The 144,179-nt window shown below is 43.6% G+C and overlaps 2 protein-coding genes across 11 annotated transcripts; both read right to left on the minus strand.

Moving 5' to 3' along the window:
- Positions 1-662: 662 nt before the first annotated feature.
- Positions 663-22,258, minus strand: AMN (amnion associated transmembrane protein). Its single transcript, XM_085061314.1, has 12 exons — positions 22,114-22,258; positions 20,016-20,134; positions 19,781-19,825; positions 10,110-10,197; positions 8,399-8,634; positions 6,742-6,879; positions 6,554-6,662; positions 5,407-5,489; positions 4,313-4,496; positions 3,397-3,571; positions 1,191-1,293; positions 663-916 (listed from the first exon to the last, which is right to left on the minus strand). The coding sequence occupies exons 1-12, from the start codon at positions 22,172-22,174 to the stop codon at positions 821-823; spliced, it is 1,437 nt and encodes a 478-aa protein (XP_084917440.1). The 5' UTR covers positions 22,175-22,258; the 3' UTR covers positions 663-820.
- A 5,656-nt stretch (positions 22,259-27,914) lies between these two features.
- On the minus strand, positions 27,915-99,230 carry TRAF3 (TNF receptor associated factor 3). 10 transcript variants are annotated; one of them, XM_085061316.1, is made up of 15 exons: positions 99,095-99,230; positions 98,069-98,124; positions 84,594-84,736; positions 79,138-79,339; positions 78,164-78,307; positions 62,648-62,904; positions 59,520-59,571; positions 57,127-57,231; positions 56,083-56,250; positions 51,201-51,281; positions 48,462-48,536; positions 46,580-46,672; positions 41,982-42,122; positions 36,889-37,063; positions 27,915-35,703 (listed from the first exon to the last, which is right to left on the minus strand). In XM_085061316.1, the coding sequence occupies exons 6-15, from the start codon at positions 62,887-62,889 to the stop codon at positions 35,132-35,134; spliced, it is 1,704 nt and encodes a 567-aa protein (XP_084917442.1). In that variant the 5' UTR covers positions 62,890-62,904; positions 78,164-78,307; positions 79,138-79,339; positions 84,594-84,736; positions 98,069-98,124; positions 99,095-99,230; the 3' UTR covers positions 27,915-35,131. The 10 variants fall into 10 exon arrangements, with proteins under 10 accessions (XP_084917442.1, XP_084917444.1, XP_084917443.1 ...); XM_085061318.1 differs by lacking the exons at positions 78,164-78,307; positions 79,138-79,339; XM_085061317.1 differs by lacking the exons at positions 78,164-78,307; positions 79,138-79,339; positions 84,594-84,736.
- Positions 99,231-144,179: the final 44,949 nt, after the last annotated feature.

Here is a 144,179-nt window from a genome sequence, read left to right on the forward strand (position 1 = left end):
GTGCCACTGCCCTGACCCTCATCAGAGATGGGCTGGTGTCACTGTCCCCAGCCCTCAGTTCCTGCCTGCACCCCTCCCTGGGAACCCCAGCAGCAAACTTCTTGCCCCTAGAACCATGAGAAGACTTTCTCACTTCGAGGAATAACAGAATAAATACCCAAAGGTCTGAGAGGGTTTCTTACCCATCAGCCCAGGTGCAGAGGGAAGGAGCTCCAGAAGCTTCCCTGGGAGGAAATTGTTTGCTCACGGCTGCACCTCACCAGCACCCAGCAGATGGGAGTGAGAGGAGAAATGGGAGCTCTGATCAGAGATCCCGAGCACTGAGCACACTGCTGGAAACCAAAACAACCTTCCACATAATGGGTCCAGGCCCTGAAGGCTCTGGGTCATATTTTGAAATGTGTTTGAGCAATGAATTTCTGTCATGCATCCAGGGATGCTTCAACCTGCTGAGTGCCCTGGGCAAATCCAGCACAGTGCTGGCTAAAGCATGGGGTGCTGAGCTAGACCTCAACCTCTCTGGATACCACCTGAGGCCCAAATCCCAATGCTGAACTATCTAAAAAGAACTGATACCTGCAAAATGCAGTTTAAAACTCAGAAGTAACACCAGGGAGGCCATGCCCATGTGACTGAGTCCCAACAGTGAAGGCTTGCTGTGGTTTTCTTTTACTGCACAGACTTTTTTATTCAGGTGGGATCTTCTTCTGGCTTAAATTCCACCAGGAGTGATGCGAGGGACTGTGAGGGGCTGTGAGGGCTGGAGTGGTGGTGGTGTCCCCAGGGAAGCAGTGTCTGTCCCCAGCATGAGTCCTCATCATCAGGTCTCTGTCTCACTTGCATCATACAGAGGGTTGAGGTAGAAGACCTGGAGGTCTTTTGGTATCTCCACTCCAAGGTCAACACCTGGAGACTCCTGCAACAGCAAGGGAAGAAAAACAACTGATGGGGAAGAGAAGCAAAACCCTTGGCAAAACCCAGCCAGTGCTGAGTCCCTGCAGCAGTCGAGAGGCTGATGACCTGAAGGAGGACAGGAATGTCCCACAAACCCCTCCTGGCCTGGGTAAAGGAGAACCCCTTCCCTGTGAACCCCAACTGGTTCTCAAGAGTGTCCTGGCTGGGCCCAGCAGCTCCTGCCCACACCCCTGAGCATCCTGAGCATCCCAGTGTCCCTGGCAGTGGAGACTCACCACGTTGAACATGGGGTTGTTGAAGCCTTTGTCACTGGCTGGTGCAGGGGACTCTGGCTCCTCCATTCTCTCCCAGGGCTGGGGTGGGCGCAGGACAGGAAACCTGGGGAACAGCTGGGCATCACCATCCACACCCCTCCCCTCCCTGCAGCTCCCCCAGCTGAAACCCTGCATCTTTAAAAGGTGGATGGGAAAATACAGGGGGAAAGTGTCAGGCTGTCATTGAAATGGGTTGGTACCCTTCTCAGGGAAAAGCTGCTGTATCCAGCAGAAATCATTAAGCCTGGAGATCTGGGACCTGCATTCTGGAGGGAGGAGTTTGCAGAGGCAGACAACTCCAGCACAGGCTTCACTTTGGAGCCATCAGTCCTTCCCTGGGCCTAAAATGAATTGCCACAGAGCTGACATCTGTTCCCATTGCAATCTCAACCACTAATTACTTTTATCATTACTTTTATCATTACTTTTATCATTACTTTTATCACGTTACCATTTTTTCATCCTAATCACCATCACTACCTGTATTATTTTCTTCATTCTGCTTATCCTAAGGGCTCCAGTCACTGAGCATCCTCCCTTGCACTGGGCATCTGGTGCAGGAGAGCTCAGCAGCAGGTCCATGTAGGTCACCTCAGGAGCTCTGAGGGAAGCTCTGCCAGGCCCCTTTTGGTGGAAACAAGGAGGACCTGCAGCAGGAGTGGGTCGGCCAGGGACAGGCTCTGGGCTTGGGTTCAGCTCTGTCTCCTGTAGCTACATGAAATTCCCTCCTGCTGCTGACAGAGCTGGTTTCAAAGGCCTGTCCAGCGTCCAAAGAAGCATCAGTGAAAGATAAATCATCAAGTAGCAATTATGGGTCTGGGAGTTTTATTTAGAAATTAAATGAAGGCACGGGTTTACTGCTAGGAAATATCATGTCAGCACGTGTCGAGCAGCAGGGCAAGTGTTCCTGGCCAGGGCCACTGCTGCATGGTGACAAAATCCCAGTGGAGGAAGTGGGAGGGAACAACAACCTGACTTGTGAGCCTGTGACACAGCAGCCCCAGCACTGGGGAGCTCAGCACCCCCTGGCAGACACAGGTATCCTTTGCACATGCAAATTCAAGCAATTCCTGCCCCTGGTTATAAAATGTGTAAGGTCAATCCCATTTGCCCACAGCTGGGTAAGTGAGACAACCCACAGTGTCTCAGCAGGCAGCCAGAAAACCCTGAAAACCCCTCCATGTGAAGGTGGGTGCATGTGGGAGGAGAGGAGGTGAGTGCCCCAAACAGGGCACTGCTGGGATGCTCTATTCACTGCCATACCCCATCTCCAAGCTGTGAGGGAAAAAGATGATGGAGAAGGGGCATTTCTGACTAGCTCCTGGCTGTGGTGCAGACAGGTACACCCACCAGCCCTCCCCTGGGACCTGCACTCCAAACCCCATGCTGTATGAACAAGCAATGCACCAGAAGCTGCACTTGCTTTTGGATGCTGTCACTGCCTTTAATGGTTATGAAGTTGTGGGATTCTGTTCTGCACAAGTGTTTTGCATTATTTTGATGCATTTCTATTTAGCAGCTGGTAGTTTCAGCCCTCCTCTCCCCAGCAGGGCTGCAAACTAATGGTGCCAAGGAACAGGAGATGTCAGCAGGCACCATGGCTAGGCTGTGCAGAGCCCCAGCCCAGCTGCAGAAGCCCTGCTCCCACCAGAGCACACTGCACAACTCCTCCTGGTCATGGAGGAGAATGAAGCAACAGTACAAGAGTACAGCAGTGCCTTTCAGCCACCTCACCTCCAATAAACCATGAGGAGCAAGGACAACTGTTTTAAACTGACAGATGGCAGGTTTAGATTAAATATTGGGAAGAAATTTTTTACTGTGAGAGTGGTGAGGCACTGGAACACATTGCCCAGAGAAGCTGTGGATGTTCCATCCCTGGAAGTGTTCAAGGCCAGGCTGGATGGGGCTCTGAGACACCTGGACTAGTGGAAGGTGTCACTGGCTGTGGCAGGGGGTTGGAACAGGATGATCTTTGAGGTCCTTCCAACCCAAACCATGTTGTGGCTCTGTGAACAGTCATGTTGGGGGTAGCAGGCTGCCAGGCCATGCCCTCTCTGTGGGAGCTCTGGGCAGCTCCTTGTGCCCCTGTGTACCAGGCTGGAAGCACAGCCTCCCAAGCAGAGGCACCCTGAGTATTTGCTGCTGGCAGAAGCCCCATCCCTACCTCAGCTTTCCCCTTCTGTAGAGAAAGAGGATCCCTCCAAGCAACAGGAGACTGAAGAGTAGCCCCATGACTGTCCCCGCTGTGATCCTGCTCACTGCATGGCTCCCCACTTGCCCACTGGAAGTGCTGCCAGTAGCCACCTCCATTTTGCCACTTGAGATGCCGAGAGCTTCACCTGGGAAGAAACAGGGATGAGGATTGTACAGGGCAACACATCTCCACACCCATGGCAGAGGGAGCCTTCAGCTGGGTCTGGCCCTGCTTGCCTGGTTGATTGCCTTTCCCAGGGAATGGGGATGGGATACACAGGTGGATGGACCCAACACGGACAAGCCTGTGGGGGTCTGCTCGCCCCAAAACGACCCTGAGGTGCCCTGGCTGTGACCTGTTTACTCAATAGCACCTGCCAGCTTCCATGGGCTGCCTCCACAAGCAGCATTCTGGCTGCAGAGCAGCTCTGCAGAGAGTGACCTGGCAGGCACCAAGCTGGTCGCGGTCAGACATGGCACAGAAGCACACCAGTATCCCAGGCTGCATGAGGAGAACTGCCAGCAGGTCAAGGGAGGTGACCCTTCCACTCTGCTCTGCCCTGGCGAGCCACAGCTAAAGCACTGAGCCAGGCTCTTCTCAACACTGCCCAGTGACAGGGCGAGAGGCAACAGGCAGATACTGAACATGCTAAATTCCACTTAAATGCTTATATTTATCTAAGTATTTATACACAAAAGAATGGTTTAATGCAAAGACAGTCAGTTGTGGAGACAGACTGCCTTGTCCTGATCTTGTGGCATCTCCATCTATAGAGACATTCTAACCCCACTGGACCTGTGGGCTGGTGGCAGGGGATAAAAATTCTGGCCAGCAGTGGGTCTGGGGGCACCTGCAGGGGACCTGCTGAGGAGGACAGGGGCATTACCGTGCTGTGCTATGTCCTCCATGATGTCTGCTGCCAGCTGTTCAGCAGCAGTGCCTGTCTGCAGTCCTGCTCGGTCATCAATCAGCACGATTTGGATGAGAGCAGTGGAGCTTCTTGTGATGCCCAGGAAGGTCTGTGCTTTGTGCACCTTGGATATGGCCATCTGCACACCAGCGTACTTGGGCTTTCCAAAACACAAGGAGACACATGAAGCCCGTGAGAGGGTAGGCACAGATCAGTCACCTCTCCAGACAGCCACAATGGGTGCAGCTGCAAGGCCCAGCTGAATCTTCATGTGAGCCCCATCACAGAGCTGCCATCCCTGTCACTGCAGTGCCATTGAATTTCCCAAAGGAGAGGCTTGTACATCCCCTCCCTCCCAAGCTGTGACCAGCACCCAGCATGCAGTGAGCCCCACAGAGGGGAGCACGCTGAGAAAGCAATTTCATGTATCACACCCATTAAAAGCTGTATTAAGATGTGTGGCTGTAAGGAGGGCAGGCAGACAGCTTTCAGCTCAGGATCAATAGAGCAATACTCTGGTATCGAACCTCCCAGTGCAGCTCAGAGCACACCTCCTCCCCTGGCAGCCCCTGGTGAGGAAGACGATGTCATGTTGTGTCTGACAAGCAGCAGCACGAAGTGATGCTTTGTAGAGCATCTGAGAGCTGACCAGTGCTGGTCACCCACCCAGGGCAAAGCAGCTCAACGCTGGCCAGAGGCCCTGCTGCAGGTTTGCATGATCCCAGCTGCATGTGCTGAGCTCCCACTTTACCCAGACCTGACATCCTGTGTTTTCTGGAGCAGGGTTTCCAGCAAGCCCCCAGCATCCTTCCCCATGGCATGTAGGTGGCTGTTCTGCCCTGCTCTGAGTGGGATGGTGGGGAGAAGGAGACCCTGCCCCTACAGCAAGCTGGCACATCCAAGAAGTCACACAGGGGATGGTGGCCCTGCAGGGTGCTGGGGAGTGAGCCCCCGACATCACTGGGACCGTGTGCCCACCCCAGACAGTCCCGCAGGCATCAAGTCACTGGCAGATGTGGCCAGCAGTTTGTGGTTTCATTAGCCCCTCCCAGTCTGACAGGCTGATGTACCTGGCTCAGCAGCTCTTGGACCAGTCTGTCCTGGTACTTCTGCAGGTCAAAATCAGGAGTGAAATCCAGGTTAATGGTGGCCCCTGCAGCCGGAAAACAGACATCAAGATGTCACCAAGTGGGGGCAGAGAGCTGTCACAGCAGCACAGCTCTGACTGCCATGAAAGGCACTGGGGACCCTCTGGTACCCCTGGGCAACTGGTCTGGCTGGGCTCAGAGAGAAACCTCCCTTGCTGGTCTTTATGTCAACTGGGTCTGATGAAAGGCTTTTGGCTTTCCAACATATCCTGGAGAGAAGCCTTCCCCGGAAAGCTTTCTCCCACTTATCCCTCTGGGAAGCTCTGCATGTCCCTGGTTTTGGGGCCACGAGGCTGTGGGTCAGCAGCACTACCCTGGCTTTGGAGGGAAGGTTGTGAGCAGGGAACACCTGCACTCCCTGTACTGCTGCACTGCAGTCATGGAGACAAATATTTTCTTTGGAAAAAATGCAAGAATTTGCTGACATTTTTAATTGTCCTAAAGGCTGTAAGGGACTGTGCTTTTAGGAGCACGTTGGAGAAACATATGGTACCATTTAAATGAATTTGGTATGATAATACCAAATATCAGATACCAAGTATCCAGGTACAGTTGTGCATGAAAAATTTCCCCTAGCAACCTTTAATGCAGATTAATGGAGGAGCACCCATTGCAGAGGGAACACTGCCAATCTGCATGTTTTTATTTTAAATGAAATGAAACAAGCTGGCTGTTGGGAAGCTGACATTACAGTGGAAAAGGTTGCATTTCCTCTGAATGTTTTCAGCTGCATAAACTCAGCAGAGCCCTATTAGCTTGACGAGCTGTGACATCCTGACAGGATAAACCAGAGGCAGGGACAAAGGGCTGCAACTCAGAACAGGCTCCCAAAAGCCAGGATGATGCTTCAGAGAGAAGTGCTGGGAAGGTGGCACGAAGTCATCTGCACATGGGACCCACAGATGGGACCCACAGATGGGACCCTTGGGAGCAGCAATACAGCAAAACTTCAGCTTACAACCAACAGCAAGCACCCCCTGCACCCAACTTTTTCCCCTGGAGCCAGGGGAAGCAGGCTGGGGCAGCTGGCACGGCAGGGAGGAGGAATAGGGCTGTGTCCCCCACTCACCACAGACCCCACAGCAGTGGCCAAGGGGCTGCAAAGGGCTCTGGCACGCTGGCTCTGGGCACTGCCTCCCTGATGCCCTGAGCAGGGCTGCGCAGATGCGGGGACCATCCTAAGGGAGAGCAGGGCAGCGTCAGTCCCCCACCCTGCAAACTGCACTGGCACCCCAAAATGGGAAAGGAGACACTCACCAGGGTGTTCCCGCAGGCACAGCCAGACTTATCAGGACAGCCAGTGCCTGTCACCTGGAGAGTGCCATTGCCATGGAACTGCAGTGGGGCAGAGGGACCCTGCAGATAGCCAGCCCAGGATGCTGGAGTGTTCAGCTCCTGTGCAGGGAAGAGCAGCAAAGCAGGTGAGTGTCTCAAGGCAGGTCCCAGTGCAGTCCCCAAGCACCCAGTCATGCTGCTGGGACACCTGGTATCAATTCTGATGACCATCACTGTGCAGCCCTGCTGCAGGCAGTGATGCAGCAGGAAAACCCTGCCAATACACCCATTCCAGCTTTTGCCCTGGACCAACAGAAAAACTCTCTCTAAAACCAAAAACAATGGCAACGAGATGGCTGGGCCTTTTCTTCTTTTGCTTTCCGTCTTTCTGCTGGCCCAGAGAATTCACTGCTGGGAGGAAGGGGGCTGGATCTGAGCTGTTTTCCTTCTATCTGGGAAGCACTTGCATGTGTTCAGCATTAGCAAAGGCTGAGCTGGACTGACCAGCCTCATCCTGCCAAGCCACCAAAGATTCCCTCTCCCACTCTCTTGCACAGGAAGCATCTCCATGCCCTGGCACAACAGACTGATTTCTCAGGCCCTGGGGTGAAAATAGGCATCACAGAGCACAGAGCAGGCTGGCTACAAAGGGATAAAGAAGCTCGTGAGGTCAGTTCCTAGGAAATACACTATGATCACAGAAAGCACCTTCTCCTCCATCTCATCGCTCAGCAGCAGCCTCTGCCCTGAGGGACGGCCAGAAGTGATCCCTGGGGGGATGATGTGCTGTGGGGTAATCCCACAGCAGGACCAGCATCACTAAACACCCAAGAGCATCCACCTCTGCATCCCTGGGGCTACGTGTGCCTGAGGTGAGCTTTGCTCGGGTGCTGCCTCGCTCAGACCTGCCTTCACCCGCCTGGGCACTGACTGAGTCTATTACTCAAAAAGCAGCTACCTAACGCCTGGCCCCGAAATGGCAGATGCCAGCCAGCGCAGCGGCAGAAATAATAAATAACTTATGAAACGCCTGCCGCATCTCCCACTCCTGGAAGGAGCCTGTGTTTACTGCTGCAGCGCCTGTGATCTCCTGCTCCCCGACCAGGAGGGACTGGGCTTGTCAGGAGCCTGATTCCCAGGCTGAGGCACAGCAGGCAGCCAGCACTTCTATAATTATCCCTCCAATCAATTAAAGAGCAGTGCTGGAGCGAAGCTGGGAGATGATCACTGGGCCACAGGCCATGCTAAGGTCGGGGGCAGGAGGGAGATGTCCCCAGAGGGTGCCTTAGCAGCACAGCTGCAGACACGTGCCTGGGAAGGGAGCGGCCCCTGGGAGCTGGGGAAGCTGCCGTTTGCTGGTGGTTTGACCTGTGCACACTGGCCCTTTCTTTAAACATTAATAGTGAGACAGCCTGTGCTCCCACACTGCAGGGAGGGAGGTGATAACAAACTGGTCGATGCAGAAAGCCATTGAGGCCATCCACAGCAGCAGCAGCCCATGGAGCTGCAGCCCCACAGGTGTGCCCCATCTCACTGTGCAGTGCTGCTCCCCTGTCTCCAGCTGGTCCTTCCTCCCCTGACCTACTTTGGGGCCATGGTGAGAAGGTGTCGAGCCAGTTTCTCCTCCTCCCCAACTTACCTGGCCCATGACAGAGATGCTGCGGAGGTGGATCACTGGCTGTGCTGAGTCGATGTTTACCCGGAAGGAGGTTTCAGGCTGGAACACCACATCGTCGTAGCGGCACGGGACACGCTCCTCATCCACAGAAAAGAGGGGCCCTCTCGGCTTGAGCTCCCCACTGGGAAGGACATCCTGCCACAGTGTGGGGTCAAACCATGCGTGGTGCTCAGCATCTGCAAATCTCACTGTTCCACCTGGAAACGTGATAGGAAAGCTGAGCATGACCCAGAGCCAAAGCCAAAGCTCCAGCAGATGCATCTGGGTTGGTCAAACCTGGCACAGTCTGCTCAAAGTGAAGGATCTCACCCTCTGGGCAGGGAGCCAAGGGCTGGCCCTGGCATCACCCTCGTGGGCAGCCACTGCAGGCATTTCCCAGAGCTTGGCAAAGCTTCCCAGCACTCAGGGCTGGGGTCTCATCCCAAATTCCACCTCTGGCTGCAGGCTTCCAGGACCAGATCCCACAAGATATTTTTCCCCTCCTTTTTTTAAAGCTCACCCTTCTGGTTAAGGAGGAAAACATCTGCCTGACTGCTGAGTAACAGCTAAACCTGATAAAAATGGGTATGATAATTCATGTCCCAGTTTCCCAGCAGCCTGGCAGGTCTGCAGAAATGTGACCAGCACGGGTCCCTGCAGCAAGTAACCCCAAAGTCAGTGCCCCATTTAACTATCAATTATTTAACCCCTGACCATTTCCCTGCTGGTTAGTCTCATCAGGCAGTGCCCTGCTTCCTTCTCTCCCCTCCCAGCAGCTGAACCTTTATCAATTCAGCCAGCATGTGGGTGCTTAGTGACTGAATTATTTGCATTCATTTTGAAGTCGTGCTTTAAAGAAGTCCATTTATGAAAGTTGCCCCAGAAACACCTACTGCTTTCAGGGGAGCAGTGTCTGGTCAGCAGGGAAAGCCCAGTGCAAAGCACAGATGCCAGAGCATCTCTGCTGGGGGGCAAATAACCCCAAAACAAAAAAAAATTATAGGGATGAAGGATTTCAGAGTGGCTCCAGACAGTCTCAAGCTAAAATCCTCTTTCTGGAAAGACCGATTTGGCTTTTTCTCCCTTTTTTCTCTTTTTTTTTCCCAGTCACAGTGCAGGCACAGGCACTCTGCTTGGACTCTTCCTTCTCTGTAGAGGAACTAAAAAGTTACTTGCCACTGAAAGCATTGGGGTAGCTGTTAAGCACCCAAAATACAGCTCCCTAGAAAACAGCTTTCAGGTAACAGCAGGCACCAATGATACAAAGCTGCTGTCTCAGCCATGGGCAGGGAGGGGAGGGGAGGATGCCTGTGTGGGCCAAAGGCCAGCTTGCTGCAATGGCCATGGCTTGGCTCACCAGTGTGTAACTCCTAACTGGTTTTCTTTAGAAACACCATGGCAGAGAAAATAAGGGCTTTGATGTGGCTACATGCTTAACAGGCGGGGGAAAATACAAACAATATTTGCCTCTCTGCTACAACTTCAAAGGCTTCCCTGCTATAATTACTTTTTTAGAAGACAGGTGATCTCACAGGAAAAAAGATCTGATGTGAGGGAGGTAATCAAAGGAAAGGTAAGTATTGAAGAGGAGTGATTCACTTTGCTCTGAGGTGGGACCTTTGTAGAGGTGTTTGGGCTGAATTTGCATGATTCAACAGTGGCCCATGGGGTGCCTGGTTTGGGCACAAAATACCTGAGTCACAGGCTGGATCCCAGCTGCCATCAAAAGCTGTGAATCCTGCACCAGCTGCCAGCACGAGCTCTCCGTTCAGGGGCAGGTACTAGAGGAAGGGATGCAGAGTGTTACTGTGTGTTCCCACTGCCAGCCACCCAGGCTTGTAATCAAACAGCAATGCTAATTATTGGGCTGCCTGTTACAGTCTCTGAGGCACTTTACAGTTATCAGGAGCTACCCGTGTCATGCCCCATGTAAATGGGAAAATATCAGCTCCCGGTTTTATGGATAGGGATGCTGCAATGGGGAGAGGCAGTTTGACATTATCTTCCACACTGCAGAAAAGCGTTCAGGGAAGCAAAAAAACGAGAAGGCAAAATAAGCCCTTTTGACAGGTTCTTCCTACTTTTGCACGCACTCCCAGGAATGGATTTATACCTTGGTACACCATGAAAAACCCAACCTTATTCTGCAAGTGCCAGAGGTCCCCTCACTTAATGGGTTCCTCACTCCAGGGGCTGTGCTTTCCCTGAAAAATATAATTCAGGTGCCCAAGCTATGCCTCATGCAGTGTCAAGTAGTGAATTCACACTTGGCACAAACTAGGGAAAGCACACAACAGTATTTGGAGCATTTGCCATAACCAGACCCTCTTCTTGTTGGGTAGGACATCACCAGCAGGTAGTCAGGGTCATGATCCTGGCCTGGCTTCAGCCCAGCCATGGACAAACCTCAACAGGCACAGCTCTGCCATGGGAACCTTTTCAGCAAGAAACTGTAGCCACCTGGGTCACCAGCCAGCACTGCTGACTCTGGGACAGGCCCTGAAAAATGTTCAAGTCAGGAAACTCATTCCCAGCACACAGGTTATTCAGCTCAGCCTGTTTTATTTCACATTTAGAAATTGCAGAGGGAAAGTCATTGTTTCTCCCAATATTTTCCAGTCAGTGATGCTCAAGGCTCCCTTCTCTAATTCAGTCTATCCAGGGTTTTAGCATCACTCCCCAGACAGCAGCTGTGAGCCCTCCAGGACTGCATTATGCCAATGTAATGGGTCCTGTGCTCAGGCAGAAAATGTTAAATGGGATTTTAAGGTTTCATCTACTTAATTGGTATTTAAATATGTATGTAGGTTAGAGAAAGCAAGAGTTATGTCTGACTGCTGCAGGTGACTGGGATTGCTCTCTGTCCTAGGCCAGTCTTGCCTGAGAATGCTCAGTCCCACTCAAGGGCCACCATGGGGAAGGTGGACATGGACAAAAGCTCCTCATCCCCAAACTGTAGGCACCTGTTAAGAAGTTGAGTGCCTTGGTGGTGCAGTGCTTTGAAGGCCATGGCCCAGGTGCCCCTCTGGGTTCAGGAGCCATGAGATGTCAGGACAGAGAGCAGAGGGTGACTGCCACCAGGAAAAGCCCCACAGTGCTCCTTTGCTTCATCTGCTTCAGACCCAGCAATGCCTTACAGGGCTGGACAAGAGGAGATGACACTGGGAATAGCTGAGGTCTGGCAACATCTGCCCAAGGGTGTGGAGTCTCCCCCACAGCCAGGAAGAAGAATTGCCTATGAACATTGCTCCATCAGACCACAGCATGTGTCCTGCCATCAGGTTCTCTGAATTTCTATTACTTTTGAGTAAAGCAAATCTGTCCAATACTGAAGCACTGAAAAAAGCTGAAAGGTCTGCCAGGATACAAATGGCATCGTGTCCTTTAGCTGCAGATGTAAAAGTCATGTCTGTTTTGAGGCTCAGGACTTGGCCTGCATTGAGCTGGGTGAGGGCAATGCCACCAGTTTCTGCCACAAAGTGCTGTACTTCACTTCAAGTGGCTTGGCTTGTTTTCCTGTGAGCCCACATAGGAGTGGCTGATGGGACATTTTGGAGCAGTCAGCTGTTGCCTATACTCATACCAGTGCCAGCAGCACTGCCAGCCAAGTCCCTTCTCCCAGACTGGCTGGGCCATGGCAGCCTGGAGCCCCTGGCCACTGCCTCTTGCCCAGTTTGCAGACTGGACCCCTGCAGCCGGCTGTGCATGGCAGGGCCAGGCAGGAAGAGTGGCCAGCTGGCTGCTGGGGCCCATCTGAGCTGCTCAGTGTGGGGCTCTGGATGGGATGCAGCAGATCCTTTCACCAGCACACGATACCAGCTCTTCACAGCAGTCAGGGCTGGGCACTCAGACCCAAAGCTGCAGGGATCTTTGGGTGGAAGAAGGAAAATGAGCCAGTAGCTGCTGGTGAGAGGGATGGTTACACAGCAGGACCGTGATTGCTTTCCCAGGCTGCTGGAGTTGGTGTTTGTGAGTGTTGTGGCTGGAGCAAGAGCACTGGGTTGGGAAGTCCCTGCTCTCATCCCTGCCTGCCTGACAGCTCTCTCCCATGTAGTTACCATTTTGGCTGTGGGTCAGAGCTTCCCAAACACTCTCTGGTGACCACACAGGACATAACAAGCTTTTGTGTCCAGGGGATTGCTGATTCAGATCTTCGTGAACTAACTAGGGGGGAAGGAAAACACGTCAAGGATTCACATGGTGGAGCTGAGTTCAGTGTGGTAAGAGAGATAAGGTAGAAGAGGATAACTTGCTCAGTTAGGGATGCACATGGCTGCACAACACTGGCTCCATGACCAAGAGAGGTGGTGCATCCTGCATGTGCTTGGGAGGACGAGCAGGTCTGGATGGACCAGCAGGACACAGCACCAGCTCTGCTCAAGGGGAGAGCTGGGACAAATGCCCCATGCCCTATCTGCCCCATGGCAAATCTGCCCCATTCTTGCAGTGCCTGTGCTCTGGAGACATTGGCCTCTGAGCTCTCTGGACAAGATGCAGCTTCTCCAGCCACCACAGGTGATTCCCCTTCACTACTGAGGCCAGAAGCCCAGACTGGCTGGACTTCCCAAGCCCAGAGGAAGCTGCTCCTGTGGGTGTCAGTGTGGCAAGGAAATGAGGGTGAGCACACAGAGTGTCCCTTCACACTCTGGCATTGCCCAAACACTGCACACACCAGCCCTGGAATTAAGATGCAACACAACACAATGCAAGACAGGAAGATAGAGTCACCTCATCTCCACAAATGTGAAGTTCAGGAAGAGCCCTGTACTTCTGCTTTGTCACAGGAATTTCTGAGGCTGGTCTCTGCAGCTATGGCTCCTTTCCCACTGAGGCAGCCATGCTGCACATCCACCACCAGCCCTCCCTGAGCTTCTCACGACTGGGCAGTGTTTCAGGACTGTCTCCATCATCCAGTGGATCTTTCTAAATAATTTGACCTTTCTTTTTTCCTAACATAAATTAAGCATCTTGGCTCACTGCAGAGGACAAATGGAGACTTTGGTTGGGCAGCGGTTCTCTTCCCTTGGGAGTTTAGTATAGAAATTGCATACAGATTGGACCACTTTCCCAGTACATTTTGAACTGAGCAATGACAGGTACCAATGAACCAGAGCCAAAAAGCTGGCAGTTTCATCTGCTTTCCCTTTCTCCTGCCAACCTGTACTCCAGAGCCATTAATACAGCAAGTGCTTAGAGTCCCATTAGTCATTTCCCATCCCTTATACTGGTAAATCACTTATGTCCTTGGTTATCATTATCAAGTGCAATGACAACTGAAACAGTCATCATTTTTCTTATCAGAGTCAGGAAAAAAAAAAAAAGAAGAGGAAAGACCCCATGTCATTCTTGGCCCAGACCCAGCACTGCACCACCAGAAGGAATTCGCTGCCCCAATGCATAAGTGAAAATGAAACTAACCTCCAAAATGCAAAAGAAAAAAATAGTGAAGCCCTGGGAGATGGCTTTTCAATCAGGTGGCTTTAACCAGCCTCTGGCACATCCTGGCTCTGCTGGAGTCACAAGCATTGGGCTGAGATGACTGACAGGAGCACTGTGGCTGGCATGTCACCATCATCAGCACAGGAAAAATGCAGCACTTGTGCCTTGAACCTGGGTGAATGACACTTGTGACTGCACCTGGGTCTTCACCCAGCCTTGTTTTCATTTGCAGCATCAATGCATTTGAATTCCTTGCTCAGGTGAGATGGTGCCACCATCCCCATCATCCAACACTAAGGCTGCCTGGGCACATGGGCTCCACAGTGCTGTATCCATGGCCATACCAGCAAGTAGGTCAGTAGCCATCAGCCCTCAGGTACATCTCCTCACCTGGCACCCAGCCCAGGAGCAGCTTTGGGGCTGGTGCTGGTGGCCCTCCATTGAAAAGCATCACTGGGACAGGATGTGAACAGGCTATTTCCCCAAAACAGATTGCTGTAACCCACCACAGGCAATAATGCTCAAGGAAAATGATTTCCATATCACCTTTCCCAGTCCTACTGTGCTGGAGCAGTGGCACCCCATGGACAGCAGCAGGCAGGCAGGCCCTGCCCATAGCAGGGATTCTCCAATGCCTACTGGGACTGGGGGTCTCAGCACAGCTGGTGGTGGTGCTTGGGAAATATCCAGCTGTTGGCTGACACCCCAGAAAGGCACAGGGCCAGGTTTACCCACAAGTGAATCCCTCTGACAACCCTGGAGCATTGCCAAGGGCTTGCTCACAGCAGCATATCTTGGGTTCATTACTGGCGCTTCATTTGTTTGCCTTCTGGCCCAGGTGAAGCTTCCACCTGCACCCTCAGGACAGTATCCTTCCCCCAGCCACACATGCCACCCCATATACTCTCAGTCTGCTGCCAGAGCCAGCCTGCCCCCACCATGGCCCCCAATCCCACACTGGCTAATCCAAATTCCCTGCAAGGTGGGAGGACTTCCCACCACCCTAAGACCTTGCTGCCCAAAGACCTCCCTGCCCAGACACATAGCCCCATGAGGAATTGGGCTCTAGTTTCCCAAGGATGCCAGGCAAGACATGCAGCCTGTGTCTCCACGAAGCCCATGCTCATGCAGGCTGGTGCAGCACCCCCAGGGCACAGAAGCTAGAGTCTCCTTGGGACCCATCAGCAGTGGCAGGCGATGCCCACAGCCCTGCTCTGATCCCAGCAATAGATCTCCCCTCTGCTTCTGACCCAGAGCAGGCTGAAGCACGGGCACAGGAGTGGTGTGCCAGGGGTTATCATAATTTCAGTGTCATCCCCTGCAAGCTAACGAGGTGCTTGGCTGCTCTCCCTGCCTCCCCTCCTGCCCAGCAGCAGCAGCACAGCCACGCTTCCATGAACGCCAGAGCCAGCTGCCCTGCTGTGTCTGCTCGTCACCTTTTACACTGTGTTTCAGCCTACAGGCTCCCCACATCACCTGCCCCATCTGGCCTTGCCACCACAGCCCCTGGCACAGGGCTGGCCTGACACATCAGGTTCCCAACACATCACAGTCCTGCCCATCCCTACAGAGAAGCCACAGCTCCTGGCCATCCCACACAGGCACTGCTCCTGCCAAACCACCCCGCAGGGCCAGTGAAAGTCATGGGGGGTAAAACCAGACAACAGACCCAAAAAGCCCATTAACTTGATTGCAGATCCCCAGCACACACTTCTAGTTTCAGTGCCAAACAGGTCCCAGCAGTGCACAGAAATCAGGTGTCACAGGGACACTGGAAGCCCCTTGGGTAGCTGAAGACACTTGAGCTATGCATGCAGAAGACACAGAGAGGCTTCAAGCCATTTGCCAAATCTGTATTTCAGATTAGTCAAACTCCTTTTCCTGAACTTTCCTCTACAGACAAGGTGAGAGGAAGCTAGGAAGAGGCTCGAGGTGCAGGCAGGGGGGCCATGCCCAGCAGCAAAGGGATGGCAGACGGTCCATGGAGCAGCTTCCCAGCCAGACAGGCTCCAGCATCCGCTACAGCCCGGGATGCTGGCAAGCTGCTCTGCTCATCACAGACTTTAGTAACTCCTCCTGCTGGAAACCAGCCTGAAATGAGCAAATAGACTCAGAGAGATGAGTGCAAATGACTGTTTTACCACACTCCTTTCCCAGCGCTCATCTTCAGTGTGAATGCTGACACAGGAAAGACTGCAGGATTCCAGCTTGGAATTACATGCTGGCACACACTCCCCTGAAATTTTTTACCTTCATCTCAGGAGAAGGAAAAATAACCCCCTTTCTGGTTGTCTCATTACCCCGCTGCCTGGGAAGCAGTGGGGGAGGGAGCACCAGTGCCTGGGACTAGCGCGAACTGTGGCAATTCATTAGAGCCGGTGCCCCTGGAGAGCAATTGGCATTTCAAGATCAATCTCTGCCAGGAACCGAGCGGGAGCATCCTGCAGCAAAGCCGAGTACATTCTGCTCTCGCAATTAGGCAGCTAAAAATATAAGGCTGGGGGAGGTGTCCCTGGTCAGACCCCAGTGCCCTGCACACTGAGAACCCTTGCCCAGCCTTGCAGTCCCTCGTGGGGCAGGCAGGGAGGGGCTATGGACAGCTGTGCCCCACAGCAGAGCTGGGGATGGGGCAGAGCTGGGAAGGGAATGTCAGGGCTGCTGAGTAAGCCCAGCCAGAGTCCTGACCCAGGGGTCGAGCAAGGCTGCTCTGTCCACGTGAATAAACCTGACTCCTGCCACCTCAAAAATAGAAGCAGCAGCATCCATCCCTGGTCTGCACGTCAGCGCTGGCCAGCTCAGGCACACACTGCACGAGGACTGGTGTTACTGGGGCAAACACCAGGCTCCCTGCTGCAGCCATGCCCTGGCCTGGCTCCCTCTGGAAGCACAGCCAGAGACAGAGGGTCCAAATCTCCCCCAGGAGTCTTTCTTCCCCATCAGGGAGTCAAGCAAAGCCAAAGTCTGGCTTGCCCTGGAGAACCCATGCCAGGCACCATAACCTCCATTTCCATCTTTTCTGCACATTAGTCTCAGGCACCTCCAAAAGCTGGCTAAATACTGATCTGCATCTTTAGGCAGCTAAATACCATAGAAAATCCAGCCTAATCACAACGGTTGTGCATCAAAGCCACTTACGCTAAAGCTGGATTTGGATTTAGTGTGTGAACTGAATTAGGGATCCAGTTGAAACTTCAAATAACCACTGAGCTGGGCGATCAGTGGGTGAGCTCTGTGTCCCAAGAGCCTCCTCCTAGGAAGGCATCTCCCAGCACATGAGATTGATGGGGAGGGGAGCTGGAGAACTCATCATACAGAAGTGAGCTTTCACATAAAGAGAGGAGGGAGAGAAGCAGTGATGACACCTGATGCCTCACTGAGCTGTGGAGTTGGGACAGGAGATCTCATTCTGTCCCTCCACCACCAGCACCGAGCACCCTCCCCATGCTTGCCACAGCAGGTGCTGTCCTCATGAAAGTCAATGAGAGCCCAATCCCTCCTCAGCCGTGAATTTCCTTCTATGCTACTATAGCAAACAACATTCCGTCTTTTTTTTTTTTGGCCAAAGGCTGTATAGCATCTCCATGGTGACTCTAAAGCTTAATGTATTCTTGCTGATTTAAGTGATTAACGCTCCAGCGCGTGTGGCTGGCAGCCGAACAGGTGCAGCCCAGCCTCTCTGCAAAAATCCTCATGACCAATTCATTTTCTAACCAGCTGGTTGCCGAATTTCATGCCATTTGCATGAGTGGCAGCCCGGGTCAGCTGGTGGGTTTCATTCCTTTTTCATCCCTAACCTTGGCAGTCCCTGTATCACCTGGTGACAGCAGAGCACAGCAGTGAACAGGAGGGAAGTGCCTGAGCTGAAATTAAACAGAAATGTTAACCACCTCTAAGAGACATGCTGGGACAGTTGACAGGGAATCACTGGGGCAGTGATGCTCAGAAGGAAGGTGTGAGGTGCAGTACAGGTTACAGCCAGGGCTGGCTGCTCACCTGCAGTGTAATTCAGTGCAGGAGGGGAATGCTGCCCTCACAGCCCATGCGATGCTTTATTCCCTCATGGATCCCCCAGCAGTCCTCCCCATCTGCACAGCAGTGGGACTATAAAATCCACTGTAACCCTGGAGCCTGTGCAGCTGCCTGCCAGCAGCGGGGGCCCAGAGAATCCCCAGGGCAGCAGAGAGTCCCCAGGGGCTCCTGACAGTGCTCTGGATCCTTTTCAGAGCCAGGGGTCACTCGGGCACCCTGACCCATCCCTCAGTCACAGCAGGATTCATCCAGCATGCAGTGGGCAGAGCCAGGGATGTTGTTTTGTGTTGATCTCCCTCTCCTTGTCTGCTCAGCTCTGCTCTCCAGCTTGGCTGCAGGAGGCTCAGCCGTAATGACTGACGCTGCTCTGCAATTATGCACTTTGCAGGCCTCTGATGAAAGTACTTTAGAAATATTATACATTCATCTGTAAGTAAAATAAAATCTACTGGAGTGGTATTTTGCTCTTTTCTTCTCTGGGTAAATTTCACATCATTTATTACATTATATTTGTACGTATTTCCCCAGTACATTCTTTCCTTCAAAAATTCATATTTAAAATGCCATATAAATAAAGTATCTCCTCCAAATATTTGTAGAGGGATTAAACGTGGCACATGGCGTTATTAAAGCATCAAAACTATTAGTGGCATAGACAGCCTGAACAAATTACACCACATAAATTTCAAGGGCTTCTTCAAATTTAATGGCCAATAAAAGAGCAAAGCTGCCCTAAAATCGAGAGGGGAAACGCATCCTCAAGCTCATCAGGTCTAGAGGAGGAGGTTTTCCAAACAGGATCCAGCCCATCTCTTGCTTTCCCAGCACTGAGAGAGGGCTCACTGAGAGTGACCCACCCCTCTCTGGCATGCTGGGGCAGTGGATTTGCTTTTCCCTTGAATTCCTCCCTGTTAAATTTTACCCTTCAAGCTATGGAGACCAAGATCCCACATTTTCATGGCTGCCTGTAAGCCATCTCTGGGCAGAGCTCCTCATATGGGGCAAAACCAGGTTTCTCAGAAACCTCTCTGAGTTGAGGCCCCCCAGTCTTACCTCAATCAACACACACATTTCAGCAGGGTGTCATACCCTTCCTGCCACAGCCATGCTGATAATGCCACAGAAAAATATAAAACCCAATGGCACTTGAAAGAAAATTTCTCAAGCAACATTTTGGGATTTCCCAGAACAGTTTGTTTTCATTTGAAGATATTTTGATGTCAGCTTCATTTAGCCTCTGCCCTGGGCTAGTGCCTGCTCTGTGTCATCAATGTTGTGCACTGGTGCTCCTCAGCCAACCACTGCCAAGGTCTCTGTCACACAGAGAGGGTTTTATCCCTCCTTTGAGAAGAAAAAAAAATCAATTTCTTTCAAGTGAAATTGGGTTCTGTTGTACTCTCCCTCATGTTCCCTAAATAAAAAAAAAAGCCCAGAAATGGGCTATTTGGTTCCATGGTACAGAGAAACCCAGGCTGCTGTAGGCCTCCTGTCCCCTGCCCCAGCTGAGGCATCTTTGTTCTGGCTGGACCATGGAGGAAAGTGTCAAAGTCCATGGAATGACTTTAAAGTGACAGAGGACAGTTTAAGGTAGATGCTAGGAAGAAGAAATTCTTTACTGTGAGGGTGGTAAGACAGTGGAACAGGCTGCCCAGAGAAACTGTGGATGCCCCATCCCTGGAGGTGCTCAGAGCCAGGCTGGATGGGACTTTGAGCAACCAGGTCTAGTGGAAGGTGTCCCTGTCCATGGCAGGGAGGTTGGGACTAGATGGTATTTAAGGTCCCTTCCAACCCAAACCATTTTATGATTCTGGGGAGAGGGGAAAGGGGGAATGTGCCACCAGGCAGAGCTCCGGGGCTGGCCCTGCCCACACCCACCCTCTGCACACCACACCTTACCATGTCCATCAGCGTGTGGGGAGAGCTGACGAAGACTGAGACAACCTGTAAGAAAAGCAAAAAGAAACTGTGCTTTGCCCTGTCAGGTAAAGGGGCTTTTCCAATGCCTGACAGCATTTATTTAAAATACAAATAAATTTTTTAAAAATCTTTATTTTAAAATAAACTTTAAAAAAATATTTTATTTTAAAATAAATTTTAACAATTTATTTAAATAAATTCAAAATGTCTATACCTTGTCCTTCTCGAAGTGAACCACATCACCAGCACAGGGGACTCTGCCTCTATCCCAGTTGGAGGCAGTTTCAAAATTGGTGTTGGGAATCCACTGCTTGTACACAGCAGCACTGGCAGCTGGGAGGGAACAGAAAAAAACAGGTTAACCCTGGGAGGCACTGGGAGCCTGCTCTGGGATGTGCTTTAGGATGGCTTGGCCTTTTTAGGCCAGATTTGGGGATTTTCCACAACAGCCTCTCCTGAGTTTTCCCAGCTGAGGAGCCACAGCCCTTCTCTGCACAGGGGACTTTTTTGGCTGAGTGATGGTTTTTACCCAGCCAGATAGGAAAAGAAGAAAGGGACAAATATTCGGCAGGAAGGAAAGTGTCCTGCAGGCAAAGGGCAAGAATAACACACCTGGTAGTTAAGCAATCCTTGCAGGGAGTTTTGTTGTCACTCAGACTAATTAAACAAGTGGAGATTCCTCAACCTTTGGTTTCCAGAAGGTAGAGGATGGGCATGCAGGGCTGGGATACCACAAACAGCGTGAGAGAAGAAAGGGCATTTGCTGTGGGACATGTAGCACAAAATACGCACTGGTTTCATGTGTTTGGAGCTGGAGGGGGAGGATTCAGTGGTGTTCTTCAGCCTGAGGCATAAACAGGCTGGTAACCAGGGTTCTTCCCCTTGGGGTTTGCTGGGACAGTGGCTGTCCTGCCCTTGGGGCCCCACGGGGATGAGCCTGCTGGCCAGGGACAGGACAGGGCACAGGGGCTTTCACTCTGACCGCCCTGATTGCACAAGCAAGGCAGAGCAGCCTCCTGACCTGACACTGCCCGGCTTGGCTGGGGGATGCATGCTCAGCTGAAGATGAATGACTCTCCAGCAGCCTGAATTAAATGGCTTCAGGCAAGTGCCTGTGAGACAGAGAAGTGAAAATGACCAAAAAAACGCCACTTCTGCTCTTATTATGGATCATCTCTTCTGTGGGAGAAAGACCCACAAATTTACAAAATATGTAGGAAGCTCGTGGAGGTGGGAAAGGACTGGGAACACTGGAGGGGATGTGGAGAGGGCCAGCCTGGGGTAGGAGGGGTGTTCGGAATGACTCCAGCTGACAGAGGAAGGTGCACTGCACAGAGCCTGGGCCCGGCTGCTCCGGGTGATGGGGAGAGATGTGGCTGCAGAGGCTCTATCAGCACACAGGGACGGGCTTGGGGTGTAATTTGTGCTTCTCGCTCTGCCAGGGGCTCTGCTGAGACCAATGGCTCTAGTAGCCATCTCCAGATGAACGGGAAAATACGTGTTTTTAACCAGTATGAAAGTCCTGGAGCCCAGGTACAAGGCACAGAGGGGCTCCCCTGTTTCCTGCGGGGCTGCCTGTGCCTGAAGGAGCCCTCAAGCATAGCACACACACCGTGCCTTGTCCTCTTCGAAACCCCCCGAGAGCGGAAAAGCGGTAAGACCTGGAGCCAAGCAGCTGCTCGCAGTGCTGTGGGCACAAACACCTTGCTGGCTCAGAGCCGGAAAGAGCTTAGGAAGGGAAAAAGCCCCCAGGTAGTGATGGCAAGCTGCTCTGTCCTCTCTGCGGCTCCGTCGCGTCCCTCCCGGCCCGGGAAGCTGGGGGATGGAGAGGTCAGAGCTCGGACAGCCCCACCACACCAAGCCTCAGGTCCCGCAGGTCAAGCGAGCTCGCAGCAGGGCACACCCTGCAGAAGGCTCCGCGCCCCGGGCTGCAGCAGCGGCTCCTGCGGCCGGAGGTTAATCCCTGCGTGCATTCCTGCACCTCCCCGGCTCTGGAAATATCAGCGTGCTATTTAATCGGCCCTGTCTCCCGGGAAGCGCAGTGCTTGAACATCAAAGCGACATGCATATTCAACAGGGAGCGTGTCCTGCAGCGCGGCGCTGCTGACTTCCAATGCGAGGCACAGCAGGCTCCGCACGGCTGTCCCAGCCTGTCCCTGTGTCCGGCTGGAAATGCCTTTTCCCGTTCGCCTTACGGGCTCGCTGTAAGTGCCACAGCCTGGAGCTCTGCTGCCAGGAGCGAGCCCGAAATGCGGAGGTCGCCCAGCGGTCAGCCCTGCTCGCCAGGGCGGCCCGGCCCGGGGCGTACTCACCAAGGAGCTGCAGGATCCCGAGGAGGAAGAGCAGGCGCTTCCTTTGGCAGGAGGCTGCCATCGCTGGGCTCCGTGATCCCTGCCCGGCTGGACCTTGCCCTCCCGGGGCACGTGATGGGCTCAGCCCGGAGGGAGCAGGGAGCAAACCAGGGTGGGGGGCAGGTTTCTCCAGCAGGAACCACAGCTTTGGTCTGCCCCAGAAGCTGGTTTGTGCTCAGCTCCTTGTCCAGTCTCGCTGTTTCCTTGGCATCCATGGAGAGCCTCAGAGAGCCACTGAGGCAAGAGTAGGGGTCCCCCCGGCTTGGCTCAGCAGAACTCTTCACCCACACTCCCTGCACCCACCCAGGTCCATCCGAAGGGTGAACACAATGCCTGCACATCCCACGCTGCTCTGCCCTGCTGAACAGGGTCCACCTTGTCATTACTGATAATGGTCCCCATGTATTTTCAATTAGCTCTCTTGGAAGGCAGCAGCTCCCAGCCACGACTCGTAATTGTCCTTTGGCCACCAGCTGATTTGATCATCAGCCGGCACAGCCCCACCCTGCTGCTGTGGAGGTTGCAGTGAGCTGCTTGGTGGTGGCACCAGTGCAGGGGGATGCAGCAGGAGGGGACACCGCACCATCCCTGTCGCCTGCCACAGCGTGGAGTGGTGCTGCATGCCGGTCCAGGCCCACGTCTTTACCAAGGCTGTGTTAGGAGCAGAAAAGGATGGGGGAGAGCAATGACATCCTGGGAAGGGGACGGAATAAGGATTGTCACAGAGGCTCATGCTAAGGAGGGAGCTGTGGGGCTCGGCTGCCCTTCAGCTGACGCTGGTACCAGCAGGGCAAGGACAGAAGATTGGTGAATCCAGGGGTTTACTAGAGGCCAGGAAGAGACTGGAGAAGCTCTTGGAAGGGTCAACCCCTGCGGGAGGGGTCACAGACCACAAGAAGCTCTGACCTAAAACTAGCAAGGATTTAGGAGTGCAGGCGTGGAAAGCAAACCATCCCCATCGTGCTCCCCCTGCTTCCTAGCTTCCAACTTGGCAGACAGACTGGGGTGCCAGGAGAGAAAGCTCCTGAGCAGCAGCTCTAAGCTTGGGCATCAGCCAAAGCACAGTCAGCACTTTCTGCCCAGGGAGCTCAATGCTGAGAGATGTCCTCGAGGTGAAAGGCTCCTGCACTCTAATTACCACTCACAAATCTCTCTCAGGGGACTCTCAGGGTGAGTGCTGGCTGCAGTGAGATGACCTGTATTTTAATGGGGGGGGGGTAAAATTATAAATCATGTATACTTGGCAATAAGAGCTTGGAGAGAGTACTGCAGTGTGCAGAGGGCAGCCTGTAGTCTGTAGCCTCGGCATCCTGCAGCACAGCCAGGATGGGAGAAACCAGTCATGGGACCCTGTGCAGAGAGCAGTGCCACAGCCCCTGAAACCCATTGTGCTTGAAGGTGCTTGGTTTTACCTTTTCTACCCTACAGCTGCTCCTTCTCAGCGCTGCCTGTCCCACCAAAGCTGATACTTGACTTCAAATGAGCTGGAATTCATCTGGCAAGCAGGCAGAAGTCCAAAATCCCCAATCTGCCTATGAAACCTACTCAAGTATGGACAGTCCCTGCTCCAGTATTAGGGTAGGACAGGGCAGGGTAGGGGAATGAAATTCCAGAAAAACTTATTACTGGGGCCAGGTGCTCACTGCAGCACTGCTGAATAACCTGATCAGAATAACCCAGCCCTTGCTGTGCCTCTCTACCCATGGCTGGAGCATGCTCATCTTCATCCCAGGTTTTGTCATTGCTACTGTCCCAAGATGCTGCTGTGCCTCAGGACCAGACAGGCACAACAGAAGGCTGCACAGGAGCAAGGTTTGGGTCAGGTGGTTACAGGGAGAGTGAAACAAAGGTGAAAGGAAGGGAAAATCAGTCTCCAGAAATTAAAGTAGCTGTCCTAATGCACAGATCAGCACATTTTACTCCTTGCTGCCTGCCTATCCTTCTGCTCCCTAAGCTAGCTGCCCGCAGTGCCCCTGGGGAGGCCAAGAACATCACCACCAAAGAGGGGAAGCAGCACTCAGTGGATGTTTGACCTTCCCAGCATTGAGTTATAAACTGGTATCAAAGCCAAAATCATTGTTCCCTTTAGCCAGCCAGCAGAGCTACCTCCTAAAGCCCTTCAGGGACATCCAGCACCTCTCAGAACTTCCCTGTTGCACAACTGCATCTCTCCTCACAGCTTAAAACTGCTGTGTCCTGCAGCACAAGGGACCTCCCCAACACGAGTGCTCAGCCCCAGCATTTTGCAACTGGAAAGGCAGCCCAGGGCTGAGCACGACACAGCGATGGTGAGAGCACCAATCCCCAAGGTGGATGATTGCCCCCACACACACATGCTTCCCACAGCCCTCCAAACAGCCAAGCAGCAATGGCATGGTCCCCAGAAAGTCATTAAGTGTGTGGGAAAATTACGCTGTGGTAACTCTATTACACACTATGGCTTCAAACAGAGAGGGGGAGAAGGCAGAGGTGTGCCAAAAACTGGCTCCAAGCCCCCAGTGCTGAAGCTACCTCCTGTGGGGGCTGGGATGCACCCAGGTACACAATGTTTGCCAGCCTCCTTGGCACAGAGCAGCATTGCTTAAGGTTTGAAAGTGAAGCTAAGCTTAAAAAAATAAGAAATGCCCTGGCAGGTAACAGTTCCTCTAGTTGTTACATCTCATGGCTGCCCTTAAAGCACGCAGCCCCTAACATTGGCCAGAAAAAATCCCCACGTGGGATTCCCTTTAATTTAGAAAAAAGGTAGTCTTGGGTGCAACAGCACCATCTATACTGCCAGAACCAATCTCTGGTGGCAGAGGAGCTGTGTGTGCTGCCAGGAGAAGCACAGCCTCATTTCAGGGCTGGTCAGGAGCTGAAGCTGAATATCCAGTCAATCTGTGGAGTTAAACCCTCTCTGGAATTCCACACCAATTCAGCAAGAGGAACTCACCCAGCACTTACAGGCCTCCAGCAGCCACACAGTCACCTTACCCTCGGGGCAGCAAGGCAGGAGAAATCACCGGAGGGGATCACATTTGATCTCAGAGCTACCTGGAAGCCATACTCCGTCTCACTTCTTATCTTGTAGTGTGAAGCAGGGGAACAAGAGGCTCCTGTCAGGGGTGACTGCAAGGAGCAGCTACAGAGTGAGATCTGTGTGGATGTAGGGATGTGAGCAACCAGGATGGCTTGTCAGCCCTGAGCCCACACCAGGCTGCACTCTGGAACCAGCCCACTCCATCCAGCCCTGTGCACGGGTGGGATTTCTTCTTATCCTCAGAAAACTGAGTGTCTCTTACCAACCATCACTGCCTACCCCAGGGACACCTGCTAAAGGGGCCACAGCTGGGGACAGGTTCACGCCTTGCCTGAGCTCCCACAGGCTGATGGCACTGGGTGTGCTGAGGCAGATGCCATTTTTACCAACCAGGTAGAAATACGTGGTAGAAATCCAAATAATCTCCTCTGCAAAGCTTCTGCATTGGCACAAAGCAGCCATGGAGCGTCCAAGCAGTCTCTGCAGACAGTGCCTGCCTCCACTCAACAGCCCAAATACCTGCAATCAAACCAGCTGTGCCCAAACATTGCTTAACTCAAGGTGCAGCCTTGGGTGGAAGTCAGTCCTGAGGTCTCTTCTGTGTTTGCCAGCCCAGCCAGAGGGAGTTCAGCTCCTGGTTTATGCCATTCCCCATTCCTGTGAGCCTACAGAACACACCAGAGCACACACTGAGGTCCAACGTTCACTGCCAGAGACCAGCCTGAAGGAGAAAGAGATCTGAGTGAGCTCAGCCTCCCCAGGTGCCACGTTTGTCAAGGGCAGTAGGGAAGACACTCGGGTTTTCACCTGTTTTGGCCAAACAAGCCAGACATGTTACTCGACAGGAACAGCCTCCAGGGCTCAATCCAGGCGTGCAGGAAGGAACCACACAGCTGACGCATGAAAAAAGTGGCTTTGGGGAAGGTTGGTGGAAATCACCTCTTTCACTATTGTTTTGATTACTGGTTATTTCCCCATTTCTCAGACAATTCCAGGACTTGGTCCCATGGAAGCAAACAGAGAGCAGGATATGCAAAACCTAGCATTTTCAAAATCTCCAGATTTTGAAAAATCCAGACAGCAAGCTAACCCAAGGCTTGAAACTCTGGAAAACTTCCCAAAAACTAAAAAAAACAAACCTGCAGATCTTCCAAGAATTGGCCCTAACAGCAGGTTCAGCCTCTGGCAGCACCCTCTGTAGCCCAGGAGCTCCTCACCCTGCTCTCCCCAGCTGCTTGGTGCTCCCAGAGCTGGCACTCTGTTCCTGTCACTGTAAGTACCAGACGGCCCATGGGGTGAAAAGCACCCCACAAAGCTGACAGTCACCTTCTGGGACCTGGCATGAAGAAGAAACCTTTTATAAATATTCATTCAGCTCAGGAAGGGCATTAGGTGTAATTTCAATTATGATTCTTTGCCGAGGAAGGAGGAGCAGGGAGGCGAGGAGAGAATTAGTGTTTGTCTTCATGTTTAAAGCAATTTGTTTCCTCTCTGCCTATCCTGCTGGTCTATAATGACAAAAGTGTCACATCTGAGCAGCACCAAGCTCCCCAATTTGGGAGGAGGAGTCTGCAAGAGGACTCTGCTGGAAGGTAACCCACTTCATTAAGACAAGGAAGCTCACCACCCCTTCACGCTCCACAGCACAGATGTGGAGAGCTTCAGGCAGCACAGCCTCAAGTGTCGATGGTGGGAGTGAGAGTGGGAAGGCTGACGAGAAGGACAGCGGATGCTGGAGAATCACATACAGTGACTGCTTTCAGCAGCAAAGGGAACATCCACCTCAGCACATCCTGCACGAGATGAGGATGGCACTTTTTAGCCACCCTTGCCTCTCACCATGCCCAGCTGCCTGCATTTTGCCATTTCTCTGGCATCCCCATTTCATCAAGAGAAGGCACTTGGCTGCCCAGCACTTTCACACTGCCTGTTCCAAACACTGGTATGGGCTGGCCAGGTCCTTCTCACATTCCAGTGCCAGCATCGTGGCTGCAGCTTTTGCCAAGACACTGCAGTTCTGTGTCTGGGCACAGGCAGGGCATTCCTGCATTGCTAAACACAGTACTACCCCTGCAGTGACGGCAAACAAGGCAAATGCAATTTCAGTAAGAAAGGGGTAGGAGTGATGATAGGGAAGAAACAAGAGAGTGGTGCTCAGTAGAAGTGGCATGCTTCATACAACACCCCAGGGGATAAGGGTTTTCATCACTAGGCTGAATCTGAAACATGATGGAAATATTATTGCTCCACTCATCCCAGAACTGTCTGGTTTTACAGACTGCATCATGTTCCATGACTTCAAGCACACACCTGACAAGCAGTTCTGAGTTCAGAAGAGTCACTAATGACACCAGAGAAGAATAAATAAGAAATCTACATCTTCAGACATTTAAACCATGCTTCAACTCTCCTTTCCCACATCTCTTTGGGGAAGCAGTGTACCACAAATGCATGAAATGCCATTTCATTCATTCCACTCTGTTTGCATGAGGGCTCTCAACTCTGTCGTTAGGATAAATACCATTTTCTGGTTTATCCCAGCAGAGTTAGCACACGGAAAATAGGACTGACAAAATTTATGGCAAGTTACCTGTGCAGAAGATGGAAATGCCACACTAAAACTCTCTTGGGTGTGTGAGCACAAAGCACTGAACAGCCAACATGCAGTGGGCTCACAGAGGAGAAAGGAGGCACTCTGGCCATCTGTAAGTCAAGAGCAGTCATTCAAATTCAACACACCAGGTTTTTTTTAAAAAATATGATTTCCTACTTATTTATTTTTCCTTTAATAACACAGTTTAGCATTTCAGAGTTCAGCATTCTACACTCTTACACACTGTCCTTGTTTATTAGCATTTAAACACAAAAAGACATAGCAAGACCTCCAAACACAAATAAATACAAAAACACAATATACAGTAAACTGAAATACAACATATAATAATGCTATTGAGAAATTAAGACATGTTGCTAATACCTTTTTTTTTATTATTTTAACAACATGGTTATTGCTGAGCAATAAATTATACATTTTAAAATTGTTTTTCCCCCTAAAAGAAAAGGACGAGAACCACTGGTTACCAGATCACTTGCACTGTATCCTTACAGCTATTGATAATTAAGACAGGCAGAATATACACAATCAAATGAGGCTGGCCTTCTTTGGTCTTTGTTTTTGATCATAAAACTGAACACAAGTGTACCGTTCACTGAAGAGTATGAGATTAAAGAAATGGATACACAAGTTTCAAACACATTAATTTATACATTATTCTCAATCACTGATGTCTTTTCCATAGATAGTTCTCACAGAATTTCTTGGAAACAAATGTCAGCTTTAGTTTTCCCGATTATTATGATGTTCCATGCATCTTAAAGGTTATCCTACTTGTCTAAGAGAAATGGACCTACATTTAGCCCATCATCTCCTAATGGGGTATTTTTCACAGCTCTCTAGTCACCACTAATTCATTGGAGTTTTATACCTTGTAGAAAAAATCCTGAACTTCCCCATTTTTTTTCTATAAAACTGAAAAAAAAATACTAACCAAACAACAGCTATAAGAAAAACAAAACAGGTGGACTACACGATGCATCAGCAACGATGGAAGCTTTTACCTTCCCATTCCACAAGTACAGATTACACAACTCTCTGCCAGTGATGCAGGTCATAGTTGGAAGATGTGTCCTTTCAGGTGCGAGCTATATTCAAATACAAAGCTCGGAACACTATGCAAGAAAATGACCTTTACGAATGATAATGCTGGTTTATCTCAGTAACCCTTAGACAGAGTCAAATTTTATCACTACGCATCGCACTGCCAGCAATGGAGCGTGTGAACACCGGCATTGCTAAGAAGTTAAAAAGTCCTTGCAGAACTGGCAACCAAATTAAAAGCTTAGTTCCAAAGGACCAATAACACAAACACCACATAGAGACAACAAACCCTTCCCTAAATGGGTAGGTTAATAAGCCACAGAGTTGGGATCCAGATTTGAATTCCACATCAAGTCTGGGATGTTTGAATCCAGGGTTTTGGTTCAGGTGCTTCTCTGTGAAATTCAGAACTTATTTGAACCCTAAGGAACTAATCCTAACTTGGAGGGAAAATAATGAAAAAACACAGCCTAGTATCTACACTGACATCATGAAATGGAAGACAGAAGCTGCAGTCTTGACCATAAATTAGAAGAGAAACAGGAATAGTCAGATCCCTTATGTGTTGTATAACTCTACTCTTCTAAATCTTAAGAGGATGTCCCTGAATCAGCAGTCCAAAGTTTTCCACAACCTTCCTATCTGGTGCTTCTCTGCAAAGGCCTGGATTTCAAGAGGCGAGAAAGAACAATTAAGCCCTCCAGATTTTGGTTTACAGAAAAAGGGAGAAAGCCCCACAAGAAAGAAATGGTCAGTCACACTGACTGGTAGAACAAAGATGAACCCACTTCACTGTACAATGGTATTCTCCCTCCTCAGTTAGGAGGAGCATCAAACGAGACTGGTTTTGTTGGATGACTGTGAACAAACAGAGCAGGACACACGTTTGCTGCTGTGACACTGACGTGCTGTGCTGGCCTCCATTCTGCACATCTGGGCCACCGCACGTGTACAACCCCAAATCACGACAGCTTGTATGTTTAATTCTAGCCCTTACTGTCCTGATGGGGGTCTTCACAGAGTATGTCAACTTATTTTCCAGTTCTTTTAAGAGACAAGTGTATTAAAATAATAAAACCTAGTGATTTGGAGATAACACTAGGGAACTGGAACCTCTCATTCAGTCCTGGCTCCAGGAGATTCCTTTTGTGACTCTGGGCAAATCACATCTCATCCTTGATTTCCCTTTTCCAAAAAAAGACAAAGAGCACTTGCTATACACTATACACAGTATTAAAACTATTCTCAGAATAAACTGTCAAACCAACCGTTTCTATTGCAGTAGCTTTGACTTCCACGTCAACCAGAATATCACAATATTGACTGAACAGGACAGGAATTCCAGGGAAGAGGTCCAGTTGCTTTATATCATCTTTTGTTCCCAAATTAGAGGAAATAATTTGCAATTAAAAAGTTGCCCATCACTACAGTTGTTTAAAATACAGGAATCTCCAAATTACTGGAGCATGAGGAAGAACATGTGTCCTAGATAACAATTCAAAGTCTTCAGAATAGCTAAGCGAAGTGTTTGCTACATACAGGTCTTCAAACCTGAAAGATATGAAACCAAAGTCTGCCCTTAGCTAAGATCCTCCCTTAGCAGCAGCAAGTTATATTTGCACCAACTGATCAAGTATAACTTGGAGGAAAGGGTTTTGTTTCATCACTTCTACATAAAGAAAAGACTTTGCATATTTATGTGCATGCATGTCTGTTTGTATATGTATGTACCTACACACATACAAGTAATTTACAGAGCAAAATCTAAGAGATTAGTTATGCAATCCAAGAGTTTCCCCCCTCACCTATTTGTATATTTGCATAGTTAAATCATATCAAGGCATCAATACTGCAGTCATGTTTTTCACTCTTCTGCAGTGCAGGCAACTTTTCTTATCACTCCCTACATGCTTCTCTGTCTTGGACCAAACAGCACCAGTGTTTTAAAAACTAAACAAAATATCAACAGGTACCCTGCACTGTTGGTGAAATGCCTATCCCAGGTGATGGAATACAGATACAAATAGGTGGTAGCGTTTAAACTCCATCTCAGCAAGCCATAATTGTGACAAGCTGAGGAAACAGAAGCGATACAATCACAACCTAACATTCATGGGTTCAACACTTAAATTCCAGCTAACACAAATCTCTATTACCTTTGCATTTGAGAAAGTCACCAGGCACAGAAACAGGCACATATCTTCATCTTTCCTTTTCCAAGTGGAAAACACCACAGGAAAAGGAAATAAACTGCATTTCAAATATATTTTCCATATTTTTAAAAAAACTAGCATGTTTTTTCCATCAAAATTATGCCACCCACCATTCCCTTTTCCTATTGCACATTCTCTTTGTGAAGAACAACATTTACAGTACAAGGCTGAAATCAACATTGCATATTGTAAGTCAGCAGTTGAAGGTGTACCGTGTAGACAGTAACTGAAACAAGACCCCAATTAATTAGCTCAGAGAAGCAATGCAGACATGGTCATGCATCATAATTGCAGGTCGGTCTTTAAACACCCAAACAGTTTCATCCTGTTTAGGATTCAAGACTTTCTAGGTAACAGGTGCACTCACTCTGTGCTGGAGAGTGTACACAAAGGGCAACATCCAGATGGTCACACTGGAATCTCCCTAGAGGAAGCTGGAAACGGAAGAGGTTTGTACATAACTTGGAGCATCACTGTGAAGAAAGAACACCAGCAAGAGACTTCAGCTGTGCGCTGCTAAGAATTACCAAGCAGAGGACAAAATGGTTCTGTTGAAGAAACTCTGTCCAAAGTAATGCAAATACTCTGGGACCCCCTTGCAATAATGGCACCCCCCAGGGGGTTAGCCAGGATTCAAGAGTATTTGTGGGATGTTGTCCCACGCATCACTTTAAACAGACAGTCCCTAGAAAACTTTGGATATCTCAGTCAGGAACAAAGAGAAAAAGGATAAAGGGCATTTCAGCGATGAGAGAAACAGTTAAATAACTTAAAAGTGTTGAGTAAAGCACCAGGTATCTTTTCCTTTCAACTTAGAGAATATACAGTGGCCTTGTTTTCACAAAATGCTACATACTCCTTGCTGGAAAGCAGAGGAAACCGATTTCTATGTACACAGTAAGAACTCTACAGAGATGGCCCGCGAGTTCTGCGGAGAAAGGGGTGTTACAGTCAAGGCTTCAGGTATTCCACAGCAGGCGGTGTCTACATTTGTGTAGCAAGATCCTGGATTTCACAGTACGCAGGGTTGGCAAACTGGAAATTCTCTGGCAGCTTCATGTAGTTTTAAAAAATAAGTGCAGTAGGCCTCCGTTTTATTAACTGTGATAAAAAGCATATATGCAAAAATATTTTTATATCGATAGCACATTACTGCATTATAAAAGCTGCCCAAGTGAAGCTGAAGATTCTGGCAGCTGGTGCTTTTGGCACTTGGGAGATGTGGAAAGCAGCATAGAGATCTGTGAAATACAACAGTGACTGATGTTTCTGCTACAGTGATCGGCATTAAGATAGTTAGCAGTGTTCATATTTAAACTTCTCTGTGAAGTTTCTGAGTCAATATCCCACCAAGACGAGATATTCAGATCTCTTAAAGCTACTAGTTTAGGCTGTGTGCAGACTCAGGAAGACTTCCCTATTGGTTTACACATTCACATGTTTCAAAGTCCTCTTTCAATCACCAAGGCTGGAAATGCTTTTTTTTCCTCCTCTTTTAAAGAGCTTGGATTTAGAAGCGCAATTCTGTCACAGAAGTTGGAAACTGTAGTCACAAACCTGCAGAATATGCTGGGCCCTGCTTATACTAGAAATCTCCTCCAAGTCCCAGATTGAAACAGGATATAAATTGTTTTGAGATGGCCAAACGGTTTCATTTAATTTTACAAGACATGCATTAGCAATGGGAGGAGAGTCCTTTGGACATTTCCACTAGGGAATCCTGTTTTCAGTAAAATTCTGTGATGCACAAACACAAAAGCTCAGCTGCCTACATTCACAATTATTAAAATGACACAAGTTGAGCGAACCTTCGCCCTAAAGCGTTAAGTGATGGGTTTACTTACGCAGCCTGCATAAAACTGCAAGTGCCATACAATTATATCTAGAGATATAGATGCAGGTATATCTGTAGATATTTATCTCTTGTGCAGAACATCCTCCTCCCGTGCTAGAAATTAAATGCTAGCACGTGCCTCCATATTTGAGCTTGCACCTGTTGACAGCCACGTACCATAGAGGGAGTACAGTACCCGGACAATGGAAGGCAAGAAAAGGAAGACAAGTTGCTGCTGACAGTCAGGACAGTCAGCAGCAGGCAGTATTCTAGCAGGTGCCTGGAAAACCCATGAAGACCACTTAGCATGCATTGTATATCCATAAATACTTCTTGCAGGCACTGTGTGTGAAGGCACAGCCAAAAAAGACAACAGCAAAGACAAGCTGAAATACAAAGGCATGAATTCAACTGCACCTTAGACAAAAATTGTGACTATGCCTCAAAAAAGCAGAAAACTGATACAGCCTGACACTAAAGGCTGAGATGCAATAGTTTTTTGTTTTTTTTCAAGCCCATGAAGGCTGAAAACACAGTGATGCAAGTCCACTCTACTTAAGCAGGATTTTAAAGAGCACCACCGTCAGGCTCTGTCTCTGGACTTGCTTGTCACAGGCTATTAAATAGAAGCAGATGAACACAGCAGGTTGCAATCAGCATGTTTCAGGGCTAGCAAATGCTTTCCACTACAGTTCAGGCTGTTACAAGAAAGAAGCCCATGCATTCCCCATTAGGATGCTGGTCTGCTATGAGAAGCTGCCATGAGCATCCATATTCACAGCCCCAGAGTTCTCAGATGGATTCGTTTCAAGTGATGCCACCTTACAGCCACAGGCATCAGAGGAAAAATGTCGCCTGCCTTCACAGTGGCCATGGAGACTGTCTAGTCCAAGCTCCATAGGAGCACTGAGCATAACGTTTTGGCACCTCAGTAGGATGGATTCCACCATGGCCAAGTCATAGAAGCTGCAGAAGCCAGAGGAATGGGCTCTGGCTTCTGTTTGTACATTGCAAGGTACCTAAGGGCTCTGAAGACAAGGCTAAACATTATGCCTGAAGTCCAATTAAACTACCATTTCAGATATCAGAATTAATCTGAATAAAAAGCTATGGTTTATAAGCAGCACAGCACATCTAAGGCACATGTATGCATGCAAGCCACCATCACTGTATTAAGACATTGCTGGTTTGTCTTGAAGCAATGGCTGCTAGTACAGAACAAACATAGAGGCTTTTTTCAGCACTAATCCTCCTCCCCAATACTGAAAATACTATATACTGCTGACAGCATAATGTGCAACATATATAGCTTGATTGGAAAGCATGGGGCAGAACTTTAAAAAATGTACAGGATTCCGTTTAGAACTCCAAAGTTCAACAAATGCCCTATTTTAGGGTGAAAACAATTATAAATCTGATAATGATGCACAGCATCCATGAGTGATTTTTCCTTAATTTTGAAATAGTGTCATTAACTACGACATATATTGTAGGTTTACATTTCTAAAGAGAAATAACAGAATTGAATAGTTTTTTTTTTCCTATCACAAGTGATAACCAGTGTTTGATATCTTCTATTTTTTCTTCCAAGAAATATCAGTCTATCAACAGTTTTAAAATAAAATGTTTTCTGTAACAATAGAACCTTAAATAAAAATATGATTTTGATTCAGATACTTTTGAGAAGACATGGATACTTTTCCAAGATCTTCTGACAAAGTAATTATTAAAACAGAGACCAGATGAGGCCTTAAAAAGACAATATACTATATTTCAGACAAGATTGCACCTCAGTTTTTCAAAGAATATAATTGCAACATTACTTCATCTTCTTTTAACATGCTGACAATTTCCAGCTAGCCCACGTGTGAAGTTTTTTTTTTTGTATTCTAGCTTAAAAGAAATAAAAGTCAGTAATTAATTCAGCACATACTGTATATGTCTTTTCACCTCCAATTGACTAGATCATTAATAAGTTAAAAAAAATCCTCTCTGACCATAATCACTATCCTTATGAGGGACAAGTGACTCTTCAGAGCTCAAGTGTTGCTAGTTCTATTAAAAAATATACCATGGTATGATTTCTTAATGTGTTGCTACTTTCGCAATTGGACCCTATGCAGTTATGCCTTCAAACTCTTCCGTCTGTTCCACAAGGTGGTTCTGTGAGCTTTAGGACCTCTGATTGAAGACAAACTGATATAAAACCCCCAAACGGAGTTGCCTTCTTTTTAATCCGCCTCCCCCAGTGTATGTCAGGGGTCTGGTAGATCCGATGTATCCACTATGACTTTAATAAAAATAGTATCATCTTTAATATACGTTCCATTCTCTAGAACAGTTTGAGCCACAAAGACTGGGCAGCCAGACGCAATGTTCATTTCTCCAGTTGGCTTCTTGAAACTGCTGCTGTTTGGATCTGGCTTGAAAGCATCTCCCAAGTGGCGTCGAGATGGTCCCTGATCCATGAGCATGAGAGTCACTTTCTGTTTGAAGGGCCAAGGAAGCAAAGCATCGTATTCTCCACGCATTATGACAAAAAACAGAGACAAGTGCGTCCCCTTTCCCATGCCATCTCCATTCAGGTAAACTCTGGCACACATCTTGTAGCCAAAGTATCCAGTATAAAAGGGTTGGCTGTATAAGGAGAGAGTCTTCCCCATGACTGCTTCTTGCTTCCGACGTTTATAATCTCGGATTTTCCAAATTAGCACTCCGTTGTAACTCGCGGTCTCCAGAACCTGGAAGCGCAGGTCCATGTCAGCCAGCCGAATGTCGTGAACGCTCAGCATCTGATCGTGCCTGCTCAGCTGGGTCTCCAGCAGGCCTGGCAGGAAACAGAAAGGATGGGGGTGAGAAACGTGCTGTTTTCTAAAGACTCTAAAAATCAATCGCCAGTGCTGCTATTGTGTATGAAAACACTTTCCTCCTCGAGAGCCAAAGTGCATTTGGCCACTGATGAAGCAATTTCTACAGGCTCTAATTTGCTGGTTGGTATCTAGCTGGGATTTTTACAAATGTGGGTGTTAATCATACATGCAATAAAAGTCAAATATTCAAATCATCTAACAAATTTTTTCCTGGTCACTAAACAATATAACTACAGAGGCTTCAATTTTTCAAAAGAAAATTGCTATTTAGAAGTAAAGAACTTGGAAGCAGTTACACATCCTATGTAAGCCCTCTGAAATTCAGAAGCACCACCGATTACTCAAAGCATTCTTTTTAGACACTTCTTGTCTCAGAAGCATAGTGCTGTTACCACGTCTAAAGTTCATTGTAAAAGAACCAAAAATAGAAGCATAGATTTGTATTATATGGTCCTTTATTTAGCTGGGAGGGAGGGCTGTGTTTTCTGTGTCCTCTTTCCCTTACATATTACTCTTTGGTTTTTCACACTGGCAAAACTGGCCAGCATACAATACTGAGAAGCAGATTAATTCGTAAGGTAGGCTTATTTTATATAACTTAACTTAAATATTAAATTCTTTGTGACAATCATTTAAACACTTGCATATGATCTATGCTATCTTGATGGACTCCAGTCTTTATTCAGAAGCACAATAACCCTATTTTTAAGCAGATCTTAGTTTTCTTAGACCAAAGACCTGTGTAACAGAATCAGGATGGGTGGATTCAGGTGGGTAACCATACTGTTCATCCATTCACAGGGGAGAAGAGCAGTGAAAGATGCCAATACAGTAAGACTGTATTTAAAGAAGCTGCTGAAAGCTATTAGCTATCAGAGATCAATTGAGAAACTGTTTATAATGAACTAACAATGCAGTCAAGACAAGAGTCAATAAAACAAAATAGAAGACAAGAATCAAGCCTAAAGAAACAGCATGGAAACAATGCCACACCATCAACAAAGGAAATACACGATTGCCTACTCAAAAATCAGAAGAATCAGTATTACTGATACTTCCATATAAAAGTCACAATGGGAGTGTCACCCTAGGAACACCATTTTCCTGTCAACAGCACCTCAGCCCATTGTGCTTACACTCACTTGTATTCCGAGCTCCTTGCCCTGCAGTTTTATCAACACTTTCCAGCTCAGTCACTCTGTTCTGGAGGGATTCCACACTGCTCTTCATGCTGTCAGCCTCCTCCCAGTTCTGTCGGAAGGGACGGATTTCTTTGTCCAGTTCTTTGAGTTTCTCTGCTTGACTGTCTATCACTCGCTTTATAAAATAACAGCACATGAGTTAAAATAACACAGAGACATGAATTGATGCAAATTAAACAAAGATTATACACTGGTAGTAAGACTGAATTCCCAAATAAACAAGTTTTGCTTATGTCAAGTACTTTAATAACACAAACCTCAAAAATTTAAAGGAGTAGCCCAAGTCTTGATGAAACACTTAGAAAATAATTAGTGCTGCACAGGTAGAGCACTATCAGAATTAATACTACACATTTAAAAAAGGGACTTGTTAGTGTGCTCTTGTCTAAGGTAGTTTGATTTTGGGTTTTTTTTTAAACTTTTCAATGTAAGAACAATTTTCTGAATGTCTCTATTTGATGTTACAGGCTGATACTTGTTTGGTTTAATGTGAGAATACTTAAGTAACAAAGTGTGGGCACAGCTTACTGTGATGTGGATCAAGTGGCTGCTCATCATGTGCACACATTTACATTGGTTTACAGAAAAACAACTTATCCCTCTAGGAAAACATCATTACTCTTGCACACATGGAACACGAGTACACACATGTGCAAGCTTCCAGCTCACATAAATCAGTCGTCAAAGCCTAAGTTATTATGTGCCCATAACTATACCAGAAGCCCTCAAGAATGTAAGCAAAACTACCACTTTTGTCCCCTTAAGGACGTTTAAAACTCCCTTTCTTACTTCCTAAACTGAATAACCCATGCATTCTGAAGGTGCTTTCTGTTCAATCTTTTCAGGAAAACAAAGGTAAAAAAAAGCCCAGTTGATTTTGGAAAGGCAGGAAATATAACACTCAAGAAAGAAATACAAAGAAAGGCCAGTATCCTCTGAAAGAGGGACATTGCAAGCACCTTAGTATATTACAAATATAAAGAACATATTTCCCAGTCTACCTCAGACTGGGAAGAATTTCTGATACAAGAAATACACAGCACTTCACATTATCACAGCTAATTTGGACTAGCAGGAATTTTAGCCAGAACCCCATAATCATTGTGAAGTTCACATGATAGCAAAAATATCTGAGACAAGAAACTACTTTTGCTACCACCTACAGTTAAATTCCAAATCTAACTTTATCGTTTATCATCATATAGAGCCAACATACGTTAAAACGATTTTTCATTTCTTCACAAAAATAAAGTGGCAGTTGAGTACAAAACAAGAAAATAAATGTATTTTGCATTTGCTTTCTGGTTAGCCATGTGGATTCAGTGTTCCCCATTGATGGGGAAAACCCTTCTGCCTCATGCAACCTCCACTTCCCTTTCTAGCCATTTGCTTTTAATCACATGGTTTCAGTTATAATGAAAGTCTGTAACCATTAATTGAAGGTTGTCAATATGATAAGCCAGCTAGCAAAATCAGGTCCTAGGAGTCTTGTTTTGTTGTGTCTCAAAACCACTGAGCAATCTAACATATTTCAGGATTAACTATTTATTTCTATGCTCATGTTTTAAAACAAGTTATGTCTCTCTCATTTCCAGAATCAGGACTTTGTGAAGGAAAGTTGTGCACTGAATCATAAATGCCAGGGGTATGGGCCCAGTAAATGTATGAAGCAGCTTGCCTGGACTTACTAAACACCACCTACCCAAAGTAACACCCTCCCACTTGGGCTGATGGTAATCAGACAATAAAGCAGGGAAGGCTGTTAGCCATGTATGTAAGGAAACACACCACAGAATGGCCTGAATGCATGTTGTAAGAGCAGAACCTAAGATCTGGCCACCAGTTCATAGTTAACGTTAAAAAGTAAACTCAAAATATTTTCTTTTACAAGGTATTTTTGCTTTACTCATACCAAACATGAACTCTTCAAGACAAGAACAGTAATGTGGCTGGGGGTTAGCACAGTGCCTCACACAGCTTCCACCTCTTCGGACTAACACAACATCAAACAAAATAAATCATCATATTTTTTACATTAACCGGGGAAGTGCTAAACATGCAGAAGAATTGTAAACTGTTCTTTTAGGAGAAGTTTACCAGAAGTTGTTGCTAGGGACCAACTTCTCTCCACCAATCTGTGCAACATTCTACCTTTGCAAATGCATAACCAATTCTGGTTTAGCAGCTTCTACTTCACATTAGCAAATGTGTAATATTTTTATCTCCTTGACAAGAGAATTCAAGACATACAAAATAATCAGAAAGATGACTTCTATTTAATTTTTAAAAAGCAGTGGGATCTCTATCTTTTTGCCCTACAGGGAGCCAACCTCCCTCCTGCTGTGAGATACTGATGTACTAAATCTGAATTTAATGCAGCAGTGGAGATTTTCACTCTAATTATTCCATTAGAAAGCACACAGATGTCTCACACTGTACTCATAAATTTTCAAGTAGGTATCAATTTTCTGCATGCACTTTTCATTCTAGCAACTGACCTCTCCAGATCATTAATCCCCAGTTATGTGCTTAGCAAACCATTGTCAGCTCCTTTTGATATTGATTTTCATATAGGTTTTGTTTGGTATTTCTAAAAACTTCCAGAATTTTAGCACTACACTTACTCAAAAAATTTCAGAAAACATCATGAGGGGTTGAAAAGTTTTAATGGACCTTTCCATTGCAACTGATAGGGCAAAACTCAAAAGCTAAGAAACAGACTAGAAAAGGTCCTACTTGACTTGGAAAACAAATCACGTGTCCTTCTGCTCTGAAGGAACATATTACTCATCAAATCATTTCATGTTCTTAAGGCTACTGTTTCTTTTGTCCTTCAGTACCTCATGTCCCCACTCTGGGCTTACTCATATGCTTCCATTTCCATATGAAAGACTGGATACTGCATGTGAAAGTTCCTTTCCACGTGACAGCAGCCCAAAAAAAAAAAAATTCACATCCCCTTGGTAAAACCACTTTCCCTAGAGACCAGTATATAGAAAACTAATCTGAAAACAAAACATCTCTAGGCTGAGGTTCCTGCCAGTGCCCAGACTCCTTTGATGACACTGGTTGTGCCAGATGCTTCATGGTGCAGATGATGCTCAGTGATGCTGCTGCTGCTCCCCAGCCAAAAAAGACCACCTGATAGCCACTACTGGAACTGTTCTAGACATCACTAGAATCTGCAGGTCGTGGGGGACTCAGCCAATATCCCTTGCCCTGACCTGAACTGGTTGGTGCAGTATCTGTGGCTCCCATGTAACCATGGCTGCACAACACAACCCAGGAAAAGAATGGCTCACAAAAGGCAACTAATTCCTTCCACTCCTGATGGGCAACAGAAGGAGGCTAACCCTGTTGTCCAGGAAAAAACAAATTGAGGTGTGTTTCCAGGATACCCTTATCAATCTGACTGAACCAGGAAACTCCACTAAGTGGAAAGAATCAGGTTGAAGTAGCTTTGAAAAAGAGTTTGGCTTAAAATAACTTAATTGAAATAGCTGGTGAGAGGAAGTAAAGAGCAGGAAGGAAAAAAAAGAAAAAGAAAAAAAAAGAAAAAGAGCAAAACATCTTCTCCAGTACTTATTACCACCACAAAGCCACCTGTTGGAATCTGCTGCTTTGTAGTGGTTTGGGTTTGTTTTTTTTTTCTAAACCAACCATTTGAAAATTGATTTTGCTAACACTTACAGCTCGAGGAAATCAAAGATATTGCAATCTGTCATTTAAGACAATAATGAAAAACTCTGCTCTATGTTTTTTCCATTTCCACTCTCATTGCTGGCCATTGAGACAGCATGTGTAGAAACTCCAGGCTTACAAATTAACTTACCTCCTGGTAGATTCAATCAGCAATATCAGTACATACAAGGATTAGCTCCCCAGTGTCAGAATGTACTACTGCAAGCAGGCAGCCATATCCCAGACTATCATCAGACAAGTAACAATGATTTAGGCAGGCTAAGCTGGTTACTACGTGGGCAGGTCTTGGAAAGAAATTACTGCTGTAAGGAAAAAGGTTGCAGTTGCCAAACTTGAAGTTTTCCTTACAAACCATCATCGAGGGTCTCCAGGCTCTGAGCTCCTGAATGCACCACCCTTTGAATGTTGGCTGGTTTGGATGCTTTTATTTCTCTTGAGTATCAACATTTGCAGTTAATACGTGAAGTGAATAGTGAGTGAAAAAGATAATTTTATTTACATTCCTTTAAGGTGGATGCTACAACAGGTATCTGATATTCTAGCAGCAGACATACTACATTAATGTGTAAATGATACCTCCACAATTGCTTGCTAAATATCTCCTGAGGTTTCCCTAATTGTGGTTAGTATCATGCAAGCTAATACAAATTCCCAGCACCCACATTCCAAGGCAGCTCTGAATACAGAGCAAGGAATTTCAGCCTGGGCTAACCACCATGCCAGAGCAGATTTCTAGTTTGATGCTGGCTTGTGGCCAGGTCACTCGAACACCAAATATAAAACTCAGACCTACGAGCAAAGGAATAACTAGATACATTTTCCTCAGAAGGACAACAGAAACATGGATTTTTAAAAACTGTATTCAAATGCATTATGCTATGTTTGAATTAAATCTACACCACACTGATCTCACTCATGATTCCTATTTTTTTTAAATACCAGCAAGTAGAAAAGAAATATACATTATACTTCACAATTTTAAGTGCTAATATTGCCCTCCAGTGTGACAGTACTTCCTTAAGCAGGTTTTTTTAAGTAAAAAAATCATTATGATTATTCTTCAGGTAAGATTTCTATTTTGTTTTCAATCTTTTCCCTTTTTGAACTGTTGTTTTGTTTTAACATAGGCTAGGCAATTGCAGTGTTTTAGTGAAGTATCTTACCCCATTAAACACAACAAACCGGAAGAAAAAGAAAATCAGAATGGCTCTCTAATAAAGTAAAATCTCTCCCCCCCTTTTTAATTAGACCACCTCACTTCACAAGTGTAAAGGCACAGAACAGAAGCTACTACCATTTCTGCTTTAATGGGGAGATACTGAATTTCTTACCTGTAAATGGAGTATTTTAGATTCATTATTCCGCAGCATTTCCTTCTGTCTTTCAATTTCTATTTCAAAGCTACAAATCTGATTATGTAAAGTTTGTATACTCTTGTTCTTTTCCAAACTTTCATTCTGGAGCAAGGCCACCTGGAAAAAATTCTACAATTACTCCTGCCAAAGTTTATTAAAATACCTACAACTTTGTTAGTTTAAAACTATGTTAAACACATGAAAGGGATGAGATCCTAATAAAATCTCTCTCCATGTCTTGCAAAGAAATAAATAAATATATAAAACCCAACCTTCTGATAGCTACTTTTGCACTTCCAGTGTATGGAATTGGTACAACTTTGGCTTATGAAAGTGCAGATGGGACACAAAACCAGCAAAGAACTTGTGTCTAAATGTAACATTTTCTTTATTCACTTGTTTAACAGCTTGGTTTCCTGGTTTCCACCAACTGACTTGGGAGTTGCTTGGAGTTTGGAAGAAACAACCTAATTCGCTCTAGATCAGTGTAAAGAACTCGAGCCCTGCACAGAAGGGACACCAGAGACAAGCTGAGCTGGTTGGATCAGGGAACACCAATCTTCTTCACCTACTCTAATCTACCCTGATCTATGGCAAATTTAAGGAAAAACATAATCTACATGGGACTAACTTGGCTTAAAAGAATGTGATGGTGATGAAAACTCTTGAAATGAGTGAATACAGAAGGGATCCATGCATTTGAAGGAAAATCCAATGGTGCCTACTAGTAGAAAAGACCAAAGAGCTACAAGGCTGTGAATTATATTCTCTCTCTGTATTGACATTTTATGAATTTATTCATTAGTGACTCATTCAGTTTTTAAAACATGAGCCTTGTTAAAAGAATATTGTATTATATACCTCCTTGGGGATGAAAGTGATACAGTAAATATTTTCTGTCACACTACTGAGTGCTTTTTCCTTAATGTGGTTTGGAGAAGGGGGCTGCTTGGTGGTGGTGCATTGCTTTTTTGAGGAATCTAGTTTTTCCCCAGGCAAGATTATTCAGCAGCAAAAATATAGAAAACAAACATCTGGCACAAGACGATGTTTGGACATGCCCTGACTATTCCACATATAGATCTTTATATGGATATGCAGCAGCACCATTTTGGACCCAGAAAAATCTTGATAAATGTTTCACATCAAGACCAGTTACTTGGATGTTTCATGTTCTCAAAAAAATCTACTCCCTGGCTCCTATTACAGGTTCTAGCTTGAGGTTAAGCCATCTTCACCTCTGATGTGGGTGCCACTGCAGAATTCCATCCCCCTAACTGCCCTCTAATCAGACATCATCAGCAAATCCCTTGTGTGTCACTGCATTCCTAGCAGAACTAGCCTGTTTGAAAAGGTAATTAATCTCAAATCTCCAAACCAGCCTAAACTAGACAAAGGACCATCAAAGTCCACAGGCATTTAGGAAGTTTGTTAGACAGGAACTCAGAAAAACAGAGATACCATAATACATATGTGTGGGTATCTACTTTTCAATATAGTGTAGTATAGTATGTGTGCATACACACACAGAGCTTGGTTCTGCACTTTATACACGGAAAAACTGCCAAAAGAAACTCAACAGAAATGAGACTAAGCTAAGTCTGTCAGTGCAGAGAGAGAAGCAATGTTGAGGCTGAAGGAATGCATGCCTAGGTACTAGAAAAATTTTCAAAAACAAGTTAAAATTTAAACCAGTACCTCTGCCTCCCAGATATTTAAGATCTGCTGGGTAGACACTTCATTTTTTTGCATCCTTCATTTCCTTAATGAATCAGAGTTCTTCAGTTAATTGTAATCCTTACATTTCCCTTTTCTCAGTGTTTCCTCCCCAGGCCTCCCAATCACAAGGCAGTTACGCGCTGGGTCACTAAGCATTACATTTCCATTTTTGTACAAGTTATAAAACGTGGGCCCATCTTGTACTGAGCTTTTCCACACAGTTTTACAGAATACAAGAAAAGTAGAATTATGTCCTGCAGTCCTTAATCATACAGAACTGTCACTGCTAAGTCAGAAATTGTAGTTTGGTTGTGATTTGTGAATAAAAAAAAAAAAAACAAAAAACCAAACCACTGAATAGTTTCCTAACTATAGTTTCTGCATAAATCTTTGGAACTTCAGTTTAGAAAAGGGTAAAGGAAACACAGCATCTATTTACAAACTGCATCAGCTTCCTTTACATCCTTGTCCTATTTGATATAGTCCCAGTAAAAAGCATGCTCTTATTCAGCAATTTTGCAAATTAGGCCATTGCTTACTAAAGAAGAATGGAAAAAACCTTATGCCACAAGAAACTATTAAAACAGGTCCCATATTTAAGTCTTGCATTAAAAAGAAAAAACAATTTATACCAGTTTTCATTAAGAATGTGATGAAGTCACAAAATTACATTCAACTGATTATTTCCAACATTACAAAATTGTGGGAGTTCAGTCTGCAATTCTACTCCCTCACAGAGTGAAAAAAGCACTGAATTTTAATTTGCCCCACAAAGTTTTGACTCAAGATTTTACATCTGACCTTCTCTTACTACTCTTTGCCAACAGCACCATTGAATACCAAACTCCTAACTTAGCACAAGCTTTGCACCCCTGAACACTTTCAGTTTGCCTACTCCACATGCACTGTTAAAGAATGTGGTGACTGGGAGAAGGCAACTTCTCCTTTCCCCTCCAGATGTATCACAGAGAGAACCCCAAATGAAATATTGACCCTACACAAACTAGGGAGACTTCCACTGACTTCGGCAGGCTAAGATTTCTGAGATACCCATCAGCCAAGCTGACTTTGCACTGCTGTTCTTCAGTGCATAGATTAATTTTTTTCCTGAAAGAAGAGCACAGCAATGAAGTTACAAATCATTTTGTTACCCTTCCCTGGAATAAAGTCACTGACATATGACATGTGGTTAGCTATTCTGGTAACTTGGCACTGGCTTGGGATTTCCAGTGATTCAACTCTTTATTATGAATAGGAAGAAGTCTACAAAGCAGGAAGTAAGAAGAAAAAAAATGGACATACAATGATAAGCAGTTATGTCCTAAATGAAAGCTGAAACAAAAGTCGAACATAAAACAGTAGTAAAGAGTATATTCTCTAAGGTCTGTAAGAGACAAACACAAAACCGCTGGGCATTTTTTAAATGACAAAGCACCTCTCCGGACACTGACAAAAGGCAGAACATGATCTATTCTGGAAGTCACAGGGAACGTGGGTTTTTTCCTATGATGTAAAATAAATTGTGTAGTTTTAATCAGACTAATGAAAAACGAACTAAGGATATGAATCTGTATCTCTCAAAACTGAAAAATGTAAAGTTTCTACATTAAAAAAGTTTCACATGCAAAAGCAAACTTAAGTAATGTTATGGATCGTCAAACTGAAATCTAACTACAAATGTAGAAAAATTCTGTCTAAAAATACCTGTATTAGACCTCACCCAGGTTCAATGGTTTCCTTAAGAGGCTTCAAGTTTAAAACCAAGCAGTTCAGGAACAAATATGCTGGGGGGCAAAAAACTGTTATGCTGTTCCAGTTAATGTCTGCTTTAAAACTACACTTCCTGCAGCTACAGGACCTTGCTGGAGACCCAAGCACAAGAGATCTCTGTAGGCCAAGAAGGGAATATGCTTTCTAGACAGAAAACTCTAAAATCTAGCTTATGGTCTGCTCTGAGATGACAGAAGTCATATCCTAAGCGCCACTGAGCTTACACTGGAATTGCTACTTATTAACTCATTTGAGTAAAGTCTGAAGGGTATCCTGACTCTTCTGCCTGCATTCGTAGAATAGTTTGGTAATTCTGGGATCTTCTTCCCCCTAAAAATACAGAAAAATTATTTTGATGTCTATGTAAGACTTTTTCAAAAGATTTAAGAAAGCAGTAATTTGTTCTGAAGTTTTGTATTTTTAAATCAAAGCCTTGAATTTTATTTGCAGAACAGGTGCTTAAGTCATTCAAATTTATTCACAAGATCATAGCTGATACAACTCCCAGCATCTCCCAAGTCCCAAATAATTTAAAACCTGGAGTCCCAAGGAAGCACTGCAACATGAACTTCACTCTGGTCTAGCACTAAAGCAGACATCATCATGTCCATGAGTTACAGTACGTTCAATTTAATTAATTTGTGCAGGTCTTTAAGTTTGGAGAGCAAGAACAAAAATAAATGAAATAAATAACCAGTTTATTACACACCTCTAAAGTTATGTCAGGAAAAATAATGAGGTAGCAAAAATACAGCTCATAGTGCTGCCATGGCTTTCTGAACTCTGTAACAAGGCAGCTCAGAGAGGAAATATAATACTGGACTGTTTATTTATGTGAAGAAAGTGTTTCAATTAAGTTATCAATGAGAATAATTGCCCATGGAGTTGCGAAGCCAAGTTTCTCACAGCATTTTATTATATAACAAAGGTACAAAGATATGCTAAATGGCTTGATAGCTTTTGAAGCCTACTAGTGCTTTAGCTGTAATGTTGAACAGCTGTGAAACAGGAAAAAGGCGCTTCTTCCAGTACTTTTATATGATTTAAAGAAGTCAATGAAAATTAGAAGTGAGTAGAAGATATACCTTATTTTCTAAAGCATTGCTCCACTCTTTCAATAAGTTAACATGCTGCACTGCTGAGCTGGCTTCATGTGCTTTAATTTGTTGGTTTGTTCCCTGTGACAACAAAGAATTTATACATTTTAGCCAATTCCACTTCTTTTAAACCTACAAAGAAAGAGTATATAAAGACATCGAACCAACACTACATATTTTGGTTCAAGGGTGCATGTTGCAGAACTGCAGAGAGAAGGGAAATCTACTTGGGAATTTACAAAAATCAGGAATACATTTAATATAGCAAATGTTCTATACAACTGCCACATATCTCCATCCAGTGTGCTCGATAACTCAGAAACAATAGAGATGAACAAGATTTACAAAATTAATTGTATTTTAGAGTATTTTGTGTAGCTTTGAACTAAACAAAGCACAATAAAACCCCTGAGTCATATAAAATCTAAAACTTCCAATTCCACTAACTGCAATTTAAAGTTTCTGTTCTATTTCATGAACAGCTTTGTAAGTACTACATTTTCCTTCAGCTGAATATTAAAGACAAATATTTAAGATAAATTTATCATCACTGGAAACTGCCAGCTTTATAAACTACACTGAGTTATCACAATGCCTAGTTTGTCATCTTTCAGATGTTACCATGATTGTTCTGTGCTATTCAGATATGCTGCCTCTGCACAACCTAGAATTGCTGTTACAAATAACCACTATATAAAGAGTTTACAGAACACACATAGATTATATACAGAGTACATAAGATGCAGACCACATCACTTACTTCATTTGTATCATGTTGCATTGCACCTACATCAGTAAGTGCTTTGCAATGCAGGAATATTAGCTTTGATGCTAGATATGCTGTAAAACCTGAGAGGGTTTCAATGATCCTCAAGGTATGTACTCTATATAAAATACTAAAAATATATATGTGGATATATGTACATATATGCACACATATACATACATAAAATGAATGGCAATACGTACGACATAACAGTGGGCAAGGTTACAGCATTGATCAGTTCTACCACTAAGAGCATTGCTGTTAACACTTAAAAAGATGAATGCTCATTATTTAAGAACCTGGAAATACCTGCAGGACATCATCTATTGAGAAGTGTTGCTCCTTACAGTCCTTGTCTCTTTAAATAGCCATGGGCTAACAAATTAATCATTCTATCAGATAAACTCCATTTTTCCTGTCAGCAGTTTCTCAAATGTCCTGACTAACATTTTCATTACATAAGCATCCAAATTCCCCAGAATATATGCTAAGGGAAGCAGAATATTGGAAGAGGCTGGAATAATGCTACTGAAACTAAACTCCGAGGTTTGACTTTTTAAATTTTTTTAAATTTGCAGGGATTGCCAGGATTAAAATCTAAAACTTTTTTAAAAAATAAATTTCATGCTTTGATTATACACCTGTGTGCACACAGACATCTTAATGCACATAAAAATACGTGTTTTAAGTGTGCTAACCTATGTGTAACCTCAATTAAAAATATTAAGACACACAAATGAGAGAAAATATAAACATACTTAGTTCAAGAAAATGCTTTCATAGAAACAACTGAAGTTACTAGTCTGTCTTCTGAAGAACTAGAGACTTTCCTCTTATCCTGAGTTAACCAGTTCTTCAAATGTGTCATATTCCTATTTCATCAAGATATACCTAATAAATGAACTCCCAAACCACTACAGGATGTGTGGGCTTTCCAAGTTGTTTATTTTTAAAATGCAAAATCAAACATCTCCTGTATAATCACTTGGTGCAACTGGATGATTTTCTTAACCGAAACTAGAGAAGTCCAGAACTTTCATGTCAAAGAATTAAGTTCTATTTGCAGATTTCATCAATTGGGAAGTATAATTGTTATATACTGACCTGAAAAGTGCAGCCATAACGCTTAAAACTACAGGTACTTGGGGCATTAATACATTCTGACAAATGTGCATTCAACTGCAATAGGAAAAAAATGTGAGTTTTGGCAAAAAGACTTTTCCATGATAATGCTCAAAACATAAAGGGCAGAGGTTATCAGGTTTGTATTGTGTGCCATTTGCAGAACATACAACACACATGTGTATATTTTCTCCAGTCTGATCTCAAGTGCAAATTCTGTATATACACATATGTAAACCACACGCACATGCCAATACAGTATACAGTGTGATACATTTAATATACAGTGAAACTTCTACTAAAGACTATTTCAATAGGCAACCCAATTTAAAAAACCAAAACAGAAAGAACATACTCTACAGTTATTTGATTTCATTTGACTTTAGCGAATGACTAACCTTTTCTCAAGAAGTGATTTTTTTTTTTACTGGTGCTCTGAGCAAGTCTTAAGATCAGTTTCACTGTAGTAAAGTATGTTTTTGTTCTAATCCTAATTTCATGAGGAACCAATTTTTCAAAACATAACATGCAATTCTCTGTGCCTAAATTTAACAGTTAAATTACACAAAAAAGACTAAACAAGTACTGCATGAAACAGACAAAGAGTTTTAGAATAGGTACAGTTAAGTAACTTAAAAAAAAATTAAAACCGATTAGTAAAATGCCTGCATTTTTCACAGATTGAGAATTAGTCCAATATCTTGGATTATTATGAGCACAGACCACTTTCATTTAAAAATAAACCAATTCACAGAAGCATATACAGATATATGGACAGCAGCAGCACAGATGGCAGCAGCTGGATGCAAACTGCCTAAGGCTTGGAGCAGAGAGACATTTTTGGAAAGGACAGCGCAACAAACACTCTCTTTTCAAAAACAGGGTCTGCAGTTTGTATTTCCCACAAAGCAGACAGGAGCTAGAGCCTGGCTCCTCAGCTGGCATCACTCTTTTGGGTTTCAGAATCTCATTTGAAATTCCCACACCTTAAGCCCCACATGACTCAGCTCATCCACCTCCCTGGAAAGAAGTGGTGAATCAACACTGCTTTGAATGTGTAGCTCTGGAACAGACAAGACAGTCTTTAAAATCTCATACCAAGATGCCATCAGTCACTCATCTCTGATTCATAACTATTGTGTTCTAAACACTACCTGTAGGAATTCACAGTATAGTTTCAAGAGACATGTAGTTGAGAAAAAAATAAGAACAAGTACGAAAGGGACATGTGATCTAACAGGTTTTACGAGAATGCCACGTTTTTCAACTTCTCAAAACCAGTAGTCTGCCAAAGAGTTATGAATTAAACATGAAAATTGCCTTTTATTCTACAGTAAGAGACCCACTTGTACACTACGGAATTTTCTCAAACTGTTGGCAGGCATTTTCCCATTTCTGCATTAGATTTTCTGTCCCTAACCATGCAACCAAGTAATACATACATTTTCACAGTATTAGAAAAAAAATTAAGCAACATACGGCAACAGATGATGCAGGGCAAAAGGCTGTTTAAAGTTCTTTTTCTACCCATGGTTTCAGAACACAATTCTGACTGTGTGTTTAACAACCCAGGCTTTAATGGTTCAGTTCTTACAAGCACTCAGACACAGCTCTTCTAAAAGTAACTGCTGAAGTTGGGGTTTAAGAATAAGCCAAAGTGCTCCAGAACCAGGATCTGATCTTAGAAGTAAGGACTGGTAGGGTTGGCCAGTATATGGATTTTCTCTTTTCTTAACAGCTCAGTTTCTCTTAATAAATAAAGTATCTATCATTTATTTTGTATTTCATTATCTTGGAGGAAAAGACTGCATTAAACTTTGGCAGGAGCCTTATGTGCCTTGTGCACTCTGCCATGATTAATAATTTACAAGTGCAACTGAAAAATGGTATGAATCCAACTCGGGAAGTAAGCAGCAGAGGAAAGAGAAAAGCTCATCCTTAGATCAGAAACTTCACTTTCCTTAAAAGAGGCTTACTGAGTGATGAAGACTTCAGTAAGTTCTTCTCTATCCTTGGTAAGTAAGTTCTACTTTTAGGGGAAAAATTAAGTACCTCGATTTTGACAGATGCTACTTTTATCTTTTCACGTACAAGAACATGGATCTCTTCAAAGCTAGGCTTTAATTTTTTTCATCTACATATTACTGGAAGCTTCTATACATTACGAGAAATTTTTATGCATTTTTGCATCTGCTGTTGGAGTGTTGTACTCAACCTTTATCATACACTATTTCTCTAAGTATCAGTTATTACTTTTTCCCCCAAATTTAACAGATGTAATCGTAATTTAAACTTTTCCATGAAATTACATATCTATGTAATTTTTGTAGTCTTTACTAATTCTTTTCAATGTGCATCGTATTTTAATTGTGTATTTTTATTTTAAGATAAGCTAACTACCTCAAGATGCTGCTCTATATAGCTGAAATGAGGAAAGGGCAGGGGGAGAGCTAGTAAAAATGGAAGCAGGAAAGACATGCGCTAATCTTGGACAAGCCAAGTGTAATAATGACTCAAAATTCAGAAATTGTTTCTTTTTAAATAGTTTTTTAAGAAATCATTAAAAATATTTGAGTGTTATCACACTTAACTGTGTGGTAGAAAAAGCTTTTCTTTAGATCTCACATTTTAACAAGGAAATGGCTTCTGGCAAAATTCTTGCGAGATCTTACTAAAGACATTATTTGATTTTTCAGCACAAGACTGGGTATGACTTCTTACCTCGCTCCTCATGAGTGTTTTAACACTACATTTATGAGGACATGAAACCATGACACATGGGCAGTCTGTATCTTCATGTTTCTACAGAGGAAAAAAGCAAACAAACCACAAATCAGCTCTTACTTTTTAATTAAGAGAGGACTTACCTGCAAAGAAAAGCATCCTACAATAATTAAAAAACCCACAACATTTTTTCAATGTTATTCCCAACTGTGCAGTTATGAAGTGCAATTGCTCAAACATCGGTTTATACTTTTGATGGAGGTGTTGATATTCTGAATCAAAACCAAGAGTTTCCTTGTGTTTTCCCGAGCAAAGCAAATCTATTTGCTTACCATTTCATTGGTTTTACTTCAAACAGTGAGACAGTAGTAAAAGTCAAGTTTTCTTCCCTAATAATTACTCACAAAATTGCTCATCTTTAAGAGTAAGCAGAACCAGTGTAAACATCCTTTTTAGTAAGGGTATATAGTGCATGGAAAAGTTCTTCAGAAATGTACACTGTCAGAGAATGTCTTTCCTATGTATGGATATTCCCTCCCAAATCTTTTCTAATTTTGATTCCCAAACATCTGATACTAAGTAAGTCTCACTGTTACACATCATGATGCTGGGCAGGCATTTTAATCTGAACCCAGACGACAGGTATTTCAGCATAGTTGTCAAACCCTATCACCCCAGTGAGGGAAGAAAGTCAGGCCCAAGAAAACTGAATTTACATTTCCTTTCAGTTTTCTCAACAAAATGAAAAATCCGTTTCTCGTCAAGTGACATGTCCCATTCAACTTGAAACACACTGCTTCATTTCTGGTACTTGAGAAAAGCAAAGGAAACAAAGCTCTAGATTTATAAGTTAGAAAGGGAGGTATAGCATGCCCTTTTTGCCCAGTAACCAGGTCTGTTTTTTGAAATAAAATCAAGACATGAAGGAGATCTGATCTCCAAGATGTGAAAGACCTTGGTCAGAATTCTGGCATTAATCTGCCACAAGCAGAGTCCCAAGTACCACTCCTGCTCAGAGTCAAGAGCTGGACCTGGGACCTCATCCCAAACACATCTGGGATCATGTTGGAGGTATCACACACAACCACATGGCTTTAGGGGCCTAATGCCCTACATGCTTTTTCAGTTATTTATCAACAACAAACCCAGAAAAATATTCCCTCCTAATGTTCCTTTCCTTAATTCCCTCCGTTCTTTAAACTGCCCAAACTATCTGACATAGGTTGTGACACTGAGTCTTGGTTCATGATAGAAAGGCAACATGCAACTTGTCAGCATTCTCTCCAGCTTTCCTCCTCACTCCACATCCCAGTGCCCACTCACTGAAGCCAAGGCGAGCCTTTTCAACGAGTTCAGGATATACCAGAGTAATCCCAGTCCAGTGGCAGAACTCCATACCTAAATTCACACAGTTGAGCCCATAAAACCAAACTCCAAATGCAGTACAAACCACATATGGAGCTCCCAGCACAGATGAGGGCAAGGCAGAATATTAACACGGCTCCCAGAACATCCAGTGCCACATTAGGAACATGTCTGGCTCCAGGGCAGTGACAGGGTGAAAGGGACAATGTCTGGGATCTTCCCCAGTGGCTGTTCCAGTCAGCACAGCTGTATTTCAGCCACTGGGCAGAGTCCAGACTGCCCTGGCAGGGTCTGGTTTGTGGCCAGGCTTTCAGGGAGCAGCCCGGGCACAGAGCAGTGCTATCCTTCCAGATCCGTGCCACACTACTGCTGCCTAAGGATCAATTTTACAGGACAAGCACTCCCAAGTAGCTTTGTGGATTATACACAGGAAAATACAGTAATCCAGAAGCATTTCAGGCTACTGATTTCCATTTCAACAATGCACCATCAGGAGGAATAGGATGGAAAAGGTAGGCTTGTGACAAAAAGAAACCCTAACTTTTTAGATGGTTTGAACAAAAAACATTAAGAGGCTAAGTCACCAAGTGAGGGTGCAGGCAAGGCAAATGCAATCTAAAAAATCCTTCTACTGACGTTGTTAACTTGTTAGAGTCTGCCTCCAACAACGGGGATTTCCTACCCCACGGGTCACGGGATTCTATGAAGACATGAACCACATGTTCTCCAGTAAAATTTTTTGTTTCCATTTGCATACCTTTATTCTCAGTCTGCTCCTTCTATCTCTGTTTTCAGTTCAAGTCACTGAGGCCAGCTTCAGTCATTATTACATTAGAGAAAATTCTAGGCTACAGAACCCAGAGATGAACTCAAGTTCATCTCTAAAAACCCAGTTTTGTCAAGGGGGTGACAAAACTCAAATTAGAAGTCAAAAAAACTTACAGTACCTAAAGGAACCTATGGAAAGCCAGAGAGGGATTTTTTACAGGGGCATGTAGAGATAGGACAAGGGGGAAGGGCTTTAAGCTGGAAAAGGGCAGGTTTATATTAGATATGAGGAAGCTCTAGACTGCAAGGGTGGTGAGGCACTGGAACAGATTTTCCAGATAAATTGTGAATGCTCAGTCCCTGGAAGCATCCAAGGCTATGCTGGATGTGGCTTTGAGCAACCTGGTCAAGTGGAAGGTGACTGTGCCCACAGCAGGAGGGTTGGAACAAGAGGATCTTTAAGGTCCCTTCCAGGCCAAACCATTCTGTGATTCTAAGATTCAGACGTACGTGGCTAGCACAGACCTTTCCCGTGAGAATTCTTTCTCTCTTCTTCTTGTGTTTTTATAAACAAAGATAAAGTTTGGATGTTGTTGAAACAGTTTCTCGGGATGTGGACAGTTCAGGCCTGGCCAATCAGGCCTAGGGGGAGGCTTCGAACTGACCAATCTGGGTGACCTTTGAAAAGTCTATATAAGTTGGAATTAAATAATAAAACCTTCTTCTTGATGCCACACTTTGAACCTGGACCTTTTTTCTCTGCTAGCGGCTCAACAGCTACAAACGTACAGTTTCATTAAGCTTCTGATTCTTATTACTAAAGTACAGTGAGGTAACATTTCATCAGGCCACAACAAATAAGCCACCTGCATTTCTATAACCACTGAACTTTGAAAAATCTAGGCAGAAAAACCCAAAAGTATCAGCCAATTGCTAATCATTGAACTGTGATCCCTTCTGCACTTTTAAAATTGTCCTTTTTCTACGTTCGGCAACACAGTAGCCATTGAGATCATGTAACACTGCTTAGAAATGTTCTGATTTACAAAGACAGATTTGTTTAAAACTTTTAAGGGCAGGAGAAAAATGGTATCAACTTAATACAGTAAATACATTTCAACATAAAACTACACTGTTAACAAAACACTCTGGCTTTCTGGATAAGCCAGTCCTATAACCTCTTAAAGGAATCTAGAATTCCACCACTAAAGATTTTGGAGAACAACTATATTATTTACAAACACTATTCCCTGCTCTTCAGAGTAATATGCCATTCTTGTTTCCAGTATGAATTACCACTTGCCTCAGCTTTTCAGTATCGTGAAAGCTACCACTAGTTCAAAGATTTTATAAATGTTATGTCCATCAACATCTGATAAACGAGAAAGCTCTTAAACCAAAATGAAGTTCCTCAAAGTGTAAGGATGATTTCAGACTCTCAGAAACTTAATGACATTGCTTCTATCAAAAGAAACTGCCTACAAGGAACCTATGAGCATATTGCTTAGCTATGGAAATCCAGTTTGCAGAACATATTTAATACTCACTGATTTTGTCTGTTAAGATACTACACATTTTTTAATATCACTTTTTGCCTCATGTCAATCCCCAGCCTAATGATAATTTTTGGAGAACAGCTTCCATAATCTACCTAAATACTCTCTCACCTCTCTATCAGAATGTAGAAGAATAAACACTGGGCACACTTAATTTTTTCTGTGTATTTTCATGATTCAGCCACCTTATTCTAGGTAAGGCACATTAAACTGCCACCCCCTGTAAGTGGGCACTCAAATAACTGAAAGCCAAATCTAAATCAGAATTTGGCAAAATTCTACTATACCTTTTTGTAACAACATCTGCAAGCAAAGAACACTTCTCATTTTGAGACTTCATGTAATAAGCACCATACAAGAACACAAATAAGAATGAAATTTTCATCACTCTCACTATACTATGAAGGTGTGAGATCTAAGACCATCAAACTATGGAGACTATGGTGACAGAATTAAAAAAAATGCTAACATTACCGCAAGATAGATTCAGCATAACACCTTTCACTGTGAAGTAACACAAACACAGTCAAGTTACAATTCTATGTGTAAAGTTAGCATGATTTTCTCAGCTTCTGCTCTGTAATTCTAAATCTCAATATGCTGCTTACCAGACAAGGTACTCTGATGCCAAGAACAGCAGTAACTCATCCTAGGCCTCTCCTGTACCATTGCTGGTTATGGAAGATACAATTTGCTTTTACATTCTTCCTTTCCTCTTATAAGAAACAATTTGTTTTACATTCTTCCCTTCCTCCCATAACTGATCACACAGTATCCAAGAAGAATTACATAGAAGATGCTATTTTTCCAGTCAATTGCAAAGCTTATGCTTTTCCTGCACATTTTTATTCCTGCACATTACTATTATGGTAATTGCCTTTACTATCTAAACTGTAAAAAGTCTAAGAAGCATAGCAAAATTAACTTCAGGACCAATACTAGGCAGTGGATCTGAACTGTTTTAAATGCAACATCTGAACATCAGAATAAAGAAAATATTTCCTATTCACTGCAGTCCTTTTTCACAGGCAAAAAGATGTGTTTTAAAAGTCAACCTATTTCTTTTTTGAATTATTAATTCTGGCTGAGAGGACAAAACTCTTTTAGCAGCTACAAAGAAGGACAAGAAGAGTTATTATTCCACATTAATGTAAGGAATCTTAATGTATATACACAAGAAAATACTGCACCTGCAACATAATCATTGGGACTTGGCTTTTACAGTATTTACAGGTTGTCTCCCGGTATTTACAGGTCTTCTCTACATGGTCTGGCAAATCTTTTCTCAGTATTTTTTCTTTGCAATCAGCACGAGGACATGGGAGTTCTTCAAACTGACAATCAGTTCTCAAATGCATCTGAAAGATTTAAAAAAAAAAAGTCAATCCAACTAAGTTCTGTGTTTGTCATCCATCCTTTGAAGACGTCCAACATTAAATAACTTCAGAACCAAAGTAAGCGAAGTTATTTTGTGAACTGAATCACACAAGAGCAAACCCTAACAAATCTACTCAGGAATACATTTCTGACTGTACAGTCCCTTTACCTGGACAGCTGATTTCACTGTATTACAGAGGAGCTACTTCTACACTAAAAGCATCCTAACACAGCACAAAATTCCACACAGGCTATTTAAACAGAAGGTAAGCATTCTTTTTCAAGGCATATTATTCCACAAAAACATAGATGCTGCTTTAAGTTGTTTAGGTAACTGAGCTTGCTCACTCTTAAAGCAAGAATCTACTCATCTCACTGCAAACTGCTGTGCAGCCACGCCACACAACTGTTAAATTACAGAATTACTGCTATCTCATGCCTTCACCAAAACAGCTACCGGTTATTTTGCACAACTCTGGAGAAGCCAAAGGTTTAATTTCACGCATTAACACCACTTACATGAGAGGATTAAGATAAATAAAAATAAAAACACACCAAAATAGCAATCAAATTTCTCATGTTTGTCAAGTACACGTTAAGATTCTTCACTATTTTATTTCTCCTTCCCGTTCTCATTTGGTTAACCCATTTACATTTCCAAGCTTCCCATGATTTTTTGACAATTCCTTATAGTACATCAAAAAGCCAAGTTTCAAAACAATTTGAATCTAACATAATATTTATAAATCAACCACCAATGTGAGCAAGTTAAGAAACTGACTAGGGTTTTAATTTGTAAGAATTTTTTCCTCGTTCTTTAACTCAAAATGAAGTTTATGATTGTTAGATTAACTTACCAGTAATTGACCCAAAGATAGCTGTTCCTTACAGCCCTTGTTTTCATTTCTGCAGTATATTTGAAGGGCAAGTAGTTCTCTCCTGCAACAATTATCTTTAAATACCTGAAAAATCAAAAATCACTTTATTTTAGAAACTGAAAACCAGTCAAGGATATACAAGTTCAAATAAAGAAGAAGCCATGCAATTCAGCTACAGCAGTGTCATTTAATTCTAGCTTTATACGCCAGAAATAAAATCCTGCTATTCAGTTTTTCTAGAATGTACACAACACTGAGGTTCCTCCACAGTGAAGCAGCTCAACGAAAGAGAATATTTGGACAGATATTCTACTGCTGTTTCAGTTTTACTATAAATACAACAAAGGGAAAGGTACAAGAAAGGACTGAATTTGTTGATATTTGCTTGCCAATATTAGGCCTGCACAAGCTAGAACTCTCTATGTTGTTTGGGGAGCTGCTGTATTCAACACAATACCTTAACACAAAAGAGATTCCAAGCACAGTGGTTCAGAGGGGAAGGGCTTCATGGATGCTGGTCCCAAAATTACTAGACTGGTTGGCTGCAATACCTACTTGCACTTCAGTGGTAACACATAATTACAGGTATTTTCTAAGGTTTGGACTGGAGGAGGTTTTTTATTTCACAGATAAGCAGGCTTCAACTATCTCTCCATTTTGATGGTTATAAGCACTTCCAGCATTTCTTGTCTACACTAGAACTGCAAGAAGGTACAAATAGAGAGCTTGGGTTTGGGTTTTACACCTTTATAGGAGCTACCTCACAAAAGAGACAAGACAACTGAAGTCTCAAGAAGCCAAATTGTGAAGAGCAGGAACTAGAGAGAGATAAGAAACGAAGACCATTACTACTGTTTTAAAGTCCAAAACCAAAGAGAGAGAACCTTCTAATTATTTTTCAACTGCTTTAATGTCCATTAAAGGAACACCTTAAAAACCAAGCCCAACCTGTGACTGCTTCTCTGATAAACAGACTCCTGTGCTACTGTGTACCCTGCAGCACTCTTGTAATTATAGAATGGTTCTGCATGCTAACACCTAACCAAGAATGATGATCACACCTGCCCACAGTGACTATGAATCTATCCCCAGTATCAGTGAAGAAGGCAACACTGCAATCATTCTCATCTGATCTCATGAGACACAGGTCACTGATTTCTATTTACTTTTCAGCAGCGTATGGGAAGTTTAATGAATCAACGAATCTCATTTAAATAATCAATTGCCTATGCTGCAGTATTTTCCAAAGTCATTTACAGGGTTAGTATGCAGAGTTTTGCTGACTGAAGTTAAGGTAAGAAGACAACTTCGCAGGTTTTACAAAGACTATCTAAAATAATTTCTGTGATTTTGGACTTCAGAATTCTGTGGGAAGAGAGATTTCCAGTTTCAAGAGAAACAATGATTTGCACAGTTAGTGTAACAGGTATTTAGTATACAGTGCCTTTCTTGTCCTCCAGTTTTAAAGATATTTGAGGTTTCATAACAAATGTACATATTTATATATACTGAGAGCCAGAAAAGTCAGAGTTAAATGAACAAAGAAATTAGGCATCGTGATTATTCATCTGAGCTCTTGGAGAGTCCATCCATTTCAAAACTGAATTACACTAAGCACTGTTCAGAGAACTGTTTTGGGTTAAAACAAGAAGAGATTAATGTACCCATTAACCTTTTCTTGAAAATGGTTGTGAACACAAGTATTCATTTAGGCAAGAAAGACTACTAGCACAAATAATTTACTAAACACTTTAGTAATAATGTAAAACCACATAAATCATGTACTAAGCCAAGAAGAACTTTTTCTACCCTCAACCTTTCAAAGGCAGCAAAAAGTTTTGATGTGAAAAACAGTGAAGAGGGTATCACTGAAATAAGTCATTCACATAAAAAGAATCTGATTCTATTACCATCGCTGTAATTCCCCACTGTCCTAATTCCATTGTGGTTCACTGAACACCACACTGTAAAAGAGATGAGTGAAACAGCAGACACTGGTCTGGAGCCAAATCAGAAGTAGTGTTCATCTAGACCTGACACATCCCTGCATCTACAGGAGTTGGAATAGTTCTTATCATCCTCTTGGTTGGTGGGAGGACAACTGTGATGTGTTGCTGCAACTCCCAGCTATGAATACGAGATGTCACACCTGCCTGGACTTTTTGGGATGAAGCTGACATGTTTTCTGCCATGAAGTTAACAGGAAAAAGGAGCCACCTTCCTCTGTAAAATACATGGTTTAGGTTTTATAGCAAAGCTGTCTTCTTCAGGTGGCTCATTAAGTTTATGAAATAATTACCACATAACAGTAACACAACTTATTTATGCCACACAATTCAATACTCTAGAAAAAGAAACAATTTTAACAATACCTTATCTTTTACTATGCTTTCTTGACACGCTGTACATTTTGGACTAGAAGAACTGAAGAGAAAACAGAAAAACTATTTTAGCTCATCTGAATTTTTGTAATACAAAAATTTCCATTTATGACGCACTTAATTTTGATTATTCAATATATTTTAAAACCATTAGAAGCGGACATAGTTCATTATAGGGAGAAAATACAATGTTATTTCAATAAATTTGAATGTTTGAGTTTTCAGTGGACAGTATCTGCCGTTCCCAAAGAAGTAAGACCACCACAATGTCTCCAGACAACTGCACAGTGTTTTCAAGTTAGCAAAATTAATTCCCTATTTTTCAGTCTGCACCTGATCCACAATTGTTGTCACTTCTCAATCTGTGCAAACAGGGAAAACATTATCTCTTCAATTATCCAGTCCTTTTTCAAACAACACCTAATGAAAATTTACTTTCTCTGACAGTCAATTGTACATCCTTTTAGAGTAAAAAAGTATTTACATCCATCTCCTTCAAGCCTGTTCTGGTTTCAGCAACCGTTATAGATGCTCCCTGCCTCCTTTACCTGAACTACTGCCTTGAAGCTGTCTTGGTAAACTAATTACCAAACTTGTGACCTCTTGGACAACAGGCAGGACCAGGAGCAGGGCAGACTGTGGACAGAAACTGCAGTGTAGAAAACCTGAGCTCCTACAGCTGTTTCTGGCTCTACCTGCCAAGTGATGCAGTGTAAACCCCTTAGAATCACAGAATGGCTTGGGTTGGAAGAGACCAAAGATCATCTAGTTCTGTTGCTCTGCCATGGAGAGGAACACCTTCCACAAGACCACGCAGCTTTGTTCCTTTTTAGCTCCTTTTCCCCACCCATGTAAAATGGGAACAGTCAGAATGATCTCCCTTGTAAAGCACTGAGATGAAAAGTACCAGGTAAAAGCTGTGTGAATTCTTTCATTAAGCAACTCACTGACAGGCTACCTAAGCTGTGGCTGCTAGCAGCAGGGCAAATCAATGTAAAAGGCTGAAAAAATTCAATTATGTCATATAATCTGTATGGTTATTTCAAATCATCTCACTGGTTTCTGCTCCTTGAACTAACCATTCTCAGTCTCATCATATTTCTGAGCATCTTAACTACCTTGAAGCTTCAATATCTGTAATACTTTTCTTAAATCAGAAAAAAATAGAAGTAACCTAAACTACATGAGGGCATATAGTGTTTAATACAATGTCATGCTTTCCTTGCTTTTACTGAATTCACTCAAGCATCCCACTTGCTTTTTCAAACTACTCTAGCATACTGAGCAGGCATCTTTATTACTTTATCTCCACTAACTCCCAATTCCTTGTCCTCAAACAACCCTGGAACAGAAGCTGTTTGAATATAATCGGTGTGTTTGCGTATGCAGCAGTGTATCAACACTGAATGAAAAAATTTGGTGCCAAATACAAGATCAACATAAACCTGTTTTGCTTTCAATTTTATGGCACATTTTTTACAAAAAAAAAAGAAAAAGGGAGATGTAAATTTAATTTTAATAAAGGATTTGTTTGCAACAAGCACTTAAATATAGTGAAATAACTCAACGGCCTCAAGCAAATGTCCTTCAGTAACAGACTGGTTGGAAAGTCAGGAAGATAAAATTACACATATTCTAGCTGCACTGTAATAAGCACATGTGCATGTCTCACAGCAGGGAAGGAAAACTGCCCAGACTCTAGCAATGCCAGAATTGTTACTGCTTAGATTATCAAGGATCTGCTCTGTCCACCTGTGCACATCCAAGCAAGGCAGGTGTCTGTTTTTTTAGTTTCTGTTATTAACCATGTATGAGTCTTCCAAAGAAATATTGAGAAAGAAATAACTGTGTTTCTTAAACAAAAACCACACCTCACTTGACACTGTGTATCAAAAGAAAAGATGGTGGGTTTTTTGGTTGTTGTTTTAAATTTTAAACGCTGTAGGCACAAAACCTCCATGAGTGCATTAGTGATCTGTGGACCCTTGTCTTTGCCCAGTACAGAGACTATTTTTTATCATGAGACAGAGAATTGTAATAACTTTCATGCTCCTTTGCCACACTGCATGTAGTCTTGACTTATATTTCTAAGTATTCGATACCAGATTACAATACTTCCAAGTGACATATAAACCAGTATCTACAGTCAGAGTGGCCACAAAAAGTAAACAGGAGATCACCAAGACTTCCAAAGTCAAGTGCTCTCTCTGATAGTAGTCCAGTATGCAACATTCATTGAGCCAAATATCTTCTGTATTTCTGCTTTTCCAGTAGTAAATAAAAGTATTCATTGCTTATGCACCCCAGGAAATTAAAGTTTGCTGAATGGTCTCCAAACATTATACCAAGCTTTGAAATCACATTACTGAACACAACCACCAGCAATGGACCAAAGCTGAGAGGCAAAGAAATGTACTTCTACAGATGCACAGGTACTTAAAATCTAGATACTTCTTGAATGATTGCACTTTTATTCTTATCTAGACTGGGAAAGCTTGCACCTCTCAGTATTCATTTTTACATCTATATCACTCACTCACCCTTTTTGCACTCTGGGCCAAACATTTCAGTACTAGAGAAGCCAGCCTTTCTGACCCTCCTGCAATCCACAGAACATAGAAGTCCCATAAGGAACAGTCAGAAGGGCTCCAGGGAAACTGCTCCACAAGCAGGTGCATTTATCCAAGGGTCCCCCTACCCATCTGTAAGGCTGGCTCCACAGCCAGGTGAGGTATCAGCACTCTAAGGAATATGTGCAAGCTCACTTCCTCACACAATTTACTGCATGTATTCAACACCAGACTACCCAAGAAAGAAGTCTTGTGAAACACCTACTCCGTTTGGCCTCCAGAGGGAATGAAATTCTTCCCTAGCACATTGCTACACAGGATTACACCACCTTAACAACTGTTCCAACAATACTGATGGAAAGCTCAGTTGTCTTACCATGACCTAGAGTAGAGCACAAATGTTTGCATGGGCACATGGATAAGAAATACTCAAGCAAGCAAAAGTGGAAGGCTCAATATGTTCCTAAAGCCACAGTGGTGTTCACACTAATGTCAACAGTTCACAAGATTTAAAGGTATCAGTATACTCTACCACAACAATCAACATACCTCAGCAAGGCATTCATGCAGGTTTCACAGAATCTGTGTCCACATTCAGTCTGTTTGGGATTGCATAAGATGAGGTGACATTTTTCACATTTGTACTTATCTTCCACGGCATTTACAAATTTCTCTTTGTAGCCACCTTGCTCTGGAACATAGATCGATGCTGATGGACTGCGGTCAGGATTGGCCCTTTGTTGTACCATTTCTACAGATAAAGGGGGTTCTGACTTCTTACTGGTGTCCATGCTCTAAGATAGTTGCTGTGAATCAAAAGTGAGAAAAACTGAGAAATGAGGACCTCTTTTGCCATTTAAATAAAGCAAATTCAGCATCTGAGAGTCTACATAAAATGAGAAAGCATCAAGAACAGATATGTGTCCACACACCATGTGAACATAACACATACATTACCGCCTAATTATTTCAATCATAGCAAATCTGTTAAATATTCTACATATTCAAAAGCTCTAGAAGGCAAAAAATTAAAACCTTCCCCTGAAAGCAAAGTGTTAATTATGGCCATCACTCTAGGAATAGATAAGGAATACAACACCTATTTACCTATGAGAAACGTCTGGCTACCTACAAGAGAAGAGCAAAGTTGAGTTTTCTCTCCATGCTAACCAACATTTTAGATACAAACCTATTCATGCTCTGCAGTTGCCTCAACTGCTATAGCTGTAATTCAACATTTAAGAAGCAGAATGAAGAAATGAGACCCGGTTCATTTCTCAGTTATAAAAGTATGTCCACCAATGCCACAAAGGGAGTCAAATGCCTCACATTCCAAATACACAAACTCTCTTGTACATATTTTGTGATACCTTATCTTCCCTTGCTAAGCCCAAAACCATGCACTTGCAATGAAATGTATTTTCTTGTAGATAATTTCTGCATCTATAATTTTGGTTCAAAATTCTCCATGCACACGAAACAAGTGAGGCATTTTCTCTGATTTCTGATGCTGTCATTTACAGAAAAAGACAAAATCATTGTGACTCAATGCTGAGACCATTTTCTATTTTTACAACACCAGTTGAGCAAGGGTAGAGGTGTTGAGTGAAGAATCCTCACTTCATTGCCCCCTTGCCCTGGGAAAAGCCTCTCTGTATCTCCATCAAACACAGAGCCCAAGGAAACTATCCAGTAACTTGGCATACAGATCCAATAACTGTGTCTTATTCAAAACCAACAAAACTACACACACCTCCCAAAAGAGAAAAAATCCCAACAATTTCTATTAACTAAAAAGCTACTATAAATTCTGATCCATAATTTGAATTAATGTTAGTCTATTCCTTGTCTGCTTTTCAAAGACTGCAGAGACTTATGTCTTGACAGAACAATACGTGAAAGAACCAGAAAGTCAGAGCTGAACTGAAAGCAACTCATACTTCTCATTAATGAGGAAATTCAGATTATTTCAGACCTGAGCCAGACTTTCCCCAGCAAGCATAAAAACCTTACAGGTAATAATGACACTCAAGATTGTAACCAGCACGTAAGAAATGAGATTGGGGCTGAGAACACGACTCAGACAAGGAGGTTCAGAGAAGTGCCATGAATGAGAAAGGAAAGCAGCTTACAAAAGTAGTCCAGATTTAGAGACTGCCCAAGGTGTGACTACTGCTGCTGAACATCAGTGCCTGGACATGGGGAAATGCATGGGCTTAGGACCTGACACTTTGCTGTGGTTGTAAGAGAAAAGGAAATTAGGAAGAGATAGAAAACGTGTAACTCCTTAAGTACCCAGACTGGTGAAACTTAGCTACCTATTGACTTGCTTCTTGTGTGTGACTGTGGAAAAGCTTCTTTCAGCACTTGTAGTTTAGGAATCTGCAAAGGTTTCAGTTCCTCGATTTATAGATACTAATACCTCTTTTCTGTCTACAGCTGTGTATTCTTTTTTTAAATCATATTCAAGACCTCCACTATTCTGTCAATTCTTGAAGTCAGAAGCCAACTTCAAGCACATTGACTTTTGGGAACAACACAGGGAACATAATTTTCCTCAAAATGACAGAATAAAACAAGGCATGACCTGCTTCTGATGCACAAAAGAAATACAGAAAAAGAGCACTAAAAGAGATGCTGACAGGAGAACAGGCAAGTCAAGAGAGGACAAAGTTCCCAAACTTGCAAGTCACAGTCCACAACTACTGAATCTCTGCTTCCCCATTAAGTTTCTTCTGAACAAAATGGAATTAAAAATGATTAGAGATCTGAAGTCTTCCAAAAGCATGATTCCTTCAAGGAAACTGTACAATTAGTCACAAGGAAGCAGGCAGAGGTGACAGGAAAATATTCAAGACTTAACAGAGACAGCACCGAATGCCAAATGAGCAGCAGGTGAGGGTTTCACAGAGATATGAAATTGCTCAGGGCTGGACTGTCAGCTGTCAAGAGAGATTTCACACCAAAATAAACTGCACAGGGCTCCACAGGACTCCACTTTTGGAATTGACATCTTGGATATCTTGTCACAGAAAAGAAGCAGAAAGCACACTGACAAATAAAACATACTATGCGATATGCCTAACAGTCAGATTTGTCTGCCTTGGGTTTTGTATTTATTTTATGAAGAAGTATGTCAGACCAAAAAAGCTAAACAAGCTCAGCACCAGAGCAGCCAGATCTGAGAGAAATTCTCTTCCACAGTATTCTGAATGCCAGCATTTTCTTGTGTAGCAAAACTAGAAAGCCATTTATGAAGTATTGTCACAAAATACAACAGAAAATTGAGTTTACAAGACCACCCCAACTTTATTACCAATGAACGAGCTGCATTTAACAAGGGATGAAGAGAAGTGATGTCTATTAATCTGTATGTACAGAGCTTTGCCCTCATGCGTATTAATTACATGCTCTTACACCTGAACGTGGGATCAGTGATGAACACAAGAGCAGATAATACAAACATTTCAGCTGCCACCCCTTTGAGAACAGCTTTCTGTTATGGTTTCCATACCACTACAGGGTGTCATCTGCAACAGCTTCTTTTCCTTTTCAGGAACCTTGAACAGCAGGACTCAGATTATTCCCCCATAATCATGTTTCAAACTGCCAACAAGAAGCAATCTTGAAGTCACACCTCAGTAAGATACTCTGCACTTACGGCAGTGAAGATAACATACTTGCAGAGAGCAGGGAGAGGAGCCTGGCTAGGACATTCAAGATGGGCTAGTTCTGGTAGGGGCCTCTGATTCCTAAAGGCATGGCAAGGTGCCATCCAACCACAGACTCCAGTTCTTGCTCAGCAAGCTACATCTCAATGCCTAATTAATCACTAGCTAGTTCTTATGCTCCAGTTGCCTATGTGTGGAAAAAGATTATCACAATAAAAGAATGTGATTTTTAGATGTCTTTTAAAACCGTTAAACATTGGACAACCATTTTTTGGGACAGATAAGCACATAAAAAAAGAGGCACAGTCACCAAGGTTGGTTTTGTCCACTGTTGTTTGCATTCTCTCTGCCACTTCTCCGGCAGGCAGCACATGCTGATACTCACATTTCAGGGGACATGGTTCCAGCCATCAGCTGGGTGACACTGTGACACTGTGACACTGTGACACTGTTTGCTCCAGTCTGATCACTGCTCTTGCTCAATACAAGTGCTATTCAAGCAACAGAGGCTGGACCTCAGCTGATACTTCAGGCTGTATATACTGCAGTAAAGGTCAGAACAGTTTGTTGGTGCTAAACTCATACTAACGTTAGTACAGAGGGTTAGAAACTGGAAGCAAAAGTGGGTTGACCCACAAAGAACACAAAGACATTCCGAGAATTAGGAAGCACGGGAGTTCCCAGATAAAAAAACATTTTGCTCTTTCCTTATTTAAGCAAGGATGTTGTCCTCACTGCAGAAACAGTAAACATCCTAAAAATCCACACTTGTGCTCTGTATTGCCACATACAATTATTATTTGCTCTTTGGGAATAAAGCCAATGTAAATACAATAAAGCTTCTATAAAAATTCAAAATAAATTTGATTCTTAAAGAAAATAGAAAAAAAATTAACTCTTATAGAAATCTAAAGCACTCCTAAAAAGTTTGATTGCACCAGGTACTATGGGATTTGGAACCTAGGAAGGTCTGCATGAAGACAGTTTCAGTATATTGCCAATACACAGCAAATAAGCTTTTGCCAAAGTTTTAAAATTCAAAAGGGGTAAAAAGCTATTAGAAATAAATGTTTTCATTACAGTACCTTAGAAGAGAATAATGGATGACACAGTTTAATTTGGTTATTGCTACAGGACAGCAATGTTTTTTGATCAAATTACAATTTGCACTGAGAACAGAAGTTCCTCAAACAGAACAGCACCGCATGCACAATATCTAAATTAAGCTCTGAAAGAGAAACCTAAAGTGGGACAGGGAGCTTAAGATCAGAGCAGAAAAGTGACCTTTCCTCTTCAAAAAATTTTGTATCTAAAACATGTAAAACCACACAAACTTCAGCATCTCATCCTAACTAGGTCATTTTTTGGGTAGCCTGGGGTATATTTTTCCAGTCTAGCTTTTAATGAGATAAGGGCTTGTGATTGCGCTGTCTCTCTTCTCAGCCTCCCAAAAGGACACTGGAACCAACTGGACAGAGTTTTCATGAAAATGAACAGCTATGAGGGGAACAGAAACAGAAACCTTTAATGTAGTTTCTCAGTGAGCAAGAGGCTACAGAAGTGCCTCACCTCTGCATGGTCTATCAGGTACAGACAGATCCAAACCAGCCAAGAACATCTGCTCCCTCTTGTCCCAGCAAACTTCATGAACTTAGTCTCCTCCTATATTACAAAGGTTTAGGGAGTTTTGTTGTTCAGTTGCTTTTTTCTGGTTTGGTTTGGGGTTTGGTTTTTTTTTTTTTTGAGGAGAGGGGAGTAGGGGTAAAAAAAAGCATGTTGAACACAGATTAGTAGGAAAACAGATTTCATCAGTTCCACTGCTCTTCACAGAATTTTCTTCTGTACTCCACAGGATATCCTCAGAGAGCAGGTAACCAGGTACCCTGAGTGGTATTTCCAGCTCTTCAGTCTTTCCAGCTCCCTTGCTTTCTATCATCAAGAATTATTGCTTCAAGTTAGCACACAGAAATCTTTATTTTAAAATTAAATTATTGAAACAATCTGAACTTTCCCTCATATATTTCAGTATTTTATAGCTTCTAATAAATTCCTAGCACGTACTGAAAAGATCGTCCATCTTTTTTTCACCATTTTTAGACAAGTTCTGAGTTGATTCTGCTTCTGAGTGTTATTATAATATGCAACATATATTGCCACATCCTGATGTCTTGTTAAAACAGTAATGCAAGCTGAAAGCAATATATTGGTGACAACATATTATCAGTTTACTCAGGGCACACATGTCAAAAAATATTAAAATAAGGCTGAGCAGGGAGGCTGCCATGGGAATCTTGACTCTGGAGCTCTCAAGTGTGAAGGTGTCCTATTGCAGAGCATCATCCTCACAACATCCCCCATACCTCAGCCTGGCCTTCTGGCAAAACCCTACTGCTGAGCCGGGGCAGGGGCACTGAAGAACAGATAAATAAAAATGCAAATGGCTTGAATCACTCCAGAAAAAAACACAGGCCATGACTGAAGCAGCACTGGAGTGGCAGCTTTGAAAGCAGACAACCATCCATCAAATTTGTTTTGTGTGTGGTCAGAGGTCTTGACACTTTCACTCCTCTTGTTTGTACGGGAGAACTACTGATTTATTTATTTTTACCTCCACACATTTTTCATGCTTGAAGTGCTATTTATTATTTCTACAGAACATATATAGGACCAACTAACCAGAGGTTTTTAGAGTTTTATTTCCTGTACATGCTCCAAGAAAATATTCTGAGGAGAGTAGGGAAGGGTTGCTAGTCACCAACGCTGACATAACTTTACACAGTGAGAAATATCAGCCCACTCCTCACCTTCTTTTACATATACACTCAAATATTAAGCCTAATTCCTGTAAAGAAATGAAAGCAGCATTGATATTTAAAACTCCTTTCTCTTTGTGCTAAAATAAATAGGCTATTTAAACTACATTAAACTTTGCCCTGCGATTTCATAAGCAAGGACCTTCCTAGCATAAAATAATGCAAACCAGCTGTGAGGAAGACCTGGCGATCACATTATACATACATATTACATATTATGGAACATTACACATACATATTACATATTACAGAACAGATGAAGATCAACAGGAAAAATCAGTGCTTGGATTTAAGGAAGTAGGAAAAATATTTAACAACACACAGAAGACACACACAGGGTATTCTTCACACAAGAAGCTTCTGCCATTTGCCAGCTCTCCACAGACCCTTATCAGTGCAGTATGCCAGCTGCTGAGCTTGGAGGGCACCTCTGGAGGTCATCCAGCCCAGCCTCCTGCTCAGAGGAGACCATCTTCAAAGTCAGGGCAGGTTGCTCACTGCTGGGTTCTCAAAACTACCTGGGTGAAGGAACTGCAACCTCCCCAAGCAACCTCTCCCAGCACTTAACACCCCTCTGTGAGGAGTTCTCATCGCAGCAATTATGATGTGATATTCTTATGCAGCAAAAAGGCCTGTTCTGATACTTGAACTGCTATGATCTCAAGCAATTAAACCATATTTCACCACAGTGTCCACAGGCTCTAGCCTGTAAAAATTATTGAACAAACAGCAAAACCATTTCTTGTAATGTGGTAGTTTTGTTTAGCCCAGAACATCAGCAAGGTACCTTTAGCATCTAAGAGAAATTTAAACCCTTCAAAAGCTGTTGTGGTAGGCCTGGGGAGGTGTCTGAGGGGTGGGGAGTGGCACAAAGATGATTCCTGTGTGTCCTGAGTGAAAGTTCTGGAAGTTTTTACATCAAGTCCAGCAGAGGCAATCTCTGATGGCTCTGAACATGATGGACATGCTGCTGGCCAAGTCTGGGCCAACTGGAGGTGCTGGTTACGCCTCAGTGAAAACATTTAAGAAGAAATCACAGCAAACTAGTCACGCACTTCTTTTTAGCTAGAGGGAGAGGTGGAGGTGAGAATATGTGAGGGAAAACAACATGGAGACACCACGGTCAGTAAAGAACGTGGAAGAGGAGGTGCTCCAGGCGCCAGAGCTGAAAACTCTCTGCTAGCCATGGTGAAGGCCATGGGGGAGTAGGAGGTCCCCGGCAGCCCATGGAGTCCACAGGGGTGCAGAAATTCACCCACAGCTCACTCCAGAGGAGCAGGTGGATGCCTGGAGAAAGCTGTGATCCACTGGGAGTCCCATATAGGGAGATAAAGAGGCAAAGGTCTTGCAAAGGAGAAAAAGGCCTTGCTCCTGGGATGGAAGCAGCCTGGCCTTGGCTCGGGAGAATCTGCACAGCACCATATGGACAAAAGGACTCATGTTGCAGCAGAATTCGGGTGGGATGTTGCTCATGAGATTGGACCCACACCAAAGAAGTTCTCAGAGGACTGATCCTCGTGGGAGGGACCCCTCTCCCTGATGGACTGACCAGAGAAAAAATCCCTTACTCTGCCCGTGTTGTTGGTTGGAAAGATGGAGGGGGGTGAGCAGAGAAACGGTGTCTGCAGCAGAAGAACTGTGATGATGAATAGACTAAGAAAAAATCCCATACCCTGCCCCTTACCCAAGCTGTTGGTTGGAAGGAGGGAGCGGGGTGAGCAGAGAAATGGTGCCTGAAGAGGGAGGCGGGTGAGTGAAGGAAGTGTCTGAAGAGCTTATTTTTACTTCTCATTTATCCTCCAACTCCATTAGGTTCATAAATCACTTTGCAACTTTAAGTTTTCAGCCTGTTCTGCTCTTCGGTGCATCTCTCCCACTGCTGCCTTATCTCAACTCATTATCCCGGTGTGTGTTTAACAGGGGTTTGTTTTTTTTCCCTCCTGCACAACTGCAGCAGGGGAGTGCAGAGAGAGCAAACGTTGTAGGTGCCTGGCATTTAGCCACAGTCAAACTATGACAGGTTTGGAAGGTACAGGCTATTCCTTATTTTCCTATCTGACCTAGAAAATCAGAAGTATAATCAAGATGCTATCATGAGTTTCTTGCTATAGAACAACCATGCGTGTCACTTGAATCACATTGTGTATTTCTCATGTTCTGGTCTGCAAAAATGACTGAATAGCTGAACATGAAAGGTAAGTCATGATTGACCTTGTTTTATTCTTTTAAAATGTATCACTTTCCTTGGCTCTATTTCTTTCAAAAACAAGTGTACACATCCATGTGCAGGATTAAACAAAATGGCATCCCAGTACAAGGGATCTCAATTTAGCAAATCTGCTGGAATATGCTGTCATGAAGAGAGTTCTAACATATACTCCCTCCTGCTCAGTGTAACAAATTTCTAGATTCTAAATAAAGGACAGATTTGGAAAGTAATTACATCAGCATTAAGAGGTTAGAATAGTAATATTTATCAATAATAACATAGTATTAACACAGTTCAGAGTGCCCAAGAAGCCAGGGAGTGACACTTTTAGTAACTATCCAATAATATGCTGAATACAATTAGCATTTAGTCTAACACATTCTGCACCGGATGAGAGAAAAAAAACCCACAACTTTTTTTTTATAAATAAAATTTAATCCCTTTAAAAGACAGCAGAAAAAGTAAGTCAGTGCAATTAAGGAAAGCTGATTTTTATGTGACACTGTTCAACTCTCACTATTTTGAAAGTTTATTGCATTCATTTGAATCATAACATATGGGCTGGCAAAACAGCTTTAAGATTCAGCCTGAGGCAGCAGTAAAAACAAAATGTTTGTATTTTGACTTACACTTGCTATCTACAGCTCTCAGTAATTACTTCCTAATCCCAGTGGGCTACCAATATACAGTATAAAGTCATGCACTTGTGAAGCTCAAGAAATCAAAAGCATCTTTTAGAAATCAAAAGTCTTCTTAAGCTTTGAAAGCCTGGGTCACAAGACAACAGATAAGAAAAATGCTGTCCAAGCTCACCATGAGTATTCTTTTGCATTTCAAATTCCAATTCAGGTTCCTGTATATTTCCTCCTCTTTTCTTTCATGCACCCCTAGACAAAGCTCTTGCATTTCACCTATGAAGTTAACTCCCAGCTGTGATCTGTGTTTCTATACAAGGCTTTTAGTAGAAGCAGATAAAGAATAAGAAAGATGAAAAGATGATCAGATGATCATAGAACAAAGTATACTTTAATCTCTTCTTCTGCTGTTTAGGGGAAGTCCATGATTGAGATACATATGACAGCCCTAAGTGGAGGAAGTGGATGAACACTATGAATTTCTGATTTTTTTTTAACTTCTGGCTCTGTTTACAAAGGAAAAGTTACAGAAGAACTTTCTGCCACAGAAGAAACATACTCAGATAAAATATTCCCAGAAACACCATGAAAATCATTAGATTTGAAATTAAAGGTAGTTTCCTCTTTCAAAATGGTTTTGTACGTGCTTTGAAGAGAGAACTAGGGGGGGAAAAAAAAAGCTTATATTTGCATTCTGAATACTCTGTTTTTATGGAAAGCCATTTCCATCAATCCAGATTTCCTCCAATTCCTGTTTTACAGCAAGCCCAATGGTTCTTTTAGTCTTTTTGCACTGCACACGAGTCTTTGGTTCACATGTTACCAGTGGCAATGTCAAAGCAGACACTCAAAAGCCAAATTGCTCACTATTTTTCCCACTTCTGCCTGCTCTGACTGGGAAACAGTGCCTTTGAACCAGCCATGACAAATCCTAACAAGGATCAACAAGGGTTAAGGCAGACGGCATGTCCCAGTCATTCTGAGCAAGCATACAGTCCTAGAAAATGATGTTTCATCCTCTAGTGACCTACTCTAGCCCCTTTTCCTCCCAAGGTGTGCCTTCAAGAAAAATCTGCTGCATGATTTATCAGGAACAACTTGCTTATAAATTATAGCAACTTAAGAAAACAAAGTCTCTTCGTCTCTGAAATCAACAAGTAGGAATCAAAAAATTATTGTAGTATTTTAAAGTAATTGTCAACCTTTTCTTTGTTTCTTAAACCAAGACCTATCTATCAATGCTATTATTTTCCTTTTCTGTTATTCAAAACAGATCCTCAGCCTGAAATCTAAGAAAATTTCAAGTCCATCAGAATAGCAGAAGAGATTCTTCAAATCAGAGTCTACCTATCTACACTGCTGTCTGCCAAGTGCATGAAAAATATTTCTGCACTGCCAATTCCTGACAGAGTGCATCTGTGCTGTCTCTTAATGACTCTAGCCTTGAAATCTCAGCAGAGGTAAAAAATTAAGACAGGTAGTACCTCATCTTCTACAATTAGAAGTATGTGAAAGCAAGGTGTCAGAGATCAACAAATAAAAAGAAATAAAACCCAAAGCACTTCATGAAGCTTATTATGAATAATTACTGCAAAACTGCCTTCTCAAGAATACCCACAAAATACTACTTAATTAATTTTAAAATGCAGCTCATCTCTAACAAAAATAATCCTCCCAGGAAATTCTGAATGCAGCAGAGTTTAGAGTAATCTGATAAATTAAACAGAATGCAACTTCAAGTATGGCTCCATACTTCTTGAACTCAACACTGAAATGAAGTACTGTGGAAGTAGAAATGACCATATCATAAAACTGAAAGCACAGTATCTCACTTCCACATGAAATTCTTCTCACTCTTACTAAAGTGAGTTTTCTAAGCCTACATCCAAAACTCAGAAAAATCTATCTATCCTGTCTTTTGTGGAAATTAACCCACTCTCATAAGACATTTCCTGCTCTTCCATTTTATCCCCGTGAACATGGCATACTATGAGCACAGCTAAGAAAGATATACTTTTTTACACTGCCCTGAATACTAATCAAACTCTAGAAATTAACAACAGGAAGTTACATCATCAGAATATTTTATTTAACACTAAACTGCCTGGAAGACATTTCTTTATGCACAGAATTCAATCTCTCACAATCTAAGTGAGATTTTCCACCATTCTAGATTATGTCTTCAGCTTTGTCTGAATCCATTGCTTCTTAATCACTAAGGAAAAGGAAAAAAGACAGTAACAGTAACTCTCTTTTCCTTTGCCTGTATTTTATTATTAATTTGAATGTGAGGGAATGACAAAAACATTGTCCACATTTAGTGAAGAGACAGCAGGTTTAACTTCAATTATTTCAGTGTCTACACTGTACACTTCACTGTTTATATTGTATTATCTATGACCAACATCTTGGAGTTTTGGAAAAATGTGGGTGTTTTGTTAAGATTTTTCTATTAGATGGAAAAATAACCCCAAACCACATTTGTAAATAGAATCCAGAAGAAAGAAAAAAAGCCCACAGAAAAAAAAATTAAAAACCCTCTAAACCACTTGTGCAAGAATTTCTAGTTATACTAAAGTACATTCAGGTTTCTACACCTCTAGTAAAAATGTTTTACTGAAGCTGAGTTTTCAGGAGGAAAAACAAGGTTGAGAAAGTCACAGACCCTTTATCCAGACTTGTCACAGTATTGATAGTCAGAACTTCACTTTCACTGCTGTCTAAAGCATTTCTTAGTTTTATTAAGGTGTTCATGGAAGAAGCTGCGTTTTTCCTAACTGAAGATTTAGATTCACAAAACATCTTTCCCAGCAATGTAAGAAAGGAAGGAGGATGTTAATTCCTCTTGCAGTAAACACAGACTTGGGAATGTGCTACTGAAAGTCAAGTCCATGTAAGACACAAATGCCTGCTGGTGTATGCCAGTACTATTCCAGCTGTAAAGTCTCATTAAAAGACTTCTACCTGGAACCTGCATGCGATTTCCTAGTTTCTCTCCCAGTTTCTCCAAGTTTTGCTCTCTTCTTTGTGATTACTTTCCCAGGTAAACTATTTTAGTATTTTGTCTTACCAACCTTATATGTTTTGTTTGCTGCCTGCAGGTTTACATCAGCTGCAATTCTGGAGGTTTCAGATCAATGGAAATCATTGACATCTTGAGAACAAGCCACCTCTACAGCCCTGGGTCAGACAGGATACTACTAAGGACCAAACCAACCCAAGTCCCTTTGAAGGTTTCTCTTGTACTGGATTAAGAGAATTAACAAAAATCAATGAGGATATTATCCTTCTACAACATACTTAATGTGGAGGTTGTAAAAGTAATTTAGAAATTTTTCTGACTGAATTTCACATCACTACCCAGAACCAAGTGTTTATCACTTTTACACAGCCAAAAAAGTTTAACACAAGCGATAGTGACCTTTCAAAGAAACTTCTGGTGGAGTTGTACAGTGCTGCTGCTGTTTCAGAAACACATTAAAACTGGTGCATTCCACACCATCCACAAGGCCTTAAAGAGATGTGTCTTCAGATTTGGAATATGAAGTTGACAGTTTTAGTTGAAAATTCTTTTTGCATGCTTATCGCCTGAGGGCTTCTCTAGTTAATATTAATGAAATCATGTTCACCTCTACCAAATAAATACTTAATAAAGCAGTTCTGTTTAAAGCATTAATGGCAATCTAACATTTAAACATGCGTTTTTATTTTTGAAAATTCAAACCTGAAAGCCTCCAGGTGTTACACTAGAAATTAAATGAGAATACTCAGGGATTCCTTGGAGAATTTATGCTCATAAAGATTTATCTGCTTGCATTATAAAGATTCACACAGGCACAGTCTAGATATGCAGAATGCAAAGAATAATTTACAGCTGGAACAAATGCCAGATTTAAAAGTCAGCAGAGGACAGTCACTGATAGAGTGAGGGGCTTAAGTCCTAAGATTAGAGCTTACAGGATGTTGCACTGCTAATGATACTTCAGAGGAAAGAGTGCTGATTCCCTGATTTTTGCAAATCACTTGTCTCTAGGCAATGAAGCTTCCAATATTACAGCAGCGCTTTGGATTGTTCCCCACCAATTCTACAGAATAGCTACATGATTTTAAGACTTTACCATTTTGTTCCTCCCTAAACTGTAAAATAAGCAAAATATTGCTTACCTTTTATAGCATCCCTGCCCTGAAGTGTTCTACATCAGTACAAAGTATTATTTTTAGACTCTTCTAGTGAGATTTGTCACCACTCTAAACCCTGCTACAAGTCTGGATAAGAAGAAATCATTTGCCCACACATCTTAGTGTCATAAGAAATTTTCTTTCCATGATACTTTCCAACTAAACTGTACACCAATGCTTTATTATTATCTTAGGAAGCAAATTCAGGATCTGAAAACTCTAGGTATAATATTAAATCCAAACCTACATCTCTCTGTTTAAGGAGAGCTACCATCTTAACATTATAAATGCTTCTGTGAGGAATCCTTTCTTCTACTGCTTCACACAGTTTTGGAAGTTCTTTTATGGCTGCCTTTAGAAGATCCCAAAGGAGTATCAAATTTAATCCAATTCAGAATATATATAAATGCACTTCCCACAATATAGCATAAAGTCACAAAATACATAAAAAATGTTGTAATGTGGATCCATCAAGCCAGGCACAAAACAGTTCCTGGGATTCTTTTCCATCATTATACAGCATCTAAAACATACTAGCAGATAGGCAAGAGAGAAAAAAAAAAGGGGATGAAAAAGGTAGCTCTGAAGCATCTGTTAAGCATGATTCCTGTTTCCTCTATACATTTTCTAAATTTACAAGCAATTATTTTGAGGCCAAGAGCAGAAAATTCTTAGTGTTCTCAGAACAGTGAGTTCTGCAGGCTAGAAAAGTGTCATAGTGTCAAAAACTCTGTTTTCTTTGTTTTGGGGCTTTTTAAAATATTTTTCCATTTTTCAAGACAGTTATTCAAGGGGAAAAAATATCATTAAGCTAGGTATATGTAAACTCACACTGCATTTTTATCTTTATACAGTTTACTACTTTGCTAATTTATTCTCCTGGGTATTGACTGCACCAGAGTTATGCTTATTCACTGACAGCTGTGATTAGTAACAGTGAAGGCTATTCCATTTTGGAACAAGGATATGTTTTGTTATCAATCCAAACAGCCTCTCTGTCCCAGTGAAATAAGGGACTTCATCAGTGCACTTACATGAGACAGAGGGCTGAAAATAGCTGTAATTAAGGCAAATCCACAGTACCTTCAGTTCAGCTGAGAGAAGACAATCCTAAATTTCTCTCACTTCCCACAACAAAATTTTACTTCTTTAATGATGTATCATCACCCAGTTTTTTAAAAGCATCTCCAGATAATTTTTAAGTGGCCCAAGCTGAATGTAATAGGCACATAAGAGCTTGTCTCTATTAGTACAAGCCTTTTATACTCATCTACTATCCTTTATACAGCCCCCTTTTTTCTCTCATCTGCTCAGTTCTGACCAGTAATTTCAATCAAGCCCTCCACTACCACATTCAAGTTTTACCTTGATGCACAACACAAAAATCAACAACACAGATACCTGGAGTATATATTGTAAAAATCTATCTTTCATAATACCAGCAGTGCAATGCTGAATGGCGCAAAAAATTGCACATGAAAATCCAGACTGAGGTCATAAAAAAAAAAAAAGTTCATTGTCACAAAAGATTGTATTACATTTTTGACGTAAGGAGGAAATATTATTTACATGACTAAATGCTGAATTAAAACCAAACGAAAACAGATTTCCAAGCACCTACTTCAAAGCAGTAAGAAGACTGCTCAGGTAAAATGTTCCCTTCTACCCAAATATTAATGCTTAAAGAGAAAAAAAGAAACAAGGAAAAAAAAATCACTATCTCCTTAATAAATGTAGCAGCAATTTGTCTCCCAACCAGCAGCTAGCAAGCTCATGAAGTTTGGATTGAGTACAGCCCAGTGCAGCCATGCATTCAAAACACAAGGCAAAAGAAACTTCTGAAAGTATATCAAACTGTAGTTCCAAGTAAATCTTCTTCAGAGTTTATCCAATGCTATCAGAATTTTCATGCTTGACAAATGTGTGAATTTTCCCAACAGCCAAAAAAACCTTACATTTAAAACAAAAGGAAGAATTTTCCCCTATCAGAGCCACAGAAAGCAGTGGCAGTGCCACCAAAGAACGTGCCATATATGTGAATTCAGTTTCAGGCAATGTACAAGCCAAGTTACAAGCATGAGAGGTTTAAAGGTGAGTGTCCAAACTTGCAGTGGCACAATTCCATGAAATGTATGTATTTTCTTAGGATCTAACCTTTTTGGTTCACGTGAAGAACAGGTTACAGGACCCTTTTCCATTCAAATACCTCTTAGATGACACAGTTGCTGCCGGAATGGCAATAAAGGTTGTAATCCTTTAGAGTTCTTGTCCAACCTCTGTTCTTACTCACTGCTTTTTCTAACCTCTTCACTAATTATCTGCTAACAGGTAAACTCTTGTCTCAGTCTGGAAATTACATACTCGTTCTCACGTAACAATTCTCCCTCACAGACAGCTGAAGAGACTATACTATTAAAAAGGGAATTGTTAGCTTAAAAAAAGCTCTTGATTTCCAAAGTCCATGCAACAGCTTTCTTGATCATATCTGTATACTTCTCTTCTTCCCACACTAACACCCCACCCTCCCCCCAAATTTGGAAGACTCTCTGATTGCTTACATTTCCTTCGTTTTATCTGAATCTCATTTGATCCGCAGCTTGAGAAGAAAGAAGAATAGGCTTTCTCAATGCTCTGATAGAGTTCTCTTTACTCTTGCCAATAAAGGGAGCTTTGCTACAGTCTGCCTGGTTTCTTTCTTTGCCCTGAAGAAAGAAAAAGTTTGAGTTACATTACCTTTGCTCAAAAACCCTGTAACAAGCTTCTCAGAATCTATCAAGTTACTTCATTAGCTTCAATAGACTATCAAACTAATTCTTAGTAAAAAATTTTTAAAATAACCTAAATGTAAGATAAATAACAAAGAACACTACACGAAATACATCAACATGATTTTTAAAGCATTGTTTTCTCCTCCACTACTGCTCACAAAGGACTCTCGACAACATGCACAGTTAAAATAGACAGCTAATGCTCCTTGCTTTCATGCAGACACAAAAACTTCTCCGCCCAGATACACTGTGTGTCATTACAGACTGTATGAAATCTTCAAAGCAGTGCCATTTTCTTGGAAAGTCTGATAAATTCCATTTGAAAACATCAGCCCAATTCTGGGAAAGTAATTAAGTGTTCTGCAGAGTGTTTCTTAAAAAACCACCCTGTGACAATTTTCCAAGAGGTCATTAGAGGCAAGCGACTTAGCTTGGGGAAGTTTGTTTGATCCCGGAATTTTTACAAAGAGGAAAAGGGTCCAAAAGCATAATTAATACAAATCTTCATAAATATCTATCTATGAGCATTCCTAAACATGACAGTAAAGTTCAAATGCAACAAATGCTACATCAATGCCCAGGCCACCAGCACACGAAGTCTGAAGTCCCCCCAGCCTCTCTCCCCTTTACATTTCAAGGCCAACTTCTTGTGAGCACACAGCAGCAACCTCACCTGGCCACACACAATATGTGTAATATCTTTCCAAAGCACATTTTACAGGAACTTCAGCTGCTCAGCTCGTGCCAGTGCCCTTTGCACCCACCTAGCCCAGAGTCCAGCAGTGCCCGTGAGCTGTGACCCAGCCCAGCGGCTATTCCGGGGTGCCAGGGCAGCGACATTCCCGGGTGGCACAGGGCAGACGGGCAGCGAGCGCCCGGCTGGGCAGCATGTTCCCAGCTGGCATCCTGCACTCAGGGATGGATGGATGGACAGATGGAGCAGCCTCAGCAGTCCCACACAGCTGCCTACAGAAGGGCAGACAGTCACAGCAATGCTTACCTGACTCCAACCGCGCTGGGCTTTCACTCCCATCGCCACAGCTCAAGCGTGGGACTTTGTAACACGGGACCAAGATAACATTTAGCCAGTCAGGAGAAATGCCACAAACTTCCACGGCTGTAAATGAGTCTTTTTTTTTGTGGCTTTCTGATTTTTTTTTTATCTTGGTCACATGCTACAGTTCACCTTTGCTCCTCAGGAAGTGGAAAGGAAAGGCTACTGCTACTAACAAAGTAGCAGCAATGCTGCTTTGGAACATAATCATAATAAGTAACACGCTAATGAGTGGTTACAGATTCTGGCAAAATACACACAGGCCAAAGAAAACCCAATCCGGCTCATTCTAGAAACACAGTACCTGGAAAAATTGCCCAGCACTGAGATTTATAGAAAACTCCAGGAATAAATGCTTACTCATACAAAAAGGAGATCTGCAGCTGTACACTTTCCCCACCAAAACAGTATATAAATTACAAATCAGCCCGTAATACCTACAGATGTCACGGAAGTAGTACAGATTTCTGTACTAAGCATTTACATATTAACTCAGCAAAAAACTCAAGTTCTAAAACTCTTAGCTCCCATCCTGAGTTCAGACACCGATTGTATCAATGATGCTGGCCACTATTCCTTCGTATTCTTCTTAGGTACAAATCCAAATTCAGTGGAGGGAGCTTTGCACTTTCAGCCTCTCCTCTCCCTCCCAAGACAGCAACCCCTTCCAAACCATAGGGAATTGAGGCACCTCCAAAGTTTCATTCTTACTGAACAAGTGCACTCCACAGCTGAACAGCAGCATTATGACAGTGCTATACTCTTAAAAATCTGGCATGAAAAATAATCCAAAGATAATGGTAAGACATAGAAAGGATTGGGGATTTAGCTCTTAAGGTTAACATAGGAAGAGGAACATTCTCAGAACACTGTTCTTGAAAATAATTCCATATTATATTGGAAAACCAAAGTGAAAATTGACTACAAAAAAAAAATCTTTTAATACTAATGAAATACACATAACTGTTTCTCAGCTAGAATATACTAGATAATTCAGGGAAATTATTACAAAGAATTTAAATGAATTACAAGCAATAAAAAAGGCAATCAAAACTTACTTTCCAACAAACACAGTTATTGTTGCATGCTACAACATACAGAAATTACTTCCATTATCCTTTATATGTTAGGCAACAAAAAAGTACCTTACCTTATTCTCCACTCTCTGAGCACAGAGGATTAAAAACAAAGTTTTAGGCAAAAACTGAAGGTGTTCTGTATCAAGGAAAAAACCCAAACCACTGCGTCAATAAGCTTAGTGGCTGTCCAGCATGCCATGCTCACTCTAGGGACATTTAATGAAAACTTATCCACATCCCTTTTTTTTGCAAGCTTCCAGACTTTGGAATTGGAAACCCAAAGCCAGCCATTCATTACCTCCTCCAAAAGGCAGATCTCAGCAACACCACACTGCAAGAGGAGCCACCAGAGCTTGATTTTCCCTCCTAGTAATTCCCTCCTTGCCAACTACTGCACTGCAGTCTTTCTGAGGGCTGTGCAAAATGCAATTGGGGAGGGCTGAAAGAGGCCAGCAAAGAAACACAGCTGCAGGAAAGTTCCTTCAAATAATTTCCTATCTTCCTAGTCATGAAGGCATGAAAAGCATAAACTGCAGAGTTTGGTGGGATCTCTTAGGATTCTCTCTGCTGCTCCTCCTCTCATGTTCTTGCCTACCTTTTACTTCATTTTTCACAGAATAATTTGGGGAGAGTACTTTGTGGCAAAACTAGAGGGAAAGGAGGGAAAATAATAAAGAATTTTGTTATAATAAAGAAACCTTATTTTCATAACCTTAATATTTTAAGGGATTAAAACCAAAAAGTCTTTTAAGGTTTAGGGTATTCTGGTGTTTTCTAGGTTTAGGGAAGGGGGAGATACTAGTGGGTTTTTTTGCTTTTGCTGCTTGAATCGTGGAGTTTAGTCAATTAACTGCTTAGCACTTGGATGCTTTCCCTATACAATTAAAACTGCCGTGATTACACAACAGTAGCATTTGTGAGACAAGCGCCCAGCAGGGGCATTTGTAATTATTCCCCAAGTGTTCCACAACAGCAGCAAAAGAATACATCCAAATATTAAAGAAGCTTTCACAGAAGGGGGGTGGCTGGAAGGGACATCTGGAGCCCATACAGCCCAGCCCCCTCTGCCCAGGCAGGGTCAGGAGAGCTGCCCAGCACAGCCACCCATCAGGCTTTGAGTATTTGCAGAGAGTGACTCTACCACCACTCTGGGCAGCCTGTTATAGGTTTGAGCATACCCCCAAAGCTTTTCGTGTATTCAGATGGAATTTTATCCTTTTTTTTTCCCCTTAGTTTATACCCATTGCCCCTGTGGTCACCAGAAGTCTTCATTTATAATCTGAGTTACCTCCATCCCCCTCCACTCTCCACAGCTGTATTTAAGAGCAGAGGGAGCAACAATGAGCCCTCAATGTCAATCAGCCAGTTGTTGGCTCATTTGAAACAATAGGCTCATCACTGCTTCCCACCTCTCCTTCCTTCTGCATCCTGCAGAGCCAGGCTCAAGGCCAGATCTTTTAGCTCATGCAGCTGCCTACCATCAGCAATCTATTTATTCCTGGAGATCCAGGTCCTTCTTGGGGGAGCATCCTGCCAGTCTCTTCCTGTTCAGCCTCACTGGAACATCAGGCAGGGCTGAACACACACTGGCAATGACATGGAAAGCTCAGAAACCTCAGCCCTTCAGCACCTCCCCACCCTCTGCAGCCCCCAGGAGGAGGGCAGTAGCCAGCATCAGAGCGTGTTATAGAGGATGAGCAGAAAGGAAATGGGAGAGTTTAGAGGTAGATGGATCCTTTGGGGGTTTGGCTCAAAGCAGTGCCAAGCCTGGCTGGTTTCAGTGGTCTTCCTTTCCTTTAAAAGGCCAATATAATGGGCAACATAGATGCACACTGAGATACAATGAACACAACTACTACCCACTCCCCACCAACAGATGGGGGGAAGATTAATTTCTCAAAGATGTGCAACAGTCCTTTGTTTACTCTTTGCAAGTGGCTCCTGAATTCCCATGCACTAAAACAATTTTTCTTCTAACATGGATTAATTAACATTGAAATTCCTGCAGTGGACAATATATACCCAGTTTAGGCTCCCAAACACCACTTTAGTTCGTTTTATTTTAAACTCTTATCTATTGAAAATAATTTACCACCAAAGGTCATCTTCAGCTTCAAATACCTGCCTTGGTTTGCAGACCACATGACATACTACATTTTAAAAACATGGTCACAAATTTGAAAAGGGGAAAGAGAGGCCTGTTGGCTTTGAAACAGAAAAAAAAAAAAATCAGAACAGCTATCAGAGACTTTCTGTGTGACTTAGAGCACTTTTGAGTATTTTTGCTCTCCTTTGCTGAGGAACAGATCCCCTTTCTCTGATCTTACCTGGACACCTACCAAGTTCCCATCTCTTCACATGTATTACCTTGTATAATAGGACTCCAGTCTTAAGCTGGGAACTGTCAAAAGTGAAAAAATAACTACAAATAAGGAACACAAAAACAATTATATCTTGGTAAAGTTGGGGAGAAGAAGGAACAAAAATATCCCTTTCCCCTAAAAAGCGAACATAAATGGTAAAATAAGATCTTTAAATTTCTTTTTTGGTTTTTTTCCTGCAGTTAGTCTAAAACTAGCACCTTAACACTTCTTAACCTGTTTTGCTTCAGTACAATGAAAATTACTTCAAGAGAGCCACGTGCAGCCTAGCTGCTTTCTGACTGGCATTCACACACCAGCACAGAGGCACACAGTGTTTCTTATGAAAACACCACCAAACACCTAGCACCAACTTAGAAGTGGTCAAGGGGAAAAAAAACTATTACAGGAAGATAGCAAGTGTGCTTCATAAACTGTTCACAGTCCTGTGTGGGAGGGTAAAAGAGAAAGAAAGAAGGCCAAAGGAGTGTCCAATCATTCCAGCAGACTACTTCCTTTTCCTGCACCCTTCAGATGCTACTTCCAGATCACAACCTAAAAAGGACTTGTTATACTGCTACGTGAACCTACAAAAAGAACTTATTGTGACAAGTACATGAACTTCTGTACATAAACAGCAATCATTCATTCACATTATTTATTACTGACAAGAAGTTCTTAGTCACAGTGCTTAACACGTGGTCTAGTAACAGTGTACCAAAAAGCTTTATTTTTATCCCTTTCCAGAGAATTTTGAAAGAGCCTCTCTACCTTCTAGCTTTATAAAGCTGTACCTGTTTCGAGGAAAAAGCCACAGAGCAGTCCCAGAGCATCACCTGCTGCTCCTCTCCAAACACACAACCCCCATCACTCACCTGGAGGACTGATGAATTTCCTATGTTCATGTCAAGAAGCTGAAAGGAGCACGTTTCACTTCTTTTATCCATTCCTAATTTAAAGCCTAAACTGAAGGCAAACAGGACTAACTCTTTTTTTAGAAGCATAATTCCTTTTCAAACTCCAGAAAAAGCAGAGTGAAACAAGGAAGGAAAGCACAACCCCAAACATGTTTAAGGTACCGTTCGAAAAGATTCAGGACATTTTCTCCTCTTGCAACTAAGGCATAATGTAGCTTTCCACATTAGACTGTGGCTGACTGAGGAAGCTGGTTATCACCTCTGAGTTCTGATCATATTTTTAATCCATTTGAAATCAAACATCTGAGGGAAAGATTTTTTTGTGAAATAGAGATAATTTGCTTACCTTCCTTGCAAATACAACTGATGAAACAAAAAAAAAAACCAAGCCTCCATATACTATCATGCAACTTAAGTCTATCAGGCAGAATGCAGAAGAACTTGTCAAACAGTCCATTCTGATTGTGTGCAAGACACACAAGACAGAACAAGGCTATAAAGAAGGTTTATTTACAGAAATGAGAATGAAACTTGTTCTGACTTTTGAGGTATCACCCTCATTCATAACTAAACCAAGCCCAAGCACTGAAGAATATTTGTAAAATTAATATCATCAACTTCGAGATGATGAAAACACAAAAGAGAACAAGGTACTTTACAGTGTCATGCAATGATACTAATACTAAAAAACCCAAAAAAACCAAAACCAAAAAACCCCACCAACAAAAAACCCCAATTCACACAACTGTCATGAGGTTTCTTGATGTACATATTAAAAACATACACAGCAGAAGAATTGTTCCTACCTACCTGTTTACATGAAAAAAATTCACAACACAAACCCCAGTGACACACAAGACTGCAGTCTGTGCTTCCGACAGATTAATATATTGTTTCCCACTGCTGAGAGCTGGTCTTGATTCAGTTAAAGCCTAAGCACTTAGGCTTTCCTGCTGGGAAACAAACAAGTCAAGTCGGTTTCAAGCATCTCCTGTTAATATACAGAAACAATTCTCACAAGCCTGAAGGCAGAAAAGAGGAATAGTAGGCAAAGGCTGCACCAAACTGTAACAAACTATAGCAAATCAAAAAGCTGCACTAAGACTTACTAGTTCACTAGAAAATGCATTGCAAAATTCTATTTACTTCATGGAGGAAGTCACCAATACCATCACTTAGTCAGTCAAGCATATCTACAAGAATGTTTTACATAGTGGGAAAATTTTTACTGGCCAGAGGTTCACAGCGTTCTTAAATTTCCAGAAACTGCAGATGTAAAGATACTTCTGTTAACCCAAACCAAAACCAAGAAAAGAAACTATCTGAGATGCACGCTCCATTTCACAACACAGCTCTAATTTTACTGGCTACTGTTCTTCAACCTACTCAGCATAGGAAAGACTTACACTCTGATATTAAAGGATGGAAATGTGAACACTGGAAACAGAGGTAGCTTTTAGACCACCACCAAATGGTATTAAAACATATTAGCTAGCACAAAATTTTGCCCAGCACATTGCTGCCATTTCTGAGCTGTGACACTAAGAACTGGAGTAGTTTAAGGAACTAGTTTTATTCTTGTAGAAGATCAGTGAGCCAGTCAGAATGTATTTACAAGAAAGCATGACACCATCTTAGTTCTTTCATTTTCACCTTACTTTTAAAAGCTAACAAGAGAGCCAAGAATCATTAGGCTGTCAGTAATGAACTGAAAGGTGTTCCTTCCTTCTTTGAAGAAGGAAAATATGCTGCAACACAACTACAGTATAAAATCCAGTTTACTCAAATAAAGTAAAATAGCGTGAATGAAGGAATCTTTCCTCAGTTTTCAGAGGGCTGATAACAGTTTAAGGATTATATTTAAAAACCAAACAGTAAATTCAAAACATTTCACAGGTTATATTATTCCTCTTAATCTGCTAAAAATTACCAGTTTAATAATGCAGATTATATTTTAGTTGCTGCTTTAAAATATTTTTAATGAAACCTAAGAGTAAGCCTTTTCATCACACAACTTTTTGAAAGATGGAAATTGAATAAATATTTTGAATTAATGTCATGGACCACAAATGCACAAGTATCAGAATTTAAAACAAACTTTAAATTATGAAGCTGATCACAAACTAAAGCCTACTATGTGAAGTTTCAAAGCACAGAGACCACATTTGCTTTAGTACCGACGTAGTATAATTCTATTACCATGACAGTGCAATACAACTTTCCTAGCAAGCCACAAAGCACTGAGGGGTACACACATGATTAGAAGCTCAAATTCAGAGAGTTAAGTTCATATTCTGCCAAACCTTACTGCTGGGGCTCCAATAACACAGTGTGAGAACAACTGTTCCTGTGGTCCTGATTTTTTTACCTGCTTTTGGTGATGCAAATCCTTTCTAAAGCATTTGTCCTACTGAAACATTCTCATACCCCAACAGTACATCACGACATCCCATTTCACTTTTCTTCTCATAGATAATTTACCTACATATTTGCCAGCAAAAGCCATGTTGATAGTAACAGAAGAATGAATGGGAAAGGTCAGTGGGTCTGACTCAAGTTACTATATGCTTCTTTTTAAATTGAAACCTAGTGATGGGGGCTGCCTCCACTGCACAACAGAGCCAACCTGTAATTATGGAAAAGGAGAAAAAATGCACATGCAGAACAGAAAACAAAAAAGCATGTTTCTTTCTGTTCTCTGCTGATGCACTCATTCATCTCAAGGCCTGAATTCTATGCCTGGAACATACAGACCAAGACCAGCAATGCAGCTGCACTGCTCAAGTAAAAAGCAACATCTCTGTCATAATTACCAAAGCAATCTCTTGGGTCCTCTTTGCTCAGCCATGACAGTGCTGTACTTACAAGGACTTCACCATCTTTATCCACACATGGATGTAAGTCCTCCCCTACATGAAATGGCAGGCTGCACTCCCCATCTGCATTACTAAAAAACTACAGCCTGAAAAACACTGGCTTTGTGGTCTGCCTCAGGTTTTCCACTCAAATCTCAAGAGCAAGCACAGCTCTTCCTACAATGTTAAACATCTGGAAATCATGCAGGAGCAGCAAGCTTAATCTGCCACTTTGCAAGATGGCCCTACAGAGCTCAGAACCCTTGGAGCTACTCTTGTAAGCTAAGGTGACACCATAAAACCCATTGCCTCAATGCAGATAGGAACATAATGGCAGAGAAGCTTCAGTAATTCTTGTCTAATGCTGTATCTCCACATGGTACAGGGAAGAATCTCAGTATAGTAACCCACAGTGCAAATTAGGAAAAAAAACAAACCTCCAAACAAAACACAACGACCACACAAGAAATAAAATACTAATAAAAAACCTAGACAAGAGATAAAGGATGAATTAGAAAAATCCTTGCTGTAGCAAGAAACAGCTGTGTTCCAGCCTGTAGTACAGGTATGTACTGGAGACAACCCTGAAGCCTTCTGTGTTTAGACAGCCACCAGAAACAATTAAATTTACAAAACAAATTGTAGGCAGTGGTTACTGATATAAAATGTGTAACACTCCAACATCTATTTCCCCCATACGTTTCTCCCTCATTCAGTATTGGCAGTAATTATTTTATCAGTTAACATAATGCTGAAAATTCATCCACCTGATTTAAATTCTCATACTGCCTGCTTTTCCAAAGTTAGTCAGTTTGGATTGTCTAACTAGCTCTTCCACAGTCACAGCAAAGCTGTGATACTGTCAAAGAGGAAAGAATGACCACAACCACCATTTATTGCAGTTAGTGAGATCAGATTAACATCCTACACCAGCGTAGAACAATGGAAGCTGAACTCTTCTCTGCTAATTTACAGCCATTATACCCCAGCCTCTTCACTCTTGCAGTAAACATCTGGATATGTAAGGTAGTGGTAGGGAAACAACCTCAGAAATTACTTGTATGCAAACACAAAGACTTTCTTAAAAACACTTCTATTTACAGGAAAATGAGTAGAGACCAGAAGAACAGAGCGACAACATCACTTTAAGGAGTGTATCATATGGGCTCAGGGAGCTCTAAGAGGGAATAAGGCCATACAGAAACATTATTAAAACACTCACTAAATGCTCATTTCCATTTAACCTAATGTGTGTAATACTTGGCAATAAGCTCTGATCCTTGAGCCCTGGTAACTGACTGCAACATTAAGATATTGCTACATCTTTATTTGGCCTTCCCACCTCTTCCCTGGAACTTAGTATGCTTGCAGTAGTAAAGGAAAAACAAAACCCAAACCTAAAATCGTGACAAAATCATGACTTGGTTTTTACAGTTCACAACATCATACAACATAAAACTCATGTGCAGTGGTGACTTAAACACCAGGTCTGAAGGTACGAAGTGAGTTCCCCTGAGCTCTGCAGCTCTGGGCTTATTCTGAGTGATGGAGACAGACTATTTCATTTTGGTGTCAGTAACAGCATCAAGTCTGACACATTGCATCTCGTCTTAACATCAGGCTCAAGCATTTCATTTAATAACTCCAGACAGGCATCCATATTTATTATCAAGAGCTTTCCTGCACAGCAGTAAATTCTTGCACAGGTGTGTGGGACATGTAGTCATTTATCAAAAGATACCTGTGCAAATAAAATCCTCCATTTATGCATAATCTCATGTTTGATCATTTATTTACTACTTAAAAAAAAAACCAGAATTATATTTCACTGTCCCACTCATTTTGATGGGTGTATCACAGTCCTGCTCTTATCACTCCCTAGGCCTCCCCTCATTACTTCTTCACCTAAAAGTAAACAAGACACATCCTCAAAACAATACAATACGTTATCAGTTCTTCCCTGACTATGCTGACTGCATCCTCTCTGATCAACATGCCTGTGGGACTTGCTGTTGGATGCCATTTTGGCTGCAGGAGCAAGTTATTCCTCAACCTGGAATATAAGCACTGCAAGCTGCAGCAACTAATCCCATTAACTGCCAAATCTTAGCCTGTAAACAGAGAGTTAGTCTCCTAACCACTTGAAAGTCAAGGTAGGAGGGAAGAAGCAAGGCTAGGTTTTGTTAATATTTAAGTATCTACTCAGAGAGTGCAGAATACTATTAGCTTTCTCTCTATACACTATCCTGGACAATGTTAAAATCAAGGCTTTCTAGTCAAGGTGACCAAGCACGACTTTCTTCCTTCCTGATTCATCTCCACCTTCAGCTTTGGCCTCACTCACCAAGCCAATCATGTAACTGAGGAGTGACAAGTTCACATTTGATAGGAAGTTGTATGGCTGGATGACATCATAGCTGCTATCTTTTAATTGCCCCTTTAAGGGTTATTATTAGCATGCTCAAAGTTATTATTAGCAAACTGATAAAACACTAGTGGCCAAGTTGTCTCACACAACAGCTTGTCCATTTTTCCAGTTATCACATAACTAGTAAGTTTTCCTATTTGAGTTATGCCAAAATAGATTATTAAGACCAAGAAGAATCATTCCCCTCCCTTTTACTTGAACCTGCTACATTCTGACAAACTACCAGTATCTGACAATCACACATTTTAACCCTGGCCAAGGTTAGGAAACCAACAAAGATTTCTGCAAACTTCTCAGTTTCTCTTTATGAAAACAGAAAATTGCATGTGACATCCTCTGGCTCTCCCACACCACTTCAGCAGCTGTTAAACTCAGGTCAAGTCTGTTAAGCTAAGCTTCCAGCTTCTAGATCCGAAATTATTTAAACTTCCAACTCTAAGAAGTGAATTTTTGCTAAGCAACGTTTTCTTCAGAAAAAGAAAAAAAGATTAGTCTCAGTTTCTTATGAAAAAATGCACCTCTTGCATTTCTTGCTCAGTGCTATTTAATGCTACTAAACCTTTTCTCTAGCTGGTTCTAGTTACCTTGATTCTGTAAATCACATTCAAAATACTTCTAACCTGTAATGAGAAGAGAACCCAGTGTGACTAACTCTATTTCTCTTGGCCAACACCATTTCTAAAAATGAGGGCTTGGCTACTTAGAGCCCTGTGGTGTGGGAGAATTCAAAAAACTCAGCAACCTCATTCTGCTATCTTTGAAGCAATCCTACCAGCAAGGAGTAGTTAACAAATTCACTTTTAATTTAGTTCATATCTCAGCTCTAACTACTGCAGAGAGAGTCAAGGGTCTAATCACAGGTGTTTAGCACAATTCCAGATGCCAAGTCATGTGCAGAACTGGCAGATAAAGAGTTTAGCCATATGGAAGATCACACACTTTTTGAGCATCAGCTTCAGGCCACAGGGGATGACCTAGAGCATTTAAGATGGTACTCAGTGCCTCTGTGTGTAGGCACTACCTTTGTTCCCTTGGGTTTTCTGGTCACTAGTCAGTCAGAGCTTAGGCAAAGAAATACCATCATTATGTGTTTAGGTTAAAACACAGCTCTTTAAAAAGAAATGCTAATAGACAGGATAAAAGAGATCATAGGAACTCAAAAGATTCTCAAGTGTGTTTTTGCTGTCATGGTCAGTCTAATTAATTTCTGGATTTTTAAATCAAGTATTTCTTGAGATTGGATTTCTTTAATGCTACAGTATCCCCATCTACACTGCAGCAGGGTATGAATGTAACAGAGAGTCAACACTTGAACAGATGAGAGCTACAACAGAGGCAGCTGCTAAAATCTAAATCACCCACACAAAAAGCATATGATTGATTCCTTCCATACCTCCTTCCCATGGTGACAGACTGTCTTTTTAGTATTTTATCTAACCACTTCAAACTGAAAAAAACCCCATACCTTAGCAAGTATTGCTGCTTTTGCAATTTTTTTTTAATAAAGAGAAGTCCTTAAAAAGAAAAATACAGGCATGGAAATAGTTCCAGGCAGAAGCCTGCTTCCATTAGATATATAAATATTTCAATCCCAGCAGCACCACCTAATGGAGAGCTCACCAATTTTTCCCCTTCTTTAACATGACAAACATTTTAGTTTGGAGGTGTTAACAACTGGTACTTCAGCACATGGACTGATTAATACTCTGTAAAATCTGATTAGCTACAAGAGAAGCCAAACCATATCTCCATAGACAACCATGGTTCTTTTTTTCCGCACACACACACATTACATTCATATAGAAATTTATTAAGTACAACAAGACAACTGTTTAACCAGGAGATAAGATTTTAGGAAGATTTTAGTTACAAATTTATTAAAAAGCCCCAAACAACAAGAACTGTGCAGCACTGCCACCTTAGAAATACAGCTACCTTAGGCATGTTTCAACTTGCCCTCAGAAAGCAAAAGAGAGATGTCACCACCTCTAAAGTGTACAGAACATTGAAAAGCCCCAACCTGAGATGAGGTTATGCATTCCCAGACATCTTCAGGTTAAAATTCTGCTACAAAACATGCTATGGGAGAAAGGCAGCAATTCATTGTAACCATCAATACACTGTGTAGCATGATCAGCCTGTTGTCAATTTCCATCACTTATCTCTTGCCAACAGACATGACAGAACTTATGTATAACTGGATCCATAAGAAGTCACTTTTTTTTCTCCTCACTGCCTTTTGTCCTTTTTGTTCATTACATAAATCACAACACTGTAAGTAAGGGTTCAACTACTCTGAACTTTTCCAATTAACTCAGCATATGGACACTCCTGCTCTGGAATAACTGCCTTTTTATGTATGGCTCTGAGGACTTTTAAAGTCTGTCTTCCCTAGTTCATCTCAGAACAGTCAACTAATATACTGAGAGTTCGTATTTAAAAACAAACAAACAAACAAACAAACAAAAACCCACCCAAAAAACACCATCAAAATCTTAGTTATTAATTCTGCAAAATTACAGCATCATACTTTGGCTGTACGCACTAAAAGCTTTCTCTACACAAACAGGATAATTCCAAGCTTCTTCCTCATCTATTTTGGGAGTGTCTTCTCTGCAAAAATACACAGAATGCAGTGGGTAGATATTTATTTGCTTGTCCTAAATCCGTCTTTAAAAAGCAAAGAAAATCACATACAAAACCAACCAACCAAAAAAAAAAACCCCAACACAAAAAACAACAAAAAAACCCCCCAAACACCAACCAAACCATACAAACTAGCAAAAGAGTAAATCCCCCAAAATTCCCTCAAAATCTTACTGGCTAAAATACTGAAAGTTGCATGTCTAAATAATCCTTTTCAAAATGAAAGTGCAGTTCTTAGGAATTTGCAAAAAGGAAAGAGGAATAGGGGAAAGTTACAGTGCCAGCCAGTGAAGAATAGCTGATGAAATTCAATACGCAAATAACAATAAACCAGTTTTACCTTCCTACGGATTGCAAGAGAATCCATGCTCAAAACCACACAGCTACAAAAACCACCTGTCAAATAGTCTGAGCAACACAACAGCAATATCTACTAGCTGAACTACAGCACAGGATTCATTGGCATTTCCATCACATATTGACACCATGGGTGAGTAGTGAGACGTATTTGCTAAGCTGAACTATAGCATGCTCAGGTTCTGTAGATAGAAACATGATTCAAGTCCTGACAGAGAACAGGATACTACTGACTTCAAGTGATACTGCATGTCATTAATTTCAAATGAAGTTAGCACAAATCCTTTATTCCCACCCCCCCCCAAAAAACTCTCTGAATTTTAGAAGGCAGTGAAAATACTACTGCATCAAAGGTTCCAAAACTGCTAGAGGTGCACACATGCAACTCAGCAGTCTCCATTCATTTAGGTATCCAAATCCCCTCTACTCAAATTGCCAGCCAAATGGCAGCATTTTGAGAACATGGCATTTCACAACCATAAGCACTTTACCTTCACCTGTTGAATAAACAACTGGTATCCTAATCAAGTTCAACCACAACAGTCACAATGATGAAAACATGCCCAAGCACAACATCCTGGATGTTGTGCTGAACAGAGAAGAGGACATTGCAAAGGATGGAATAGCACAAGTGTGGAATCACAGACATAGATATTTCAGACAACAGTAGGGTACACTGCAGTGCATCTTTAGTGACCTGGCAGACAAGAGCATGTTAATTCACCTGGAATGGGAGGTAGGGCAGAGAGGGAATCACAGAAGCAGGCAGCTACAGAGAGGTAAAAGAAAAGTGGATTTTGCAGATAAAAATGACTTCCCAGAAGTGTGAAAATAAGTACAATCCTGGAAACAGGTATTTTGAGGGGAAAAAAAGAACTATATAAATGGAAGTAAAGGGGAGAATGCAGTTACTTTGCTCAAGTGCAAGGACGAAACTACCATGGAGTAAAAGTCATCCCTCAGCAACTCTAAAATTACAAGGCATTTGACTGAGAGAAGGTAAAAATAAGTCACTTATAAGACTCAAAAGAACAAGCTGGAGAAATTAAGAGCATTTATAATTGTTTGGACAAACAAGATGGAAGAGAAGCACAGCACGGACAAGAGCATTCCATTAGTAACTGAAGAGCATAAAATACAGAAAGAGAAGTCACTTGGGATGGTTTAAAGGAGATTAAAACCAGAATGACTTAAATGAAAATTATAAAGTTATACTTCCTATGCAAAAATCAAGACTTGTATTGGCAAGTCATTAATTTACAAGCCTCAACACTCAAAGCTACCTACTCTCACAAGGATCCTCTCTGTAAAGACACAGAGAGGGCACAGTCGATCTGGTACAGAACACAAGATCTTCATTATAAAAACCTCTAATAATTGTTCTAATTATCTCCCTCTCACAAGTACAGAGATGAGCTTACAAAACAAAATCCATTCACGTTATTAAAATTTGGGTTATGAGCTGGGCTTTGCTGTTATGAAGTTATTTTAGGCACAACTGTCCTGTAAACTGGCTCCAGGAAATAAGTAAAAAAGTGTTACTTTTCTAGAACCAAAGGAGAACGCCAGCAACAACTACAAGCACCAGAACAGCTAGCACTGAAAAAATTCTGTCCTGTACGTTCAGCTTCATACAGCACTGCATGTTTGCTGTGGGCATCAATGGAAGAGTGAAGAGATGCTGTTTCCTGTCCCACGATGCTGATGGTGCAGGATGGCACAGCTCTGCAGAGGAGGCAGGACTGGATGCCTCCACACAGCACTTGTAATTCACTCACTTTATCAACAGATGACGCTTGTACTGCCCTGCTGGGTCCCAGCACCTCATCATTTTTATGTCCTCAGATCATAGGAAAGTACCACTATTCCCATGTTATTACCAACCAGGAAAATGGTCTGTATATGGAGCAAGAAGCCAGATACAAAATAAGCCACTAGCTGCATCAAAGTTATTTTCAGAACTCCCAGTCAGCTACCACCTAACCTGAGCAACACCCAAGCACCTCTTTTCTTTCCCAGCATATATTCCACACTTAAGAAAACATCCTGACAAGGCTGATAACCTCAGGAAGCATCTCAACATCAAGTTGAAATGCACCAGAAAGCAATAAACAAAACAGCGGATGAAGCATCAGCAGACTCTAAGTCTTTACTCATCCTGGTGATCCTAAAAAAAAGTCCTAACCACTTGACTGAGACATCATGCTTCCTCTTGCTCTATTTCTTAGGCACACTGAGTTTTGATTTTTCCTGGCATGGCAAAAATTGTCAAGAGAAGGAAGTGATACAGCTCTTAACTGGCCTGTGGCTTGATGATGAGAATACTCCCCAGGGAAGTAGGAAACTTGGATTGGAATCCCCCTTCTGCCCCTGGGACTCGGACATGATGTCACATCACTCGGCACTGCAACATCAAAGCCCCTTGTCGGTTTGGCCCTGACTGAAAGGCTTACAGTGCCCATATCTGCAGGAATGAGAGAAAACCAAAAGCAGCCTCTAGGTCTCCTAGATTTTACACTGGTATCTGCAATGAACCATCTTCTCTTTCTTGATGGATGTCAAAGCTTGCAGGAACAAAGTGACAGCCAGGAGGGCACTAGCATCTGCAACACACTTTTTCAAGGCAGACCCAACTCAAATTGCTTCTTTTCCTAGACACCTAAGAAAGCTATGAAGACTCATGGCATTTTCAACTTGCCTTCAGCGTGCGTATCTTACTTTATTTACAAAAACATGCTTTTCATATTAATGTAGAAACCAAAAGCATTAGACAGAAGCTCAGTGTTACTCCAAATGTGAATTTTTTCTAATTATGAGCTACCATACAGCCATCACTAAAACATGTAAAATGGAAGATTCACTACTTCTTTCACAAATATTTTTGACTGAAGCATTTGCTATGTATTTTGTGCGAAAATATTCACTTCCAAGCATTTAAATTATACTATAGAATTAGCAGCAACTTTTATCATTGCAAATAATCTACACAATGTTTCCTCTGTACATCAGAGACAACTATTTCATAAATCAACATTTTATGAAACTATATAAAATACCAGGACTATGAAATATTCTAATTTACAACATTCCTGCTATGCCCACTGAGGTGCTAATGCCCGAAATTGACAAAAATTCAACTCTTGAGGTCAAGGTACACAATGCCCCAAGTTTCAGTACAAGGAGTGAGCCAGGGATAGAATCCATCACACACATCCAATACTGAACCTCTGCAAACACAAACATGTTGAGACTTTGCTTCCCATGCTGCCTTGACTAGGTGAACGGCAACACTTGAAATTCTACTAAAGTCACATTTTATACACGCAGAGTAAAGCAGCAGGGAAGAACAACAGCAGGGAAATCAAAGGCTTAACATTTTTTGGGGGGTGGAGAGGATTAGTGACCTACAGTTGTTGTATATAATTTTAGAGACACTCGCCCTGTTAACCTAGTTACAAAGCCAACAGTCAGTAGCAATTGAAGTCACAGTGGCAATGATATTTTGCTGTCAGGGCTCCAGAAGAGAAGATCTATGTGAAGAAAACAAATACTCCCTCAAAGACTATGTAAGTATCTCTCCCTCTCTCACACACACATTTTCAATACCAAATCACCTTTTGCTTCATTTTCTCTTCAAGTTCTAAGACGTTTCCACAGGACACTTTCCTTACTTCCCTTAGATATCCTAAGAGCTTTTCTGCATTTATTTCCATTTCTCTTCTTTCCCATAACAAAAAGATAGCGAGAACACATCTTCCTACATTGTGGGCACCTAAAGATAGTTCATTGTCAGTTGACTCCCTTTTCCTCCCAATTCTCTAGTCCTTTCTCCTGCTGTAACAAGAAAGAGAGAAAAAGAATGAAATGTTTGTGATTTGTCAAAACTAAGTATACTGACTTCAAACTATCCATTTATGAGGGCATGGGCTTGAAGCAGGCAGAGCTGGGAGACCAGTTATATTCTCTCTACCAGCCCTTCACTACTGCAGTTTCTACAGCACCACTTCATCACTACAGATTAAAAAGTTTGAGATAAAACCCAGTGCAATTACAGCACTCCCTCTTGTGCTACAATCACACCTTTATTCTGCTGCACAAACTACACATCTCTCCCTCCTTTGGCTTCTTTTCCCCATATCTCATTTTGAAATCTCCAATTTGTCCCACCACTTCTGGTGTTCCTGAGCCAGACACTAAAAACGGGAGGAGGTTTTAAATACAAGCATCCTATTCAGAAAGTAGCCTCAGCTTAAAAAAACAAACAAACCAAAAAAAATTAAGCCTTGGCAATTCTTTAAAGGAATTGTGTACAAGAATACAGGTAGCTGAAACCAATATGCAATGAACAGTCTTGACACGTCATAAGATGCAGCACCTTCAACTAAGAAACACTAGCATAATAAAAAAAACTTAATGAAATCCAGTTACTACACCATCTAACATATGATAGATTGGAATGTTTTATTCTTACAGTATCTATTCATGAAAGGCCAGTTTAGGATACCAGAGTAGATTTAAGCCATTCCTATTTTTAAACTGCCTTTTCATCTGCAGAAGAACTATGATCACCTGTTTATCAATATATTTATATTCCACTAGTTTAACAAGTTAAAAATTAAGATTTTTGGGTTTTCATATTTTCAGCATTGCCACATCTACTATAGTACAGCTGGACTTCAGTACCAAATAAACTATTCTTCTTCTCTCCTAAAGTGTTCATTATGGACAAGAACAATGGAAAGATCTAAAATACAACATGATCCTGAGATCATCTAGAAGGCAAACTGTACTAACATGGACTAATAAGACTTCCTGAATAACCTTTGGTCACTGATGCTAACTACTGCCATCTTACTGAGTTTTCCAAGGTATCAATAGTAAATATGCTTACACAATACTTAAATTCTCTGAATCCATGCAAGAATGGCTTCTCAAAATTGGTATCATCAAACTTAATTGCAGAAGGACTTGAGGAAAGCCTAAGACTGAGTCATTTAGCACCCCCTTTTGACTAGAACTAATTTGCTCTGATACTGAATGCATTTTACGATTCTACATTGTAGGTCCAGCTATTATTAGAAGCACCTCACCAAGTCTTATTTCAGTACAACACCTACCATTCTTGTGCTGGAACAACGCAACTTTTATAACCCCCTAGTGCCGCCTGCTTGCAATGCCCAAGCTCATGATACATCAATGTTTCCATTACCAAGCTCTATGACAAGGGGTTTCCCAGTTCAGCCATAAAAAAATTATTCCATCCAAATGTTCAAGTATTTCTCATCTGAAATGAATAGCCCTCTCCCTAATCACCATAAATAGCATTCAGATCTTAATCCATATGTGGTATGAGCCAATGGCTCATTTCAAAGCACAACATGTAGTATATGCTGTGATTGCCCCAGTTCTGAACAACCATCAGTGTAGCCTTTTAATCCAGGCTTCTGGGCAAGTCAACAGCCATTTTAAATACAGATTTTAACTAACTACTTCAAATTATACTATTTCATTTGTCTAAGCTAGACACTGCTAACATACCTTTACATCATGCACTAAACTCCTTTTCAGTCTATGAATGCAAGTTCAGATTAGTGCTCAATAATGCTATGTGCATCCTATGGGACAAATCTGCAAGGAAAAACACACCATTCTACTCAAGAAATAGAAAACGCGTAAATTACAATACAGAACATACAAGGCTCAGATCTCAACAAGCTAGAGAAGTCACAGACCCAAAGAAACAGCATATTTCAAATTGTATCATTGGAACTTCCCACGTTTTACTACTAGAGAAAGAGAAGAAGATGAAAGATGCTCTAATGCGTGGTAAAGATCCACGCAGAGGAGCACATACAGTCTGTCACGTCACACACAAGCTCTGATCAGCAGAACATGAGATTATGCCTCTTAACGTTAATACGGTTTCTCTTGTTTTCCCGCAGGTAATTCAGATCTTAGGCACTCAAAGATACAAATAAATCAAGATGTAAATGCCTTACCTTCCTATCTTACAAGCCACTGCAGTTCTCAGATTATGAGTCAGTCATAGGTTAATCTGCAGAGGAATGACTCAGTATAAACTTTTAAACATTCATTATTTTTTCTAACCTACAACACGGCGATTCATTCAACGCGCTAAAACGCGGCGTCGCGAATCGGCGCACGAAATGAATGGCGTGAAAACAAAACACTTTTCTTTCCGCTCACGGCAGGCAGACGGGGATAGCGCAGCGCCGGCGCAGGCAGGCGGACTTTGTGAAAACACAAGTGGTTCTGCGCCGATGCGGGGCAGCTCCGGCGGGTCCGGGCGCAGCCCCATGGCCGGGGAGCGGCGGGGGCTCCGCCGCAGCGGCAGCCGGGGGGACGCGCAGCCGGGACCGCGCTCCGCGCCAGGCGCGGCGCTGCCGGCAGTGCCCCTTTAAAGGCCGTCGGCCCGCCCCCAGCACTGCATATGGAGGGAGCCAGGAGCGAGCGAGCCTTCTGCATTCAAACGACACATCAAACGCCGCAAGCGCCGCCGCGGCTCCCGGCTCCGCTCCGGCCTCGCCTCCCTCCCCTCCCCGCACGGGCACACACGCCGCGGGGAGCGGGGAAGAGAGCGAGAGGAGCAGGGGAGGGAAGGGGGAGGCAGGAATAAGTAAGTGAAAAGGGGCACCTGCAAAGCCCTGGAGTGCGAGTGCGTCCGGGCAGGAGAGTCCGCGCCGCCCCGCCGCAGGCTGAGCTATCCCCGGGCACCGGCCGCCGCCGAGGTCCCGGCACGGGCTGCGGGTGCAGCGCGCTCGGCCCCTGCCTGGCAGCAGATGCCTCGGTCAGCGCCGTGCCCCCGCCGGAGCGTCCCCGGCTCCCGCCGCCCGCCCGGCCCCGTCCCCCTGCGCGGAGCGCCCGAGCGCGGGCAGGCGAGCGCGGCCGGTGCCGGAGCCCCGCGCGGGAGCCTTCGCCACGGCGGCAGCCAAGCTCCCGCCCTCCCTCCCGCTCCTCCGCCGCCCAGCCGAGCCGATTCGAGCCGAGCCCCGCGGCCGCCCTACCTGCGACCGTGTGCGGGGAGCGGGGCGGCGGGCGGCAGCTGGAGCCGGGCGAAGGCGACCGCCAGCCCGGCGGAAAGTCCCGACCGCTGTGCGCCGTCTCCCCCCGCCCCGCACTTCCTCTCCCGCCCGCTCGGGCTGGAAATCCCCGGCGAAGCCCGCTGCTCTCCCGGCTCCTCCCAATCACCGAGGGCGGGCCCGGCACAGCCGCTCAGCGCGCAGGCGGCAGCCGGGGGCCGGGCTTGCCCTGGCCGCTGGCCCCGGCTGCACCTGATGCCGCCGTCACCCCCCTCCCGCGGGCACGACTCGGGCGAAGGGGCCCCGCGCCCGGCGGAGGAGGCGCGGGCTGGGCTGCCGGGGCACGGCGCGTCCCGCTCCGGGCGCGGGGTGGTGCCGGCGGAGCCGTGGGGGCTCGGCCGGCGGGCGGGCGCTGCTGCCGGGCACTGGGGGAAGGAAGGGCGCGGGGGATAGCGCCGGGACGCGGGGGGCCGGGAGAGCGGGATCGGCGCGGCTGAGAGCCGCTCGCTTCCTTTGCCTGTTCCCGAGGGAGCTGCGGCAGCCCCGCTCGAAGAAGCGCCTCGAACACAATAGCGTTTATTAAACAAAGAAAATGCCACTGGGAAGAACGGGAGGGAGGGAAAACAGCGGTTGGGAGGGGGAGAAGAGTCTGGAAGAGATGAGGAAAGAGCAGCGAGCCAGAGCCGCTCGCCCCGCGGAGAGGCCGATCGGGGTACCGCGGCATCCGCCGGCCCTAGGTGTGAGCCCCGTGTCCTGGCGGCACCGGGAGGGATGCCCTGCTCGGCGTCCCGGGGATGCGAGAGGCACCCGCGTCCCCTCCGCAGGCGACAGGGAAAGGGGGCGGCGCTGGCAGCCCGTAGAACCTGTCGCTCCCGACGGCCGGGGAAATAAATGCCTGTGCCGGGCTCCGCTCGCATCGCGACGCGTCCCGACCGCGGCATTTGCCCGGCTTGTAGCGGTGGTCACGCTTTTACACGGAGCATCGTTGGGTGTCGTGGCTTGTCGTGTCCCCGCCGCCTCACCGGGCTGCGGGGAGAGAGGGAGGGAGCGGGAGAGGCGGCTCTGGCGCAGGAGCGGCGCGGGGGCTCAGCCAGAGCCGGGAATGCCCAGCCGGAGCTGGGGATGGGTTAGCCGGAGCCTGGGGCTGGGGTGGGCTGGAGGAATTGCCCCACAGGGGCTGTCGCAGCCCCGGGTGCAGCGGTGGGGCTGGCAGCCGGGCGAGCCGCAGCTCTAAGGAATGCGCGGAGCTGAACACGGAGAAATGTGTGGTGTTTGGCTAATTTCAGTGGGATGAGGTCACCGTCCTTTTTGGACGTTGTTTATCGAGGGATCACTAGGGAGGAACAGTTGGATGCGTGATCCTGAACGGACAAGCTTTGCGTCATAGTTGCCGCTTGCAGCATCTCCACGCGTCCCGAAATCCATCCTGACCCTTCTCGGTCTTCATCCCGCGGCTCTCTATAACGCCCACGCCAAGCTGCCCTGCAAACCTGAACGTCTCTAGCCCCGGCAGTATGCTCACCATCCCCTAAATCACGAAGCTTGGCCGTACTGCTAATTCCCTTCTGTGCTGTTTTTCTCCTCATCCCACTTCTCTGCTTTCTCTCTTCCCCGCTCTCTCCCGCCTTTGCTGCTGTCCCCAGTCAAAGGCTGGCTTAGCTGTCAAGACAACTGCGGCTTTTGAAAGGATGCCGTGAACCTGCCATCAGAAACACAGTCTCAGACGGATGTCTTACATGTTCTCATCACTTGCTCAAGATTGCTTAGCTCTGGACCAGCAGAAAGCACTGTGCACCAAGCCTGGATTTCTCCAGCAGCAGGGCTGCAAATAAGTTTCTGTCAGAGACAAACCTGCAGTTTCCTCCTTTGCCACTCTTTCTGCTGTTGTATATATGTCCTCTTGTTTTGCCCTAAAAAAAAAAGAAAAATTTGAGAAAATGTAGTAGGATTATAGTGCCTGTAGCTCTAGAAGCTGTACTAATGCATTCTTCCCCAAAAAGAGAAAACAAATTCTAATACCATTTAAAGATGTCAGAAGCATTTCCACATTAAAAAATGTCCATATTCAAAGGGATAAAGTGATGATTTAATGAAATACCCACCATTTCAATTCCTTTGATGGTTTTGTTTTCTTTTTCCATGTTGTGTCTGCAAAATTTTACAGATTTCTAATACAATTATTACAGCAACATATATCACCAATGTTTAGTCTTTAACTGGTTTGGAATTTTGTGTTATAAGCAATGTTTTCTTCGGGGCTGAAACTGGTGTCTCAAGGCTGCTGTACGCTGAACGCTTCTGCTTGGCAGTAGTATTTAGAATATAGTTGTTGGAGGGGTAGCTATGTAGAACAGCAGAAATTATAGTAAAGGCCATAGAGTACCTCTATATTTTAGCAAAATGGTTTGAAGAAATAAAATAATAGTGCATTACATTGGAAAATCACATGGGAGGAAAGAATTTTTTAAAAATCCACTAAGAGAAGAGTGGTAATCCCTTACAAACTTGGACAGAGATACTTATCTCCAAAAACTATTTGGAAGACATGGAAGAGTAAATGGCATGTGATTATGGGAAACTAATTTCTCAGCTACAGACTGGAAGGTACCACTGGGAACTGGTAGGGCTTAAATGTTCTCTAGTGCTGTAGAAACTCGATTTCTCAAGCAAACAGTCCATGAGAGAGGATGCTATTTTAGGCCTGGTATTAATAAGCAGCAAGGACCTTGTAGAAGGCCATAGTGTTGAAACCAATCATGAACTGAGTGATCACGAACTAATCCAGCTGAAGTTAAACTTCAAAAGGAACAAATGCAGATATTTGACTAAGATTTGGGATTACAGAACAGCAAACTCAGAGAAATGTGGAAAATTCCTGAGGCTGACAGGACGGATGAACCCAAAGATGATTTTTACTTAGAGATATCAGAAGAAGCAGCAAATAAGAATTGCCAAAGCAAGGATTCGTTCAAGGTTAAAAAGGTTAGAAGCAGTACCCTGTGCCTAAAACACTATAGTTAAAGAAGAAAGGTGGTGATGCTGGTAGCCTTAGGTTTACTGTTCTACTACCCTTTACTATGGGGGTGAATTCCTCCAAGAGAAAATGATTGTGAGCTGCCAGCAGAATGGCTGTGGAAAAGGCTTGCTTGAATCCATGATGCACAAAGCATGGTATTTTTAGCAGAGAGAGGGAAGTATTAATACGGATTTACACAGTAGAGCTGAGGAACCTTGTTTGGAAAATTGTGTCCAGTTCTGGTGACTTACAGTCAGAAAAGCTTGACTCAGGTTGCTGCAGGTGCAGAACAGGAATACTGGGGTGGTGAGGGAGCAGAGCATCTGTATTCTTGAAGGGGATCTGCAAGCAAGCAAGCTTGGCTTCCTTAAGTAGCCAAATTGAGCCAAAACAGTGTGATTCACGCAGTAAATATCAAGGAAGGAGTACTATTTAAATTAAAGAATTATGCTAGCACAGTGATGCATGGTCATAAATTGATCATGACTATACTTAGTTTGAAAAGCTTTCTAACCATTCCAAGAGCAAACAAACAGTACTCTAGGCACAAACATCAGGGCATGATACATTGTTGTGTCCAAAGGGGATTTAAAGAAGACTGAGCTGCTGACCTTTGACATTGTATTGTAATCATTCCCAAGTTTCAGACCTACTTCTGGTCCTCTTCCCCATCTGCATTTGGCTTGTGAGGTTTTTTTCAACTGCCTCTGAGGCACTGGAAATTAGTCAGAGACAGGATGTCGAAAGGGCTGGTGACATTAAGTCATCAGGTGGTTTGTGGTGCATCTTGCTCACAGGCATACGGTTGAACTGATTGCCAGATTGGTGTCACCACAAAGCCTTTTCCCTCAGGTGAGCCTGGCAAAGGACTGTTTTGTGTTCCCTCTGCCACCTTCTCAGAATCTTCTGGGAGATTTAGTTGGTAAATATCTTGTTGCATGGGTACTGGTTATGGTTTTCTCTGATATTGTACTTGAGAGGTTTAGCCTTTTACTGCAGCTCTTAAGTTTATTACCTCTTACCAGAAAGGGTTTGCTGACCCTTGATGAGTGGGGATGCGGAAAGGTTATTGCTCTGAGATCTCCTAAACAAAATGGCCATTGTGTGTTTGTAGAGGGCCATTGTGTGTTTATTTTCCCTGTCCTGTCTTCTCAGAAGTGGAATCAACAGGTTATTTTTAATGCTGGAAATAAACCTGAGATAGGGAGAGAGAAAGAGGGCAGCAAACCATTGTTTCTTGTGTGAATTTGCTTATTGCAATTAACAGTCATTCAGATGAACATTTATAATTTGGAATGGCACAGTACATCCTTATTAACCCTGCTGTTTCAGGTGCAATTTGGCACAGTTTCTGTATGGAATGCTCACTCTAAGTGCCATGGTTCGTGTGTTTCACATGGTTTCTCCATACTTTCTGCAGAAGGTGGTTATGGTTTTTTTCTAATCAATACCTATTGTGCATCTGAGCAACACTTAACAGGAGCCAGTTTCTACATTTCTGGCACTGAGGCACTTTCTTGACTTGCAACTTCCTCGTCCTATGCTCTGGATTGAAGGCGCTTATTAACAGAATAATAAAATTGTTACATTTATATTCTTTTTTATTGCTGAAGCACTGCCCAAGAGGACCTGTATCGTGAGAATACACATGCATTCACTGCATCCTATACATGAGATAGAGGTTCCTCAGGGTTTATTTCCACTGCTACTAGGCAATAATGTCTAATGTGATAGCCCATTTGTTTACAGAAAAAAATTCCCCTGCCCAAGCTATGATTTTCTACTTTAATTTCCTAAAAAGTGACGGTTTTCCAAATGACAAGCATCTGAGGTGAAACATTCCCCAAGTCTTTCAGAAGGAAGTTATATATGCCTTTATGCATTTGCTATGTAACATTTTTCCTTTCTTTCAAGTTAATTTTAATTCCCAAGTCAACTTACAGAGCTGTTTCACAATTGACAAGAAATATTAGTATGGCATTACACAACTGTGTCTCAGTAATCTTAGAGCCTTCGTACACTCTTGTCGAGACTATTAAAAATATGTTGAGGCCCCCAGGCTCCCCTATTATCAAGAATGCCATTGTGCCCATGCCAAATTGACTTTGGAGTCAGATGAAATTTTTGAGTGCATGTCAGTGGATTCCCAAAGAGGCCTGTAGAGTTGCTCACGTGAACTGTAAGCTGTGCCTGGAAAAAGAGACAAGATACAGCTCCACAGCAGGGAATTACTAGAGCACAGCTATATGTCTGCCTCTCAGTATGGCTGCAAAATCAGAGCTGTGATGGGAAGAGTGCAAACTCAGCAAGATCAGCTCTCCACCATATGGAGATTTCCCTGTGACAGCTGAATCTGAATATAACCGGTGAAAGCATCTTAAGGGCTGATTTGTTCCTTTCCAGCAGCACAAAGAAGCTTTATCAGGAGCAAGGATTTGGTCCAAAAGATTTCTCCAGACATAAAGTGTCAGTTATTATGCTGGTTTGTAACTAGCAACTGCAAGGATTCTGTTGAAGACCTGGCAAAGTAAAAGGCTGACATGAATAGAACAGCTGTATTGATTTATTCAGATGCCCTCATTTTCTGGATGAAACATTCTTAGGATATTCTGATTTTCTTAGGATCTCTTCTCCATCAAGAATCTCAGAATCTAATCACACAAGAGAAAAAGCCTTACCTAATATTGTCAGAAAGACCAGGTGGGTATACTTTCAATACTGAGTCTTTCATTATGGTAGAAATTGTTACAGGCTCTTCTTCAGTAATCATAACAGCTCTTTCTTCAGAGTGATGTAACTACTTTTACTTTCACCTTTTCTGCATGTAGTCATGGGAATGCAAAACAACCTGTGGAATCAGGCTTAGGAATAATGTGAGCATTTGAGATGACTGGGAGGTGGTCAGTGAGTCTCTCAATTTTCCTGGCTTCCAGCTTAGCTGTGTGCCTTACTCCCAGTGCTGTCAGAGCATCAGAACAGGTCTGAGAGTCTTTTTCACCCTCTTTTTTATTGACAATGCTTTAGGTAGTTCTAAAGGGATATTTCAGAGTATTCTGGAAGGTTGTTTGAGCCTCTGGAGGTTTTTTTGTTGTAAATAAACTGCCCATAAAAGGTGCATTTCCAAACCCTGAAGTATTCTGTCCTGAGTTCGCATGCAACATGACCCAGGCAGACCAAGCAGACTTCAGTACTGAAGAGATTATCATGGGATGGAACCTCTGTGTTTGCTGCCCTGGCAGATTCCTGAAAAGAATCCAGTCAGGAGCAACCACCATATAATGAGCAGTTGTTCTAGAAGCCTAAAGAAAAACACTTCTCTTGTCACAATGGTTTGCTTTGTCTTTATCCAGCCCTCTAGTATTTCCACTCTTGTGGGATTCAAGAGATGTGCACACCTGTATGACAGCATTAAGTCCTTCTCTCTGCTTTTGCCACAAAGCTTGTAGTCCCTTGTTGATCTGCCTCTCATGACTCCACAGTTTTTCCCACTGTTCTTAGCAATTTTCTCATCTTGTATAGTAAAATGGTAATTCAGGTTTACAGTTTCCCAGGTGCCATTTATTCTGTCTCATGACATTATGCATAAAATGAGGTAGCTCTAGAGAAGCAATAATTATCCAGCTGTTTGTCTGAAGGTACCTCTGAGCTGGATTCTGTTTATCCACCTAGGTCTTCAGAGTTCGGAGACATCAGCATATTCACTGGCTGATATTTAGAATAATTCCACTTTCACCTATAATTTTTTTATCACAGGGTTTGGGAAGGTTTCTGACCTGTGCATATGAACTAAAAGTGCTCTAGGTGGTATTGGGAAGAGAGTGGCTGTCTTGGGATGAAAACAACTGGCTATCTCTGCAACCCCCACATACTGCATAGTTAAAACCCAGGAGCAGGTATCTACTTTAAATGTATCTTCAGGGAAGCCTGATTATATTCTAATATTTTCCTTGCTGAGTTTCAGCATTCTCTGTATCAGATACGCTCAGTTTTCAAGTGAAAAAAGTAAAATCTAAGTGCTCTCAGGACAATATCAGCCTAGCCCCTAAGAATCGTGTTCCTCTTCTTCTCCCTTCTTACTGGTTATGATGAATGCTCAGCAAGCCACATTACACCCTAATCAGCATTTGCATAATCTTTACTATCTCTGTGATTGCAGTATGAGGGGGTTATATATAAGCTAGACAGTAATTAACAAGAGCTAGAAAGACCCCAGTTCCAATGATTAGCATGAGGCAGGATTGATTCAAGAGCTGTGAGTCTTTCATGTACAGCATTTGGAAGAGAACTACCCTGCTAGGGGAATTACTTTGAGTTTTTCAATCAGAGGGACTATTCAGATTTTTGGTGCAGAACCCCATGAAAGCCCAAACAGCAAAAGGAAGCCAGACAGACTTGTTGGATGTTGTGTCTTCAACTACTGGATGTAATCTTCAACAATTCCACCACAAAGGGTACTGTTTTGATATTGGGGGAATAACAGACAAGCTCTGGTGGCATCTACCCACACAGGAGACATGTCCACTGGAGAAGAAGCCCCCCTGCTCTTCCAGATGCTGAAAGACCTGTTGTGGAAATGGTGAAGTATTAGCTAAGGTTCTGCAAAGGTCTGAGCTACAAGTATTTCAAAAAATTCCTTTGGAGCTTTCAGATGATTGGAAAGGTGTGTTCCTGACAAAACTGGCTGGTAGATTTTCCACAGTAAATGTATGAGCTGCTTCTCTCAGCAGTGGTCATCTGCTGTAGCCATGGGATGGTGTCTCAGTCACAGCCTGAGGAAGGACAGAGGGTGGTAACACTGCTGTAGCTGCCCTTGAAACTCAGAAAAGTTGCTTGGGCTGGAACTCTGTAAAGAACCCTTGGAGCAGCGGAAGATTTAAGGAGAGGTCATTTTACAGGACACACTTAGTAATCTGCTGCCAGTGTAGAAAACAAGGATTCTTTGCAAATCAAAAGGAATTTTGCTTTTATTTGTTCAGAAGAACAGATAATAATAGAACAGAACTTGTTGTCAAACTGCAGGCAAGCCCAGACACTCTTGTAATTTTAGCAGATGGAGCCAAAGGAGCCCCAGAATATTCTAAGGACAACCCTCTCACTTTAATAATAGCAGGCAAATGTCGTCAGTGGGTTTGAGGACAAGGAGCTGCTGTGTTCAGCCTCAGATGGAATAGCTGAACTCTCAAGATTCCTAGGGAGCTGAGACAATGAGACTGCACCATACACTAGGTCACACCGCAGCAGTTCCCAGGTCCTTCACTTTTTCATCCTTCCTAGTTTATATCCCAGAGAGATAACAGCCTTTTTCTGATCTTGTACCACTTTCCCAAGTTCAGTCCTCAGTGTCTGCTCCAGCTGCTAAGAAAAGTGCTTTCACATCCTGAATTAAATGTTCCTCTGTTGCAGACAGATGCACAAAATCTTCTGTCATCTTTGCACTGAATCAAAAGCCACGCAAAGCAAATTCTTCTTTGACTTCAGTCTTACCTGGGGAATGCTAATTTATCTTTGTGCAATTGCTGCAGAATGAGACCAACATAATCCAGAGCAGAAAGAGGCCCCACACTTCTCCTGGGCTGTTCGAGATAATACAGTCATAAAACCAAAACCTAGTGTCCCTCCCTCCTCCAGTTTCCCCAAGGTATCAGGAAACATTCTGGTCTTAGATCCAAAGTGGAAAGCTGTGGTATTTGCACTCACCTTCTTGGAGCTCCTCCCAATCCATACCATGGTAGCAGACTGTCGACTCAGCTGGGAACAGAACTTTTTTCATTAGCTGGTCCTCCCATTTCAGTGGCTGTGGGGAGAAGGTGGCAATCAGCATCTTTCCCTGCAGAGGGAGAAGTTATTTCTAATGGTATTGCTGCTAAAATATAGTTTTGCATCCTTTATAGACCTCATGAAGTTCTTTATTTATAAGAAGGGCATTTCTAAACCTCAAACACATTTGAGGAGCTACAAATTGCCAATTCTCACAATCTTTATCATAAGTTTTGTGATATTTGAGGCTTTTTCCTCAAAGTACCAGCTCTTGAAATGATGTGATTATGTAAAAAACTCTCATTTTTTCTTTCATTTAAACAAAAAGGTGGTAATGTTCCTGCTCTCATGGTTGTAGATTGAAGCTTAAAAATATAAACTGAGCACACTGCAAAGGCTGAGGAATCAGAAAGCAAAGCAAAATGAATTGAACATATATTCACTCCAAAACATTATATCTAGAAGTCCCTTTCATAATACTTTTTTTTAAAGATCTGACTCATTATTTTTAAATCATTCAGTTTGGCAATACCATATAGATTCATTATGCTCTTGGATAAAATTCTTTGTCACGCTAAATGCTAAATTGAGCCAAGAGTGAGTTCGCTATAAACAATTACATGTATTGTCTATTCTTGGCTTTTTAAAAACATCATCTACTCTTTACAAAAACTCTGTAACACAATAAAGACTAAAGCTTTCATCTATGCAAGCTCCAGTATATGACAAATATAAAAAATTGAAAGGCACAATGGAAATAGAAGCTAATACAACTTGAAATAGGTGAGATTTATTTCTTTAAACTCTAATTTTTCTCATACCCACTGGACCACAGTCTGTTCTGGGTTTCACTAGGGTAAACCCAGAGAAAATCCAGTGAAATAATCTGACTTTATTGGTCACAACTAATATATTTTGCAGTGAATTGATATCAGTTCTGTTGAGAGTATTTGTCATTCCATTTCTACTTCCACCACTTATATCAAAATCTAGTAACAACAATGTGACTGGGGGATTGAGTAAATACTAATATTAAGCCTGTGTGTGCAACTTCAGTTTTCTGATATGCCTTCTGCTCTGCTTCTGAATGTGTGTTCTGAAGACACTAATGATGCAATCACATTTTTTCCACAGGATCTGCTACCTCTCTGACTAGGAGATCTTTCTGTTAAGTTTAGATGTGAAGCAGCAGCAAGAGGGACTCCTGCCTTCCAGATCTCTATTTCACTTTATCCTTAAAGAGGAACTTGGTGCTACAGAGACCAAGCCTTATAGAAAGTAGGCAAAAAATGGGTATTTGCACGTTCAGCTAGTAAGGAATCCAGGATTGGGAAGAGTTTAACATGCTGTGCTTCAGACACCTTCAATGAGAAGGGAAAAGCATGCAGCCTGCAAAGAAACACTATCCAGGAGTCATACTTGCAGTCCTCTAATTCATAATCAGAAGGTGTTATCCATTACACTACCAGCAGGCTGTTGGCAAGGTCTTTGCTTGGACAGATGCACCCTATAATCAAAGTTGAAGGATGGATAATAAAATTTATTTCTAAAACCCCACCTAGCTTCACCCAAAAATAACAGAGCAAAATTAAGCCCTTGCCAAGCTGATATGAAGATCAATTGAGTGTTTGTGAAGCTCTCAAGAGCAGCAGTGATGAGTACTAGAGAGAAAATTTTAGGACTTGAGCTAGCACGTCACTGACAAACAGTAAGAGGAATAGAGGTCTTACATGGTTACTCTCAAATTCTCCAAAGCCAAGAGTACTTATCCCTCAAACTCTATTTTAAAATCCTGTTTACTGCCTAAGAGAATCATCCAGATGGGATTCAAAGGGCAGAAAAAAAGGATGTACCAGAGAAAAACAAATATATAGCACCCTTACTTAGGAGGAAACAGATGGCTTTTAAAACAAGCCTAGATAACACAAAATAAATATGTAGGGCACCACACATTAAATACTGCAGATAAAACAAAATGACTAAGGGGTCCTCTGTCCATCTTGTGTATCAGAGAAATTCAAGTCCTTTGGAAAGAATAGTATCCCACTACTGACTGCATCATACACAGTCTCTATTTTGACATTTTTCTGAGTCATCTGAATTTCTGAATCACCTGAACTTCAACCTCATTGTCACTTGTACATGTGGATTTCTATTTTGGGTATTTTGGGTTAAAGGCAAGGAGAGTGATGACTGTTTTTTTATTTTTTAATGTGTCATCCAGAATCATTCATATTCTCATGCTCAGACAGAGGAGACTCTTTACATCTACTCCACAACTTCTACTCTTGACCCCTCAGAGCAGCTTCTGACAGAGCTGCACTGCTGGGTGCTCTGGAGGCAAAGCTCCTCTCCTGCCACTGCAGCACCACTGCTGTTTAACCACAGCAGAGCAGTGAGGCTCAGCAGCCTGGATGCCTTTCCATGCCCTCGTGGGGGGGGTGTTGCACATCTTGGTGGGCATTCCCCTGAAAGGGACCCTGCTTCCTCTCATGCTGCTCATTTTTCCTGTTGTTTTAGTTTCACCATCCATTTCTCAGGGATCCCATCCTCATCCCAGTCTCTCTCTCATTATAACCTCCAACTCTTGGTTTTCCATCCAAGTACTGTTCTTTTTCTACACTGTCAATGCCTTTCCACCAAAGACCAGCCATCTTTTAATCATGTTCATTCCTGGTTTTTCTCCCTTGTGCTTGTACAATTTCCCTTTCCCTTTATTTCCCTCACCTCTAAGCCTGTGCACCACACCAGCTATGATTATGACACCTTTGCCAAAATAAACACCCAGAGGCAGGTCATTGGAGACAGCCATGCTGCAGTCTGAGCCCTTGTTGGTGCATGAGCACTACAATTAACACAAAGTATTGATCATGATAGAAAAACATGCAGGAGTAAGGGACAGTATGTTTGTTGATTCAGGGTCACAGTTTCATTGTCCATCATGGAGTGCACTTTACCTGCACATTTTAAAATAGTTATAGGAGGGCCCAGAAAGCCTGAAATCTGTCTAGAACTGCAGGGTTCAAATATCAAGAATTTTAACATGGTGTGATCTGCTTAAGAGACCAAAGGAAAGGGGCTAATTGGGGTTGACATACCTTTTCCTGCAGTTCTAGGCCTGGCTTTACAATCCAAATGGAATGGGAATATTCTGGTGCGGATACTTATTGAACAGGAGATAAATCCAGATTCAGTCCATTCTATACCCTTAAAAATTAGGCAAAAATCACAAAATCCCTCAACTTCTGATGGCATAGTCAAAGGCCTTTTCTCATTGAAGAAGGTCAAGGAAAACTGGTTTGAAAATCTAAAATTCACTTAATTTCTAAAGAAAGAAAGAAATAAAGAAACACCAGATGATTTTACCATGAAGCATTAAAAGACACAGGTTCAAGTAAAAGGGTCAGAGTAATACAGCATAACCTGAAGTCTTCAAAGGGATAGCAATAATACACTTAATAACCAGTGTCAAATTTTTGTGCCCTTGGAGTATTCCAGTAATAACTGGAATAAGACTGGTTTTTGTCTCTAAGCTTATACATCTCTTTTCCCACAGTTCAGAGAAACCCTGCTGTCTGGAATAAAGTTTCGAGGGGACAAAGACAGAACAAGACTAGGCATGACTAGCTAAATTAATAGGGTGGCCTGGGATGCTGAGACTCACATAGGTGCTGTAATATCTGGAACAATTATCCTCCCTCTTTGTCCTTCCTCAGGAATATCTAATTATTTCATGCATCAGAGAAAAGCTTCAAAAGGTCTTCAGGATCTTCTCTTGTAGCATAGCTCCAGCTCTGCCTCAATGCTCTGCTGATCGACAGGAGGTGAATGATCTCTTTGTCAAATGCTCCAACCCCTGCCTCTTGTGTCATCTCCAGCAGCTGACAGAGAACAGCACAAACAACAACAACCCAACACAATAAAGCAAAGTTTCAGGCATCAAGCTCCAGTCTGAACTCTGAAAGGAGACAGGCACTGCCTGGTGGTGTGCAGTCAGATGTCTCTCTCATGGGAAGGGATGGATTGAAAGCTTTGGTCAGATGGCCTCTTGCAAATGTGACTGTGGCAGTGTGAGGAATGTCCTTGTCCTTCAGCTACAGCTCCTGGCCTGAAAGCCAGTGAGTGTGACATAACTCACCTGCCTCAGTGGTGAACTGGTCCAGCATCACCCTGGGGGAGGTGAGGAGTGCTCAGGTGAGCTGCTGGTGTGACAATGGCAACCTTGGGCAGAGATGTGACCAACTCACACAGCTGAAGGGATGATCATGTCTTAAATTGCTGTAGTTTTTTCTAAAGTGGTAATGTATATCCCAGGATGTCTCCTCCTTTCAGTGCCTCCTATTTTCAGTAACTGGCAGTTCAGTATAGTGGGTTTTGGGATCTTCTTGTGATGTTACCTTGCCATCTCCATGCACTGGGGAGGCAAGTGGTTGTCACAGATCTGCAGATCCTCCTGTGGCTGGAGTGCAGTTGGGTTCTGATTAGACCATCAGCAATCCATCTTTTACAGCAAGTAAAAGCACTAACAACTCAAAGGTACGAGTAAAAGACAGCAAGGAGACCACAAGGAATTTTTTCCTGTATCAATCTCACCACAAAGTTAGTCAAGCTTAGCCAAGAGTCACTTGTATCAAAACAGAATATTCTTTAGCTAAAATTAATTGTAACCCTTACATGATGCATGATAATAACTTGAAAGGAATAAAACCAATAGCAGCAGAAAGGCTTGGAAATGCCAGATGGTGCCTGCCCAGTCTTCAGGGTCCCAAGGCATGCACAAAGCCAGCAGGCTGCCTTTTAAACCTTGAATGTTTTCACTATCAACTAACTGGTTTTGCCTTGTCTTCTGCCTCCCTCCCTCATCATCACTATGGTGACTACTGTTTCGCAGCCTTTGAAACTCTGTCTCTCTCTCGCTCTCCTATTCATCGTTTTTCCTTTAGCATCCCTTTTCCTTTTGACCCAATCCTGCCCTTTAAATGATAGGATCAGCTCTGGACTGAGGCTGAAGTCATCCCAGCTGTCCAGCCTGTCTCTGCTGCGTGCTTGTCTCATTGCTCATCAATCATCTCCTGAACTACTACGGTTTGCCAAGCAACATTTTAAGGCAAACTGAAATAAGCAACAGTTCACCTTGAAACACACACTCCAAATGGTGACAGCCAAAGAACTGACTGACAAGCAGCTGCACAACAAAGGGGAGGGGAACAAATGTCCTAAGGTAAACTTCCCCTTCTCTTAAAACAGTCTCCTCGATAATAAAGGTAACAAACGCTCATCCATCTTCCTGTTATTGATTAAATCCTATGTCAAACCTACCTGGTCACATATTCTGGAGGAGCTGCTGTTTCCCTCCACATGTCACCCACCACCACAGGGCCGAGAGGAGCAGGGTTTGAGGATGATAACGAGCTGTGTTGTTTCTGATGCAAGGCACAGCCCCAGAGGCCCAGAAGCACTAACTCAACTTCAGTTGGCAAATGAAGTGCGAGGCTTCAGACAGAGCATCTCAGCCCTGTGTGTCCCCCTTAATATATTGGAAGAGAGAGAAAATATTAAAAACATCAGCTATGTGAAGAATCAAGTACAACTGTTATTTTAACATTACTTGCTCCCTTTCACATTTTATACCGATTTCCTATAGAAATAAAGCTTATGAGATCAGCTGGGCAATGCACAGCTCTCACCCTTCAATCTTCTTTCCCCCATTAGCCCTTTCAACAGCACTTAATAGAAAGTAAAGTCCTTCAGGCTTAATTAAATTCTTACAGGATTTTTAAAAAACAGTGGCCAGGAAGCACAGACCGTGGTTTGGACTTTCCCAAGTTGACCTCTGATGATTTTGCTCCTGTCACCCAATATCTAGAACATCACTTTGCTATAAAATCCTTGAGGGGGAGGGAGTGGGGTGGCAAGGGTGAATTATGTGTGGAATGTTTAAGGAAAAAGCAAAGGGAAATATAGTGCCATGGTAATAACATGCAGTGCATCAACTGACGCCATCCACAAGAGCCTCTGCAGTGCTGCTGTGGTGAAGGCCAAAGACAGGATCCTCACAGCCACCCTTGGGCAGCACCCCATGGACAGGCACTGGGGGGAATAGGGCAAGGTAGTGCAATGCCAAAATCAGTGTGGGAAAACCAGGAAGCCTCGTGTAGCTGTGTAACTGTGGTCACACTGGTGGGACTGACAAGCTTATCCCAAGCAGCACTCATGGTCCAGGCAAGGACTAACCAAATCCTGGCCTAAAGGTCTGAAGCCTGACCTAATATGAGCCATAAAAGGATACTGTACATGAGGGATATGTCATCCAGGAAATGTCTAAATATAGCTTTACATGAAATGAACATGGGGTGATGACAGTGACTGCCATGAATGTGCGACCTTAGGATAAGGATGAAAAATTAATCAATTAAAAATGTATAATAAGAGATAGCAGCCACCGAGGAAGTGCACTGCACAGTGCAAAGGGCTGATTGAGTACCAGGGAGCAGCTGTGGCTCAGTTCTTCCACCTTGAGCTGCTGTGTCATGTAAACCCTGGTACTGGTGTTAGGCTGTTGTCCCACCCCCATATCAACTGCTGGGGTGAGCCCTATGCTGTCTAGAGCTGTGTGAAAGAGCTGTGCAATGGCAGGCACCAGGAAAAGGACATTCCCTAGATGGATATTCCCTAGCTGGATTGTGGTCAGTGGGTAAGTTGTCAACAGTGGAGATGGGCTGTTGATGGATCTCATCTCTGGAGCACAGCAAGTTCTGGAGAATCTCCTGTGATTAATGTGGTGTGAGAGACCTTGAGAGATCGCTGGTTGTATAGGGGTGGGGTGAGGTGTTGAGCTGCTTCCCTGGGGCTCCCCACAAAGTGGGAGTTGTTACTACTTGACCAGAGCCCTGCTGTTATTTTTGCTGACAGCAGCAGCAGCAGCAGCTCACACTGCCCCACAAAGAGAATGATCGAGTCAGGGGAAGGGATGTGTTAAAAAGGAGGGGGAAATGACAATACAATCTCAAGAGAAACCTGGAGCAGCAGAAAAACACAGAGGCTGCAACGTGCAGAGAAGATGGAAAGGAGGAGGAAAGGCTGAAGGCAGTGGAGCAGCCGTGGGGAGGTCAGGGAGGCAGAGTGGCTGAAGAACATGCAAGTTCCAGGGCATGACATGCTTTATGCTTTATGCAGAGATAACAGTAGATTTGAGTACAATTAACTTAAAAGTCAATACTGCCCTTTACATGATAGGAACATAGATCTGCAGAGAAACAGGCTTCATTATTTTTCCTGCTTACAGGATGACCTACTCTCAGGGAAAGTCACTCTCTGGCTGGCTCTTGTAAGGCAGCAGAGGTGACAACAACTGTCCATTTTGGCAAAAAGGGAAAAGGTTATTTTAAATGGGCCACAGGAGATGTTGTTCTCTTTTGTTCCTCCAGAGCTAAAAGAAAAGACAAAAGCACACAAATGAAGAGCAAGAAGGAAGAGCCGCAGAGACAGAAAGACAGTGGTTGTTGTGGTGCTGACTCTTCCTCTCCATCTCATTGTGAAACAAAGGGCACAGCTCACTCTCTTGCCATTTCCTCTGAGGTGATTTGTACCAGCATTGGGTTGGTCAGGGCACTGCTCAGCCTTCCTGAGCACCCTTGCAGTACTCTAACAAAAATGCAACATCTTGGCTGCCTAATCCAAACTCTGAAATAGGGACACAAGTAGATGAAGGAGAGAAGAGGAGACAGGGAGAGGGAAGAAACAAAATAAGAAATTGAAGCCCAACAATTAAGACATCAGCTAGATCCTTTCTTTCAATTTCCCTAACTACATAACTTTTCTGAGACTAAGTAGATTACACCCATCTTAGTTATTTCTGGGATTTGAGAAATGACTGGACAGGGCAGACCTGAGAATTAACAGCTCCCCCAGAATTCTACTTCACCTAGTGCCCACTGCAGATCCAATATGGGCAGAAGCCCCAGTCACTCATTATTTAGCCTTTATTAATGACCTTTTAGTTTGCCATGTGAATCTGAGTCCATGACAACAGGTCTTTTGCTCTAATCAACCCGGTGGTTTGTAATAACTACTTTACTTTTATTTACAAAAAAAAAGCTTGTCAGAATGACTGAGTTCAGCCCTGCATAACCCCAAATACCTTACATGTGTCGATTTTCACCCCTCTCTATTCAACCACGGTTAGTTCTGCTATAATTTAGTGTAGTGGACTCTTAAAATTGCTGCAGTTAGAAGCACCCAAGAAAGCCCCCACTTGTCTGTGTTTGGGGCATTTTGTTCATGGTGTTTTTGCATGATAGGCTGAGGGTCACAGATGCTAACTCCTCTCTCCCTTCATTGGTGTCAGTCCCAGCTCAGCCATCCCAGCAAAAACACTTACTGTAAGTGTACAAATGCAAGGAAAAATAAGTTGTTAAAATATTGACCCTGCAGTGTGGGGCAAAGCAAAGAGTCTCCTGAGAAATCCTCCTCTGCTGTATTTTATTAAACAAAAATAACTTGCAGATGCCAGAGAGTGGAATATTTGCCCGGGTCCCAGTGAAGAGATTTGATTTTTATTCTTCTCTTACCTCTTTCCTGTGAAGGAAGGAGGATTAAAACAGCTCCCCAGGTGGACAGCAGGGCCTGATCAGGGCCCAGGGTCCAGGTGAGGGAGCTGACAATGGAGGATGGTGCTGGGGCTGCTGAGGGAGAAGGGTCAGGAGCAAAGAAAAGCAGACAGGCTTTCTACGTCACTCAGTGACACACCTGCATGAAATCACCTGAAGGACTGACATCCTCCAGGACATTTTATACTTCTAACTTTATGCCAACAGAACTGAAACAGAGCTAAACAGACATTTGCCCCCAGCCCCTGTAAAGTTTCATGAGTCAGTTTGGTCTCTGCTTTTGTTTTGGGCCATCATTTTACCTAATAAACTGGTTGTTGCTCCAAGAGGTGTCTCAGAGCTGAAGATCTGTTAGAGCTGAGGAACAGAGGTAGGCAGAGAGCACACCAGCCCAAAAATGAAACCTGTAGTACTTGACAAAAATTAAATCGTTACTTAATACTTTTTAAATGCTTTTTTTTTTCAAATGTAGAGTCTAATAATTAAATCAGAGGAATCTAGAGACTAAAACTTATTTGTCTCTCTAGATTCTCCCCAAGCCCCCAGAGGTGACCCATGTGATACTGGGAGTCCAATGGCAAACCCAGAAACACACCAGCCCATTTTAGTCCATTTCTTGCTCTTCCATGGAAATACCCACTTTAAGTCTCTCTGCATCCGTAGCTTAACTTTGGAAGGTTACTTTGGGGAAATGACTTAACATTATGCTGTATTTGGGATATTCAGGATTTTGCAGTGAGGGTTGGCCCATTCCTTTATTAAATAAGGGGTCATCAGTATGTTTTCTAACTAAGTATCAACACAACCTGAAGTCATCATTCCTCACAGAGCAGGGGCCAAACACAGTCCAGAGCTGCAGTTGTGAAGGTGGAAAGCATGGCAGCTACCTACTTCTTGGTCATCAGCTAAAATAACAGATTACAAGGCAAGGCCCAGGCACAATTTTTACCACTACCATTCAAAATGAACGACTGCTTTTGGGTCACTAAAAGCCTTTCTTTTTCTCTATCTAAATTACTTGTTTCCTAGGTTATTAACAAATCTTTTTATCCCTCACACGCCAGAATTGCAAGAGGGATTTTTAGTTAGGTGATAGATAGATAGATGGAATATCCCTGGGAGAGCTGGGCAGCCCAGAATCCTACAAACATGTAAATGAAATGGGTTTCCACAGGCCAGCACTGCCTGAGACTTTGCCAGCAGTGTCTGGGGAAGCTGAGACGCTGCAAAGGAGCCACTTTCCTCCTGGACGTGTTCTGTTTCCAAGAAAAGGATGTTCTGTTCTCTGCCACCTCTAAAAACAACACGGATCCTGTCATCTCCAGGTTTGTTTTGCTACATCTGATATTTTTAAATTGTTTATTAAGCACAGTGCTGGTTTAATTGGGTGTTTGGAACAGTTGTGTGCTGCTGGCCCGAGCCAGGAGCCAGAAGGCTTCCCCCATGCCACTGACATTGCCATGGCTCACAGAGAACTCCTTTCCAGTCACCCAGCACTAAACCTCCTTAACCTGATTCCATGATCACCATCAGCTGGGCTGAAACCACTGTGAGATGTTGTCTCAGAGTCTGAAATCATCCGCAAAATCACCTCTCTTTAATTTCACTCTAATTATCAAAAATTGTCTTCCAAATCCTATTGTAACCACAATGTAGAAAGAGTTAATGTAAAAGTCTTCTCTCCTCACTGCATTTACCAGAATAATGATGCTGCAGTACTGTTGTACTGGAAACTATTATAAGGAAAGGTCATTAAATTTCATTGCAAAAGTGACCAAATATGAACTGTATAGAGCAAAATAGTTTCAAGGAAAGATCCTACAAGATCTCATTTCAGGAAAAAAGAAAATGCAGCTGTTGCCATCTGGAAATTGAAGGGAAGACTGTGCTTATGTAGTTACAATGCTAAAGCAAATGCTAGAAACATATGGAAGTAGTCTTTGTAGTAGTCAAGCAAAGTCATTGTTAATTAAATGACTGCTTCACAAAATACACTAAACAAAAACAATGTTAAAAATGCAATATGAAGACATAAATACACAAAAAGGAAACTCTAAATTAAGTCAACTCTTTGGTTAACGCAATTCTTATAAAAACTATGCTTTTTCAGATAGAAACCTAATTCCCAGCATTTCATTTTTCTGTGCAACAGGCTATAGAGTAAGAATGAATGAATGATTGTTTACACAGTTTAATTAATGCTCCATATCTCACATCCACAGATAAATGTGTGGGACTCATGGCATACAGCAATGTGAACAAGCTGCCAGGGCTCCATTTCACTGTGGCTATCTTTCTTCCTGCCATCCTGCTCAGTCCAAAGTCACTTCTGCAGGGGAGTTGGTGATGTTTATGTCTCCCTACCCCATTCTTTGCCCAAAACCAAAACCAAATAACATGCCATGGAGTCTGTGTCACCTTTGTCTCTGCTGCTGCCTTCCACAGAGAGAAGATGGGCAGTTGCCTCTCCCCAGGGTTTGTGTCTGAGCCCATCAGCAAAGGGACAGAAGTGACAGGGAATGCACATGCCAGGTGCTACAGGAAACAAAACAGGAGGCCAATGGGAGAATAGTGTGATAGAGAAAATTATGGAGGAGGCAAAAATTGAGGAAAGAAAAGGGAAACTAAGTAAAGCACTTATTCCTCTTGAGGAGGAGGCACTGGCCCCTGGAAAACTCCTTGTTAGACAAAGCCTTTCTTCTGTTTCCAAATTCCTCGTGCAGAAATGTGGACAAGGGAAAATTTCCTCCTACTCTTGACAAAACAAATTGGGATGTGCCCTATAAGAAAAGCTGCTGAAGCAAAGTCAGCATTGGCACAAGAACAAAAGGGTCTGAGCTGACCACAAATGCGTTTAAGGTGGCAGTGAGAAGTGTGGCTCTGGGATGGGAAAGGACAGGAGCTCAATTAAGTATGGAAAGGAGCTTGGTGCATTCATTAAAGGGATTATAGAGTGTGATCACCTCCGAAAACAGGCAACTTGTTTCAGTGGTACCCAAGACCCCTCCTCTGTTCCCAAATCCCACTGTACTTTCTTTGCCTCGCTTTTGCCTACCTCTCATACTTTCATGGACCCACACTTCCAGCACCACGGTCCAAGAAAAAAAGACCAAAGCACAAAAAAATTTGTATGCTATTCATGCAGTGCCACACAATTTTATAGTCTTACATGGTTAAGACCAACTCTTCCACTTAGAAATACGGGGCCTACCAAGGGCTGCAAGAGTACATACAGATCCATCCCAAAATAATGCTTTCTGTATATTTCAGGAATGAGCCTTAACTATACTTAGGATAAGGAATTTGTCTTCATGTGATGAGCCTGACCTCATCTTCTACAAAGGGACAGGTTGTGAGCAAGCAGACACTCCTCTCATCTGCAAGGTCCAAATCACCAGTATATTTCATATATTTAAAGTACTGATCTGGGACCCATTGCCGTAGTGTCTGGGTGCCTCATAGTCTGCCTAAAAATAAACAAATATCAGTTACCCAAGTGAGTGACTCATAATCATACAGCCCCTTCCAGTGTGAGCAGATTGGCTGGTTAATTAACTTGAAATCTGACTAACAGACGATCCTAATAAAATCCTCAAACTACCATCAAACCACTTTAATTAGTATGTATAAAAGGGTCAAAGTGCACAAAGCTGGTAAACTCATCACCTCTTCCCTCATACATCCTGTGCTAGGAAACGTTCTCCATTCCCATACCAGAATTCATCCATATTGACAAGAAATGCTCACAGAGCTCTTTCTGTCCCACATTCAAAGCATGGGCAGAAGGGCAGGTTTCCATCACAGTATCAGTGCAAACCTTTCACCAAGGCTTGAACCCAGCATAAAAATCATTCTGCTCTTGAAATACTCGCCACAATGCTCAGACAGTGTGTTGTTGATGCTTCTCATAACTTCCATCTCACCTTCCATCCCCTCCACACTCCTAAAAAATACACAGTCTATTGAGAGAATCCTTCTGAATCTGGATCTCATGGGAATTTTTTTTTTTAATAACGTAAGTATTTCAAAATTAAAATATTTTTGGATGAGCAGAGCCCATTGGGATTTGAAAAGTGTTTCATATCCTTGAGTTAAGCTTTTTGGTTTTAAAAACTCCTGTCTACCTATAGGAATACACACACACACACACACACACAAGAATATGTACATATATAAATATAGATATATACAGGTATACATATAGATATATAAGACCAGGTGGAATTCTCTTTGCCAAACCAGACTCATCCCAGGGGGAGCTTTGCTGGCAAGCACAGGAACCATTGCTGTCCTTTGACTCAGCAGCAGCCCTCTCAGTGCCAGCAACATTCGTTTAGTAAACATTCAAAAATGCAGAAAAAAAAAATCTGGGCTTAATTTCCTTTAAAAGCCACCAAACTCAATTGTTCCAAGAAAAATAAAGTTCATCTTTGCAGGAAAAATAAACAGAAAAACCCCCAAACATATCTACATATCTTGTGGCATCGCTATGAAGTGTTACAACTGGCCACCTTCAAAAGAAACTTGAAGTTTAAACCCATGTCCTATTCCATGTGCTCCTTGATTTCCATTCTAAACAACTCCTCTGGGCTGGAGTGGGAAGCAAGGGGGATCCTGACAGACACTCCTTATCTATAATCATCTGCTATAATTGCACTTTCCTGTTGCTGGCTCCAGCATTTTCCAGGCTAAACCTCACCATTCACATGCAGGGAAGAATCTTTGGAAGTCAATACAGAACTGCTGCTCTAAAGCCATCCTGAATTGACTTTTTCAGCCTCCCTGCAGGTGCCAGCCATGGCTGCTTTTTGACATCCCTGCATTACATTGGCTTTGTGTGTACAAATGAGTGAAGTTGTTCCCCAGTGACTGATTTGAAGACACTTATTACTACCAACAGCTGCAAGAACTCTCTGTTTCCTCGAGACATAAAAATGTGTGGTTTGGAAACAAAGAACCAGACAGGCAGAGTAAAACACACTGAAGCTGGTGAGAAAACTCCTAGCAGATTCAGTGGGACCAGAAACACTCTTTTTCCTGGGGGCTGACAGGTGTGTGCAGCTGTGCCTTGGATTTGGGGCTTCTTTCCAGCTCACACCCCCCGGGTCCAGCTTGCACACAGCAGGATCAGGTGTAAAACCAGAGCTCACATCACAAAGAGGTCTCATATCTCCAGCAATCCCAACATTTTCCTGCTCAGGATTACATGCTGGCCAGCAGTGTTTAATGAATGAGAAAAACATCTGGTCTTGTAACTGCTCCTGTGGGCTCCATGGAGCTGAACTGAGGCGACTCTTTACAGCTCAATGCTCACGTACAATTCCCCTCTTGGTGTTGCTGCTTGAGTTTTCTATCAGCATTCCAAAATGTGTGAAAACAAAGATAATTCAGGTTTTCACCTTACTTTATTGACTGTTTCGAAGTGATGTTCACCAGTGCCTACATAATTATCTAAGTGAGATAATACAACAAACACCTTTCAAGCTGCAGGACTGCACTGGTGGATGAGCTGTGCATATCATTTGTGCTGTGAAAAATAGTGTTGAAGGAAGCATGGGTTTGTGCTAAGTTATCCATCAAAAGTTTTTGGGTTGCTGTTGTTTTTGTTGTTGGAGTTATGAAAGTATGAGAAAACAAATGGAAAAATGTGCTGTAGAAGCAAACACAATGCTCACCACAAAAGCCATCCCAAAATAAAACATAATTCCCAACATTGTGCTGTGTGGTTTTTGTTTCAGGGATAATAATTAGCATGAATATGCAGTTCTCTGACCTGAAAGGAGTCTGAACAAAGGCAAGAAAATCTTCATGTTGTGGGGTGTTTTTCCCTTTTATTTTAAGATGCTTAATGTGAATTCCATGGGATATTTTCAGCCTGGTGTTGGGAAAGTGGTAGGAAATGCAGTTTCATGTGCTGCACCTGACCTTTTACTCTCCACTGCATGCTTTTCTGGATATATAATTGCAGTTTCCTTTTGCGCTTCTTTCTTACTCTAGAAAAGATCTACACAGAGCTACAAGGAAAAAAATAGCTAATTTTACATGAGAATAGCAGCAAAACCAATTATACAGTGGATGTGGTCAAATCTATCCAGTGAACACACAAGAAAAATAGACACATTTTAATTATTTTAAGTAAAAGCAGTGTGATGCTGGAACTGGTAGCATCCTTTCATCATTAGCAAAGGCTGCCAGTCTTTTCTGGGAGTCAGAGTGTTTTCTCTGTGTAATAGGGATGTCTCATTTAATAAAGGTGCATACACCCCTGTCATTGAGCTGGGGCTTTTTTCTACTTTGTGTAAGTAAAGGAGGAGATGAAATAAGAAAGGAGATGGCACAAAAACACTGATGACTTTAAAAGGCATTCAAACTACAAGTTTATTTCTGTCTAAAAGATGTCATTTGTGCCAATGCACTGTGTGCTGTGACCATTACACTGCAATACAGGGGATACTGACATGAATGTTACTAAAGGAAAATAGCTTCTATTGTAACTCCCACTTTGGTAATTGTGTCTGGATTTGGTGTTTGAATGGAGGGTGGTTTATCCTAGCTTTTAAGTTTCTATGTAAAAAGTGCCTTTATTTTCTTTTTTCATTTGTCTATTTTTTCTTGATTTCAGTGCCTGAAAAGAAATGCATCCCTTTTGCTTGGTGGAACCCTGTGGTGGAGCAATGTCCCATACTTAGGGCTCTGCCCATGCCAGTATCCTCAGGACAGGCCTTTCCCTTTGGTTCCATGGAGGAAAGGTCCCCACTTCTCCCTCCCCTTCTCTCTATTCCCAGGAGCTCAGAGATGGTTCTCCCATTTGAGTACCTCATCCACTGCTCATCTGCAAGCACTTCCTACAGGATCCAGAGGATCTTCACAGTCCCTTCCAACCCAAACCACTCTATGATTCTGTGATAGGTCTTAACAGCATGGGTTTGGCCCCTCTCTCCTGTCTGTGTCCTGAAGCAACAGGAGCAGTGACTTCCTCCAGAGTGTGCACTGGTGCCCTTTGGCACACAGGGTTACACTCCACCCATGCTCACTCATGCTCTGGACAATCCCCACCCATGGACATCAGACTTTGCTCCAGATGGAAGCAATTCCCAGGTGATACACGTTGACAGCTGAACCAGATCAAAAATAGGATCTAAAGCCCACAGAGACTTCATAACTGAGAGAGTTTGGGGCCTGGTTTTTGTCATGATATCAGTGACAGAGGGACATGGAACACCTTGTGATCATCTGGTCATGAAGAAAGGGCTCTCCTATGGCACTGCTGCTGTTTGGGGTCACTGATGGCAGGCAGATGGATTTCAAAAATCAGCTCCCAGCCCTGGTCCCTGTGATTCAATAACCAGCTGATCCTGCAACACCCGTGCCAGCCCTGTAAGCCCCAGAGGCATGTCCCCTCCATGCCAGGAGTGTGTCTGTGTGACACTCAGGCCATGCTGCCCTGCCTCACTCTCATATCATGGCCCTGAAATACCTGCTGAGCACCACCAGCATCAGCAAAACCATGTCAGTCCCCACACTGGTTTACACCAGCAGCACAATCTCAGGCTTTGAGCACAATCCTGAGGTATTCTGGTGCCTTGCCATGAGCAGTCTCTAAAGCTCCCTCACCATCACTCACTTGTCCTTCTGAAATTCAAGAGAGAAATTACAGCCTGTCATCCCCCCATTTCTACCAATCCATCATCATCCAAATTTGACTTTGTTAGCATCATTCCCCAGGCACATTCAGATTGTTGTTACCTTTCTTCTCAACAGACTTACACACCAAACAAACCAGCAGGTCCATGTCAGGTTCAGGTAGGGGTCTCTCTAACTTCACTGCACTGGGTTTTGGCACAGGCAGTCAAACCACCCTGATGAATTCCAGGGCTGTCTTGGTCTGTATCACCTGATTGTTCATGTTCCAGGCCATCAGTGCTGGTCAGCATCTCCAGGCTGTGCTACAAGGTTTGTCCATGGGGGACATCAGGAGAGCAGCTGCTCCCCTGTTCATCCCTCTCCTCCCAGAGCACCATGCCATGACAAGGTCCAGCACAGATGGAAAGGCTGTCCTGCCCCTGGGCTTTAAATAAACCTTGAGTCTCAGTGTCATGGAGCCCTGCTTGGGATCTTCATATAGTAAAACAGACAAGTGCAATCAATCAAAGAAACAAGTAATACTGTGTACAGCAAAAGGTTTTGTTTTCTACAAACATCTTAAAGGTGAGGCTTGATTCTTACCAGACAGCCAGAGAAAGATGAGTTGCTGCTCCTTTCCTGTGCTAGGAGTGGTAATGGGTCTTCATATTTATGGAACTGAAGGAGCTTGGTATTTCTGAGGTCCCTGAAATTTTGCCTCATTTGGTCCAATCAGTTAAAAATCTGAAGGGGACAGACTGATAATGAGCACATAGTATTGCTTGCATAGTAGCCATTTAGCCCAAGTCACGAACACCTTTCCTGCAACTTCTGGTCCTCTGTGGGAACTGAGGGCAGCAGAACATTTGCCACCTGGACCTTCTCACCATGGGAAGCTTTTCCATGTTCTGAACAAAGGCACAGCACAGCAAAGTGTGTGTCACAGGCCTCAAATGGGACATCTCCATGGGGGCATGAATTCATCTCTATTTTTTCCCCTGCTGGCCCACTAACACCAGGGGGACAATTCACAGCCAGGGACGCCTATTCATTGCTACACAAGCAGTAACATCCTGAAAAGCCTGGAGTGGTCCATTCAGGCTTCAAACCACCACCACAGGACCTCCTGGAGCTCCTCAGACAAAGCCCTTGGTCTCTGTGGCTTAGTGGTTCTCATGAATATAAAACTACTCCTTTTTCTGCTCTCAGTTTTCTGGCTCTCACAGTAAGAGCAGAGGTTCAAAAAGCATGCAGAGGAGCACCCCAAAAACCTGATGTTTGTTTCCTCATTTTTTGTTTTAGTAGCAGAAATGCATATGAGTCTGCAAGGGGTTGGTTGATTCATGTTTTCATGAGGATATCTTTTCCTTCCTGAGCATCCCCACCTTCCCCAGATACAGGTCACACCTCTCGTCAAACACCCTTAAGGAAATGCAGCCTATTGCAACCTCCTTCATCTGGAATATCACACACTGGCTCTTAAGAGATAGCAAACAATGCCAGCAAAGTCCTTTTCAAGTGATACAACTGCATCAGCACTGGGACATTTGCCAGCACAGATATTCTTTGGCAACAGAACAGTGAAAAGCCACTGCTCCAACCAACATAACTACACTGGCAAAACAGGAGCACAGACCATTGCATCCCTGATAGCATCTGTCTCCTCTGTCCCACTTCCCTGGCCCCACTTTTTCCCACCATCACTTACAAACACTGTTTTGGGTGTGCCCGGGAAGGGGAAGGATGTACTGGCATCTTCTCATGTAGAGAAAATGTCTCATGTAAACAAGTCCAAAGGATCTGTGGGAGACATGTGCCGTATGCTGCAAGTCAGTTCATTCACTCATCACCTCGTTGAGCCCCTAACCTGACAGCATCTCCTCACATCTCATCTAACTACAAAGGCTTTGTTTCAGAGGGGAAAGCTTTGAATGATCTTTGTGCAAGGAAAGATATCATGTTGGCACTGAGGGCTGCAGCGCTGCTGCTGCTTGGTCTGTGGGGCACTGCTGAAAGCATGGAGAGGCAGCCTGGCTGCAGCCCCATCACTTTAATGAGCAGGGAACTTCCTGGGTGAGTTGGAGCTATTTCATCAGTAACGTTTGTGCCCCTACCTCCTGCCTGTGAAAAAGGAGAGAAGTTCAATTCCGGACTCTGCGCTAATGCAACTGTAAAATTACAGTTTAAAAAAAGCTCAGAAAGGGGAAGCTGAGGGGCTGTTTCAGCAGCAGCCGTAGTGCAGCCTTGCTGCAGTGACCCAGGTGGGTTCCCCTGGGCGAGGACACACTGACAGCACTACAGCTTCCATCATGATGCCCTGGCAGAGCAAAGAGCTTGGGGAGACTTGGCACAGCCTGGATGCAACTTCCAGAGCCTCTGCAGGCTCACACCTTGGCTCTCATTTTAGCAGTCAGTGCGTGGTGCAGTCTAACAGTGCCTGGATGGAGCCTGTGCCATACATGCATGCAAGCAAACTGAGGAACAGGTAGGAAAAACAAAGTGTATGAAGTCACATCTCTGCTGGCGTGCAGGTGAATCCTGATGACACATTCTAATCCTTCTTGTTAACATACCTAAATTTCTTACTACCATTTAGCAAGTTGATGCTATTTGGACAAAATGCCACAATCAACATATAAGTTGGCAGGCACAGCAAATTGAAAAGGCTTTGAATAATGTTGTTCCAATTCCTAGCTTGAAAGCTTATAGCTTACAAACAACATAACATGTAACAACACAGTGTATTGATTTCATTAAATAATAGCATCGGGTGGGGGGGAAACTCTCTGAATAGCAGCTTTTAGGAAAATCACTTTATAGTCCATAACATCTGATAAAATACAGTACTAGCAATCGAGACCTAGGGGAGAAAGAGCTGATTCAGAGGCCCTCGGGATGCAGTGCCAGTCTCTGCTGCAAGGGTGTGGGAATCCTGCAGCAAATTTTACTAATTCTCCTCCAGCCCTGCAGTAGCAGCATGTGACTGCAATCCCCCAGCCCTGCTCTGCCCTGCGTCCCCAAGAAGCACTGCTGAAATCCTTCATGGCCAGACACAGCATCAATCCTTCTGAGCAGCACTTGTGCTCAGGCTGGGCAGATTGTGCCACAATTAATTGTGCCAGAATAAAATGCTTTAAACTAGAAGAGGGGAGACTTAGATCAGATGTTAGGAGGAAATTCTTTACTGTGAGGGTGGTGAGGCACTGGCAAGGTTACCCAGAGAAGCTGTGGCTGCCCCATCCCTGGAGGTGTTGAAGCCCAGGTTGGATGGGGCTCAGAGCAGCCTGATCTAGTGGAAGGTGTCCCTGCCCATGGCAGAGGGGTTGGGACTAGATGGTCTTTAAGGTCCCTTTCAACCCAAACCATTCCATGATTCTATGATTTGGGTAGGGGTTAGAGCAGCACTGGTGGGGTTTTACCAGGACAACTAGACCAGACCATCCCCAGACAAAGTGGCCTGGCTGCAGGTGCTGGTCATCTGCAAAAGTGAATTTCTGCCAGATAAATGTACCCAACCTCTCCTCTGCATCCCTTACCCCAGACAAGCCCCAATAGCAAAAACGCTGCACAGAGCATATCCAAAAGGCTTTTCCTATTACTTCTATCTCAATTACCTGCTGAATCTCGTAACACTTCCAGCTGATGTGGCTCTGTAGGGGTGAGACCAGAGCCTGGCCTCCAGAAAGACATGTGGGAAAAGCCTCAAAAATTGGCAAATTAGCTCCTGCTCAGAGGAGCATGAACTGTGTTGGATCTGTGAGGCAGCCATTTAACCATTAAGTTTCCATCAGGTGACACCACTGCCCCTGCCTGGGTGGATCTCAGTTAACTGGGCTTGTCACCTCCCCATCCCTGGCTCCTCTCATTCAGAACACGCTGTAAAGGCACAGACCTTGCCAGCCAGAAGCACACTATTAGTAGTACTAGCAGTGGCACTGTTATTATTAGCTAGTCTTGTATTTATTTTTTAGGAAGTTCTACTGCTGGACTGCAGACCTGCCTGCAATGCCTTTCCAAGGGGGGGCTGGGGAGGGCAGACTCCCCGGCACCAAACCCTTCATTAATCTATTTTGAAAACAAGATTGTGTTTTCCAAATAGCAATGCATGACTCGCTCCTATTCCGCCAACACATTTTTATGGTGGTTTGGGATTTTTAGGGGGTTTCTTGGTGAAGGGGGAGGAGGTTAATGACTGATAAGTGTACTAGACTGCTTTGCAGCCAGCCAGGAATAGAGCCTGTGCCCTCAGCCTGGGCTGCTGAGTGAGTAAAGCCCTTGTGAGTGGGGTGGGGAGAGGGTCCCTGGGAAGCCCTTCCCAGGCATGGCTATAATCCTTTCCAGCTGCAGGATGTGTTCACTTCAATATGCAGCAGGATCTGGAGGCCACAGCATCACACGCCATGCACAAGTGCAGAAGTCCCACCTCTGTCCCACTGGGATTAGAGGTGAGGCTCAGTGACAGCCTGCATGTCAGAGCTGCTCTGAAGGGTTTACAGTGCCTGAGCACAGAGCAGTGCTCCAAATCCGAGTGGATTTGCTCTGCATCTCGCTACACACCAGCTCAGGATGGAAAGCTGGTTCAGTCTCCAACTGCTGCTGTTGAAGGAGCTGTGTGTTGTCCAGATGGGAAGAATTGAGCTGCCTGCTGGCAGGATCCGGAGGGACAGGCACAAGCCATCAGCCTGGCAGTGAAGAGAGTATAGAAAGTGAAACCCCAGAATTTTAGCTCATAGCTTTGGACCCCCTTTGGGGAATTCCCAGCGTTCAAGATGCTGTTTGCTTCCTCCTGGGGTCCCCTTGTGGCCTTGGGGCAATTGCAAATGCACATGGTGAAGTCCAAACCTGGCTTCACCCTGGGACAGAGGAGGCAGCCTGGTTCTGCAGCAAGAGCTTCCTGTGGCCTGGAGGAGCTGTGCTCAGCATGGGCTTCTGCACTGCCCTGCCTCCAGCCCAGCACTAATGTGGGTTACAGGCACCTCAGCAAGGAGTCACAGAGAGCAAAGCACAGACCTACAGCTCAGGAAACAGATGCTCTACTTGTAGCACCACCTTCACCTCCTGATGATCCTGTACAAGACACCTGGATCTGTGCCTCAGTTTCCCCTCTCTGTAAAACAGGCTAGCAGCACCTTTCTGGGGAGTTCTCTGACAGGCAGGCAGGGGATCACTGCAAGAGCCATCACACAGCTCTGCCCTGAGGAGAGGCAGGGAGGGGGAAGGGGACAGGTAGGTGCACCAGCTGTATAGCAGGAACAAAAGAAAAGACCTTACAAGCTGGTTTTCCACAACATTCAATTTAAAAAAACCAGGAAACCTGGGTGAAGGAGAAGAAAGTAAGAATGTCAGGTGAGAAATCAGGCAGCTGGTGAAGTCACACAGCTGGGGAAACTGAGGCAGAGACAAGCTTCACTTGGGAATCAATTCACTGACAGTGAAAAGCCTTTTCAGCAGAGTTTCTCATCCACTCCTGAGACTGAGACATTCCTGGCAGTGAGAATTCCATATGCTACTTCCAAATATTGCAGAAAGTCCCAGCTGCTGCAGGGAAAGGAGTCTTCCCCCTAGGACAGAGCCAGGCCAGCTCAGGAGAACGTGAGTGTGCTGCAAAACAAATCTCTGAGAGAGGCTACTGGGTGCTTTGCTCATTTAGAACGGCGTTGTGCTTATTCATCTTTGTGCAATGTCCCCTGTGAGTGCACATGGCTGCATGCAATACTGGAGAAGTTAGGAGAAATTCAATTATATTGATTTACGGAAGAAAGAGACAATAACAAATGTAATGGGTAGTTGCTATTCCATATTTTATCGTGAGCCATTAAGACTTCGGGTTCTAATATCCTCTACCTTTAGAATGAAATTAAAACAATCATTTTCAGGATGAGGTGCTTCTCCACACAGAGCCTGGAGCTGCCAGCTAACCAAGCGTCGACACACATAAATCAAAGCCTCCTCAGATCTGGGTGCCCTCAGATACTTGCTGGGAATCAGTTGAAGAAGGCTCCTCTCAGTAAAGGTGCTTCTTGGTACAAAAGATGCCAACCAGGTTCCCCACTCATTTTGCAAAGCTGGTTATGGTCTGGGTAAATACACAGTAGGAGTCTGAATCTGAGGAGGCTTCTGTTTAACATCCATTCTTTGAGATCTACCTTCTAATTACTGTTTAGGTGATGAGAGTCTACAGCAGGGAAATAGAAAACTCAAAGTTAAGCTAAAGCAAGCAGAGAATTGTACTGGTCTAGCATGTTCCAGATCCCAATTACCAAAACCTGATTGATTTTTAGAGGGAATAAAAAAAAATAAAAAAAAAAAAAAGACATATTTTTGAGAGCAGTAAATTCAGGTTCTGCTGGGGACACACAACCAGACAGCTGCTCTGTCTAACATAGGCTGAAAACACATGTTCTTTCTTATGGGCAAGGGTTAAAAGGCTGCTGAGACACATTTCAGTATTGTAATATTGCTCTGAATAGAAAACAATAGGATAAAACTCTGGCTTCATGAAGTAGAGCACATTTATGTTAATTGTGGTTTAGGAACTCTGCTGAGGACTTGAATGAGTGACCATTTGTTTGCATCATCTTAAGCTACCACTGCATGCAGTTTATGGCAGTTTAACAGAGTATTTATAGCCAAGGTTAATAATTTCCCTGCAGTTTTTCTTAGCTCCTTGCCATCATCTGACACCTTGAACGGCTCCTGCCCACCCACTGCCTGGACTGAGCAGCTACGTGCTGCCAAAACAGCTCACCTCTCTCTCAGCTGAGAGATGGGAGCAACTTCTGCTACCTAAAGCATGGCCCCTGATGGTGTCAGTGCTGAGGGCTTCCCAAAAGCCCCCCTCTATAAACACCACAGCAGCCTGCACTCCCCATCACAGGGTCTGGTGGGACCCTGGTGCAGCTCCCCCAGGATATGAGGAAGACTGAGAAGGCACCCAGCCTTCCTCCAGGGAGCAGGGTGCTGCCTCAGCTCACAGCTGTCTGGCACTCCTCCAGGTGATGCTTGCTTGCTTTTCAAAAGCAAGCCACCCACAGCCAAGTCCCACCACAGGTGGTTTCCCCAGCACTGGCTTTCTGCATGAAGCCCAGAGGCATCTCGTGGCCCAAAAGCAGTGATGGGTGGGAAGTGACCACCTGAGCCCAGCACATGGCCACTGCCCAGAGCTCCTGTAGTCAGCCTCCAAAGGGCTTGTGGTTTCCACCAGCATAGTCCTTTCTCTGGATGGGGAAAGCCCAGAGGGCAGCTAGATCCATCAGGCTCTTCCCTCTGCCACAGAGCTCCTGCTTCACACCCATTTGGATGGATGGATGGATGGATGGATGGATGGATGGATGGATGGATGGATGTTTCAGTGCCTCCACCTCCTCAAGGATGCCCAGCCCCTGCAGGAAAGCCCACTGAGGGCTGTCTCTGTCCCATCCTGAGCCTGAAGGTCACCCCTCCAACACCTTCAGAGCATCTTTGGGGAGAGATGACCTGGTGTTTGGGTGGAGGCCAGGCAAGTGGGAGGGGGCTCTGGGGCATCCCTGGGGTGCAGGCAGGGGTGTGAGGGGAAGCAGCAGCTGCACACTTCCCCTAGGGAGCAGAGAGCTGAGATTCAAGTTTCAGTGCCAGTTTCAAAGGCAATGCTTCTCACAATTAACTCTCTGACCTCCCTGCATGCCCTGGCAGGGTCCCAGTAGGTTGCTCAACTGGGCTTCGTATGTTTCTGAGGGCAGAGATGCTCCATTCTCTCTGAGTTCCCATGTTTGCCATTGGTAACATCCATAACATCCAGAGAGCTGGGATTTAATCTCAGTCAATATCTGAAAATGTCACCAGAGCTGGAGCAGAGCTGGTCACTCTCACCCTTGCCTCAAGTAAAACTGTCACTATTTCTGTGTAAAACTGTCACCCTCTGCCTGGCCTCAGTCCAGCCCTGCTCCCTGGGAGCCCTCACCATCTCAGAGGTACACCAGGACAGAAGACTCTCTCAGCTAGACCTACTCCCCTCTCTGAGCTCACCATCCATGTGATAATTCACAGATTCAAATATTCTACCTCTTGCCATTTAAGCTTTGTCGGCAAAGTTAATTTGCAGAGGCAGATTGTGAGCTCTGTGGGACAGAAACCACATTTTTCTACTGTGTTGTACATAGTAACAGTTTCTATGTAATATTCCATAGAAATAATAGTCTTTATAAGACAGACTAAATATAACAGCTCTAATGAAGTTACCTCTGGTCTTAAACATAACATGCTGCCTTTCCAGCCTGCAGGGCTTCAGCACACACATTGTTCCCCTTTAGCAAAAATAGGGGAGTAGGATGGTTGTTTTTCTGTCCTCAGGCAGCTTTACCTGCTTCCTTTTTGTCCTGCAAGCTGCTTAAATACATCCTTTACTCTCTAAATATCACATGGTGACCTTTAGGACATGTCACATTCCTCTTTTTCTACCTCCTGATGCCCAGGCTGCTTCCCAGCTCTATCCCACCACTCCATGGCCTCCTCAGCCTCACCCCTGCCACTGCCTTTCTTAGCATTCCATCCCTCATGACCTCCCAGCACTACCCAAATCTCAGCAGAAAGCAGGTCTGCCACCTTTCACTGTGCTCTTTTTTTTTTTTTTTTTTTTAATTTCCTGTTATTATACCTAAAAATGAGGAGATAAATCTTCTGTGAAAGAAAACAAATTATCCCCCAACCTCAGGATGAACAAAATGAAGCCTTTTCTGGTTAGCTAGAGCACAGTTGAAACTTCCCTCTAAAGGCTGTCAGCATACCAGCTTAGAATCTAAGGAAACTAATGGATTCAGATAATGAATTAGGCAGCTCAGGTTGATTCCTACTTGTGAGTTACATGGCATCACACACAGTGCAGCAACACAGCCATCCAGGCTAAAAACATCCACAGTCATCTCCACGGCTACAGACAGTAATGGAAGACAAGGGATCCCTGTCTGGGCTGCATGGAGAGTGCCTTGGATCGCTGCACCCTAAAGATGTGAAGTTATTAAATGTGTTTGTTGGGACCATCTGCTCCGAGAGCTGCAGCAGGCAGGCAGGGGAAGCTGCCTGCCATGGCTTGTTGTCTGTAGCTGCTTATCTGGAACCCAAGTCACAGTTGGCTGCTGGTCCAGAACTGAGAAGCAAAAGACACCCAAATGAAATGTAGTCAGCTCGGGCTTTAGTGTTTCACTTGTGAGCCACCTCACCTCAAATCACTTACAACTTCTGCTACACAGACAGAGGGAAAGAGCTCTCCACAAGGTACAGATACTCTACAGATGCACAAAACCAAACAGTGGCTTAGCTAAAATTGAGTATAGATGGGGGGGGTGTGACACAGTAGTCCTATTAGGGCATTTCAGGCTCACAGATAATAAGAATCTCCTTTTCATTTCCTACCTGCCATCTGCATTCTCTCCCACTGCAGGCAGTGTTTGGAGAACCCAGATGAGCAAACAGTACCTGATGATGTGCCACTGCAGATGCAGTGGTGGCACTTGCTGTTTGCACACAGTTGCCTTTACTGTGTAAAACTGACTTCATGCTCTTGTAAAACCAGCCAGAAATGCTGCCCAGAGCTCCTTCATGAGAGCAGGTACACCTGCTGTAGTATAGAACTCTGTCTATTCTATGGGTAGAGAAGGTACACTCCTTATCTGTACCTAAAGATGTGATGGGTGACACAGGGGAGAAGTTCCTTTAAATACCCATTTTTCATTCCCTGTGAAGGCCAAACCCAGGCAATAGCACTCTGTACCATGTGCACTGCAATAGGCTGTAAATCACTGAGTGACACAAGTTTCCTGCAGACTGCCAAGCTGTCCAGGAGTTGGAGACAGGAAACCTCAGTGCCTCCAGCTGGCCTGATGTGCTCAGGACTTGTACCACTGTGCACCACTCTCCCTGCTGCTCAGTCCAGGTCAGGAAGTCACTCTCTTTGGCAAGAGTGACCAACACAAGTCACAGCCAAAAGCCTCGTGGCTGGGGTTGTTTAGTGCAGCCTCTGTGGCTCCCTTTGCAAAGGGCAACCAAGCAGGGTTTGGGCTAATGCAGCTGGTCAGCTGGCTGGCTCCTGGAGAGCGTTCCAAAGGGCAGTGGGGGGTTACCTGCCTAAGGGGATCTCAGCGTGGGATGTTCAAGTTACAAGTAGCAGCCCAATTTCATGGGTTAGTCCTGGAGTTCTGTGCTTGCAGGAGCTTGAGATGCTCTTCTGAGCACGACACTGTCACCAGGAACCAGCCACCTGCCAGCCCCAAGGTCTCCAGGCTGGGGCTGCAATTTGACTCCAAAAAAACCACAAACCCATGTGATGTTCTCATTTTCTGTTTTACCACTCAATAAATGCTGTGTTTTCTCATGTGGACAACAGCCACATCCACCCTGGCACGCCAAGCTGGAGAATGTGGCCACAGCCAGGGCCAAGAGCTGCACCAGAAGGGCTGTGGAGAGGCATGATCTTCCTTCTGCCTTTCTCTCTATTCAGTGGTTGCTCCTTTTATCACTTTCATTCCTCCCTTACCTTTTCCTGCTGTTTTCTCCCTCCTCTCTTCTTGATCATGAGCCCACTCATGGTTCATACCAAAGTCAGTGGCTTCAGCCTCTAACATTTGAAGCCCCCAACACTCAGCCAAGCTGTGCTCTCTCTCAGGCAAGGATCATCAGCATACCCACCAAGTTTGGTCCCCAATCTCTGCACTTTGTTTCCCCCCACAGCTTTTTCCTCACCAGCCCCCAGAGTCATCCAGCTGTCTGGGTGAGGTTAGATTTGGAACCTGCAAGCAGATGTCCATGGTGGCAGAGGACAGCCTTTGGCTGGATCACTAGAGAAAACTGCTGTGGATACCTGAGTTTTGAGGCCAAATCCACAAGTCCCTGGTGGGTGCACACAGTGCATCTCTCTGTTCAGCTGTGTTTGGACCCACAGCTCTGCCCTCCCAACTCAGCATCACTACTCAGTTGTGTGCTCTGCTTCCTTGTGCTCACTGTGCTCTGCTTCCAGCTCTTGCTCAGAGTCAAAACATGCTCAAAGTCAGATGACATTCACAGTGTTTGGGTACCTGTGTCCTTCATTCCACTGTTTCACTATGGCACAGTGAGCAAATACTCTTCAGATTCAGCTTAGCACAAGAAATTCTTTCATTAAATGCTCACCAAAACCCCTCACCTCATCCATGCTGCTTGCACAGCGCAGGACTTGGCATTAATCCAACATGCAGCCACAAACAACTCAAATTTGTTGCTAACAAACATGCAGAAATGCCTGGCTGCTGATGCATCCATGACCTTGTCTCTGGCATCACAAGGAATTATTGTTTTCCCTTTACCTGATGCTTTCTCTTCCATTTCCCAGGATGTTAAACTATCAATCATGGGGTGGGGAGGGAAGAGGGGAAGTACTCCCTGCTCCCAGAGAGGGGAAGTAAGGAGCTGCAGGACATTTCTAGCCCAAGTAAAAAGCATCAGGATAACTGTCTGGCACCAAGTCATTCTACAGAAAAATTAGCAATGATCTCCACTCAAACAGGAACAGGAGCTGGCTGGATATTTGTCAGGGTTTTGGCATGTGTGGGTTGGGGTTGGTTGGGGTTTTTTGCTTTTACATAAATTAATTTAGAAATGGAATGCAGAGGTGCCTCTTTTATGTGGCTCAGCTCAGAAAAACGTTGATTTGCAGTTTTTGTGAGGGTTTAGGTGATAATGTTCCTCTTGCTTTTACTATAGCAGCTCATTTCTACTCCATGGACACATTGGTTTGCTTCCTCTTTGCTCATTTTTGGGGAATATATGTCAGCTATATATATGTTGTTTGTTTTCCATGTTTGTATTTCAGACCTCCTTTTTTCCCTCTTCAGGCAATCCTTATTGACAGACTAATAAATATTACAGCCTCTCTTTCCTGTGGATTAGAAAGGCTGCAACTACCAGTTCAGATGCTCAGAATAAGCCATTTTTTCCTGCACATAATAGGGGAGGGGAAGAAAAAGCATCACAACCCACGATGGGCAATCAGGCAGAGGAGCTGCATGTACACAAAACACTCCATGGCAGCTCTGGACTAACACTGTACCTGTTCCTGAAAGCTTCATTTGTCATTTCAGGATTTTGTATAGCAGAGCATCCAGCTGCAGGCTTGAATGACTGTATTCCCATCTGGAAAGCTCTCAGAAATCATCCAGGAGGGAAGACACGCAGGGTTTATCATTTGCAGCAGGTTAGGTATGAATGGGTGTTTCAAAACAGCAGCGTGGCTGTAATTCTGGAAATGCAGAGCTGGATCTGAGGCTCCTGAGTCAAGAGCAATTTTCTGGTCTTCTCAAGTACCCAAATATCTCAGGATGCCACAGCCTCACCTGCTTTCCCAGAGATGGTGCTGCATTAGTTAATCCCATGCTGCAGTTTGGGACCAAAGAGGGGAAAGCCACACCAGATGTGCAGGCAGGATTTGCATCACTGATGTATTATGGCTGAAAATTTCGATGCTCTAGGCAAGGCCAAGGCATTGGGACTTGCTAAAATCACTGCTTTTCTTAGAAAAAAGTTGTTCCTTGCCTTTACTGCAGGGAAATTACCCACAGACTCATGGAGCTTTGAGAGCACAGGGCATCAAGTGGATAAAACTGACAGGAGTAAAGGAGAAATGAGATATGAAATTAAATAATGGATTATATCACTTGTCTCTTGCCTCTAAGAATTTGGAAAATAGGAGACAGGAAGGTGCCTAGCACCAGAAATACCATCAATAAAAGCTCATGCAAGATTTTATTTTTATGAAGACATGCTCAAAAGGAAGACAAGCAAAGCATGGCTCTAAAACAAATATAATTTTTCACAGTCAAAAAGATTAGTCTTGCTCAATAGTCTACAGCTAAGTGGGAAGAGCTGGTAATTAGGTGACACTAGGAAAGAAAGAGAACACTGCAGTCTCACAAAAAATATTGGAGGGATATTACTTTCATATAAAGACAGAAACTTCTGAGGTCTAAGCTGGAAGATTTACATCTAACTTGGTATACTGAAATGCCTGGTTTAACACTAGGTTATAAGGGCTGTCAGACACACCAAACTAGAGAAGATCCTGCTAAATAAACCCAGCAAGGATTCATTACTGCTGAGGATCACAGCTGCAAATCCTGGCCAGAAAACCATGGGGGACTGAGAAAGTACATCCCAGCCCCAGGGACTGGGGGTGCAGAGCCAGAATTGCCAGACCCAAGACAAGATTTGGAAAGCCCAGTGCCCAGAGTGAAAGCACACATGGACTTAAAAACACGGTGAGGACCCACAGAAATACACCTTAGAAGCAGCCCCAAAGGACCAGCCCTGCCTGGAGCAGGTGAGGTGAGGAGGGGAACCACTAGCAGGGATCTCTCTAGAAGCCAAGGCTCTCAGTGAGTGAAACACCAGTGTGAGAGTCTCCTGAACACCTCTGTGAGTGGGTAGAGAGAGTTTCAATACAAGGGCTGGAAAGAAAATGTAATTGAGCTCATTGCTGAACTCAGCCAGCACAGTGGGAAAGCATTTCTGTCATAGACAGAGGCAAGCTAGAAGTCTGAGGAAAACAAAATATTGAGCAGTTTATTTCAAGGAGCAAGTTTCTATCCCAGAGCTGAAAACATCTTAAGCTTCAGCATCTGGACTCCTCTCCCCCAGCTTGGATGGAAACTGTGTCTGCACTGTCTGAGCAGGGTCTCTTATGGGTTCAGGGAGAGCAAGCAGCTCTGGAATGCAGTTCAGCTCACCTAGTTTAGAGATCTAACTTAGGAGGAGTTGTATCCTAGGAGAGGGTATTTTACTCTATCAGATATAAAGGGAGGATTTACAGCACAGGTATCTGCACATGAGTTGGTCACCATCATCTGAAACCAGGATGGGATTCATCTCACATAACTGAAGAAAATTTTGTATCACAGTACAGGAGCTTGCAGAGAAAAAATAAAGAGAGGCAGAACTAAAGAAGGGAACAAAAACAAAATAAAAACCCAATTCCCAGTAGAAGGTGAAGGCAATGCAGAAAGAGATACCTCTAAAGTAAAATGAAAAAGAGACAGAATAAAAAAACTCCTAAGCTAGCATTTCTGAACATACTGGAGGAAGCCAGATTCACTGGCCAAGGCTGGCAAAGGCCTGCTTATGCTGGGAAAATATATCTATTGATTTTGGATCATTGTCCTTAGAATCCCAAAATAGTGTGATTAAAGATTACAAACCAGTAACCATGTGTCTAAAGCCTATCTGCCAGTCACAGCACAACAACTATGGAAACAACAGATAAACAAACCACAGCTCGCCTGTTACAAGTTAAAGTGTTCCGGGGGGGAAAAATTATTGTGAATAAAATCCTCTGAGCCCGAAGCGATTTGGCTCAGTCTGGGATCTCCAGCTTATCTACCTCATGGGAAGCAATGCCTGCTGTCCCAGACCAGCATACAAATATATTACTGGGTGTTATTCTGTGTGCTGGTGGGCAATTCCACCCTCCTCTGAAGAGATTACTGAAAGGGATCAGACTGGTAAGAGAAAGATGAAACCCTTCATCAGGTTCATCCAGGGAAAAGGGAGATGGCAGCTCTGGCTCTCTGAGTTGGACAGTGAGGCTGGCCAGGCTCACTGCACCTGGAAGGGGACAGAGGGACCAGCACAGGGACACTTGGGGGGCACAAGAATGAGGCCAGCACCGAGAACAACCAAGTCCTGCTGAATTGTTTGTTCAGTGCAAATCTGTCCTTCTGTCTCTCCAAACAGTGGGGCTGAACTGCAGCATCCCAGAGCAACCCAGCCATGGCAGTTTTGGGAACAGTTTGAATCTGCAGCCAGGGACAAGCAGATGATGCCTTTCTTCAGCTGGCAGGAGGATCTTTTAATTTATCTCATACACTGAGAGATGCATCCAAGCCATCACTCCAGTCAGGCAAGGTCTCCCTCCTCCTACACATACAGCCTGTGTGGAGAGGCTGTTACCCACGGCTGGGCACCTCCACCCAGAGCTGTGGCTGAGCCTCCAGGCTGAGCTCCCTGCAGGGGCAAGCTGGCTGATCCCGGGGGATCCAGCACTGCCCAGGCACCCAGCAGTTGCTCCTGGAGCTGCAGCTCCCCTGGGTCTCTGGCAGCTCCTCTGCATCCAGAGCACTGCGAGGGGTCTGCTGCGAGCTTGACGCTCATGCTGGAAACCAGGAATTTTTAGCCTTTGGCAGAGGCACAAGAAACAATGGAGGAGGGAGAGGGTGATGGAGAAGAATTTGATGCTGCTCTACGCACAGTGAAAACTACAAAAATAAAAAATAATCCTGCAGAGGTAGAAAAGCTGATTTACAGCTGAGCTCATTTTTAAAGTGGCAGCCACCAACATCTGCTAATGGCAGTAAAAGTCCTCCTACTTTGGCTACCCATCAGCCTCTGTATAAACTCATCTGAAGGCTGGCAGGCATTCTGGGATGGCCCTTCCAGTCTGTTTTATTGCTTTGGCACTTGCGAAGGGAACAAATTTGTGTTCCTGATGGCCAAGGGCCACACGTAACCTGCAGCCTCCCCTCTGACAGATTTAAACCCCCTGCAACCCCTGTCCCACACCAACTCATTGATGCTGCTCCAGGCTGAGGAGTCCCAGCCCAGCATGACCTGCACCAAGTCCTTGCTTCCCAGAGCAGGATAACAGCACAGCACCTGACCTTGTTTCCCCTGGCCAGGCTCTGTCCAGAGAAGGCTCTGGTAACCAAGCCCAGGGCAGGCATTGCCTGGAGGGTGCAGCACACACCACCACTAAGGCACTGCCAGCAGGGCAGGAGAGCAGCTACAACTTCTGCTCAGATTCCTCTGCAAAGGACTCAAGATGCTAATGGGTTTTAATTTTCCATGAATTTGCAAAAGCAGTATCCTGCAAAGCTGCAGATGATTGTTCATGCTTCCTCACCTAGTCTAACATTTATTATATTTTTCAAACAGACATTAGTATTAATTTAATCTTGATTTTTTTTTTCCTGAAGCAGGCTATAATTAAATATGCTTTTCCCTGTGACATTTGCTGGGATATAGTGAGGCCAGGGCATTTTTAAAGACTCATTCAATATAACTAACATTTCAATTAGTGTAAGCACATGAAGTAAACATTTAAAAAACCAGCCTAGTCACTTGAACTCACCCACATGGGACAATTTGATTTTTAATTGACTGCAGTTTTGTTGTTTTTTTCAAAGGATAGGAAGTCTGATTGAGTGCTAGAAGTCCTAGCAGAGTATGCATGTTAAAGCATGCTGAATTACTTCTCATTTTCTCCTCAGAGCTGTCATTTATTTTCCTTTCCACAACTGAAGCTTCATGTTGACACTTAATCTCTGTGCTCCTGCCCTTACTTGGGGAGATTTTCATATAGGAAATTTCCTACTGAGCAGCACTGTTTCACTGAAGAAAGCTTCTCTTTTGGTCCATCCTATCAACATGCCTGAGCGTAGACAGGGAAAAGCATGAGTAATATTTTCAATGGCTTACCCTTTCTCTTTAAAAAGAGTAACAGAGAAATATGGTATTAATCTCATTCCTCTATTTCAGGGAACATCTCTAAAAAAAAATAAAATAAAGGCCTCCTTTGGGGATTCACAGGTCCCAGCTACCTACTGAGAAGTAGGTTATTAAAGCAAGAGTCACATCTCAGTGTGTATTAGTGCAGCATCTCACACAGCAGACCCCTGACCTTGCTCAGGGTGCTGAGCTGGAGGCAGCAGAGCTCTGCAGCAGGAACAGCCATCGAGCCTTTAATAAGTTGTCTCAAATTACCATAGGAGGCATTAAGGAAAGAGACATTTAATTACAGTTCTCTGTTAGAGGGGAAAAAAAACCAAACCAAGCATCATTTTAATCCATCTCCCACAAGCATGGGAAAGGAAGACCATCATCCCTGTGCCATTTAGGTCTCCCTTCTGTGCGGCAGTGACTGAGGCTGAGGGTCACTGGGAGAGGACAACAGGGGCTCCTGGAAAGCAAACTGGAAGGCTCAGTGTTTCCAGCCCACTATAAAGGCAGCTATAATACAGCATTGGAGAGGTTGTTCTGCTTGGAGAAAGCTCCCTGTGTCCCTACAAGCACCTGGTGGTTGCACAGCCCTGAGGGCAGCATGTTTGTGTCAGGACTCTAACACTTGTGGGTTTGTCACAGAAGCCACAGCGAGAAACTCTGGCTGAAGCTGGAGAGACAGGCTTGGGAAAAAGGTGAACCTGATCTTTCCCTGCAGGAAGCAGAGGCCTGGGGGCTTACATGGCAAGGAGAACATGTCCCAGATTGGATTGCTCAAAGGCACATGGCAGCAGCAGCAGGATGTAGATACCTCATCCCCAAGTAACCCAACCAAGGCTGCAGTAAACTGGGCAGGTCTTTGGCTCCAGTTACCCCCAAGACCTGCAGAAACACAGGGAGAGCACTCAAGAAGAAACCCAGCATCTGCACCACTGTGTCTCTCTCCAATAATATTGCTGCAATACCAAAACGAAACGTGATTGCAAAAGCCAAGAGTACTTCTAAAAATAAAGAAATATCAGTAAATGGCTACATATGAAATGCAGCATTTTATCTAACATTCCCAATTGAACTAAACTGTGCTGCTCACTCTGCCGTTCCCAGGAAAAGCACAGTGCATCTCCAATTGATTTACCCTTATTACTCATTTTGTACTGGGGTTTGCAAATTCCTCTCCCAGCGCAGCACATAATTTTTCTCCATTGCTGACAAACGGCAGCCGGCTGACTCCGATAAATCCCACTTGGTCAGAATCAACTATCTCCCCAATCATTCCTCCTAACCGAGTGGGTGAAACACTGCCGGCACTGCATTAGTGGGAAGCAATTTCAGTAGTTTCCTTTATCCTTCCTTCAGCCTCTTCCACAGATCCCAGAGCTTTCTCATTGTTTCAGATGTTGGACATGCTTTCCTCAACTTAGGTGCAAGGCAATTGTCTCCAACAGGAGAGGAGGTTTGAATGCCATCCTCTCTGGGTGGAAAATCACCTTTAGAAAGGCTCAACCCAGAACTGTCAGCCACTCCCAAGGGGAAGAGAATATCCCACTGCCCTTTTCCCACTTCATCCCAAGGCACTTGGCTTGAGCTGGAGCCCAACAGATGCCATGGTTGGGGTAAGATTTGTGAGCAGTTTAGCAATGTTTGGGTTTGTGCTGTCAGTTCCCACACACTGACAAGTGTCCTTAACATGACACTTCTGGGGCTGGCATTTCCTGCCCAACAGGATAGCTGCTGACCATGGGGTTCTCCCTCATTAATCCCTGGCAACACTCAATATTTGCTGACAAGACCCCAGAGTGAAGGTCTGTGCTCCCTTTTCCTGGGCATGAATAACTCATTTCCCCCTTTCTTTTTTTTTTGGTTGAACTTGGAACATGTGAATACTGGAGATAAACAGGGTAGAAGAAGCAAAAAGATGACAAGTATGGAAGGAGACGTGCCCAACCTGCCAATGAAGCTCCACTATTGGCAAACCATTTCCCACCTCTCCCTATGGCAGAGGAGAGGCAACAGGGGAGAGCACCACAGGGAATGCAGACCCATGAGCTGAGCCTCTCTGTTAAAGGTGACATCTAGAAAGCTCCTTGAACAGGAGGGAGGTGGCACTACTGGCTTGCTGTGCCCCTGGAGCCAACCCCATGCTCTTCCCAGAGGAGCCTCCATCCAGCTCCCTGCCCCATGGGCAGGTTTTGCCTCGAGATCCTGGTGCCCCCCAGGCCTCCAGAGGAAACCACGTTGTTTTTTTTCTCAGGGACACCTGGGGCCTTGCCTGGACTTTGCCAATTAGAGGCAGAGTTGCAGAGACTGCAGAACTGCTCTCATTTTGTATTTCATTTTTCAGTTAGATTAGTTCAGGGATCAGAAAATGAATGAGCTTAGCTCGAGTCCCACAAGCCTGCTTTTCCTCCAGGCAGCTAAGCACGCTGCTCGACTCGCTAGGCAAACATTTAATCACTTTCTGCACTCAGCATCCTCCGTCACACGGGAGGTGGGCTCTGGCTGGGCTCCTCAAACAAGCAAAGCAGCCACACAATTATTTCCTAAGCAAGTTGTGGCTGATGCACGAGGACAAACACAAAGACGGGAAATCACCTTTTGTAAAGAAGAAACTTTGGACCAGGTTAAATGGATTTCTTGACTTCCAGAGCATCTTCAACGCAGCCATGAAACAGGAATCTGGTAATGTACCTATCTGATAATTTATTCCAGGTAACACAGGAGAAGGGAGATTCACCTCTGCATGGCACTAGTGCTAAATACCATGAGTCTGAGCAGAGGGCATTTCAGTTCTGTAAAGTCCTCCTTTGAAAACTCATACTACTTGGCTGACCCAAAATAAGACTGAGGTGTAGCTGCCCCCTCATCTACAAGCAGCAGGCTGGGAAGAAGTGGCTGATCATAATCTTTTTAACCTGGCAGAAGACAATGCAATGAGATATACCGAGTAGAAAACAAAAGAGATGCTGGGCAAATTAAGGCAGCAAAGGTAAGTTAAAATTGAAGCCACTTGCTTAGGGACCTTGTGAATTCATCATTGCTTGAAGTCAAACCTGGGCATCATTCCAAGAGCTATGTTACAGCTTGAGAATAAATTACAGGTGTGACAGAGCTGATGTTCTGGAAGCACAGAGATATGACAAAGGCCGCAGAAACAGTCACATCAAGCGGATGCTATTATGAATAAATTGGTATTCCTTACCTGATGGGAGCTGCTGAAGTGTGTGGGAGAGGAAAGGGGAGAAAGGCATAATTAGGGCAAGCTCCCACAATTGCCTGTACAGATGGCTTGTCCTCCTGAGACGTCTCTTCCCAAAGAGAACAGCACCACTTGGCCTGGCAGGCTGTATGAGGCTTTTGAGGGAAATATCAGCAGTGCTGGGCTTGGGAGAGCAGTCCTCACTAGGTGAACACATGCTCCACATGCACCCTCTGCTCCTGCTGACCTGGGCAAATAGGACCTGCTTTTTGGGACCCTCTGGACCCTCTGCCTTCAGCTGGGCAACACCTGGAACCTACCACATTCCATCAGAAGGCAGCTGCAGGTTTAAAAAGCATTCCTTGGTTTCCAGCCTTC

Source organism: Lichenostomus cassidix, chromosome 5 (genome assembly GCF_008360975.1).
Source record: "Lichenostomus cassidix isolate B80296 chromosome 5, HeHo_3.0, whole genome shotgun sequence".
Classification (NCBI taxonomy): Eukaryota; Metazoa; Chordata; class Aves; order Passeriformes; family Meliphagidae; genus Lichenostomus; species Lichenostomus cassidix.

What these genes read in the sequence shown, in the direction of transcription:
- AMN (XM_085061314.1), bottom strand. Translation starts at nt 22,174, where the DNA reads ATGGCAGCCTCCTGCCAAAGGAAGCGCCTGCTCTTCCTCCTCGGGATC. An exon ending in CGGGATCCTGCAGCTCCTTG is followed by an intron (nt 20,135 to 22,113) that starts GTGAGTACGCCC and finishes GTTCCCTCCCAG; the next exon opens with CTGCCAGTGCTGCTGTGTAC. An exon ending in ACAACCCCATGTTCAACGTG is followed by an intron (nt 917 to 1,190) that starts GTGAGTCTCCAC and finishes TTGCTGTTGCAG; the next exon opens with GAGTCTCCAGGTGTTGACCT.
- TRAF3 (XM_085061317.1), bottom strand. Translation starts at nt 62,889, where the DNA reads ATGGACACCAGTAAGAAGTCAGAACCCCCTTTATCTGTAGAAATGGTA. An exon ending in TCCCAATGATTATGTTGCAG is followed by an intron (nt 51,282 to 56,082) that starts GTGCAGTATTTT and finishes TTTCCTCTGTAG; the next exon opens with AAACATGAAGATACAGACTG. An exon ending in GCAAGGAGCTCGGAATACAA is followed by an intron (nt 35,704 to 36,888) that starts GTGAGTGTAAGC and finishes GTTTCCTGCCAG; the next exon opens with GCCTGCTGGAGACCCAGCTG.